This window comes from Musa acuminata, chromosome BXJ1-2, assembly GCF_036884655.1.
Source record: "Musa acuminata AAA Group cultivar baxijiao chromosome BXJ1-2, Cavendish_Baxijiao_AAA, whole genome shotgun sequence".
Classification (NCBI taxonomy): domain Eukaryota; kingdom Viridiplantae; phylum Streptophyta; class Magnoliopsida; order Zingiberales; family Musaceae; genus Musa; species Musa acuminata.
In genome coordinates, this window is record NC_088328.1 from 16,644,008 (window position 1) to 16,748,490 (window position 104,483).

Sequence of the window (104,483 nt, forward strand, 5' to 3'; positions counted from 1 at the left end):
CCGCCTATTAGATTCTATGGCCCTATTTAATTAGGTAAGATATATTATAGATATGATTGGATTTTGATTATGGTTATTGGCCAATAGAAAGGAAGTCCATGTTAAAGTAGGATTCCTTAGGAGATAACCTTGATGGGAGGAACTCTCCTAATAACTTATCCTAAATTGTATCATGATGAGATCACGATAATGAGACCGATTTGTCTTTAAACACATATCCTAAATAATCTTGGTCATAGATTACTCGAGAGGGACATCGAGATACCCATTCATATGATGGATGCAGCTAGTCTCATAGCTACTTGTGTATAGACACTAGAGATATAGTACAGGTGCTCATTGGAGAATGAGTTCACTGATTAATCCACTTACGGAATGCTAGATGATTGATGATGCCTTATTATCATACAATAATTCTTTAGTTCTAGTGGTGTATCTCGTCGTTAGACTTGAGACACTAAGGATGTCCTTTATAAGTACTCCACTCTTTAATACCAGACTTATATGTCTGGAGATTCTAGATCTAGCACAATCGGTCATTGGGAGTGGTAGCCAACCTTACAAGGACTATTGAGTGTCGATAGAGGATCATCCACTCTGGGTGTCATGAGAGGAATATCTCATATGTTCTTACTCAAATAAATCCCCAGCTAGGGTCATTCGAATTGAGAGAGAAAGAGTTCTTCGGAAGAATCCGATTAGAGCAAGACTCGATTTGAAACTGTATGGGTCTAACAGCACCATGCCCGGTATACAGTCTCTGGAATATTAGATAGATGATGAACTATAGATATACAGTAACTGAGGATAGATAGGTCCAATGGATTGAATTTTCTTGTATCGTTTGGGGACTACGGCGTAGTGGCCTAGTACATCCACAATCGATGAGTCGAGTGAATTATTATAGATATAATAATTCACTAAGTCAAAAAGAGTTTTAACAGGTATAACTCACGGCTAGCTCGATATTTGGCCTAGAGGGTCACATACATATGGCAGACTTTGCGATGAGCATAGGTTGATGTGAGATATCCGCTGGAGCCCCTATCTTATTGGATATCCAATAAGCTCCTGAATTATTGGATCTTATGGATGAGATCCAATAAGAGCCATTGAGAGATTATTAGATAGAGATCTACTAATCTAAGAGGCTTGGGTAGTTGAATGAAGATCCAATACCTAATAGGGCTAGATCCATTATGATTAAGTCGATAGAGGACCTCTATAAATAGGAGGGAACTAATGATTCATAGGCTAGAGCCATTTGGTTGCCTCTCCTATTCTCCTCCCTCTCTCCACCTAAAATTGTAGGCCTGGCTATGTGGATCACCATTAGAGAGGAGGACGCTTGACTTCCTTCGCCCTATCCTAGAGATCCGTAGGGATTTAGCGATATACGATCTCCCTAGGTAACACAATCTTTCATAGACGTAGATTTAAGTTTCACGATTTTTGCATACCAATCTTCGCACAATGATAAACACATATTTGGGAATTAGAGATTTTGTTTTTATATTCTTCCGTTGCGTATGTGATGCGCCCCCCCCCCCCCCCCCCCCCCCCCCTCCCAGATTCCCTATAACATAAGTTAGACTCCTTTTGGGTACCATCTCCTATACTCCTCCCTCCCTCTCCTTCTGAGCCAACAACTTTAGTTTGAGGTGTGTGGACAGCAAGAAGGGGCCACCCCTTCTTGATCACGTGGTGCATATGGAGAGGAAGATCATATAGCGATTTGAGGAGCGTCTTCGCCACATCCGCTATATGGATCACCGCTAAAGAGGAGGACATCTGACCTCCTTCATCCTCTCTTACAGATATGCAAGTTTTCGGGGATATATGATCTCCCAAGGTAATACATCTTTTATATACATGTAGTTTTTGGTTTTGCGGGTTATTGCGCACCAATCTTCACATGACGATGAGAACATTTTTCTGTGAGAAATATAGGATTTTTATTTTTTGTTCTTCCACTGCATATATGATGATGTCTCAAGTTTTCCAATAGATTCCAATAATAAAAGAGAAGAAAGAGATAAATAATAGATTCCAATATATGACGATAGCATCTTGCAAACTGCTAAGAGCATTAAGGTGTTGTCCAAAGACAAACTATGCCCTACGTGCTTATTAGTCTCATTACATTCTTTTAATTTCGTTGTTTTAAGTCTTGTAATTGGTACCTTTAACTTTATAAATAATAGAGGTTTTTTTTATTTTATGCTTAGTTGATAGTTTTCTCCTACATCAAAATTTTTATCTGAAAAATAATATATCGTCAAACTTGAAGCCAATACAAGAAATAAAATTAAAAAAGCCATGTAAAGTTGGGTAAATCATAAAAATAAAAAAAGCTACTTCTTACGTACGTTAATGAAGAAAACTAAATTCCTTAAGAAAAGGATCAATTATAAATAAATTTCTTTTGAATTAAACTAAATCTAGGCCCAACATCGTTTATAAATTCTGTCATATAAATCTTGGTAATCTTTTTCTCAATTTCTCAAGATATTATAGAGAAAACACTAAAAACATGCAATATATTTTTTCTCTATATTTCCCTCACCAGATCTCAAAAAAGACAAAATATTTACATAATAAACAAATCTTGGCCCACAAGGATTTTTTTTTTTGAATTCCAAATATTTAAAGTAATGGAATTCTTCATAAATACTTGTCCATCCTAATAATTATTAACATGAGGTATCTAAAATTTGTTTGGAATTGAAGTTAAAAAAGTTGTAAATAAATAAAATAGGATCAATAAAGAGTAATTTATCTAATAGCACCCCCACTATTTATTTTTTTATCGAAAAATGCTCCACTATTCATTTTTACGGGATGGCTCTCTTTTTTAATAATACTAATTTTATCCTTATTTTTTAAAAATTTGAACTAATTTAATTTTATCCTTAATTTAATAATACCAATAAACCAGTTTGAGTCAACCCTCCTCCTACCCTTCCTTCGTCCATCTTCGTCTCCTCCCACGCTATATAATCCTCCTCCTCCCTCATTCTTCTCCCCTCCTTCTCTCACTCCACCTCTTCCTTGTACTGCACCTCCACTATCTCCTCTTCCCACTTTGTCGCCTCCTCCCCCTCCCCACCGGCTTTCTCCTCTTCTCACTCATTTTCCTCGTTCTCCTCTTCTTTTGTCTTCTGCTTTACCACTCATTTTCTCCGCTCTTCCTTCTAGATCTCCTTCTCCTTATAGTTTACCTAGAAAAGTCCTGTTATACTCGAGTTGCACTTATTTACAATACATATTAATATATTAATTTTTATATAAAATTATCTTAAATTTATCATAAAATAAAATAGTATAATTTTTGTTAGAATTATATTGCAATAGAATTCTCAAAAGTTTTTATAATAATTTTCTTAAAATTATCTAAAGACTAAAAAATTTAAATTTTAAAATAGATTATATAATCAAGCTTAACTTAGTTCAATTTCAAGTGCAACTAGGTCAACTTAAGAAATAAGAAACATAACTTGAATTTTATGATGGATTTAGAATACTTTAGAACACTCGAATTTATGATAAATTTTAAGTGCAGTTAGGTAATCAAGTTTATAATGAATTTAGAATACTTTCATATAAAAATTTAAATATTTTTAATATGTTCGAATGAGTATAACTAGAGTGTAACCCAAATATAATTAGAATATTATAATATTTATAGATAATTTTTAAAATAATTTTATATAGAAATTAAATTTTTTAAGGATATTTTTTAGTTTTATGATAATTTTATATAAAAGTAATATATATTTTAATATATTTTAAATCATTATAGCTCTGAGTATAATGACTTTTAAGGTAAAGAAGGAGGCGAAAGAGAAGTGGAGGGAGGATGAGGAGGTAGTTGAGTGAAAAAAAAGAGATGATGGAGGTGGTGGAGAAGAAAAGAAGCATCAGAAGATGAAGGGGAGAGAAAAAAAGGAAGAGAAAGTGAATCAAATCAAATTAAATCGGATTAATGAAAAAAAAAATCAAATCATGCATGGGTCTCAATGTGATTTAATCCAAATACTTTCATCCAAATTAAAAAAAAATGTCTTATGATAAAAATAAATATTGACCGTGCCATCCGATAAAAAATGTGTTAGGACCGAAATCGACACTAAGAGGGGAGGTGAATTAGTGCTTCGATAAAAAACTCAACGATTCCAAAATTTTCGATCAATGAAAAATCATATTGGAAATGTTGAAGGTGTGCTTGACTTAAAATAAGTTCAATAAACAATTAAAGTAATATTAATGATAATGAAAAATAAAACAGAACTGCAAATGGAGTTTTATAATTGTTCGATCGTCTTGACTTACGTCCACTCCCGATTCCTCCTCCATTGAGGTCATCGACATTCACTTTCTTTAATGGGAGAAGACCAACCACCCTCTTACAACTCTTTTCTCCTTTTTACAAGTTTAGTAGATAACATTTATAACTTGCTCGCCATCAACATTTAAAGGAGAGGAATTCTCACAATATTACAATAGCATTTTCCCCAATTTTTGTTCTCAACTTGTGTGTTTACTGAGCAAGGATGAGTGGGATTTTTATAGGCCCCAAATGACTTCAAAAAGTGAAGCCAAAATTCAAATCATCGAGATTTCAAGGTATTGACGGTACCGCTGTTTGTTAGTCTGACATTGGGCAATACCACTGCTCAATCTGATGGTACTACTACCTAATACATTGACACTAGGCGATACCACCGCCTAGTCTGATAGTACCACCATTTGACATAGTTTGGGAGACTATGTCTAGGCGGTACCACCGTCCCGTCTAACGGTACCACTGTTTGACATAATCTTGAAGAGTATGTCTGGCCGGTACCATCGTCTAGTGTGGACGGTACCACCACTAGACCCTGCTAATGAGTCAAATAGTTGGCCCAATTTACCCCTGATTCAGGTCCAATTGGGCACTATTTGAGTTGACATTGTTTCACTCAATACCGACTCAATTAGACTTAAACTAACTCAGACTAAACAAATTATTATAAAGCATTAATCACATATTATCCGACATGTTATTGGTTCATCCAACGCTTAACCTTTGACATATTGCCTAATTGACATGTTATCTTTCCGTAACATTCGATCTTCTTGGTGCAATGTTCGATCTTTTTGGCCCAATGCTCAAACTCATGATATGAAATCGTCTGCCGACATGTCAACCAATCATTCAATTTAACGTCCAATCTTCTGACATATTTTACTTCGGTCCAACATTGATTCTTCCCGCTTTAATCAAATTGTCTTTCCATGATCGAATCTTATGTCACTCAAAACATATATTATTAGATCACAAACTTATCAATTAATTCAATCATCGAAATTTAATATAATAAATAATTAAGGAGCTATTTGGTAAATTGCTCGTTCATAAATCTCATGTTTCTTGCCCATCGTTATTATGATAATACTTTCAATTATGATAAGATATTCAATGTATCAGTTCGGGATTTTCAAACTCTATGGACTTTATGTTACATATAGTGAAATTGGTTCTCAAATTGAATTTTGTAGAACTTAAAACTTTATCATACATCTGTGTTTGATTCATTTTTTTTCTTGAAATTGAGTTATTATAAATCATTTTAATTAAGCATAGATTAGTCATGAAAGACAACTTCATATTATTTGAATAAATTTAATTAGCATTTGCAACAACAACGAGATCGATTAATTTGTTTACTGTCATTAAAATATGTAAAATCTCATATATTTAGTTAATTTTAGAATACTTAAATATTTATTTATAATTTATATTAAAAAAAATTTACATCTTCCTCTATCTCTTCTCGTATTATTAATATTAATTATTTTATCTATTTTAATTACTGTTTTGGTAGGTCTGTACAATTTCTTCATATGATAGTTGTGCATTGTTAGGCAACAAACTCTTTTGATTGAAATAATTAAAATGAATTATAAAATTTGTTGGTTTTTAGTGTAATTTTATTTTTATGAGGTTATCAGATGCATTGCGCTCTCTATATCGGATTGCGGATCTGGATTTAAACCGAACACGAATCCGATCAGATGATGGACCCCACGCCGCTAAAGCTCTATATCGGATTGCGGATCTGCATATAAACCTAGCAGGAATCCGATCGGGTGACGAACCCCACGCTACCTAAACGCTCTTCTTTGCCTAGCCTTGCCTTGCCTAGCCTCTTTCTCCAAGCCCTCCCTTGATTAGGGCAACGCACCCTGCCACTTCCGCGGCTTCTACCCTCCTCTTTCCGTTGCTTCTGCTGCTCCCTCCTCTCCTCTCGCGGGGAAGAATAATAAGATTATAGAAAGGAAAAGGGGAGAGCGAGGAAGGAAGTTGACGGTGGTGGCAAAATCATAATGGCGGGTAGCGCAGCAGGAGCAGGAGGGAGCTCCGTGGGCCGGACGAGCGTGCGGGTGGTGGTAATGGGGGAGACGGGCACGGGCAAGTCCAGCCTCATCGTTGCCGTCGCCACCGAATCCTTCCCGGAGAACGTCCCTCATGTCATACCTCCCACCCGCCTCCCTGCTGACTACTACCCCGATCGCGTCCCCCTCACCATCATCGACACCTCCTCCAGGTACTCGTATTCCTTCTTCTTCTGCTTTGTTGTTGATCCGATCCTTTCTTAGTCTTGCGATCTTGATCTGATTCAGGCCCGAGAATAAGGCGAAGCTGATTGCCGAGTGCAAGTCTGCGGATGCCATTGTCTTGACGTACGCTTGTGACCGCCCCTCCACCCTTGACCGCCTCAGCACCTATTGGCTCCCTGAGCTACGCCGATTGGAGGTTCTCTCATCTTTACCCTCTTTCTATTTTCCGTAGCTCCTAAGCTTAGATTGGTCTTGAGTTGTAGTAGTAACTGGCTTCTGTTTTTCCTTATACTTTGGGATGGGCAGGCGAAGGTGCCGGTCATCGTAGTGGGGTGCAAGCTGGATCTGCGGGATGAGCAGCAGGTGAGCCTGGAGCAGGTGATGTCGCCCATCATGCAGCAGTATCGGGAGATCGAGACTTGCATCGAATGTTCTGCCCTCAGGCAGATTCAGGTGTGATTTCGTCCTAGCCTCTCCACTTATATAATAATACTTCTTTGTGACTTTTGGCTCTTTGTTTGTTTATGAATCAGCTACATTTTGCGAGGTGGGGCCTGATTTAACCATTCTTGGCTTATTGTTTAAATAAAAAACTGTAGGTATTATGTTGCTTGGTTTGTTTCTTAGCTGAATTCAGACAGTGAGAGCACACAATTCACAAGAGAGATAAGGCATGGGAGATGAGAAAAAGTATTTTTTTTTCTAAATCGGGTGTGTGTATCTAGAGGTTCTTCTGTTCCATATGGCACCATGCCTGCCAATTTTTCTTGGATGTCCTTATTGGGTAATCAGCTAGAGAAGTCTTAGGTCAACTGTGTATGTACTGTCTTAATAGCCGATAGCTCGGCTGCTGCCTCATCTGATAAGTTGAGCATCATACATCAGCTTTAAAGAGCTGGAAAGTGGAATGCTGCCCTGCTGTTTTCTCGTTATATTCCAATGTTCTTTAGAGATGATGAAAGGATGAGGGTGCTTACATCATGTAGTGCAGGTGTGCATCTGCATATAGTGGCACATTTGGAGGTTCCTATCAAAACACTTACATACTTTATACTTGAGTAATGAAGATACATGTATTAGTATATATTCAAGTAGTGAATAGGTAAATATATAATATTGCTAAATCAGTGACTGTTGATATATATATATATATATTATATAATCTAGGAAAATTATAAATGGTGATTTATAAGATATGGACAAATGTGTATGTGGTTAAGATTATTTTCTCCGACCATGTTTTGATCTGGAAGTACTAGTAATAAGAAGAAATTATAAAGAAACATGTAATCATGTTTCATGCTTATGTGGTTTGCATAACCTGTAGCATAGGTATGTGCTACAGGGTTGCATGTTCTTTATCTGCAATGGAGACATTTTAAGGTTTCATAGGCCTTCTGTGATGTGATCACATGACTGCATATGCAGTATCAGACTCCAGTTTTGGAACATTGGTATATCCTGAGTCTTTGGCACTCTTTTGATGATCTTTGCTTACTGTTTAATTGAGTTAGTTGGCCTTTGTTATCTTGGGAAATCATACCATAAAGTTCGAAAATGTTGTTTCTTTTCAGGTCCAAGAAGTATTTTATTATGCCCAGAAAGCGGTGCTTCATCCAACAGCCCCACTGTTTGATCAGGAGACACAATCGTTGAAGCCTCATTGTGTAAGGGCTTTGAAAAGGATATTCATCCTGTGCGATCATGATAGAGATGGTGCTCTCAGTGATTCTGAGTTGAATGACTTCCAGGTCCGTCCTTGTTTAGTCCATGATTGCTTGTTTTTAGGACAAATTATGCATCTCAAATACATTAAGAGTAGGCTTTTTTAATTAATTCATCAAGGAGAATTGATATTAATTTAGTGTGAATATCGTCAGGTTAGATGTTTTAATGCTCCTCTCCAGCATACTGAAATTGCGGGTGTCAAGAAGGTTGTTCAAGAAAAGTTGCCTGAAGGTGTTAATGATTTTGGGCTTACATTAACTGGCTTTCTTTTTCTACATGCTCTTTTCATAGAAAAAGGTCGTCTAGAAACGACCTGGACAGTGTTGAGGAAATTTGGTTATGATAATGATATTAAACTCCGAGATGATCTTCTTCCAACAATATTCAAGCGTGCATCAGATCAGGTACTATTGACTTTGGTGGCACTGTCGTTGCTTAATTTGGTCTAAATTTGAACTTGAAACATGCATACCATGTTCACTTTCTAATCCCTGAGGTTGGACTTGAAGTTATTCTGTTGTATGTTTATGCTTTATTTGTATATCAAGTTTGCTAGTATTATCTCAGTGAAAGTTTGGCCAACCTTGAAGTTATTGAAACTGATCTAATAGTGAGCCATCATTGACCTGGACTAACTTCACACTGTTTAAATATTAATCTAGCAAATTCTCTTTGGCATCCATTATGCTTCACTGTTACATGGTCATCTTTTCTGTTGCATTATATGTTCTAGTTCTTGAATTGAATTTTCTTTTTGATGACATTTTACAATATCATGTTACATAAGTGACAACATTGAGCTAGATATTTTTATTTTCTTCTTTATCGGTAGGTTCTGAGGTGGTCAATCTAGTCTTGACTAAGAAGTAGCCCCACCAACAGTACCAAGATGAATGCTCTGTGAATAAAATCAACTCATGAAATACAAATTATTTTCATGAAGAAATGGATGATTTTCCAATACCAAGTTCACACTTCTAGTAGAGTTTGCATGGGCTTCATAACAAATCAATTTATTGTTAGTTAAAACCCTGCCATTTTTTCTGTAGACTGTAGAGCTGACAAATGAAGCTGTGGACTTTTTGAAGGGAGTCTTCCTCACGTTTGACATCGATAGTGTATGAATCATTTACTCTCTCTCTTTGGTATGGTTATATTTTTAATTTAATTTTCACATAGTTCAATACACAATGACAATTCATTATACTTGTATTTATTTGTTCTTGCTTATTGTCATGTAATTACATGGTCCTTAACTGTGAAATTTTTTGCCTTCATAAGTTTTTTTTTTCTATTGGTGGCATTAGTGGCACTCTCGTTGCCCAGTAAAATCTATCATAAATTTTAACGAATTACGCAACAGTAGAAAAATTCCTTCTTATGAGCCTGCTTTAGGCTTGGCTTCGTAGAATGTAGATAAGATAGCTTTAGTTATGTTACACTGTCTGCTTAGTTTACTCTGTTACTTTTTTTCTAAACAATTCTTTTTAATAAGCTTTAACTGCTGGCCCATTAGGGGGGAAAAAGGGAATTTTTGAGCTCTTGGACTACTGTTATTGTCCTTATGCTATTAGGGTCTTATCTAAGAATGTGCCACACTGCCACTATTCTGTGAGCAGCTGGGTCTTTTAGGCCATGAATTTTGTTGATGAAGGATGGGAATATTGGAACACTGGTCTACCTTATGATAATTTATAATAATCTGTAAGGTCCAATTAAATCATCATTAGGCTTATACTAACCAGAATAGGATAAGAGTTTCTAAGGAGGTTATATGAAAAATATGAATTGGTTCGACATTGAAATAATTACTTATCTGAATTTCATTCCTCTTTTGTTTGTTGAAATGTGGACCCAGGGTTACAAATTTAGCTTTTATATCTGAGTTTTTAGCTGCATTTTTGGCAAATTCAACTGGTTGCTACATGTAATACTCTAGATTTTTTTGGGACCTTCTAATAACCAGGTGCCACCTTTTGCTCACCAAATAATCTTGCATATTACAAAGACAGCAATCTATGACCTTTCTATTATTGTTTGGAGTCTTCTGAGGGAGACCATCTACAATCTTGATACTTCCATTAAAATTGAATTATATTATTAATCAATATATTTGAAAAATCTATAGCCAACTCGATGTCACCAATACTGACAGATTTGGAGATAACGAATTTTCAAGTAATCGACTAGGCTGGTCTGCTGAAAAATTCATCCATAATTGACCTTACCTGGGTGCACACCTGTTAATAATTGAAGCCTTTGCATATCTATTAGGTATACCATCTATCAGCATTTGTTGGTTTACATTTCAATATTTACCATGATTATTTGGTGTGATTTGTCAAATTTGTGGAGAAGTTAGGTTTTGATCCTCTTGTTATTAATTTATTTTCTATACGTATAAGAATGAATATTTGACTGAATCACATCATTGTTTTCTCCTGAAATTCTTAGTGGGACATATTGTCCCTTTGTTGGAAATACTTGTATTTTTGTGTCTTGTGATGTGCAATTGGAAAAAAGATCAAGGGCTTCTTTCATTGTAAAAAAATTGGCTCTGTTATTTCATGAATTCAAGTTGGTATACATTAGAGTGGTCAATGAGTTAGATAATAATCAGCCACATCCATTTTTATTCTAGGTAATGCCACAACGGTACAAGTGTTTGTGTGTCATTAATGTGCAGATAGAACATAAGTTGCTAGTAAATTTTATGTCCATAAATATCTAAATACTAGTAAGATGAAGTTAAAAATTTCAAGTATTTTAGATATTAGCCTTTAATTAAATTTCTAAATGAAAATGTTGGGGGTTTGTTCAATAAGCCCTTTTTGACTCCTTGTTTCTTAGTCTTCATTAATGGTTAAATCTGATTAATTCAATTCTAAATTGTTAGGTTTAGTCAACACTGAGATTAGCATGTCGTGGATGGAGTGGGGGGGACAACTTGTGATAGTTGTGATAGTTATGCTTCATTATGGTTGCTTAGTGAAGCCTAACATATTCTTGGTTACCAGGATGGAGCTCTGCGGCCTGCTGAACTGGATGATCTTTTTTCAACTGCTCCAGAAAGGTGATTTTTTTTTTTAAACAAGATAGACAAAACCTGTTACACATTTACTACTTGGGAACCATCCTTTGGGAAGCAATCCATTTTTCATTGCCTCAAGACACTGAAGCAAGGATTGCCATTTATAATGGTTCTTGGGTGACGACTGGCCAGTACAGGCCTGTTGCAGCTTGCAGCCCTTTATAATTTATTTACATTGCCAAGGGTGTGCATGCAGACCCTTGGTATGGTATAACACACTGCAATCTGGTGCAGTATGCTGAGTGTCGGCAATCCATGCATTTAAGTGTTCATTTTGCAAACATGTCTTGATGGATTAAACATCTCTTTTTACTGCACTAAGTTTGCAAATGTGGATCTGAAACACTAATTACAGATTGCTTGTTTTTGTGGTGTATATTTTAAATTTGCTATTTAGTTTATTTTTGGATGAGATTGAAAATCTTGCATCCAATGTTTACATGATCTAGAAATGTTCTTATGTAGAAATTTGATTTATTATTCCTTAGTTACCAACAACAGCTTATAGGTTGGTAGATACCGTAAAAGAAAACAATGAGTGGGAATAAAATAAGAATAAAGAGAAAAAAAGGTTAAATGTTAGCAAATATGATAAACAAAATTGGATTTTTTTTCACTAATTTTTTCTGAAATATTCCCTATGTAATTTGAAATGCTGGATGTGGTTTCTTAAGTAGTAGTTCGGTGTTACATGTTATTTGTCCGTGGGTTTGTAAAGATTGAAGAACACCGCTGGATCCTACAATGAGTGGATCCAGTGATTTCAATAGGCGCTCGCCTCGCTCGAGCGCCTCGCTTCATGTCCAGGCGCCTCGCTTCAAAGAGGCCTGGGCGTTCGCCCAAGCCCAGGTGCCGGGCGCTTTAGGTGAGCGCCTGGGTTAAACCAGGCGACCGAACCAGATTTTTAGGTCTGGTTGGTCTCCGGTGGTTTAGTTGGTTTAATCGAACCAACTAAATCATCGATATCAAGCTCTCTCTCGCGATTTCCCCGACTTCCCCAACCCTAACACTCGCGATTTTGCCGCCGAGATTTTTTCTCCGCTGTCGCTGCTTTTTGCTGCCACTGTCGCTGCTTTTTGCTGCCACTGTCGCTGCTCGCCGCTACTGTCGCTACTCGCCGCTGCCACAATCGCTGCTCGTCGACTGCTCGCCGCTGCCATAATCGCTGCTCGTCGCTGTTGTCGTTGCTCGTCGTTGCTGTCGCCGCTCCCGTTGTCGCTCACCGCTGCCGCTCACAGCTGCCGCTCACAGCTCCCGGTCCCACTCCCGTTGTCCCTCGCTGCTCCCGCCGTCGTCGTCGCCATCGCTCGCCGCTCTCGCCGTTGCCGTCGCTCGTCGCTCCCGCTCCAGCTATGGCTGTTGCTTGCTGCCGCTGCCGTTGCCTCAGCAGCCTCAGTCTTCTCACTATATTGTTAATAGTATATTAACAATATACTGCTAACTGTATACTAATAATAGTATTTTTATTTATTAGATTAATAATATATTATTTTTTTATTTTAATACTATTAATTTTTATTTATTTAATAGTATATTTTTTATTTAAAAAATTAAAAATACTATTACGATTTATTTATTTATTGTGATTTTGTACCTGATTTTTTTTTAATTTAATAGCATATTTTTATTTAAATAATTATATTATATATTTTTATATTTTAGCGTCTCGCTTCGCTCGGGCGAGCGCCTAGGCGAGTGCTTAGCGCCTCGAGCGTTTTTGGACCTTGGCGCCTTTTGGCGCCTAGCGCTTTTTAAATCACTGTGTGGATCCACCTAGCATGTCACTTAGTCCTGTCAAAGCGCTGGCAAAATAATCATTATTACTCTTCAACTAAGTTGATTACTAGCAAGATAGAGTGTTATGACCTTGTGGATCCATGAAGGCATGGAACCAGCATTGTGTAGGTTGTATTGATACCATAGCCTGGTGATGGTTCATGAATGTGCCCAGACATTACTAAATTGGAATGTTTACTGCATCAGCTAGCATGTCTCCTGTGCCCACCTGTGCTGATTCACATGTAGTAAGGAGCATATCATGATGTGAAAAAGCTTTAATAAGATGTTTAAATAGAGTAATTTAATTGTCTTGGTCACTTATCTAATTGGACCCTTAAGGTGTTACTAAGGAATTAAAATTCCATAATATTGACAGGAAAAAATTATTGTTGGAAACTTGTATTGAAATTTAAACTGAATACATATCAAACATTAAGTATTGGTTATCATCTTTGCCATGGAGTCTTGTTTGGCCAAGCATGCTTCCTGGACTAGCAGGTTATTTGTACTTGTTGTAAATTTGACTCTTAGGAAATACATGATGTTAGGACCATCCCAAGACATCAAGTTCGTAATATGGCATTAGGCAGCTTGTAATAACCATCTGTGTTCAAGACCAATTCTAACTGTAATTATGACTTGCAGGTCAAATCTCTAGCTATCTTCAATGTGACAGTTGTTTCTAAAGTTGTTGAAACCAAGGTCGCAATACCGTACCGTACCGTACCGGAGTTTCGATCTGGGCTCGGTACCGGTACGGTACGGTATACCGAGCAGTACACCTGAGTGTACCAAGTACTGTAGCACTATACAGTACCTGCTACAGTACCTCGGACCGGTAACCGTCGGTACGGCAAACCCTGGTTGAAACCTTCCTATCGTTTTCTGTTTTTATGTATAGAATTGCTTGGAGGACACAGCTGCTGATGGCATTAAAAGTTGCCATGTACCTGGAGCAGGCCTCTACAATAAATTAGTTTTTTCTCGCTGCAAATTTTACATTAATATGGAAGTGCGACATTGACTTTTTAGAATAACCAATGCGAAACAGGAGACTTACATTTAATGATTTAGTTTTGCTGTAGATTGATTGTTAACTTGAAACATAAGTTAATACGGTGTCTTGGTGCTTGCGTCACCCTTTAAGAACTCAAGTCCCTGAAAACATTTTTTTAGTGTCAACATCTGTTGACAAAAGATTGTGCTTTGTTCTTTATTGAAGTTAACAGCATAAATATTATGTAGTAGTCATGCTAATCTGTTCCAATTGGCACATATAATTTTGACACTGGAATGTCATAGACTTGCATGCTGTGGCAAGGTCATGTTTAAATACTCTTTTGTTTGACCTGGAACCTAATCGAAGTTCAAGACATTAGCCTCTTTTGGGTAATAATTGACACAAAATGGCACAATCCTAAAGGCAATCACATCTTTTCACTCTCTTATATGTACTCCTTCCATCTGTGAAAGCTTGAAGAGCTGAAGTCAGAGTAGGAAGTTGCACTGCTCAAATCATTGACCAAATGCCATGTTCTACTCATGATTTCCTCAAAGAAACCTTCAACATTTTACCTTGACCAAAGGAAGATCATTCATGGACTCAGTTCCACAGGAAAACTGTTACTACAGTTTTTGTCTCGACCATAGTAAGACATGGACTTGGTTCCTACAGAAAACAATGTTGCATAGTGTTTATAAGCTTTTGACCGAAAACAGCATAAGTGGAAATCGTATTATTACTCTTTATTTTGGTTTGTTGCTAGTTTGGTGTTTACTCTTGCCTAACAAAAATATTTGGTAAATAGAAATAAAAGGCCATGTAACTTGTGCTATTCCTTACATATTTTGAAAACAAACAATGAGATTGATTCGGCTATATATAAATTTCAACTGCTGCAGTAGCTAAGACTTGACAATAAGAAATGAGATGAGGCATTAGAGTTATTCGATAAAAGTATGGTGTTGGCCTACCTAAAACATTTCAGAGTTCTACTATTAGAGGAATCTTGTGTTTGCATGTCCTAAGTTCTTGAATGACTTTAAAGGAGGGGAAGAGGATGGTTTTTACAGCTAGGAATTAACTGAGGACATCTCCATACTAGTAATACCCTGTTGAATGATCTGAAAGGGGGATATCTTTCTCATTCTGTAGGTTTTTATCCTGTAGTTCTTTATTCTGTTGACTATTAACCATTGTAACAGATGTCCAAGCTCGGGACACCACCATGAAAAATTTGAGCCCTCATGCTGCAGATGCTAGAGTGATATAAAAAACAGATGCATTCTAATCAAAGACTTTAAAAAGGTTTAATTTGCAGCGTGAAGGTTGGACTTATGATATAGTAGGAATGGAGTAAGTTAAGTTGTATTAGATATTATCATATCCGATTGTTTTATACCTGGTTTTGACTTGTGTAGAAATATAGTTATAGCCTATAGCCTGTATGACAAAATGTTGCTGATGAGTTTTTTTTGTTTGTAATGATGGTTTGAATTAGCAAATTGTCTTGTTGGATGCTTTGTGGCCTCCTGTTGTTTCTTTCATATTCTCTCTACTTTCTTCCAATTTTCAAAATTTTTTGTTATTCACTAGCACTAGTTTACTGTTGATTTCCACCCTCCTCCAATTTCTAGCTTTTATGTTGTTTATTAGCTTTATTTTAAACTACTGCTTTTCACTTTCAATAATTATGAAGTATTTTTGTCTTTTGATCCTTGGAAAGAGTCAACTTCAATTGTTCCCCTTCAAGAGTTCAAATTTATTGGTTTAGGTATCGACCATCAGCCCAAGTTAAAGAATTAGAAAATTTGCTCATCACACCCTATCACACAGCCTATGTGTATATGAGACTTGCACTTGTGACTTCAATGCGAAAAGTGATAATTAGCATTGAAAAGAATTCCAGCAGATTGAACAGGATTCGGACAAGTGTGAAGGAAGCAAAGAGAGTAAAAAGAAAAGCCAAGGTTGGAAAATAAAGAAATGTTTTGATGGGCCTAAATACAAAGTGAAGTCCAATTTATTGCCTTTTTTTTGGCATAGGGGCATGTATTGACATAATAGTAGCTCTCTTGCTGCTTTGTTGCTTGACGAACTCTACCATGCTGTTCTAATTTAGGTCATGATGAGAAAATTCTATAATGCTACGCTCAACCTACATGTTTGAATTTTCTATTCATTCACCTATGATGCAACTTTTCTTATTTGCCAAACTACCTGTTCATTTATGTTTGATCAAAATGCTTTCTTTCTTCTTTTGTTCCTTCCCCTCAGTTTACTTTATTTTTGACAGCCCTTGGTCTGAAGCTCCTTACAAAGATGCTACAGAGAAGAATGTTTTAGGAGGATTGTCACTTGAAGGATTTCTTTCGGAGGTCTTTTGTCATGTTTTTTTTAATATTCTAAGTATTTTCCCTGAAATTTTATGATATATATGGACTTTGTTTATAGGTTCTGTGTAACTTAGACTTAATTACTTGTCTTTCTTCCCATGTTTCTATCAGGTCAACCGTTGTTTGCCTTTCTATGTTATTTATTTTTGTAAGATAATGATTATTTTGCCAGATGTTAGTTATAACTAGAACAAGAATGTTTAAAGCTCAAATTTATGCTTTCTCCTTCTGCTAGAAGGATGCATCATTATGTAACACACAATTATGCATATTTAGCAGACTTATATTAGTATGCATTTAAATATATTGTAGACTGGAAAGTAATCAAGTAATGGTTTTTATTAATGTTTATCAACTGAATATATGCTTAAGGTTGGGATGCATATGCTTTAGTAAGAAGTATGCATTTATTTATGTTGCAAGTTTGTTTGTATGTCTTTATAGCAAGGTATGCAGTTTTGAATAATACCGCCTGTACTAGGCGGTACGTACCGGTCCGTCAGTTGATCGGTACACGGACCGTCCGTTACCGGACGGTATGTATATATATATGTATGTATGTATATATATATATATATATATATATATATATACTGAGCGATATACCGAATGGTATACCACTCGGTATACTGTATCGTACCGTACCGAGAGAATCTTGAAACGTCGGTACGGTATGATATTTCAAACCTTGGTTTATAGTACAAATTTATATCTTTTTCTACACAGATTCATGTGTACAAATATATACAGCTACATATCTATATTTGTTACTTTGTGAGAAGTAAATTACATTTGTTCTTTATATGTGTTATATATTTGCAAGGGTGATATATTTAATTGTACATCTGCATTTATCAAGGATTGCCAAATTATGGGTATTGCCCTGTCATGGTGATACATATTGGTTTGACCAGATGCAGTCCTGGTCCTGGGTGATATTTTAAGATGTGAATGTGTGGCTTGTTGATCAGTTTTAGTTAAATCTTGATTGGTTTATACTAACTAGTGAAACCAACTATTTTTATAACATGATTAAATTGCAAAGTAAGCCAAAGAAGCCAAAATTTACTTTCATTGATACGCTACATTGAAGGGCACTGCAAGGGGTAGGAAAGTGGTAGTAGAAGAAGAAGCATCAGGCACCTCATGGAATGGAAGAGGAACCTCATCAAGGTGAGGGTCCATCTGGAGATGGAGGAGATTGTTGTGATGAATTTCTTCTGATCTTTGACTTATATTTGGTTATAAGATATTATCTAGGGACTTAAAGTTGCATGTGCTGGTTATCAGATATTATCTAGCAGACCAGCATTTGCCATGTCATCCAAATACAACATTGTACTAGCAGAATATCCAAGTGGGTTAACATAGTTTTATGCTGACTTGCACATATCCTGCCAGCATTATCTGCATAAGTATCATTGGGAAACTGGAAAACTTGTCATGGATGTGACTTTTGATTGCATTATTTTTATTGTGGTTGTGGTTCTTTTAGGAAATTGACCAACAGTGAGCATTTCTTTTTTGAAGCATTAATTTGCAAGAAGATAGTTCTTGTAAAATCTGTAGCATAGAGCCTATTTCATGCATGTTTTGTGCTCAGATATTATCTAATGTGTCGGTATTGAAAAAGTTGAAATGTCTCATGTCTTTTTGCCGTATTTTAAATCTTTCATTTTAAAATCGTATCGTCCTATTCCACCTGCTTCACTTGTGTTTTTGTAACTTATTTGAAAATTGTAGTCCTAAATTTGACTATGGAACGTGTCATCACACCTTTTTATTATGTTTTAAGCAAGGTTCGTCGTACCGTATCATACCGGTGTTTTGACTTGGGCTCGGTATGGTATGGTACCGGTGTACCAAGCGGTACATTCGGGCATACCGAGCGGTACACCCTGGTGTACCGAACAATTATATATTTTTTTCATACTGTTGCAGTGCTACAAATATAATACTGTAATACTGTAGCGGTACCGGGCGGTCCGCGTACCGGTAACCTGTCGGACCGGTACGTACCACTTGTACCGGGCGGTATGCTTCGGTATGGCAGACCTTGGTTCTAAGTCAATTTTAGTAAATATGTTGGCAACTGCTGGAGTTTCTCTCTGTGATCTAAGATGTTCAACACTGCTAAACATAATTTTGCATTTATGCTGACATACTCTACTGTAGATAACTGAATTCTTTTTACATATTATAAGTCTGGCCTTTCCTTTGTTAGCTGATCTTAGTTATATTCAGCTATCGGGTGGCATAGGTTCTATGATGTTTTCCTCCTCTTTTGATTGGCTAAATAAGGTTGTCAAAAAGGAATTCTTCATTCATCAATTTTCTGTTATGCACTATTGATAGGAATAATATTATTCTATTGCAGTGGGCTCTCATGACACTTAAAGATCCAGCAGCTAGTCTGGCTAACCTTATATACATTGGATACACTGGTGATCCTGCTTCAGCATTTCAGATAACAAGAAAAAGGAGGTTAGATCGCAAAAAGCAGCAAACCCAAAGAAATGTTTTTCAGTGTTTTGTCTTTGGTTCTAGAAATGCCGGGAAGACCACATTGTTAAATTCATTTATTGGAAGGTAAGCCATTTGTTGGTTTTTCTTATCTGTCACTTATTTGCATGCTACTATTATTTGGTTCATGATAAGGACCAAGCTTTTACGTGTTAGCTTTTGACCTGACTTGACAGGATTTTGGCTTTTCCTTTATTTTATTTGACCATTTATTGTGCAGAACATTTTCGGAGAAATATAATCCCACAACATCTGATCGGTTTGCTGCAAATGTTGTGGGACTCCATAATGTAAGTGCAACTTAACAATGAATGAATTTTCTGTCTTGGATTGTATAAGCAACAACTCTATTTCTGCTCTTGCAAACTTTGTTAAGTATATATTTGTACTACTACAAGTTTATTTACATATGAACTCTGGATTATCAATTAAAATTTGGAGTTTTTGGGTCTAGTTGATTCCTCTATCCCTTTGCAAGTTTTGATGCATGATACAGGATAATTGCTTTTACTCTTTCCAATATTGCAGGTAACATGTGGTTGGTCTTGGTGTTTAAGATCAGAATCAATCTGGATTAGTTGAATCTGATCATAGAAGCTTTTTATTTTCTTTTTGAAATGATAAAAATCAGCCTGAGGATAGTGGGGTCAACCGAAAATTAGTAATATAAGCAAGATTTTTTTTTATGGTTGGCAGGTGACCAGATCATCAAGATTGGCGAGATCTAGGAGTTCAGCCCAAGATTGATTTATTTTGACTGATCCTTGATCAGTCTCAAATATCATCTGGCTTAATTGGATGGGCTTAAATTCACCAATGCTGATCCAGAGTGGCCCAATTGGATTAGTACATTGGATCTTGCAGTTCATGATTACTGATCTATCCTACATGTTACATCAAACAAATTAACTTCAATATACATCATCATTGATCTTTTTGGTTCCAAAAAAATTATGAAAAGGTAAAAACTGGTTTAGTTTTTACCAGTCCAAGCTAATACGGAAAAGGTATTGAGACCACATCTTGGACATTTTATGAGGGTAATGCAATACTGAATATTCACCTCTGTATCAGTATGTGAAGATTGATGATTCTAACAAATATGACCTTAAGAATTAATCAAGGTCACATGGTGAAATGTTATGCCAGTAACATGTATTCTAACAATGAAAATTCAAAATAGAATAAAGTTAGCAAGAACTCGTATACTTATCAAGTATCGACTATAAAGAATGAACATAGGCTTGGAATGGACACATCAACATGGCAAATCTTCAAAAATAGGACTTTTGTATATACAAGTGGATGTTTTTGGTTACAAGTTTGATTTCAGAGGATGGTCAAGCACCTTTCTAGTCGTTTATCCTTTTCCCATTCAACCTCCCTGTGTGATGATAGAAGAGATAACAGGGGCCCATAAGGTATCGACCAATGTTTCACTTAAGGGTTCATCGAGGCATTAGACCATTTGTTTATCTTGAGTCACAAGTCACCCACTTCACACCTCTCTTCTCTAGCATGAGGTGTTAGTTATTCTTTAAAATCGTTAATATTTTTATAAATTGCAACTATTGCTTTTGTTATTTGTTAGGTTTAGAAAGTTCTAATTTCTGTTTATGAAAAGGTAATTTTGTATGACTAAGATACAAGTTGAGTTCATGCAATTGATCGTCTCAAGAAAACTAAACCATGCATATGCAAGCATTTCATGAGGGTACATTTTTTGTTTGTGGTTGTAACACTTAAAATGCTAATTTATTTTGCTTGATTTTATTTTGATTTGAAAAAATATTGTTAATTTGTTAGCATGTTTAAGGCTTATTATGCAGCTTTTTGCATAGCACAGAGAACTCAAGGTTTTGATCTTGTTCCATGTAGGGATTTATAGATGTACACATGCCAGCAAAGTACCAGCTTACCCAATGGGTATGTGCCCATGTGCCATAACCATGCACGAAGCTGGGAGTGTTACTGCTGCATGTCATAAGTCGTGTCTCTTGCTTACCCAAATCCAGCATGATCTCAATACATGGCACATAAGATTTAATGTAAACTAGTGTTCCCCTGTCACTAGTTTTATGTGCTTCTTTACCCAAAAAATGCATTATTTGGTAGGGTTATAATTATAAGTTTTCAAATATCAGTAGCACATGAGGTTTTCCCATGCTACTGCACCAAATGATAGCACTTTTTGGACCAAGAATTCTTTACTGCCCTGGACCTGCCTGGACCCATATGGTACTGATGGTATTCACCCGGTCCAACTGTCGGTCGAGAATTGGACCAGCCTCTACTGGGTGGTTCAAGCTGGTCTATACTGGGTGATTACCTACCCGGTCTTTTATACTAGACTGATTTTGACTCTATCTTTTGATAGATAGACTATGATGCATCATCTTTTCTAGAATTGCTAGTTCTTATCAAAGGCTTTGTTTTCTTCCCCTTTTTGTGTGTTTGCTTCTCTCTTTATACCCATGTTTTCTTCTGCACTGTTAATTCACAAAATGAGCAATTGATCAATATGGTGCATTATGTGGGCCTTAACTCCTTGCAGATACTTTTTAGAATTGTTTGTATGATCTTTGTGCTTCTCAAATGAGCTTGTGGTTGTTTATATTTCTGGTACAAGCAATTGTGTTCTTTCATGGATTAAGATGTTGGTCAAATGCAATACCAATTCGTGACTGCGCCAGTAAGGTACCAAGTTAGGATAGGTTGGAACTGGCTGGACCAGCAGAGAGAGAGAGAGGCCGTAGTCGATGATAGGAGGAGAGTTGGAGGTGGTGGTACCGTGGTAGAAGAGGAAGAGAAAAGAAGGATGAAAAGGAGCCAGTGGAAGAAGAGAGAGAATAAGAAACAAGATACGACAACTGTCAATGGCTTTTCAAAGCATGAAAAAGGGATCAGTACCAGTACCCGACAGTAGGCTGCTTACCACCTGGGATAGCTTGGTACCTGTCAGCTTATTGCTTGGGAAGCTTGGCATGGTGAGCTCACCGAGCTGTAAGCTTCATTTTAAACAAGAGCAGGAGAAATTGCCTAGCAGCCACGCTGGCCGGTACTGATGTGGACTAGCAGGCTCAAAATTTTAAATTATGGTTTCTTTGTGGCACAGATTCAGTTCTTTTGACTACCTGGTAATTCACTTGTTAGGATACCATAAACTACAAATGCAAATTAAATTGGATCTTCAAATTGTATATTTCACTGTTTGTTTTCTAGAACAAGTTCAGTATTCTTTTTGCCATATCTGATTTTGAATGTGTTGCTTATGAAGGGTGATAAAAAGATACTTGTAATGCGAGAAATAGCAGAAATAAAAGTCAAGAACCTGCTTTCTAGTAAGGAGTCTTTAGCGGCATGCGACATAGCTGTATTTGTTCATGACAGGTATTAAATTGTCAATTATACTGCTCTTAACTAATGTGAACTTTGGCCATATTTTTAATTGTTTATCAGTGTGCATACCAACAAATTTTGAATTATACAGATTGAACCATCTTAAGTACTATAATAACTAAGGCAGATGGTTGTCTAAATTTTTTGTATCCTTGTATTTCTCAGAAATAGTTGACCACTTTGACTTAGATAGTGTCTGTTTGATTGAGGAATTACATAACACGTGATGACTCTCACTCACAGAGGTAGAATGTTTATCGACAGTTTTTGCATCTTCAGTTGTATAATTTAAAGGATGCTAAAACATTACTGTTGCATCTAATTATGTAAACTGCATATGTAACCTACCTTGTTTATTTAATCCTGCCTTTTGTAGGATATCATGCACAGATGCTTGTTATACAGTGTCTTTGCTTTACATTTTATTTCCTATTTTCACGTTACTACCTTATTGGTGAGCAAGCTCTCAGATATATGTATGTGAAGGTTCTGCTCATGAATTATGGTCTGCATTCCATATGTAGCACCTCTACATTCTGCCTCGGGAGTTATGTAGATGGACATATCTATAAATGCATAATTTGCAAGGACAGTCTGATGATAATTCCAATGGTTTCATTTGTAATTCATCATTCTGCTTCATTGGTAGGTTTGGCAAACCTGATCAGCATGCAGCTGCAATCATTTTCATCAGGAGCTAGCATAAAAAACAATTTCGATTAGCATAGACTGGTGTCCATGAGTGGCAGTGATTTCAATAGGTGCTCGGGCGAGGGCAAGGCGAGGCCCGAGCCCCTCGCTTTATTTCCAATTGGCGCGCTTCAAAGATGCGTCGCCTGGGCGCTCGCCCGAGCCCAGGCGTCGGGCGCTTTGGGCGAGCGCCTGGCTTAAACCAAGCGATCAAACCAACGTTTTAGGTCTGGTTCGGTCTCCGGTGCTTTAGTTGGTTCAATCGAACCAACTAAGGCACCGATATCAGCACGACTTCCCCAACCTTAACCTTGCTTGCCGTTCACGCTGTCGCTCCCGTTGTTGCCGCTGCCAGTGTCGCCGCTCTCGTTGCTGCTGCCGCTGCCACTATCGTCGCTCCCACTGCTGCTGTCGTTGCTCGTTGCTACCGTTGTCATTGTCTCCGCTCACCGTTCCCGCTCCCGCTGTTGCCACTACAACTATCGCCGCTCCCGTTGTCGCTGCTGCTGCTCGCTGTTACCGTTGTAGCTGCCACTGTCGCCGCTCCTGCTCCCACTGCTTGCTGCTACCGCTGCCGCTGTCGCTGCCACTGTTGTCGCTCGCCACTGTCGCTGCCACTGTTATCGCTCGCCACTGTCGCTCCCGCTTTTCTCAGTCAGCACCCTCGGTCTTCCCTTACACTCTTCTCTTCTCTTTCGATAGTATACTGTTAATTGTATACTAGTAGCAGTATTTGTATTTATTAGATTAATAATATATTATTTTGATTTTAATACTGTTAATTTTTATTTATTTAAAATTATTATTAGGTTTCAGGATAAATGACAAGTGTACAAAGCAACTCAATAGAGTCTCCAATGACATCAAAAAAAGATTCTGCATGGAAGTATAATTATCTAAAGGATCCGAAAGATCTTAATGCAGTGACTTGCATGTTTTGCGATAAGACTACTAGAGATGATATTTTTCGTGCAAAACAACATATAGTAGGAAATTTCAAGAATGCAGTAGCTTGCAAAAAGTGTCCACCTGAGGTAAAAGAAGAGTAGCTGAGTTATATGAATGAAAAGAATATGCAAAAGAATGAATCTTACGAGAATTTACCAGAAGACAACCTTGAACATCTCAGGGATGAAGAAGAATATTATTCTATGAGTATTAACTCAAGTGGGAAAAAAGTATACGACAAAATAGAAAATGAAGTTATGAGTATTAAGAAGGGTAAAAAAGGATCGATGGATCTATATATGTTTCAAGGATCACAGAAGCAATAAGGGCAAGCAGGAGGCTCAAAATTTAGACAAACAAATATAAGTGATGCTTGTGATAAAGAAATAAGAGAAATAATAATTCAACACATTGTTCGCTTCTTCTATCAGGCTGGTCTTCCCCTTAGTACAACTCGTTTAGACAATTTTAAGGAAATAATTGAAGTTATTGGAAGATATGATGCGGGATTAAAACCTTCAAGTTATTATGAGATGCGAGTTCCATTGTTGCAAAAATAGTTGAATTATACAAATGACTTACTAAAGGGTCATAAAGAATCATAGGCAATATATGATTGCTCTATTATATCAGATGTTTGGACTGACAGGAGGCGCAGGAGTATAATTAATTTTATGGTTAACTGTTCTTTACGGATTATGTTTGTGAAGTCAATAGATGCTTCATCTTTTGTAAAATCTGGAGACAAGATATATGATTTAATTGACAAGTTCGTGAAAGAAATTAGAGAACAAAATGTCGTTCAAATCATAACCGACAATGAAAGCAACTAATTCATCTTTTGAATTTTTAAAATTTTTAATTATTTTATCTTCAATTAAATGTGTTAAATTCTTAAGTCTTATCATTTTTATTATCTTTTATCTCAGGTAAATTGTTTGAAACAAAAAGACTACTTATATTGGACTCCATATGTGGCACATTGTATTGATTTAATGTTGGAGGATATTGGAAAGATCTTAGACATCAAGAAAATCTTAAAAAGAGCAATTTTTGTTGTTGGATTTCTTTATAATCATATTGGAGCTTTGAATATGATGAAAGAATTCACAAGGAACAAAGAATTAGTGAGATATGGTGTCACCCGATTTGCTACTTCGTTCGACATTACATAGCGTGTATCGTCAAAAACATAATCTGAGAAACATGTTTACCTCTGAGAAATGGGTGACAAGCAAATGAGCAAAAGAAGCAAAAGGCAAGAGGGCTACTGATTTCATCTTAATGTCATCCTTTTGGAATCATGTAGTTTATATATTAAAGGTAATGAGCCCTCTTATTCGAGTCCTTAGGTTGGTGGATAATGAAAATAAGTCTGCAATGTGATATATTTATGAGGCTATGGATAGAGCAAAGGAGACGATTAAAAGGTCTTTTAATGAAAATAAAGAAAAATATGAGAAAATTTTTACAATTATTGACAAAAGATGGAATTGCCAACTTCTTCGTCCCTTACATGCAACATGATATTATTTGAACCCTGAATTCTTTTATAAGATTAAATCTGTTGGGTTTGATGCGGAAGTTTTGGATGAGTTATATCAGTGCATTGTAAGATTAGTTCCAAGCCTTGAGGTGCAAGATACGATTATTCGTGAATTATCTTTATATAAAAACGTCGAAGGTCTTTTTGGAATTCCAATGGCCACTCGATCCATGACAATTATGTCTCCAGGTATTAACAATTTGATATAATTAATTTCATCTATAGTATGTTACTATATTATTGCTAATAATAACATAAATTTTGCAGCTGAATGGTGGAGTCTATTTGGAAATTCCACGTCGAACTTATAGCAATTTGCTATCAAAGTACTTAGTTTGATATGTAGTGCTTCGAGTTGTAAGCGAAACTGGAGTGTCTTTGAGCATATAAGGATCACTAAATATTTTTGTTTTAATTAATTAATTAATTTAGATAGATGTATTAATATATTTTTAAATTATATGAAATGATAGATTCACTCAAAGAGAAGAAATCGGTTAGAACATCAACGATTACACGATCTTGTTTACATAAAGTATAATCATGTTTTGAAGGCTCGTCATGATTTGCAAAATAGAATTGATCCAATATCATTGCAAGATATTGATGATTCAAATGAGTGGTTGGTGGGAGAAATGGGTGCCAATTTGTAAAATGCCGAAGACGAGCTTGTATTTGAAGATGATAGATTGACATGGGGAGATGTGGCAAGAGCTTCAGGTGCTGGAGAATTACAAACATATACAAGACAAATGACAAAGAGAAAAATGAGCGCAAAAGCATCAAGCTTGGCTCTTGCTATTGTTGAAGACATAGAGAATGAAACATATTTTGATGAAAGAGGAAGGACAAGAGGAAGATAATGAATTCAATGAAGATGATTTGTGTGAAAATGACGATAATATTGATTATGATGAATGACTTTGATGTAAAATTTTATTATTTTGAATTTTGAGACTTTTTGTTAATGTGACATTGTAATTTGGTACCTTAGATTTTCTTAAATTAATAGCATATTTATATTTAAAATTTTAAATAATTATATTTATTAATTATATTATATATTTTTATATTTTAGCACCTCACTTCGTTCGGGCGAGTGCCTGGGCGAGCGCCTAGTGCCTCAGGCGTTTTTGGACCTTGGCACCTTTTGGTGTCTAGCGCTTTTTAAATCACTGATGAGTGGCACATTAGTCCTAATAATTTCCAAGGTACCTGGCACTTGTCACGAAGAATCTTACTGGTGTTATTGATATGGACATGACACTCAATATTTGATGTGTCTACAATTCGTAGTATGAGTTTATAAGAAAAGGAGATGGTCTAATGCACGAGGTTTCTGTTGTTGCCATGTCTAAGGATGGTCAATACATGTAGCCCTATCCTTGTATGCAAAGAAGCTATTTCTTTTGCTTGAATCCCCAAGGGTCGTCAGTACGAGTACTGTTATCCTTGCAAGCAGAGAAGCTATTTCTATTACTTGAATACAATTCCCTTAGGTCTCTAAGGGGTAATCTAATCATAAAAGCATTAACATCATGTCTGGCCCACAGTTATAAATACACATTTGGAATATAAAAGTAGATTTTTTTTTATCAAACATGCTACTTAATACGTAATCTACTGGGTTGGTGGATTTGAGAGGCAAGATATTAAATGCCTTTATTAATTACTATCAGTTTCACTTCTTTCTTGAGTGTGATCTTACAATAGTGGATGGAACAGGAAAAGTGAAGTAGATTCTTTTTTTTAATTAATCATGCTACTTAATGGATAATCAACTTGGTTCGTTTTGGTGGATTTAAGAAACAATGAAAGAAATACTTATATCTAGTTGCTATTAGTTTCATTTCTTCATGAGCATTCTTATATTAAGAGCGTATCAAAATGGGAAAGCCCATCAAATTTTAATACATTAAGAATGAAAATGTGCCACAAAACCATGATATGATGGTGGTAAATTGACAAGGAAAGATGTACGATAATAGGAACATAGTTTACCATGTCAGTCAATTATCGCACAATATATTTGATTGGCTTCAGCATTGTTAACCCAGTTTTGGTCAGTTTTTGGCCTTATAGTTAGAAATGGGTCGGAATTAGTTTGAATCAAGAAAACTCAGTTAATGTTAGTTAATTTCGGTCAATTGTAACTAATTCAACAATTACAAAGAAGAAAAGAACACCCTGAAAATAGAGAAGGCATTAGGCCTTACTACTATTGCATAGCCATTCCATTTATTTTCTACCACTTGTCGTCATCCATCACGGTGTAAGCCAATGAAGACAGGATATTGGAAGAGGAAAGAGAAGCATAGTGAGAAGCTTTTATAGGAAACTAGGGACAGTATTGTAAAGAATGTCAGAAGATTTAGAATTAATCTCAAATCCTATGCACAGTGAGAAGCCTTACTCGTCGTTTCGCTTTCTAAATGAACAATTTTTTTTGTTAGCCTATGCACTACTCTACACTTTCTCTGCATAATGATAAGAATTGGGCTCATATTGGGACATATTGCTATAAATATAATCTTATGGGGGCCACAGTGGGACATGTTGCTGTAAATTAAGTCTTATGTATTACATATGCAATAGTAATTTATCATAGTAATATTTTTGTATGATATGGTTAAATATTTGTTATTCAATAAATGTTATCATCATTATTTGTAATAAATAAATAATGTTTTGTTGTGATAATTTTTTATCTCATAATTTGTTTTTAATAATATTTTTTATAGAATGTGAAAGTAAAATTTTAAATGAATGTTCAACCTTAGTTATTTCCTAGTTTGTGTTATATGCACACAAACATGAGAATCTGTTACATATCAAGATCCAATTATCCAAGGAGTTAAATTTAGATAGTGGAACAAATAAGGATAACTGAAGAACAATGTGAACTTACATTTAGTGTTGTGAGAATGGGACATAATGGAAAATAAGTTTATAGTATAGCTTAGAAACATCAAATGATCCAAATTTTAAACTGTAGTATGTTTCATACCAGTGATTTAAAAAGCGCTAGGCGCCAAAAGGCGCTAAGGTCCAAAAACGCCCGAGGCGCTAGGCGCTCGCCCGAACGAAGCGAGGCGCTAAAATATAAAAATATATAATATAATTAATAAATATAATTATTTAAAATTTTAAATAAAAATATATTATTAAATTAAGAAAATCTAAGATACAAAATCACAATGTCACATTAACAAAAAGTTTCAAAATTCAAAACAATAAAATTTTACATCAAAGTCATTCATCATAATCAATATTATCGTCATTTTCACACAAATCATCTTCATTGAATTCGTCTTCTTCCTCTTGTCCTTCGATTCCTTCCTCTTCATCAAGATATGTTTCATTCTCTATGTCTTCAACAATAGCAGGAGCCGAGCTTGATGCTTTTGCACTCATTTTTCTCTTTGACATCTGTCTTGTATATGTTTGTAATTCTCCAGCACCTGAAGCTCTTGCCACATCGCCCCATGTCAATCTATCATCTTCAAATACAAGCTCGTCTTCAGCATCTTGCAAGTTAGCACCCATTTCTCCTACTAACCACTCATTTGAATCATCAATATCTTGCAATGAGATTGAATCAAATCTATTTTTAAAATCATGACGAGTCTTCAAAGCTTGATTATACTTTATGTAAACAAGATCGTGCAATCGTTGATGTTCTAACCGATTTCTTCTCTTCGAGTGAATCTGTCATGTCATATAATTTAAAAATATATTAATACATATATCTAAATAAATTAATTAAAATAAAAATATTTAGTAATACTTACATGCTCAAAGACACTCTAGTTTCGCTCACAACCCGAAGCACTACATGTCAAACTAAGTACTTTGATAGCAAATTTCTGTAAGTTCGGGGTGGAATTTTTAAATAGACTCCACCATTTAGCTGCAAAATTTATGTTATTATTAGCAATAACATAGTAACATAATATATATGAAATTAATTATATCAAATTATTAATACCTGGAGAGGTAGTTGTCCTGGATCGAACGACAATTGGAATTCCAAAAAGACCTTCAGCATTTTTATATAAAGATAATTCATGAATAATCTTATTTTGAACCTCAAGGCTGGGAACTAATCTTGCAACGCACTGATATAACCCACCCAAAACTTCTGCATCAAATCCAACAGATTTAATCTTATAAAAGAATTAAGGGTTCAAATAATATCCTGCTGCATGTAAGGGACGATGAAGTTGACAATTCCATCTTTCGTCAATGATTGTAAAAATTTTCTCATATATTTCTTCATTTTCATTAAAAGATCGTTTAATCGTCTCCTTTGCTCTATCCATAGCCTCATAAATATATCCCATTGCAGGCTTATTTTCATTATCCACCAACCGAAGGACTCGAACAAGAGGGCCCATTACCTTTAATATATAAACTACATGATTCCAAAAGGATGGTATTAAGATGATATCAGCAGCCCTCTTGCCTTTTGCTTCTTTTGCCCATTTGCTTGTCACCCATTTCTCAGAGGTAAACATATTTCTCAGAGTATGTTTTTAACGATGCACGCTCTGTAATGTCAAGAATGAAGTAGCAAATCGGGTAACACCATGTCTCACTAATTCTTTATTCCCTTTAAATTCTCTCATCATATTCAAAGCCCCAATGTGATTATAAAGAAATCCAACAACAAAAATTGCCCTTTCTAAGGTTTTCTTGATTTCTAAGATCTTTCCAATATCCTCCAACATTAAATCAATACAATGTGATGCACATGGAGTCCAATACAAGTGTTGTCTTTTTTATTCAAGCAATTTACCTGAGACAAAGGATAACAAAAATGATAAGATTTAAGAGTTTAACACACTTAATTGAAGATAAAATAATTAACAAAATCAAAAGATGAATATTACCAGCTAAAACATAGTTGCTTCCATTGTCGGTTATGATTTGAACGATATTTTGTTCTCAAATTTCTTCCACGAAGTTGTCAAGTAAATCATATATCTTGTCTCCAGATTTTACAAAAGATGAAGCATCTATTGACATCACAAATATAGTCCCTAAAGAACAATTAACCATAAAATTAATTATACTCCTGCGCCTCCTGTCAGTCCAAACATCTGACATAATAGAACAACCATGTGTTGCCCATGATTCTTTATGACCTTTTAGTAAGTCATTTGTATAATTCAACTCTTTTTGCAGCAATGGAACTCGCATCTCATAATAACTTGGAGGTTTTAATCCTGCACCATATCTTCCAATAGCTTCAGTCATATCCTTAAAACTGTCTAAACGAGTTGTACTAAGGGGAAGACCAGCCTGATAGAAGAAGCGAGCAATGTGCTGAATTGTTCTTCCTCTTATTTCTTTATCACAAGCATCACTTATATTTGTTTGTCTAAATTTTGAGCCTCCTGCTTGTCCTTGTTGTTTCTGGGATCCTTGAAGCATATATAGATCCATCGGTCCTTTTTTACCTTTCTTAGTACTCATAACTTTTTTTCCCTTTTTGTCGTATACTCTTTTTTCACTTGGGTTAATACTCATAGAATAATCTTCTTTTTCATCCCTGAGATGTTCAACATTGTCTTCTGGTAAATTCCCGTAAGATTCATTCTTTTGTGTCTTCTTTTCATTCATATAGCTCAACAACTCTTCTTTTACCTCAGGTGGACATTTTTTGCAAGCTGCTGCATTCTTGAAATTTTCTACTAGATGTTGTTTTGCACGAAAAATACCACCTCTGGTAGTCTTATCGCAGAATATGCAAGTCACTGCATTATGATCTTTCGGATCCTTCAAATAATTATACTTCCATGCAGGATCTTTTTTTGATACCATTGGAGACTCTATTGAGTTACTCTCTACACTTGCCATTTATGTTGAAACCTAACAATAATTTCAAATAAATAAAAATTAATAATATTAAAATCAAAATAATATATTATTAATCTATTAATGAAAATTAATCATTTCAAAATTCAAATAAACTTAATATTAAGATTTAAGAGTATACTGAGCAGTCTGAGCTTGACGGAGAAAGGAAGCAGCGTCGGCAGCGGCGAGCGGCGGGGGGAAAGGGAAAGGGAGCGGGAGGCGCGAGCAGCGGGAGGGCTCGCGGGAGTCGCGAGCAGAGGGAGGGCTCGCTGGAGTCGCGAGCAGAGGGAAGGCTCGCGGGAGGCGCGAGCAGCGGGAGGGCTCGCGGCAGCTGGGAGGGCTCGCGGGAGGCGCGAGCAGGGGAGTCGCGAGCAGAGGGAAGGCTCGCGGGAGGCGCGAGCAGCTGGAGGGCTTGCGGGAGGCGTGAGCAGTGGGAGGCGCGAGCAGCGACAGCGACGAGCAGTGGCAGCGGGAGCAGGAGCGACGAGCAGCGAGATCGGGAGCGGCGGCGGGTTAGGGTTGGGTAAGGGTTATATCGGTTTAGTTGGTTCGATTGAACCAACTAATAACCGAACCAGGACCGAACCAGACCTAAAATCTTGGTTCGGTCACTTGGTTTACCCAGGCGCTCGCTCGAAGCGCCCAGCGCCTGGGCTCGGGCGAGCGCCTGTTTGAAGCGCGCCACCTGGGACATTAGCGAGGCGCTCGGGCCTCGCCTCGCCCGAGCGCCTAGGCGAGCGCCCGAGCGCCTCTTTCAATCACTGTTTCATACTAAAATAGTACTATTAAAGAGTTTAATGTGTTTTATTCATAGATGCATAGGTAGGTATTGAGAATTATTGTTGGTGTGGAAGGATAGTTGGTAAACAACCCAGTTTGTGAGACTTAAAACTGTTAGCTCTAATAATTTCAGAAGCGCGTACTTTTGCAAAATCTCTAATGGGGTATTTAAATCTCATATACCATGTGGGATACCAACTTGTATGACCTGGCATTATAGGTAAAAATATATAAATAACAGCCATTATTGATCTATATAGGCCGCAATTAGTCCTTGGTTGAATCAGCACTAGCATAACTTTTTTTCTGATGTTCTCTGAAGAAAATATCATTTGTGGTTCTAGCAGTATAGTATTTCATGGAAACAGTCTTATATCCAATTGACAACTCAACAATAGCAATACAAAAAATGGACTTTCAGATATGTAGATTTGTTAAACATATGTGCTACTATAATAATATTAAAAAAACTAGTTATGTTTATTTGACTTAAGCTCTATTTAATTTTATTTGTGGGAACTGGGAAGAATCTATCTCTGTATCTGCAAAATTAAATGAAGGAATTTAATTAAAACTTTTCAATATATTTTTCTGTTGAATAGAACAATAACTTATATTAATATTGGCAGTGAACTGGGCCAAATCTGTGAAACCAATAACTTATTTTTATGGTTCGCCTCAGGTTTGGAGTTAGCTGTAGTCATCTTATTGAGATCTTATGATCCCGTGTTGGTTTCCCTCCCTTGAACAGGAAACAAGAGAATGGAATCAACTCAGAGATGGTCTGGTGCATGTTGATGCACAACCATGAACCACTAGACATACATGACAGGGATGTGAATGTAGATGCATGAGTTCAAGTAACATTGAGTCATGCATCTTGTTTTCCAGTATGAGAATTTTCACTTGTTCCATTAGTTCCAATTGGTATGAAGCTGACCTTTAGAGGGTGCAGAGGATTTCCACAAGCTGAAACAAATGACATGTGCTACCTCCATACTTAAGGATCAGTTGAGTGAAGCAACACTAGATATTTCCTTCTGGCAAAACGTCCAATTCATCATATTGTGAAAAAAAGGTATATGCCATTTAGGTGTACAAACACCCTTGATTTTTTCCAGGGAACCGATCTCTCACCGATTGGATGTGTGAGATCAATTCATATAGTCCTATATACTCTGGGTTGCCTGATGGAATTTAATTAAAAGGAATTAGATTAGTGGAGTTTACAGCTTTTGTAATGTCATGCTAGTTAGTTCATAGTGTCTATAATCTTTCGGTATTGTCATTCAGATTTCTACTTCTATAGAGTTGTGATTTAATCAGATTGGATGCTGCAGTAATTTGGGTAAAAATGTCAGCATACCATAAAGTTGATATGGCACATGCTGATACCTTTTTGGCAAGGTTACTATTGGTGCACGCTGATAAGTCCGAATTGGCATGACAATGCATGGGCTGGATGAGTTATCTTTTTTTTATTTTATTAACATTCCTTTCAATTTTTTTTGTTTCTTCCTAACTTGACTTACATTTTCAATTGCCTTTTGCTTCATATATTATATTCTGCGATTTCCAAATTGCATCAATTGGTAACTAAGCAAGTGGGGAAATCCTTCGGAAGAAAATATCATCTTCTATCTACTATTTCTACTTTTGGAATCAGATGCAAGTTTTTAACATTTATTTTACCTTCTTGTAACGTTATTCTTTTAATCCTTAGTAATTTCTTACTAGGACCACAAAATTGTTATGAACAGGAAATTAGAATCATGAAAGTGGTCTGCAACAAGTTCAGCATTCCGCATTGTGGGCTCTAGCCATGTTGATGGTTAAGATACAACTTTTTCTTTCATATGTTGATCCATACCATGGAACAATTTAGTCTTTCACACTTGCATTGTAAAAATTTAAGAAGATAATATCCATAAATTACCTCCATTCTTTACATATTTTGTTATTATTTCTTTTCTTTTTCGATTGGATTGGTACATGACTGATTTTTAAAGGGATCGATCGACTGTGGATTTGTTTTATCCTTGAATAATCATCTTGCACCTTACTGTACAAATTCAGTTCCCCCCAAATCCCATTTTTTTTTCCTTTGTATGTTTGGTCCAAACCATAGGAAGAGCACTTAAGTCTTTCACTGAAGTTTATAAGATACTATCCATTAAGTTATCTTGATTCCTTACATATTTTGAAACTTTTGTTGTTTGTTTGATTGACATACTACATGACTGATTTCAAGGGTTTCATTTTGATTATGACTTTATTTCCCTTTTATTAGATTAATCATCATGCACCATACTAAACAATTCAGTTTGTTCTAAAATCTAAATGTATGCTCATTTTACTCCTATTTACTTATATTTTATTTTTTACATAATGTATCAACATTTGTTTTGCTACTGTTTGTTTTCTATTTATCGTGAATATGTTTGTTTTGGTTTTGATAGTTGTAGAAATAAAATGAATAAAAACAAATATATTACTAGTCTTCTTCTAGAATGACCATTTGGATTTTGAATTAGTTCCTGCTCCCTCAGCGAATTTTTTAGCTGTTCATCTTTCAGTGAAGTTGTTAGAATGACTCTTGGTTTCATGTATTTATCCTAAATTCTTCATGTGACTACTGTTTTGGTTTATAATTTGTAGCAGTAGAGGTGAACATCCTTGTCTTTTTTGTAGTTCTGATGAAGAATCATGGAAGAGGACAAAGGAGTTGCTTGTGCAAGTTGCTTCTCATGGGGAAAACACTGGCTTTGAAGTTCCATGCCTTATTATTTCTGCTAAGGATGACCTTGACCCATATCCCTTGGCTGTACAAGATTCAACAAGGGTACTTTCTCGATGTATTTTATCGATTGACACCGCTTTGTATTATTCGATTTAATCTATTAACTAGGATTTAAAGTACTTAATTACAAGGCTATTCTGGTAGTACTGCTTAGCATATTTGAGCCATTATGGAACATTATCATTAGCTAGCATTTCCTGGTTGGAAAGTTATTTCTGAATATTTATACAGGTTTTAAGTTTTATCATTTCGTGATGAATCTATATATATATATATATATATATATATATATATATATATATATATATATATATTATATCTCCGGCTGTTGATGAACATCAGTCAATGTTTTTCATTGATTGTTTCGCTAATCCCATACTGTAATTGGGGTATATATATTTTTTTGTGATATGCTTACTACAACTACTGTCCCTAATTTTCTATTATTGCCCCTTCAGGTAAGCCAGGATATGGGGATTGAGACACCTATACCCATCAGCATGAAGTTAAGAGATCACAATGATGTATTTCGTCGGATAGTCAGTGCTGCACAACAACCCCATCTCAGCATTCCCGAAACAGAAGCTGGCAAAAGCCGCAAGCAATACCAACGTCTTCTTAATCGTTCTCTTACGTTTGTCTCAGGTACTACCTGAAACACTTCAATAACTGTTTTTTCAGGATTTCTTTTCAAGTCCTGTGGTATTAAGCCTCTTCATGCTCTTTTGCATTTTATTTAATTCAAGTAACATATGCCCTGCTAGAACTATTGATTGATGACAGTTCTGGTTCTCCATTTGAAGTAGTTACAAGTTCCTTCTTGTTTTCTAAATAATGATTCCAAACTTTTTCTTGTAATACTCTTGTAAAGTTTAATGTTGGAAAATTTGCTTTTATTGATCTACGCCAAATGAAAATTTCTTCTTCTCTATTGCTATATATATATCTTCTTTGTCGTAGGCACTTCATACCCAAGGAAAAAAAGAGTCAAAGTAGTTGATAATTAGTGTTGAACTTTTTGGATTAGACAAATTTGGATTCTCACCTAGTGTACGTGGGTAGTGTTGAATGACATATTTTTCTCTTGGATGCTTTGTAGAATAAGGGTATGAAGAAACTAATCAAGGTATCTTACAATGCCATAGGGTTAGAATATCTGACTTGAGCATAGGAATATTTCGATAGAGGTATTAGGATTGATGATATTTTGTTTAGAAGGATAGTTCACCTAATCTTGTTTTAGGAAATTAAGTCAGTAATTGAATATCTAGTAAAATTGTGAGAATTATAAGAATTGGTGACAAAAAGCTTTGTTGGAATTTGTGTTAGGAGAAAAGGTGCCACTCAATCTTGGTGCCATGTTGAGGTGGCTTTGTGATGGTTCTCATGACCTGGCATATAAAGGGCTTGAGTAAAAGAATAGTAACCTTTCTGCATGCAAGGATAAGATACATGGATATGAACCTCTCCGGCTCCCTCATTGATAGCTTGATCACTCTAGGGAAGATATTTTTATGTATAGTAAAGCTTATCCAGCTATGTTTGAGTATGACCATTTTAGTGTACCCTAAATATTCAGTATTTGATATTAGAGCTATGCAGAATCCTATTTTTCATTATTTATAGTGCATTTCTTAGCATCACCATCATTGTGTCTTAACTTGTGTCTTAACCAAAACTTGGCATATGCACTTAAATTTTGGCACTTTATTTTGTTAAGCGCTTATCCAAAATTGCAGTGATTTCAATGTGCGCTCGAGCGCCTCGCTTCATTTCCAAGCGACGTGCTTGAAAGAGGCGTTGCCTGGGCGCTCGCCTGAGCCTAGTGTCGAGCGCTTCGGGCGAGCGCCCGGGTTAAACCAGGCGACCGAACCTACGTTTTAGGTCTAGTTCGGTCTTCGGTGTTTTAGTTGGTTCAATCGAACCAACTAAAGCACCAATATCCGTCCTCTCGTGACTTCCCTAACCCTAACCCTGCTCGTCTCTCTCGCTGCCGCTGCCATTGTCGCTGCTTGCCGCTCTCGCTCCTGCTCCCGCTGCCACTATCGTTGCTCGTCGCTCCCGCTGCGGCTGCTCGCTACTGTTGCTGCTGCCGCTACCATTGTCGCCGCTCCCGCTCCCACTGCTCGCTGCCACTGTCGCCGCTCACCGCTCCCGCTCCCGTTGCCACTACCACTATCATCGCTCGCCGCTGCCACTGTCGCCGCTCTTGCTCTCACTACTACCGCTACTGCTGTCGCTTTTCTCAGTCAACAACCTCGGTCTTTCTTTACTCACACTCTTCTCTTTCGATAGTATACTGTTAACAGTATATTAACAATATACTGTTAACTGTATTATTTATTAGATTAATAATATATTATTTTAATTTTAATACTGTTAATTTTTATTTATTTGAAATTATTATTAGGTTTAAGGATAAATGACAAGTATACAAAGCAACTTAATAGATTCTCCAATGGCATCAAAAAAAGATCTTGCATGGAAGAATAATTATCTAAAGCATCTGAAAGATCCTAATGTAGTGACTTGCATGTTCTGCGATAAGACTATTAGAGGTGGTATTTTTCGTGCAAAACATCTAGTAGGAAATTTCAAGAATGCAGTAGCTTGCAAAAAGTGTCCACCTGAGGTAAAAGAAGAGTTGTTGAGTTATATGAATGAAAAGAAGATGCAAAAGAATGAATCTTACGAGAATTTACCAGAAGACAATCTTGAACATCTTAGGGATGAAGAAGAAGATTATTCTATGAGTATTAACCCAAGTGAGAAAAAAATATATAACAAAATAGAAAAAGAAGTTACGAGTACTAAGAAGGATAAAAAAGGACCGATGGATCTATATATGTTTCAAGGATCACAGAAGCAATAAGGGCAAGTAGGAGGCTCAAAATTTAGATAAACAAATATAAGTGATGCTTGTGATAAAGAAATAAGAAGAAAAATAATTCAGCACATTGCTCGCTTCTTCTATCAGGCTGGTCTTCCCCTTAGTACAACACGTTTAGACAGTTTTAAGAAAATGATTGAAGCTATTGGAAGATATGGTGTGGGATTAAAACCTCTAAGTTATTATGAGATGCGAGTTCTATTGTTGCAAAAAGAGTTGAATTATACAAATGACTTATTAAAAGGTCATAAAGAATCATGGGCAATGCATGGTTGCTCTATTATGTCAGATGCTTGGACTGACAGGAGACGTAAGAGTATAATTAATTTTATGGTTAACTGTTCTTTAGGGACTATGTTTGTGAAGTCAATAGATGCTTTATCTTTTGTAAAATCTGGAGACAAGATATATGATTTACTTGACAAGTTTGTGGAAGAAATTGGAGAACAAAATGTCGTTCAAATCATAACCGACAATGGAAGCAACTATGCATTAGCTAGTAATATTCATCTATTGAATTTTTGAATTATTTTATCTTTAATTAAATGTTATCATTTTTGTTAAATCATAAACTCTTAAGTCTTATCATTTTTGTCATCCTTTGTCTCAAGTAAATTGCTTGAAACAAAAAGACAACACTTATATTAAACTCCATGTGCAACACATTGTATTGATTTAATGTTGGAGGATATTTGAAAAATCTCAAACATTAAGAAAACCTTAGAAAGAGAAATTTTTGTTATTTGATTTTTTTATAATCATATTGGGGTTTTGAATATGATGAGAGAATTCACAGGCAACAAAGAATTAGTGAGATATGGTGTCACCCGATTTGCTACTTTATTCTTGACATTGCAGAGCGTGCATTGTCAAAACATAATATGAGAAACATGTTTACCTCTGAGAAATGGGTGACAAACAAACGGGCAAAAGAAGTAAAAGACAAGAGGGCTACTGATATTATCTTAATGTCATCATTTTAAGAATCATGCAGTTTATATATTAAAGGTAATGAGCCCTCTTGTTCGAGTCCTTCGGTTGGTGGATAATGAAATGATATATTTATAAGAATCATTTCCTTTTCTCCCCTTTCTTCGACGATAAGACTTTAGGGTCTTATCAGAACCTTGAATTCTTTTATAAGATTAAACCTATTAGGTTTAATGCAGAAGTTTTGGATGAATTATATTAGTGCGTTGCAAGATTAGTTCCAAGCCTTGAGGTGCAAGATAAGATTATTCGTAAATTATCTTTATATAAAAATGTCAAATGTCTTTTTGGAATTTTCAATGGCAGTTCGATCCAGGACAACTACGTCTCCAGGTATTAATAATTTAATATAATTAATTTTATATATAGTATGTTACTATGTTATTGCTAATAATAACATAAATTTTGCAACTGAATTGTGGAGTTTATCTGGAAATTCCACCACCCTGAACTTGTAGCAATTTACTATCAAAGTACTTAGTTTGACTTGTAGTGCTTTGGATTGTGAGCGAAACTGGAGTATCTTTGAGAATGTAAAGATCACTAAATATTTTTGTTTCTACTAATTTATTTATTTAGATATATGTATTAATATATTTTTAAATTATAAGACATGACATTCACTCAAAGAGAAGAAATCGGTTGGAACATCAACGATTACATGATCTTGTTTACATAAAGTATAATAAAGCTTTGAAGGCTCATCGTGATTTACAAAATAGAAGTGATCCAATCTCATTACAAGATATTGATGATTCAAATAAGTGGTTGGTGGGAGAAATGAGTGTCAACTTGCAAGATACCGAAGACGAGCTTGTATTTCAAGATGATAAATTGACATGGGGAGATGTGGCAAGAGCTTCAGGTGCTGAAAAATTACAAACATATACAAGACATGACAGAGAAAAATGAGTGCAAAAGCATCAAGCTCGGCTCCTGCTATTGTTGAAGACAGAGAATGTAACATATTTTGATGAAGAGGAAGGACAAGTGGAAGAGGACGAATTCAATGAAGATGGTTTGTGTGAAAATGACGATAATATTGATTATGATGAATGACTTTAATGTAAAATTTTATTGTTTTGAATTTTGAGACTTTTTGTTAATGTGACATTGTGACGCTTATAGCATATTTTTATTTAATTAATTATATTTATTAATTATATTATATATTTTTATATTTTAGCACCTTGCTTCGCTAGGGCGAGCGCTTGGGCGAGCTGTCACGAATGGTCGTCGCGCACCCACAACAACTTCGTTCAACAAACCGTTCGTCGCTTTTGCATGCTTGTACAGAGACATGACAGCCTGTTTTGCCTTGTTTTTATGTGTTTTTGCTTGTAAAAATGCATATTCGAACAGGTTGCAACGCTATAGTGCGATTGCTCGTCGCGCCAGGTCGAATTGCCCCAAAATGGTTTCGTTTTCACGTGCCACGGCTTGTTTTCTACAAGCCACAACTGCACGCAAAACGCCAACCATCTCAGCACCAGTGATTTAAAATGGTGCTCGCTTAGGCGCTCGAGCGAGGCGATGCGAGGCGAGGCCCGAGCGCCTCACTTCACTTCCAAGCGGCGCGCTTCAAAGAGGCGTCGCCTGGGCGCTTGCCCGAGCCCAGGTGCTGGGTGCTTCGGGCGAGCGCCTGGGTTAAACCAGGCGACGGAACCAGGATTTTAGGTCTGGTTCGGTCGTCGGTGTTTTAGTTGGTTCAATCGAACCAACTAAAACCGATATCAGCTATCACTACCCAACCCTAACCCTGCTTGTTGCCGCGGCCGCTCCCGTTGCTCGCCGCTGTCGCTGTCACCGCTTGTCGCTGCTCGCCGCTCCTGCTCCCGATGTCGCCACTCCCGCTCCCGCTACCGTTGCCTCCTTACACTCCCGTTGCCGCTTCCTCTTTTCTCGATCAGCACCCCTTACACTTCTCTTCCTTCTTCTCCTTCTGTATACTGTTATGTTAGGACTCTAGCTAGGAGAGTCCTAATTGAGAGGGACATTCTGTTAGGACTCTAGCTTGGAGAGTCTTAATTGAGAGGGACATTCATATAGGAAGTTTTTTTTTAAAGAATTAGGAGTTGTAAGGGAATAGGAGTCTTGAGTAGGAGTCCTATTAGGAGTTGGTTAGAAGTAAGAGTCTTAAGTAGGAGTCCTATTAGGAGTTAGGGTTTAGAAGCCCTATAAATAGCCATGTATTCCTTCTCTTTTCATAAGCAATAGATGAATCTTTTCTGCAGCCTTTGAGCAGCAACTTGGAGGGAGGAACCCCTATAGAGTTCCAAGGAGGCCGATCCCCTAAAGAGATCAACCCGAAGTTTAGAATTCTGCAAGGGTTCTATCACCTGGTATCAGAGTAGCGTTCTTGGCATCTCGCTGCTCTTCCACTGCCATCCATCAACCCTCCACAACTGTCCAAAGCAATTCCCACAATTGCTTAAAAGATCGTCGCCAAATTCCGCCATTATCTCCACCACCGTGGATCATCCCGTGAATTGCAACAGGTTCTGGTTTCCTACCTTGCTGCTGCTGCAATTTAGTTATCCCTATCCGAAAATCCAAAAAAAAAAAAAAATTATTCCTATATTGCTGCATAAATTTTTCATCACAAAGTTTTCATCTCTACAACGAAAGATACATTGCAGAATTTCAGCCGCATAGCACTGTTTGTTTGATCTTGATACTATAGTTTCTCTGTCATATAAACAAAGATATTACTGTCAATTCCCTCCTCAAAGCTCTCAAATTTTTGGTGGAGATTTCGTCGAGAAACCGTAGTTTCTTCGACGATAATTCTGCTCTTACAAGACAACACAATTCTGCAGCAAACTTTCACTGATTTCTATCAAACCTATATATGCCTTTAACCCGTCAACAAAAGAGAGATCTTAACATCACAGATTTGGAGTCATATACTATGGCCTCTGAGGAGGCAATCAATGCTAAATTTGAAGCCTTTGAGGCACGAATGGAGGATAAGATTCAGACTCTCCTTACCGAATTCAGTTTGGGCCGACCACCAAGTCCGAAGAAATCACATCAAGGAGAGAGCTCTAACCAATCACATCATGCCCAAAGAGATGACTTCCAAGAGAGGGGAGGCTCTATGACCGACCCCAACTATTCGCGCATGAGAGTGGACTTCCCTAGATGGGAAGAAGGAGACCCAATTGGTTGGATCTCGTGCGCAGAGCGATATTTTCGGTACCATAAAACTACGGATGCATCCATGGTGGAAATTGCAGCTATACATCTTGAAGGGGATGCCATACAATGGTTTGACTGGTTTGAACACACTTATGGAGTCCTTTCATGGCGACAATTCAAAGAAGGACTACTGATCCGCTTCGGACCAACTTATTACGAGAACATTGACGGACAACTAGCAAAGATCCGACAAACCTCCACCATTCAGGAGTACCAAACCAGGTTTGAAAGGTTATCTAATCAAACTCGTGATTGGTCTGAAAAACAGTTATTGGGGACCTTTATTGAGGGCTTAAAGCCGGAGATCCAAGAAGAAGTTAAGGCGCGGCAACCATACACGCTTATGGCAGCCATCTCTTTCGCACGACTTCAAGAGGAGCGATTGAACCATGAAGCCCGGAGGACTAGGATCACTCCACGACCTACAATACTAAAGCCCTCAGCCCCCCCTACTATCAACCGAGTCCCTGCACCGAAAACGTTAACAAGAGAACTTCGGGAGCGATCTGCGAAGGGGTTATGTTGGCATTGCGACGAGCCGTGGAGCCGCGAGCATCGCTGTAAAAAAGGTAGACTTCTTATTATTGAACTAGTAGAAGAAGAGGTTATTGAACATCTAGAAGAGAGCCTTGAACATGAAGAAGAAGATATGGAAGAAGAGCCACAGCCGACCGACATTACGGTATACGCACTAGCCGGCTACTCAAACCCGCAAACGATGAAAGTTGGAGGCCTTCTCAAACAACAGCCGATCACTGTTCTCATCGACACGGGTAGCACTAATAACTTCCTGAATAGTAAGGTTGCTGCTCGGATGGCACCGTATATTGAAGGTTGCAGCAAGTTCGATGTAAAGGTTGCCGACGACAAAATCCTAAAGTGCGACGAAAGATGCCCGCAGGTGAAACTATTACTGCAAGACCAAGAAATTATCACCGATTTCTTCCTCCTACCAATCGATGACTATGAGGCAGTGCTTGGTATAGAATGGCTGACTACACTAGGTGATGTCTCTTGGAACTTTTCTAAATTAATTATGAAATTCTACTGTAAGGGCAAACAGATCATCCTACGCGGGAAGCGCGGAAGCAACATTACCACTGTTTCGACTCAACGAATGGAGAAAGTTTTGCACAAGGTAAATGGTGGCTTTTTGATGCATCTCCAGCCACAACCAGAAGAGAAGAAAATAGAAATTGAAGATCAAAATCTTGCCCAATTGCTTACTAAATTTGTCGACATATTTGCTGAACCGCGCGGTCTTCCTCCTTCTCGGCAACATGACCATCGAATTCCAGTCCTTCCGGGCAAGCCACCAGCGAACACTCGACCGTACCGATATCCTCACCTCCAGAAAGATGAAATTGAAAAGATCGTAAAGGAGATGCTTGAAACAGGGGTGATTCGGCCAAGTTGCAGCCCCTATTCCTCACCGGTGCTACTTGTACGCAAGAAGGACGGAACTTGGCGGATGTGCATCGACTACCGAGCTTTAAATGGCATCACCGTCAAGGACAAGTACCCAATACCAGTGGTGGATGAACTTCTTGATGAATTGAAAGGAGCTCGAGTCTTCACGAAGTTGGACCTCCGATCCGGTTACCACCAAATTCGGGTATGTGACGATGACATTCCAAAAACTGCATTTCGCATACATGATGGCCATTATGAATTCTTGGTAATGCCTTTTGGACTCACTAATGCTCCTTCAACCTTTCAAAGTCTCATGAACGATATTTTTCGGAGCTTTCTTCGTAAATTTGTGCTGGTATTTTTCGATGATATTCTCGTTTACAGCCCTTCTCTTGAGACTCACTTTCAGCATTTACGGATTGTTTTGATGATCCTTCGGGAGAATACACTTTTTGTTAAGCAACCAAAGTGCAGCTTTCTCTAGCAAAAAGTAGAGTACCTTGGGCATATAATATCAGAAGAAGGAGTGGCGGTAGACCCAACAAAAATTGAGGCAATGCAAGGCTGGCCGAAACCTACAAACGTGAAATTACTACGGGGGTTCCTTGGACTAACGGGCTACTATCGAAAATTTGTTAAGGACTATGGGAAGATCAGTGCACCACTCACTTCTTTACTGAAAAAGATGTTTTCCAATGGTCGGACAAAGCCTCTGTTGCCTTCGACAAACTTAAAGCAGCCATGACAACGACGTCGGTGCTTGCGCTACCAGATTTCAATAGACCCTTCATCATTGAGGTCGACGCATCTGGAGTCGGAATTGGAGCCGTTCTCATGCAAAATGGTCGACCACTCGCATACACTAGCAAGGCATTATCTCCCTCCCATCAAAACATGTCAGTATATTATAAGGAGATGCTTGCCATTGTACACGCAGTAACGAGGTGGAGACCCTACCTGATCGGCCGGCGATTTCAAATTAAAACTGACCATAAAAGCCTCAAGTACTTTTTGAAGCAAAAGATATTATCCCCTGAGCAGCAAAAATGGGTAACCAAACTTCTTGGATTTGATTATGAAATTATTTACAAAAAAGGGAAAGAAAACGTTGTTGCAAATGCACTCTCACGGCTACTTGAACAAGCTAAGGTTTTAGCCATCTCCCTTCCTACCATCGGTCTCCTCGAGGACATTAGGGAAGAATGGAAGAAGGATCCAGAGATCAGCAACATCATAAAAAAATTGGAGGATCCAAGTGCAATAATAGCCCACTACACCTGAGATTCGAGGGATCTACGCTACAAAGGTCGCATTGTGCTTATACCTGACTCCCCTTGCATCGCAATCATCTTGCATGAAATGCACTCCATACCTTCAGCAGGGCACTCTGAATTCCTAAGAACCTACAAAAGAGTGAAGCAAAATTTTTATTGGAGAGGGATGAAAAAAATTATTGTTGAATATGTGGCACAATGTGATGTATGTCAACAGCACAAGGGTGAAATTATGGCAAATCCAGGGAAGCTACAACCACTACCCATACCAGACTCAGTGTGGACTGACATCTCCATGGACTTCATTGAAGGGCTGCCATCTTCCAAAGGGAAAAGCACGATTCTCGTGGTGGTTGATCGACTTACGAAATATGCTCATTTTTGTGCTGTGAGAAATCCTTACACTGCTACTAGTATTGCCCAGATTTTCATAGAAAATATTGTTAAACTGCGTGGGATGCCAAGGTCCATCGTAAGTGATCGTGACAGGATCTTCACTAGTAAATTTTGGACCGAGTTATTTCAGTTACAAGGCACCAAACTCAAGATGAGCACAACGTATCATCCACAAACTGACAGCCAAACAGAGGTGGTAAATAGGTGCTTAGAGACGTACCTCCGGTGTTTCGCTAGCGATCGACCAAAAGAGTGGGCGAAATGGCTTCCCTGGGCCGAATGATGGTATAATACTACATATCATTCATCTACAAAATGTGCCCCTTATAAAGCATTGTATGGTCGATCAGCCCCTTTGATTCCAAAGTATGTAATTGGCTCGGCCAAGGTAGATCAGGTTGACCAAGAATTGATTGATAGGGACAAACTCTTACAACTGTTAAAAGATAATCTCTCTACCGCTCAAGCCAGAATGAAGCAGCAAGCCGACACACGACGAAGTGAAAGAGAATTTTCAGTGGGAGATTTGGTTTATCTTCGCCTACAACCATACAAGCAACTCTCTATCAACACTCGAGCCTCCATGAAGCTATCCCCACGTTTTTATGGGCCCTATCAGATCACAGAGCGTATTGGAGCCGTGGCGTACAGACTTAAATTACCTAAGGATGCCAAAATTCACCATGTCTTCCACGTATCATGCCTAAAGCCCAAGTTGGGAGAACACGAGTCACCCCAGATCCAACTGCAACACAATTGAGGATAGAGTTATTTAAGCCCAACCACAAGCCATCCTCGATCGCAGGATCGTGATGCGTCGTCGACATCCCTCTACTAAAGTACTAGTGCATTGGAATAATCTCCCACTTGAAGACGTCACATGGGAACCATATGAGGAGCTGAAGACCCGGTTCCCTGAGTTCATGGAATCTCAGCCTTGAGGACAAGGTTGATTTGAAGAGGGCGGGTCTATTAGGACTCTAGCTAGGAGAGCCCTAGTTGAGAGGGACATTCTGTTAGGACTCTGTTAGGACTCTAGCTAGGAGAGTCCTAATTGAGAGGGACATACATGTAGGAGGTTTTTTCTTAAAAGAATTAGGAGTTGTAAGGGAATAGGAGTCTTGAGTAGGAGTCCTATTAGGAATTGGTTAGAAGTAAGAGTCTTAAGTAGGAGTCCTATTAGGAGTTAGGGTTTAGAAGCCCTATAAATAGTCATGTATTCTTTCTCTTTTCATAAGCAATAGATGAATCTTTTCTGCAGCCTTTGAGCAGCAACTTGGATGGAGGAACCCCTATAGAGTTCCAAGGAGGTCGATCCCCTAAAGAGATCAACCCCAAGTTTAGAATTCTGCAAGGGTTCTATCATATTAACAGTATACTAATAATAGAATTTGAATTTTGAAACTTTTTGTTAATGTGACATTATGATTTTCTTAATTTAATGACATATTTTTATTTAAAATTTTAAATAATTATATTTATTAATTATATTATATATTTTTATATTTTAGCGCCTCGCTTCGCTCGGGCGAGCGCCTAGCGCCTCGGGCGTTTTTGGACTTTAACGCATTTTGGCGCCTAGCGCTTTTTAAATTACTGCTCAGCACCCTGGAACCCCCTGAGTGGCACAGGTTTGGATGGGGCTTCGGTATATTGTTGGGCGTTGTAAAATCTTCACAAGTTCGTACGTTAACTTAATTGGAACTTGCCTTCGCGCTCGGCACCCGATGAGCAGTTGTTTGTGGACTTGCAACTGTTCGTTCTACCTTCTAAAGTCCTTGTTTTCCTCATCATCTTTTCTCTTATGCATGCAAGGTGCTTGCTGAATTGCTTGTATAGCTTCCCTTTCCGCGAGACGTCGGGACTTGTTCGTCACTCGTTTTTCGAACTAATCAACTCTCTTTTACAGGTCCTTCCGGACCTGAGTGAGGTTGCAAATTGGCTTATCCTTTGCGAACGTATATCGCAAGGGCGCGTCACGACTTAGGCAATCCTTGCTAAGTCCGAGAAGTTAGCGTAAGGGTGCTTTGCGACTTAGGCAACTCAAGCTAAGTTCGCGTCTTTGCTGCAATGGTGCCTCATGACTTAGGCAATTCTAGTTAAGTTTATGACATTGTGGTATCAGAACGAGCAAGCAATTCGAGCAAGCAGTGTAGGAACTTCACAATCTCGCTATGGCAAAGCATCGTGGCGAATCAAGCAAGACGGGGTAAGTCGGACCCTTGCCCCAAGCAATTGCAGGTGGGCTGCAAGTGCATACTCGCTCTCATGCTATTGGAGCCGCTCAGGAGGAGCGCGACAGCGAACATGATAAGCGAGAAGTTGGCTACTCTCCACGAGCGGAGGAGGCGCAATCTGGAGCGTTAACCAGGAAAAAGAGCCATAAGGAGACTCATAGTGATGGAAACCCACTTGGATGTTCTTGAAGCGAGCTTGGAGGAACTCTACCAAGGACAACGAAGGCTTCTTCGGGTAGAGAGCTCGCAAGAAGCTGAATCTCGGATCGACAAGGTTGAGGCCCTAGTCGATTGATTGTCAGACGACACCAAAGACTCCGTGCAACATCTGCACGAAGTCGTGGCGGAACTCACTTCCAGGGTGACCATGCTCACAAGGGCATTGAATGCGGGAGAAAGCAACACCCGTGTTACGCCGCCACAAAACTTGAGAGCACCCGAGCCGCATTGTTATGGAAGTGCTAGAGATGTTAAAGGGCTCGAGAATTTCCTTTTCGACATGAAACAATATTTTCGAGTTACGAGGCTTGATTCTGAAGAAACCAAAGTTTCGATAGCAACTATGTATTTGAATAGGGATGCAAAACCTTGGTGGTGAACCCGTTAGGAGGAGATTTAACAATGTCGATGTCGGGTAGACACATGGGAGGACTTGAAGTGGGAGTTGAGAACTCAGTTACTACCCGAGAACACAGAGTTCGTCGCAAGGAGGAAACTGTGACAACTCCGCCAAAGCACTTACATTCGAGACTACGTGAAGTAATTTTCTGCACTAATGTTGGACATACAGGACATGTCCGAGAAGGATAAACTGTTCAGCTTCCTTGATGGTTTGAAGCCATGGGCTTAACAATAATTGCATTGAATGAATGTCACCGATGTGATCGGAGCAATTGCGGTCGCAGAAAGGCTCACCGACTTTGTTTCCTCTGAAGACTCAGGAAAAAGGAAACAATCTTCAGGAAATCGCCCTCCAAAATATTCTCGAGGGAAGGAGCCCGGGGGCGAGCAAAGGAATAAAAGCTTCCACAAAGAGCCAAGCTTAAAAGGCAAGGCCCCAAAACCTGGCGGATGCTTCTTGTGCGGAGGGTCGCACATGGTGAGAGAGTGCCCACATAAACAAGCACTCAATGCCTTGACAGCTTCAATCCACCCCCTAAATCGGACAAAGGCAAGGCCATTGCCCTTAGTTCCAGTAGCTCAGAATCCAACAGCGACGATGAGGAGTCGCAAGGACCTCAAATGGGAGCAATGGGTTTGTTAAACGCTATGCGGGGTCAAGTGGGGGAGAACATGAAGGCAAAGCCATAGAAAGCGGGGAGTAGTGAGCTGATGTACATGGATATTAAGCTCAATGGTCAAACAACCTGTGCAATGGTGGACACGGGCATTACCCACAACTTTATTGCCGATTGAGAAGCAAAGCGACTTGGGCTGATCTTGGAGAAGAACCCAAGTCGAATGAAGGCGGGGAACTCGGAGGCCAAGCGGATTTCCGGGTTGGCAAAGGGAGTTCTCATCAAGATCGGAACATAGAGTGGGAGCACCAACATGATGGCGGTGCCACTGGACGACTTCCAAGTGATTCTCGGAATAGAGTTTATGCATGCGGCGAAGTTGGTGCTAATGTCGTTCCTAAACTCCCTATGTATGATGGGAGGTGACGACCCCTGTGTGGTTCCCGTCTCTCAAAGAGGAACCAGAGAACCCCAACAGATATCGGCATTGCAACTGAAGAAAGGGGTACAAAAATGCGAATTGACATTCGTGGCTGCTGTGAAGCTAGAGCCACTTGACGAGAAGGCAATTTAGGAACCTGCTATGGTGGCTAACGTCCTAAAGGAGTTCACATATTGAGTTAAAGCCAGGACTGAAGCCTCAAACGAAACCACCATACCGCATGCCCCCTCTTGAGTTGGCAGAGCTCAGAAAGTAGTTACATGAACTGCTAAGCGGTGGTCTCATCCGTAGTTCCAAAGCACCATTCGGAGCTCCGGTTCTCTTCCAAAAGAAACAAGATGGGAGCCTTTGACTATACGTCGACTATCGAGACCTCAACAAAGTGACGGTGAAGAACAAGTATCCCATCCCGCTTATTGCGAACTTGTTCAACCAATTGGGCAAAGCAAAGTACTTCTCTAAACTCGACCTTCGGTCGGGGTACTGGCAGGTGCGCATTGCTGAAGGCGACGAAGCGAAGACTACTTGCGTGACCAGGTACGGAGCGTTCGAGTTCTTGGTGATGCCTTTCGGTCACATTCTGCACTCTTATGAACCAACTATTCAAGGAGTACTTGAATAAGTTTGTGGTCGTCTACTTGGACGATATCGTCGTCTACAGCCAAACGCTCGAGGAGCATGTCGAACACCTCCAGACAATTTTCAAGGTTCTTAGGGAGAACACTTTATTCGTGGAAAGGGATAAGTGTTTGCTCAAACGGAGATCTTATTCTTGAGGATCGAATCAGTGATGTCTCCATTCAGATGGACAAATCAAAGGTGCAAGCTATCGCGGAATGGCGAACTCCAAAGAAGGTGCCGAAGCTGAGATCCTTGGTTTTGTCAACTAGTGTCGACGCTTCATAGCGGGGTATTCGAAGCGTGCAACTCCACTGACGGAGTTGCTGAAGGAGCAGCCTTGGAGGTGGTCTAACAAATGTGAAGCTACATTCTAAGATCTAAAGGCTGCTATGTTGGAAGAATCGTTGCTCAAATTGCCAAACTATGGGGAGCCATTCGAAGTCCGTACAGATGCTTCAGACTTCACTATTGGAGTTCTCATGCAGGAGGGTCACCTGGTGACCTACGAGAGTCGCAAGCCCAACGAGACCAAGTGGCGGTATCCAGTGCACGAGAAGGAGATGACAGTGGTGGTCCACTGTCTACGAGTTTGGCGGCACTACCTTCTCGGATCGTGATATGTGCTAAGTACAGACAACATCGCTTTGAGCTATTTCCAAACTCAAAAGAAATTCTCCCCAAAGCAAGCACGATGACAGGACTTCCTGGCTGAGTTTGATATGACAATGGAGTACAAGATCGGAAAAGCAAATGTTGTGGCCGATGCATTGAGCCGGAAAGTGGAGCGAGTGAATGTCATACAATTGGAGGGCAGAGACCAAGCAAGTCAGTTACACTCCAAATTCCTTTCTAGGATCAGGGATGGACTGTACAGTGATCCCCAAGCAGTAACCCTGATGCAGCTCATCAAAGAAGGCAAGGCACGACGATTTTGGGTCTAGGAGGGACTCGTTTACACAAAAGGGAATAGGGTTTATGTTCCTCGAGTGGACAATTTGAGGCGTGAACTCTTAAGAGAGTGTTACGATTCCCTTTGGGCTGGACATCTGGGTATTCACAAAACCTTGGCTCTTGTGGAGAGGGCCTTCTACTGGCTGAAGATGGGGACTGACGTGGAGGAATATGTTTGAACGTACCTCACTTGCCAACAAGACAAGGTGGAGCAGCGAAAGCCGGTGGGTGGAGCCATTGCTAGTACTAGAAAGATCGTGAGAGAGCATTTCCTTGGACTTCATATCAAGCTTGTCGGCAGTAGGGGGACTCGGATCGATACACGTGGTGGTCGTTTAATTTAAGTCTGCAACTTTCATTGCTGCACCCCTACACTGTTCAGCAGAGGAGGCGACTAAGCTGAACGTACCTCACTTGCCAGCAAGACAAGGTGGAGCAGCGAAAGCCGGTGGGTGGAGCCATTGCCAGTACTAGAAAGGTCGTGAGAGAGCATTTCCTTGGACTTCATATCAAGCTTGTCGGCAATAGGGGGACTCGTATCGATACACGTGGTGGTCGTTTAATTTAAGTCTGCAACTTTCATTGCTGCACCCCTACACTGTTCAGCAGAGGAGGCGACTAAGCTAATGATGAAGAATGTGGTAAAGTATTGGGGAGTCCCGCGCAATATCATCAGTGATCGAGACGCTCGGTTCCTGGGATGATTCTGGACCGAGCTATTCAAATTGTTGGGGTCTAAAGTTATACTTCTCCAAAGTCTCCATCCCCAGACGGATGGCCAAATTGAAAGAATAGACTCGCTCCTTGAGCAATATATTCGGCATTACGTGAGTGCCAACTAACGAGATTGGGTGAAGCTATTGGATATAGCCCAATTCTCCTACAACTTGCAGCGGAGCTCTGCGTCCAACAAGAGCCCCTTGGAGATCATTACAGAACAACAATCGTCAACTCCTCACACCTTGGCTATTGGGTATACTAGGAGTAGTCCGTCAGCATATCATTTTGCAAAAGAATGACACCGAAATGCAGATATTGCGCGGGCTTACTTGGAGAAGGCGACCAAAAAGATAAAGAAGTGGGCAGACTTGGGAAGGCGACCGCATGAGTTCAAAGTCGGCGATTTGGTGTTGGTAAAGCTCGAACCAGCATCACTCTAATTCTTTAGGAACAAAGTACACAAAGGATTGGTGCGCAAGTATGAAGGGCCCTTCCCAATTATCAATAGGGTGGGTAACGTCTCTTACAAGTTGCAGCTGCCGACGTGACTCAATTCACAATGTTTTCCATGCCAGCAACTTGAAAGCTTGCCACTCAGATCCGCAAGATGCTTCTCGAAGTATACCAACTCGGCTACCCGCCACCAGAGCTTCCTACGAAAAGTGAGTTGAAACCATTTTAGCATATCGTAAGATAAAGCTACCCAATGGAACTGAGCAGACCGAGTACTTGGTGAAGTGGCGAAAGCTTTCCCAAACCGAAGCCAGTTGGGAGCCTGAAGACGCCCTACGACATGAAGTAGTCATCAACAACTACCAACAAGCGTTGACAAAGGCGTCGACAATTTAAGTGGGGGAGAATGTCACGAACGGTCGTCGCGCACCCGCAACAACTTCGTTCAACGAACCGTTCGTCACTTTTGCATGCTTGTACAAAGACATGGTAGCTTGTTTTGCCTTGGTTTTGTGTGTTTTTGCTTGTAAAAATGCATGTTCGAATAGGTTACAGCGCTGCTGTGCGATCGCTCGCCGCGTCAGGCCGAACTGCCCCAAAATGGCTCCGTTTTCGCATGCCACGGCTTGTTTTCTGCAAGCCACAGCTGCACCCAAAACGTCAACCATCTCAACACCTTGGAACCCCCCGGGTGGCACAGGACTGGATGGGGCTTCGGTATATTGTCGGGCGTTGGAAAATCTTCACAAGTTCGTACGTTAACTTGACAAGAACTTGCCTTCGCGCCTAGCACCCGGTGAGCAGTTGTTTGTAGACTTACAATTGTTCGTTATACCTTCTAAAATCCTTGTTTTCCTCCTCTTCTCTTATGCACGCAAGGTGCTCGCTGAATTGCTTGTAAAGCTTCCCTTTCCGCGAGACGTCGGGACTTGTTCGTCGTTCGTTTTTCGAACTAATCAACTTTCTCTTTTATAGGTCCTTCGGGACCTGAGTGAGGTTGCAAATTGGCTGACCCTTTGCGGACGCATATCGCAAGGGCGCGTCATGACTTAGGCAATCCTAGCTAAGTCCGAGAAGTTGGCGCAAGTGTGCTTCGCAACTTAGGCAACTCAAGGTAAGTTCGCGTCTTTGCCGCAAGGGTGCCTCACGGCTTAGGCAATTCCAGCTAAATCCGTGACAGAGCGCCTAGCGCCTCGGGCGTTTTGGGACCTTGGCGCCTAACGCTTTTTAAATCACTGCAAAATTGTTAATGAACTTTAGTCTTGCTCAAACACATGATATTCACATGTTTTTCTGTTTACCTTCTAAGTTAATTCTCTGTTTGTTCCTAAGAGTTTCAATTTTTTCATCTCTGAATATTGATTATCCTCTCATTTTATCTATAAATTGTGCCTTCTTATAATTTTACGTTGGAAAGTTGCCACGGTTTCTTTTAAAGGATATTGGTTTCCAGGCAAAGTGCATTCAGAAAGATGATGCTTACATATTCTGCAGTGAAATTGGAACTGTTCTGGATACGAGGACATATGTAATGAATTAGTAGTAGACAATGAAATTGGTTAAACACTAGCAGCAGTTTCTACGTCAGATTACTTTGTTAGATTACTTTGTTCTCAATAAGAACCAAACTGATGTTAGTACTAGGACACAAGTTTCTTATTCTCCAATGTAACTCTCGAACTCCTTTTCCTATTAAGACTGTTAACATAATCTATTATGCTCCCTTCTCATTTGTCCATCCATCTTTATGTTAAAGAGGATTTACTTAATGTTTTATGCATGCATATATATGTGCCTGCGGTTCCAGGGATTATGAATGATGACTGTATCTTCTAAAGCCTCAAAACTGTATGCTGTTCTTTATATTGCTGTTGACTCTTATCTTTTGTGTCTTAATTGTTTGTTTGCCTTGCCATACAGTTGGAGCTGCTGTAGCAGTTGTAGGATTGGGTGCTTACCGAATTTATGCAGCGAGAAAAAACTCACCGGGGTGAGGTTGTCTGTTATTGTTTCAATAAACCTGGAAATAAGGCTATCTTCTGGAGCTTTTATCGTCATCCTTTCGGTCCAGTTGTACAGATACATTGCTAGTAATGGTGACCTTGGCAAAAAGTAGTGATTATGATGCTGCTGATAGTTTTCTGAGTTTTGTGCCTTCGGGTTTTTTCTTTGTTCTGCTTGACATAATCACCTGGAGGAGTAATCATCCTTCCTCAATTTGAGGAATTCGTGTTACCCAAACCCCACCCAAGGGTTCATCCCTTTATTATTACTCTCATTATCATGTATTTGTCAGCTGTGATGAAAGCCGACATAAAAAATTTGAGATGTTTATGAGGAGAGGGTTCTTCCCTTTATATGTTACTTTCTAAATAGTGTAATCCTCCCAGGTACTGAATTATCTTCTTTTATTTAGTTGAATGGTATCATGAATTGGAAAGAAGGAATGGGATTTTAAAGATTTCTACTTTCTTGGTTCAATATCTGTTCGACTATTAAGCTGTGCTTTCAAAGCAAAGCAATGCTCTCAACCCTCTTTCAGAAGCAGTTGTAGAAGAGCTAAAGGGGTCTCTATAAATTATGCATTGAGAACTGATGAATTATTCTCACCTTTATCTTTTTCTAGAGTAATGTTATATGTGAGTTAAGCTTCCATGTACGGTGAAGCATGTAGTAGTATTGTTAGGGTTAACTCGCTTACATCTCTGCAAAGACTATTAACTATGCCCTATCGAACCGCCCATATCAATTGTGGAGTCATTCAACAACAAATCAGATATATAAGGTGACCGAGGTGTAACGCAATTTATGACTTGCAAATTATGTATTCAACCAATTACATCTCCGGTGTGCTTTTACTTCATATGATTACCTACGAATAATGGTTATGTTTTCAGCTAAAAGATGGCAATTATTTTTGGTGCATTAATTTGAATATGGTTATTATAATAATTTCTGCAGTCTAAGAAAGAAACTCTTCATGTTTGTGAGATTTTTAATGCTCAAGTTGTCTCTTTTTTTTACTCTTTTCTTCTCTCTTCTCATCCGCTGAAGCGAGAGAGAGAGAGAGCAATGGAAATATTGGCAAATTGTGAGGTTATTATCTATGTTTATGATGTTTGTACCACTTAAAATCCCTCAAATGTAATTCAAGTAAATTTACAAAATTTGCTTACTGCTTTTAAGAAAAATTCAATCGAACAATGCAGTACAATCTTGTTGGTAAATAATGATGGATCAATTGACTGGAGACGTTTTTGGATGGTTCGCATGATTTCCATTTTAGGTTTTCTTATAAGTTATTGTTGAAGATATTTATATTAAATTAATAATACAGACGAAAAAAGTATTGCTCCCTTGGCTTTATCATTTTCCGTCCGTCTCTTTATCTTCCTATTTTGTTCCCTCGGACGCGTATTGCCTCTCATCATATCCTTTCTCCTCCAACCAAAATCTTTATTTACTAGTCTTTCTTTCTTCGGCCGTCTATTATGTCTCGTCATTCGATCCTTTCTCCTCCAACAAAACTTTTTTTTACTAGTCTTTCTTTCTTCGCCCATCTATTATGTCTCGTCATTCGTTCCTTCCTCCTACAACAAAATCTTTATTTACTAGTCTTTCTTTCTTCGCCCATTGCTTAACCTCCTCGATCATTCCTCTCCTCACCTTTTTGGTATCTCGTATGTCATTTATTCAATATAACTCTGATATAAGGTTGTCTTGGATTCTCTTTGAACTTATTTTATCTATTCAATGAAAACGAATAATGTTTTACAATTTTATAAAAGTAAAAAATTACTACCGACTCCTCGGTTGTGTGTCTTTAATCTTCTCATCCGAGTAGAATACAATTTAAGAGACAAGGAATTAACCGATCCAAAATATATATATATATGTAATCGAAATAAAACAAGAGATTAGACATTGGAAGCATGTGCTGGAAAAGAAGTGAAAAGCTCACGATGACAACATAATCTTTATGTTGGAATAAATACTCAATTTTTTTTTTAATTGGTTGATATTATTCCATTTGGCTTATTTTGCATGATAATGTGCTTTCTTCATGTTTTATAAATCAAAATGAACCATCGTGAAAGGGACATTTTTATAAAAATATCTTCTAATGCTACATATAAACTTTCTTAAAATTATTTTTATATTAAAATATATCTAATTAAATACGTGTCTGATCAATTGATTCATCGGTGTGATTAGTCATCCTGTGATCCGAAGCTCGTTGGCTGGTTCGATTCAAATAAAAATGGTTGACCCAATTCTTGGCGATCATTGTTTTAGTTGACTATGAGCGTATGGGCCTCAAGTCCAAATAATAACGCGAGCGTCTCATCCATTTTTATTTTGGGTCAAAGGGAACTTCCTGCTCTGACTCTCGACGGCAAATCCACGTACGAATCAACTCGGTCAACGGGCCTCCGCTACCTCCGTTGACCTTTTCTTCAACCCTCCTCCCGTCCCTGAGACCTACCTACATCACGTTGTCACTTGCATCCGCCACGTGTCAAGAACTCACTCTCTCTCCCCATGCCTATATCAACCCTCGCTAAGAGACAGACTCTCGTCGGCGAGCTCAACTTTGTTTGACGCATCTTCTCATCGATCATGGCAGCGGTAGGTTCTTCACCACCAACAAATCCACATATCTCTCTCTCTCTCTCTGCTTTACTAATGGCGTGTCCTTCCTCCGTAATCCCCTACAGGGACACTGGAGATCGGTAGCGCGCCGCGTGGGGTCGACACGACGCCTCTCAACCTCGACCACACCCAAGATGAAGCCCATGTCATCGGTAGGCGCTGGATTTATCAATCATGACCATGGCAGCAAGCTGAGGTCCGACTTCGTCACATACATACCTTCATCAATCCTTCGTATATCTAGTCCGTTAATGCTGACGAGCTCAATAAGTTATTTATACGTGAACGCATGCATGCATGAATACACGTATATGAATGTACATAGAAGTTGTGAAACGTTTGGTGCCATCAGGGAATCGAAGGCGGAGTTCACACCGATCGGCGTGATGTTGGGGCTGGTGCTGATGGCGTTGACCATCGGCGCGCACGCGGCGAACCAGCAGTTGGCGCACTCGCCCGGCGCTCGCGTGAGCAAGAAGAAGAGGGAGATGATGGCCGAGGTGGAGGAGCCGGAGCACGTGGCCGGCGAGGCGGACCGCTTTGTCACCAAGTCCTTCTCGAGGAAGGTGGCTCACCTGCAGGACTTGGACGCCGTCAGATCCGACCCGAGTCCCCCATCCATTCCATCAGTATATACTCTCCTTTTTATTATTATTGTTATTATTATTATTATTATTATTATTATTATTATTATTATTATTACTATTAATCTAATTTACTGGCTTAAGCTTTTGTATGAAAAAATTGATACTGACTGATAATGTAAAAAAGAATAAAGCTACTTAAAGTGTTTAAAAATAAAAACTCGGAAGTTCCTATATTCAATCCTTTTCTACTTTTCTTTTTTTATTGTTGTTGTTGGATATGTCGTTCCTACACATCTTTCATTTATTTTTTGAACCACTAGTGAGTTAGAGATACAATTAGATATTCTAATAGCATCATTCATTTGTATAATCATAGCCTGGCTTAAGCTTTTAGATGAAAAAATTGATACTGATAGTGTAAAAAAGATTAAAACTACTTAAAAGTGAATAAAAAAAATACTCCGAAGATTCATCTATTCAATCATTTTCTTTCTTGTTGTTTAGATGTCCGTTCCTACACATCTATCTATCTGTTCATTATTTTTCTCGCGCCTCCAGTGAGTCATAGGTATAGCTTAAAAGAAAAGAAAAAAAAAAAGATCAAATCATATTCCAATATCTTCATTCATGGCATGTAATCATACCTCGTGCTTTTTGGTGCAGTCCACGAGCCACGGAGACGTCGAAGACTGATGGAGTGAATCCACCAAGGGGCCATCAAAGATCATACGGGATTGGCTTTGATATCCTTCTCTTTTGCTTTCCCTTTAGATATCAGCCCACCAACTATCTGTCTGTCTGAGACCGATAGAGGGTGTTCGTTCTTGCTGTTGCAAAACAAATGGAATGGGAGTTTTGTGTACCGGAAGCGATTTGTGCACTCCGGAAGTGATCGTCTCTTTTATGTTAATGTTCTCCTTCTGTTGCGATAGAAAATTTTGAAGGATGAGATTTGTGTTGTTGTCACCATATCCTCCGTTGTACATCTGTGGAAGAATGATGCAGAAACAAAAAGTAAACAAACCATTTCTGGTGGAAATAACACCCGACGACAGTTGCATCATCTCTTCAATGTGATGATTCCAGCAGAAGGAGTCGAAGGACTTTTTCTCAGATCTGTCATTCATAATTCTGCATAATTTACCCAAGTAGTTGATGTTGAAGCTTCTCTTGAAGTAGAGAGATGTTTTTACCCAGAAAAATGCTTTACTCCACTCTTTACTAGCAAACTCGAAGTCAGAATTCTTGTATCTGTATTGGACACATCATATACATTTTATGCTGAGATCTTTTAGACTTGTCCTCGGTGTTAAGAAGCTCAGCATTAAGCCTGAATACATATCCTCCTCGGCTGTTTAAAAGTGATTTAGGGTTCACAGGGCACTCTTTCTACCATCTGCTGTAGATATTCATGTAAAGAAGTACCCTTTGACAAGATTAAAGTACTGTGGAAATTTTGGACAAGAAAGCATTACACCATAACACTATAGATTCTCTGCTTTTTGCAACTAAATAAGCGTTCATGGTGTTTAAAAGAGAGAGAATACTGGTAAACAGTAAATCAAAGAGAAGAAAAATGTCAATTGTAACTGAGAACACATCATTACAATCCACAAATAGAAGAAGTTGGATATATTATTCCATCAAAAATCTAAATACTGAACAATGAGAGCAAAAGATGTCGACTTATCTACCAAGCCTACTCATACTGAGATAAATAAGAGAAAAAGAAGTACCATCGACGGCAATGAGGACTGAGGCCACCACCTCGGGAAGCCAACTGAACCAGACACACCTTGGGCTGAACCTGGAAGTCGAGGGAGGAGGCCAACGCCAAGCTAAGCATGGGAGGGAGCAGAGATTAATGGACACACTTGAAAGAGATAGGGAGAATGAAGAAGATAGATGACAAAGGAGAGAATGAAAACCTTCGAGGGCAGGAATGAGAGGAATGGGATGGCATAAAGGATATGGACACTAACAACAACAACAACAAAATCAAATATGTAAAAAGTCAAATCAAATAAATAATTCATTCCATAGTAAAGCCACAATTCTAGTTATAAGTCAAATCAATATGAAGAATGCTGATTAAATACCTTGGAAACTTTTTGCATTCCCAAAAATTCTAGATTTCATACCAGTACACTGTCACACACATTGTATACGCTACGATCGGAAACAAACTACAACACTTATCCAGTCACTCGAGTTAGTCCAAGATTCAAGTTAGATGTATCAATACACCTGTTATACAACCTGAGATTTAGATCCGAAGCTTCTTTCCAGGTTGCGGATCATCATTGTACTCCCCACCGTCATCATTGCCCTCTCTCTCTGCCTTTTTCCTTGCGAGGATTTTATTGATCTTGTGAAGCTCGTTAGTAAGCTTCTGGTCCTTGTTTTGCTTCCTCGTCTTCCGTCCATCCTGCATCTTGACTCCAAATTGGAAAGCAGCCTTTGGCATCGCCTCCTTTTGTTCATTGTACTTAGCCCACTCCTCTTCTGTCTCAAAATCCCACCTGTGAAGACGACCTTTTGCCTGTTCCAGAATCATGTATTAGCAAAATAAAGCTCAATAACATAAAGATGAATGCAACTGTAGGATGAAGAGTATGCCACCATGCAGGTGTATTAAAAGCAGAAGACACCACATGAAACATTAGAATATCTTTTCAGAAAAGGAGCAATTTCTCTTGGGTTCTATATGCACCAGCAAGTGCAAAGCATGGCATGATCGAGCACATTACATGTTCAATCTGTGATTGGCATGGCAATGGAATGCAATCCCAAACACCATGATTATACTGCAAACAAGGTTTCTTCAATTATGCACAAACTCACTACTACTTGCTGTATCTCAGAAAGATATCATAGATTGTTTCGAGAATCTTCATGCATGGTACACAACCAAACTCAGCTTCAGATTCAGCTATGTGATTTAGCATCATCATTGGTGCCAACAGACTTTATGGATCATTAGTGATCAGAATCAGTATGTCCTTCCGATAACTAGCATGACTAGAAAGTTCAAATTAGACCCCGATTGTCTGGAAGCAGCTAATTGAATCGACTGGGATCAATTAGACTGATCGTTCCATCATGGCCAAACTGGGTGGACAAATGTCCCATGAGGGCTTTTGGATTGGACCAGACCAATCATGTATACTATGTCCATCCCAGCCAAATGCCAAAAAAATAAAACCAACTCTGCATACCAACTATTGGATCACCTACTTCCTGAATATGGAGATGGATAAGACCTGGTAATCCAATGAACTATGCTTTATCTCTACACTAATATCAAATAAAATAATCCAGTACAACATCAATTGTTTAGCATAGAATCAAACTGTTCGTTAAAAATCAGAAAAGAAAAGCAAGTACCAATATTGCTTGTTTGAGTAAACAAACGATGCTGATACAAGGGCATGCATTTTAAAATATGTGCCTGTTGTACTTATTTGTAAAACTTAAAACATTAGCAGCAGCAGGATAATTAACCACAATTCAACCATGACAGACAGATATGAGTGACTTGATATTGCACATGAAAATAGAAAAATAACAGCAAAACATGTTTGACTGCAAGTAAACAAGTGAAAGAGCTTAGCAACTAGCTTAGGTAAAACAAGGGATTCAAAAAACAGTTGTATCAGTTAGCAGGACAAATATTTACTGTTCTTCCTCCAAAAAATTGCATCAAAATCTAATGCCATAAAACTGCTAGGAACATTGTGCAGCACTATTTTATATTCAAATACTTCCTCCCCAGACCCCGTATTGGCAGAAGCCTTCCTTGTACATTGGGTTTGCCCTTTATACTTCAGACCTTTAAATTTATTTTAGGGTTTTTAGTCACGAAAGCAACTTCTTTCCTTGGTTCTTGCTTACATTGACAAACCCCAAATTAATGGGAGCCTCATGCACTAGGCCGCTCCTTTTTTCAGAAATATTCACAATGCATGTCATATAAGATAATCTTAGCAGATTGATGAATTAAAAGAAGTGAAAAGGTAACAGAAAATTAGATCTACTCTACAGGATGTTTATGTACCAGAAAACATTTTCTAAAACAAAGGATTACTTACACGGCCGCCCATGTCCATTTTTGACAAGTCATCTTCATCATCACTGTCTATCACCTCATGATTGTACTCCTGATAACCAGGATAACATTCGGAGTAACTTTCAGATATAAAATTTGGATCCTTCTCACGAGAATCCTTTTCCCTTAGTTTTTGAAGCCTTTGGTCATCACGCTTAAAAACAGACCCTAAACCACGGTCCTTGTCTTCTTGAGTCATAAAACGTGGATCTTGGGATACATTTGCTCCTGCCAATGCATCATAGCCCTGCATATTTTGTTGCAGATACTGTTCAGGATAGGCCAATTGTTCAGTGTACTGATACTCTGACCACTCTCCTTGGTATCCAGCGGCCACCATTTGAGCTTGAATGGCATCATACCCGTTCTGCAAGATAGAGGTAAGAAGAGTGAACATTCATATTAAGATGAAAAAATATGAAGTTGGCTGAATTCTTTGACCAGCTCAGGCTAAGCAAAGCATGAACAAGAGGAAGATCAAGAATCATGAAGAATCTTCTAAACCTAATCATACCAAGTTCCCATGACAAATAATCCTATGAAATTTTATCTATCTTTTACCAGAAATAAAGTATCACTACAATCATTTCTCATATAAGCAGTGACCACTTTTTCACTAGAAAGAAAATCAAATTAGAATGAACTCACTGTTTGCTGCCATGCTTGAGCGGTTTCAGGAGGTGGGATGGGACCATAAACAGGTTCACTGAAATAAGACTGCTTCTCTCGGATACGTGGAGACTCTTCCATGTCCTCTGAAACTGGGCTTTGACTCATGTCCTTACTAGGAACAACGTAATCAACTCCATCGCCTAGAAATATGTCATCCACTTCAATTCTAGCAATAGGAAGAGATTTCTTCTCCTTTGCATCAACATTACTCTTGCGATGAGCAGGTGCCATTTCTCGTTGTGGATGGGGCTTCCTGATGTCACTAGAGTGTTGTCCAGGCTTCTCTTCATCATGACCATTAGCAATTCCAGAAATCTTCCCTGCCAGTGAAAACAATTAACTATGGTTTAGCTCAGCAAGCTAATTTCTTTAGTTTCTGGATCATCTTCGAATAAGAGTTTTAGTTAATATTGTCAGTATAATTGGTCTCCAGATCCAAATGGTTTAAATCAATTTAAAAGTGAAAGTCAACAGCTATTTAAAAAGTTACAAATATACATGAAGAATGTTGCAAAATAGTTCAGTTGTTCATAGAATAGGTCTATTAATTCTTTATAGAAAAGAGATGCCAAAAGTTCCCTTTCAATACATGTGAATGCTTTTTTATTGAAAGAAGTGTACTGACCAGTGGACTTCCTCTCTCAATAAACTCATCACTTTCTCTACTTCTTCTGTCAATCTAGGGACTTCCTCGGTTATCTGTAACAGGTACTATTCATTATAAAGGTGATCCATGTTACCTTCACTTATGGTATCTACCAACAGAGCATTGTTTGGACTATCTATTACTTTGTTGTGAAAATTCTATAAGAAAACCAAGATTGTAGGCCCTTTGCTGTTGCTTGTCTTCTGGCAGAATATCCCCAAGCAATTACTTTGCAATAGTCCTTAAACCTATCATTGTGACCAACCAGCACCATTATCCCATTTGTTTGCTGCTTTTGGGTTGGCCAGTTCTCCAAATCAGAAAAGTCAAACAAGCCACATCGCCGTCAATTAATCTCAACAGAAAGGTACTGAGAGGTTGCTAAACAGCCAATTTCAAACATTAAACAAGTCTCTTACTCATCCAGTTTATATTCCAGGGAGCTCTTTTTCTTCTCTCTGATCTTTTTTAAAAGTCTTACAAGGTCTAGAAGTCCCTATTCAAAAGCAGCAAGACTGTCCCAGATAGAACATATGAAAGGCCTCTTTCTGGGTGGCAGTATATCTCTAACCTAGTCTTTTTTCTTCTTCCACTTTCTCCTTTCTTACTATGCTTCTTTTGCCTCCTAATTATCTCCAAATTGTTTGGTATCTATTTGAACTTCTCTCTTCTGATAGCTGCGACTTTGCTGCCAACCTCTTAGTTTTAGTTAGATTAGACCAAATGAATTAGGTCACAATTGCTGCCATGATTGATACCAAGGTTTTCAATCTTGACATCCCTACCCATACCAGTTCCATGTCAAATTGGTGTGGGTCCCAGTACCCACCAATAAAGATAAAAAAAGGAAAAGTACACAAGTAAAAAATCTATACTAACTTCCTACTTCATTTCACTTTTCCATCTCGTTCATCCCCAGTGTCAAGCCAGTGAAGAAATTTTATAATTAAACCGATCTACCATTTGTTTTAGCATTTATATCAAGATAAACTCAAACCAACTAGTTCAGTCCTGAAAATAACCGCTATAGCCTGCCTCTTAGCTTCTGTTAGAATGGTTGATTCACAAAGTGGTCCAGCATTGAAGCAGTATCTACAACCTGTATCAGTCAGCAAGCTACAGTGTTTAAAACCTTGGTCGATATTAACAAGTGCAACTTCCAGTACTGTGATCATATTATTCTTGCATAATAAATATAATTTCTCCTGACAATTAAGTCATATCAAGTCAAAGGTCCAAAAAAAAAAGTTGAATCTAATTAGTTCTCATGTGGGTTACTTTTCCAAATTGTACGTGATACCTTTAATTTCTTTCTCCTTTTTCTTTTTCTTAAGAACCTTCCCTGATGATCCAAGACGAAGATATGTCATTATTTTAGCAATCCGCTCAAGGACAGAACCATCCACGCTGACAGTAACCATTTCCTGCAGGATCAATGGGGTAAGGGTGACATTAACTAATTAATTAAATAATAATAATCATGTCAGAGTGGAAGACTAAGTACTTCTGGGACCGGGCAGTCAGCTTTGCTCCTATGAAGAGTAGTAGGGATATCATGTGATAAGCCATCCTCCTAGTAAAGAGCACAAGTAATAATTGTATGTGAGACGATAAAATTCTTTACAGACCAAAATAAATCAAATATAGATACAAAAGATCAATAATATCAGAACTGAGTGAAAAAGAAAATAAATTCCTTAAAGTAAATCCAGGTCTCGAATCTGTAATGATGACAATATCATATATACTTAAATTGCTTAAGTAAAAAATGGCATATCATAGTTACCAAAGAAAAACAAAGTCAGTGTCTGACAATGGCAGATTGGTTGGTATAAGAACAAAAAAGAAACTTTAAGAAATTGAAATGCATCTACAGACAACACACATGTCCAAGGCCAATTAACAAAGCTTTAGTTCGTAGGTAACTTTAAGGCTTTATCTCAAGTAACAAATGTGCTCAGGAGCAACATTTCAACTGAATACTTGCCACTTCAAATATTTGGGATGTCACAAGCAAGCAAATTAAACCATAACCTTAAAGAGTAAGAGAAACAAACTTCTCCAAGGAACATGTTGTATGTCCGATCATTTACGAGTAAAAACTTTTAATAACAATAATGCAAGATATATATCATGGTTCGTCTTATCGGTCCATACCGTTATACCGACCAACGATCGGTATGATATGTACCAATCTGTACCAACATACTGACACATGGTACGATGGGACATACCGACAGACCGATATGTACTACTCATACTGGTCTCCTATCGGACCATTACATACCACCTGTACCAGGCAATATGCCACGGCACAACAAACCCTGATATATACTATGTTCTAGTCCCTTTATGGAAGTATACTATAATTCTAACAAAAAACTAACAGCACACATGCTAATATGATGAAGAATGAAGAATCACGGAGTTTATGCAAGGACAACAATGTTGTATACTTGTATCCTACAATGGTAAAAGATAGAATACAAAAGAAAATTTTACCATGTTAAAAATGAATGCCATCCGTCCAGGAAGAAACATTTCATTTGCCTTTATATTGCTTTGTGGTTTGACAATCCACTGATACACTGACTGCAATAATGGAAAAAAACATTAGCAATATGAAACTCAAGAAAATTTTTCCGCTAGGGTATCCCAACATATAGGCAATATAGACAAAAGAAACTCCCAATAAGATAGTCATTGGATGAGCTCATGAACCTTGGCAGTTGCAGTACGAAATGTAAGCGGCTGGTCTTCCTTGGAAGTTCTGTAAGGAACAGGAATTAATTGGTGTCAGTAGTGTTAATGAAGATATGGAAACGTTATGGAAGTCCAAACTATGGAAAATATAGTATCGACTTCGAAAAATAGCCATATTCCGTGCAATGTCAGTACATTTCCTTGTCAGTACAATGCTATATTTAATACCATGACAACACAATGTCATTGTCAATACCATGCCAACACAGGTGGCACATCAGCATGCTCATTCCTCGGTAAAAAGATGATTACATATTTAGAAAATGAGACAGTTAAGAACCGGCTTCAGGTCCTCTTCTTCTCATTTTGCTAATGGTTGAGTTTACTAGCCATATTCCAGTGATTTAAAAAATGCTAGGCGCCAAAAGGCGCCAAGGTCCAAAAACGCCCAAGGCGCTAGGCGCTCGCCCGAGCAAAACGAGGCGCTAAAATATAAAAATATATAATATAATTAATAAATATAATTATTTAAAATTTTAAATTAAAATATGCTATTAAATTAAGAAAATCTATTAGCAGTATTAAAAATTAATAATTTCAAATAAACCTAACAATATTAACAGTATACAGTATACTGTTAACAGAAGGAGAAGAAGGAAGTGTAAGGGGGTGGTGAGCTTGCTGACTGAGAAAAGAGGAAGCGACAGCGGCAACGAAGTGTAAGGAAGCAGCGACAGCGGCAAGCGGCGACAGCGGCAAGTGACGGGAGTGGGAGCGGGAGCAGGAGCGACGAGCAGCAAGAGTTGCGAGCAGCGACAGCGTTTGCGAGCAGCGACAACGACAGCAGGAGCGGGAGCGGGAGCGGGAGCGGGAGCGGCGAGCAGCGGGAGGCGCGAGCGACGACAACGGCAACGTTTGCGAGCAGCGACAGCAGCAGCATTTGCGAGCAGCGACAGTGGCGAGCAGCGGGATCGGGATCGGGAGTGGCAGCGGCGAGGGTTAGGGTTCGGTTGTCACTTATAGCAGTTTTAGTTGGTTCGATTGAACCAACTAACCATCGGAGACCGAACCAGGACTGAACCAGACCTAAAATCCTAGTTCGGTCGCCTTAGTTAACCCAGGCGCTCACCCGAAGCGCCCAGCGCCTGGGCTCGAGCGAGCGCCCAGGCGGCGCCTGTTTGAAGCGCGCCGCCTGGGAGATTAGCGAGGCGCTCGGGCCTCGCCTCGCCCGAGCGCCTAGGCGAGCGCCCGAGCGCCTTTTTAAATCGTTGTCATATTCAATATAAACTCTCATCATAATTTAGCTTCCTAAATAATATTGTTTGCATTAATGAAAATCGGATTAATTTAAAAAAAATTATATGGAGTCAAATTCAAGAAAATAAGGGTCTTAAACCAAGTAGAACTAAAACTGAATTTATGAATTGTAACTCTAGAAATTGTAAAAAAAAAAAATTGAGAGTATAGTTAAATACTTAAATAGATGCATAAGATCCTACAAGTATTTTAGGCATCTAGGATTACCAGTCTCTGAGGAGACACCCTGGTGATCCAAGTGCTCTTTGCAAAATCAAATGGTCAAGACTTTGAGTCCCATTGTCAATGTGTAGTGTGCATGATATTAATGTAAAACACATATACAGAGAGGATTTTTGTTTTAAATTGGATATATTATTTCTGCAAGATAATGATGAATGGAAGATAGCAGAAGAGGGCCATTAGAAGTTTTAATGAACCCTATGTGCCCCTTAAATTGGAAGAGAAGCTTTATATGACAGTTGTCAGATCATCGACGCTCGAGGATCAAAATGTTATAACTAGAAAGGAGTATATACATCAAGGCAGTAATTACTGCCAAAATAGATCTTAAACTTTTTAAGATGATAGGAAGATGCCCAAATGGGGCCTTTAGATGTTCTAGTTGGACAAGGTGACTAAATTAGTACAAGTGCTGTAAGATGTAAACATATCAAAACTTTATTTACAATAATAAAAAATTAATAGTTCTTATTCAACCACTGATATTGTCTTAACTGTAGCTCTATACCAAGAAAAGTCCACACAGTCAATCCTAAATAGTTGGAACACTATAACGTGTAGTTTTTTTCTTCTAGCTATTCAAGTAATTTGCATACAATCCCACTATTATTTTATGAGCAACGGGAGTGTCCTGGGTGACAATTTTGACTTAAAAGTTAATGTTGACACTCTTTACATCTACTTTCATAACAATGACTGATAATTTATCGCATTTCATAAGTTATTTATCACTAATAAAGTTAGATTGTATGCATAATTCAGAAGAGCAGGAATTCACAACAAAAAACAATAAAATCAACTAATCAATTCTACAATTCTTCATAGACACCTAGCATTTTATCCTCCTTGATTTCACCTTTAGCCAAAACAAATTATCGTCTAATGTCTTTCTAATCCAATGTAAACTCGGGGTTCGTTACCTTCATCCAGGGTGCCCTAAGCATGTCCAGTCCGGGACCAAGGCTAGTTGAGAGTAACAGCCACTATATCTCTGATAAAAATTCACTTTATCAACCCTCAAACCCTATTCTTTATATCGAAGGCAAATTTAAAGATTTTTAAAGCTTTTCTCAGACCTTGAAAACTACTTAAGCTTACTTAGGAGTTTACTTCTTTCAAGATTATTCAAGGAAAATTCATGCACATAAGCTGCATTACCTCAAATCTCTGTTCCACATTCAATCTGAATTGTCTACAATATCTTAATCTTCATTCATGAATAATCACTTCTTACTAGTTGCCACGATGCTTTTTGCTGACAGTGAACAATTCATTTTAAGCATAATTACAAATTGTGAGCTTCCACGACCCACAATCCACCAAAACCCACTCCACTGTAGCATCCAGCCCTAAATAATATCATGAAAACTCATTTGGATATGGCAAAACAGTTGCATATTGATATCCTGTTGAACCATGTAAATGGAGTTTCTAAATTTTGACCACATTTTAAGGATGGAATTCCCTTAATTATCAAAAGAACCTGACTTTTAGTCATATTCAGAAGTGACGAATCGACTGAACCATATAAAATTGCATAAACATTATGCAACAGCTGTATAAATAACTAAATAAGAATATATATTATTGCAAAACAAAGATTTGGGCTAGTTGCAACTTTGAAAGACCTGAATCTGATCCTACAGTAACTACTATTTGTTCAATATTCACCATATAACATACCGAGACTGTTCATCCTTCCCATCTTCACCATCTGTTTTCTTGTCAATTTCACTCCTTACCTTGTGAAGCAAAGCATAATCTAACCCTTTGACCAAGTGTGTATGTTCCAGATCCCCTAATGAAAATTTTGAAATGAAAAGGTAAGTGCAAATTAAATAAATATGATAAAAACATAAACAAAGAGGGTTTTGTAGTCAAACAAGCTTTAAAGCTCGGTACAACATGATCCTTATATAGCATATGGCAAGTTTTGCATCAAAATGAATGAAGAGATATGCATAATGGATAATGGAATTCATGTAAAGGATTACTAAAAACATAGAATAAAAATTATCAGCATTAGTGAACAGTCACAAATAGTACCAATCAAGTATGAAACAAAAGAATATTGACAAAAGTGGTACGAATACGTCCAATGGAAAACTACAAATGCACCAACTTACTAGGTGTGCCAATTGAATCAGCGCAATAGAAGACAAAAAAATGGCAAATCCATCCAACTTTGATAGGATGATTTGTAATTGTATACAACCTAAAAAAGAAATTTTCTGGACATAACTAAAGAGTGCTCACATATTAAAGTTAAAAAATAAAGAGACGGGCATATATATATATACTAAAACATGTAACTCTCTCAAAATAGAGTCAAATATGTCATTTTGTCTTCGTACCAAGAACTAGTCCAAGGTCCACATCTTTACACAGCAAAAAATGACTGAAGAAATGCACCTACACATATATAGACAAAAAGATTCTTGCAGAAAAATATCAAATTTTGAGCAGATGAGAGCGAAATTTTAAATGGTCTCCCACACGTGTCCATGCAACAGATTGTTTAGTGTTTCTTTAAAACTAGCATTTTACTTGTAACTTCCTAATAAGAACAGCCCATATTATCAATGCTTCTATAAATTAGACTTTTTATTCTTCATTTGAAAACCTTATTCTACCTCAGGCCTGGCTATTTCTAAGCTCATTTGAATGGTTTTTACCCCAAAGCAAACTGACAACATAACAACCAGAGTTAATGAGGTGCCAGTAACAATATATTATAGCTTACACTAGCTATAAGAATGAGAGCATGAAAAATGATACATCTAAATAACATAATTCTTTCAGAAGTTTAGCCCTACATATAAAAATAACTTTTTTATCTTCAACTAAGTGTTTGAACCTAGTAAGTTAACCAATGTACTATCAGAAACAGAGATTCTTAGGGTTACATTATCACACATCACATTCAATTACAGCATCTGAATAGTAACAAATGTCACCATAATCACTTGCACTCATCATTTTGTATGGATATCCAATAGGTACAGTTCAAAGAAATGAAACTATAATTTATTTATAGGAAACACAACTCAATCCTCTGAAAATATAGATAAAACTTGTTCAGTAAACAAACCTCCAAGATACTTGCTGTTCTCAATAGATATCTTATGTGCATCAGTTAACCTGTAAAATCAATAAAGTAAGAGTTCAATTTTTCTCAGTAAGTACAGTATCATAGATAAGATATCCTAGATGTCATACCTCAGATCAACTGTTCCAGGAGGAGCTACAGCATGAAATGAACCAAGCTCAGTTGGCTCATAATCAGGGTTTTGATCTTCTCTCCGCTCTTTAGCACGATCCCTGTACCTGGGAGTTTCTGGTTCCTCACGCTTCTCTTCTCTGCTTACAGATACTTATTTTAGCATTCATGATAAGATATTGTCCATTATTAATATTCTGTGTTAACATCTTTAGCTACAATCTACAGTCCTATTAAAAAGAAATGCTGGGATATTACACAACGAAATAATGTCTAAAGCAAGAAGAAACTCCTTGAACACAAAAGTTAGACAAAAACCATATGCAGTTGAGTTTTTTTTAAGTCAATAAAATAACAATTGATAAATCATGAACGTATCAAACATCAGATAACAATATAAGTCAACAAGAAGTGAGAAAAGGTGTTGATATGACTATCTGTCAGCTTTTTATTTCCCCAATTTTTCCTCATTCAGCACCTTGAAATAGTCTTTACAGCACTAATTGCAAGCTAGCAATGGCATTCGACTAAAGCCACTTTGCTCATTCACAACTCAGCATAACCAAGAATAGCTTTCGACTACTAGCTGGGCTCCAGATTCAATTTTAAGCAACTATTTGATGAAATTATTGTCAACTAAGCTTAGCTAATAAATTCGTAATTGGAGATATGCCCATAAGTGCTTGATGTTAAGTCAGGAAACAACACCTAGAGTCATCCTTGCTGTAAGACAATGGAATATGGATATCAAAGTAATACTTCTGGACTTTACAACTATTTCACTAAAAGAATTTCCTGATGGCCGAAAAACATATATCAACTTGCATATGCCAATCTTGTGACATCCCAAATACCTCTTTTCTTGATTTTCTACATTCTTAGCAAAAGCATAGAAAAATTAAGATCTATTTTATTTTATTTTCTTGTAAAAAAGCAAACTAAGCACTAGGTTTTAATTATGCTAACTGAAAAGAATTTCTTCTCCAGAAGGACTACATTTCAGTGTGAACTGACTGCTCAATTATTGTGATGCTTTGCCACCAAACAGCATGTTACTACTCCCTCTTTACATATTGTGTTCCGAAGTGTAAAATAAAAGAGAGTGGTCATTTTCTCGTCTGATAGAATACTCACAACTTACACATAAAAAGTATCACAAAAAGATGCGAGAACAAGATACTCTTCATTAGTAATCTCGGATACATATAAGCTATAGTAATTACTGTAACAAATGGGGATTATAAAGGGGTAGGCTTTTGGAATTTGGTAAGCATTAGGAACTGAAAAAAGAATATGGAAAAGAACTTTCTCAACCCAACACCAGTCAGGTGACCCTAACATACATCTCCCAGAGCAAGCAGATGTTTCGAATGTGATAACACCAGAAAATGTTGCTTTTTTAGCACAAATACATCGAAGCTTTGCATTAATTTTACAAATCACTAGAAAACCCAAACAAACCAATCGAAATTCCTGAATTTGCTTCGTAATATCATCAAATACGAAGCAAAAGAAGGTCAATCCAACAGAATATCATACTATATAAACGGAGAAATAAATAACAACAATTAGAAGAACAAATAAGAGAGAAGTGACTAAATTTTCATAAATCAAACAAACACAAGAATCACTTACTTGCGCCGCATCATCTTCTCCTTGTAGTTCTTTTTCCCCGACGACATGGCTACGAACTTGCAATACGCACCCTACTAAACCCACTTGATCCTGATCTTCTTCAGATCGTGAGCACACGGATGCAACACTAATTCCACCACAAGAAGGAGAAAGAAATAAACCAAATGTTTATTTGACCTTGCAGTAGATGGCGAGATGGAATGGGTGCAAGAGGATACTTGGGAGGCCTCATTACCTCGTAGCTAGGGTTGATTTCGATGTTGGAGCCCAATTCGTCGTTTCCGTATCTCTGAATCTAATGGGTTTCTCTGTTCCTCTTTGGATTAGGTTTTGAGGAAGAGAAGGCGTCGAACGGTGACAGACACCGCACGCGCCACGTGCTCTATATATATATATATATATATATATATATATATATATATGACTTACTTGAAGCTAATAATAATTTATAATTAATTTAAATACAAGCATAAATAAAATAAAGTTTGCATGTAGTTGGTTAATCTTAGTCAATTGATTTCCAATTGATTATTATGATAAAAATGTTGAAGCTTCAATTAACATAGATAGGCATGTCTGTAGTTACTTTTTTTTTTTTTGGTTTAATTTTATTCATAGGAAGATGTAGAAAGATAAATTAAATTTTAGATAATGTGTGGAATTTGGGATTGCTTGATCTTGAGTTTATCTATTGGGGATTGTGTTCCGAATCAAAAGATCTATCTAATACGACTAGGTTGATGTATTATTATATTACATGGCTTAATGAAAGAGTGCAATGGTGATGTGTAAAAACTTTAATTTTTAGTATGAGTTTAGTTTAAGATTTAAAGTTAGTTTATAAGGATTTAATTGATTGATAGATTATCCTTAATTTGGGATTAAGAATTATAGACAAATACTTCAACCTCACCTCAACAAGTCGATAAATCAATTGTTATTATTTTTTGGATTGGATCGACACAAACAGTATGTATCAGAGTCAACCCAATATTGTATTGTAAATTGTAAGGATTCGTGTAGGAAAGAAATATAAGTATTTTGAACAGATAATTTAAGCTCAAGAAATTAGAGTCAGGATCATATCTTTCTTTTCTCGATTAATTGTCGTGACGGTTAGCATGTTTACAGTATCCACCGCCGATCCATATCTTTCATCCGCAAACATGTCTGAAGAATGTAGAGGGATCCGTAGAACAACAGAAGTGAATTCTCATAATTGATGGAGCAAAACACTCTGTGATGATCCAACAACACATTTCTGTAAGATGTGTAATCGAGAACCATGATTCCCGACAAGAAAGAAGGAGTCGGCATGATAATATTTGTTTGTGAATTGCCCAAATACCTTGCAGAACTGCAACAAGTATTGGCAGCAGAAGACTTCAGATTCAGTAATCCGCATTCGTTTCGTCTCCACAAAATATTACAGCTTTGTACCTTGCTTGTTTCTTTAAGCCAAGCTTACCTGAGTGAAAGCACCGCAACTTCTTGGTTCAGGTCGAAGTCTTTCCATGGTAGCTGGAGAGACGAAGCATCCGAGGAGCTTCTGCAGCTGCCAATACAATACATGCGATCAGTCTCCACAAAATGACATTTATATGCGATTAGCCACGCCTACCTGAATCATCATGTTTCATTGAAGATTTTGGAGTGAAAGCACTGTTGCAACTTCTTACTTCAGGTTGAAGTCCTTTCCATGGCGGCTGAGATTTGAAGCATCCAAAGAGCTTCTGCAGCTGCTAATATGCATCTTTTTGCCTCTGTTTATTAGCCAAGTCTTCCTGTGGAGTGAAAGCAGTGTAACTTTCTAGTTCAGGTTGAAATCCCTCGCATGGTAGTGTAACAATCCATATGTTCAGTCTTTACAACATGGCATTTATATCCATGTCTTATTAGCCAAGCCTACCTGAGTCATGATGCTTGCTTCGTTCGAGATTGTGGAGAGAAAGCACTGCAACTCGTGAGTTCATGTTGACGTCCTTTCCATGGCAGCTGGGACTCGAAGCATCCACGGAGCCTCTGCAGCTGTCGATACAATACATGTGTTCAGTCTTCACAAAATCACACTTGGTGCCTGTCATGATGCTTCTTCATTCGAGATCGTGGAATGAAAGCTCTGCAACTTGTTCATTCAAGACACAAGAGATTTGATCGATACCGTCAGAGGATTTGAAGGAACAGAGACACAAACAAGAAGACTTTGGGCCGGCCAAAGTGCAGCTGAAGAAAGAGGCCACAACAACAAGAACATGGAAACTCACTGTGGCTTTTTCACAAGCACCTGTCACCTCAAAAGACTTCACAAGTTCATGTGCTGCCTTCCTGCCTGCCTCCACATGGTTTTGGAAATGGGATTTGTAGTAAGACTTTGGGATGTCTGGCAATGGTAGCTCTACCGACAACAGTGTGAGCTCTAAATAGATTTTGGTCAAAGTAATTTTAGGGCTTTGTTGGTCAACGAGAAAGTAGTTGTGGGACATCAACAGAAAAGAACACTGTGGCATGTATTCAATTCATTCAACTCAACTTAAAACAAAATAAAATTAATACAAAAAAGAAAATTACAGGTGTCAATGGGTCAAAGGTGTGTTACTTGGAAAACAAATACTATTAAAATATATATTTTATGTTGGGTGAAAAATTAAGATATTCAATATTCAATTTAAAAATTAATAAAATAAATAAATATAAAATTTAATATATTAAAATCTATAAAGGGATATTTGTCCAAGAGACATGTCTTTTCATATACAAGTATTAACAAAATATTCTTAAATAATTTTAAAAATAAATCCAATATTTTTGTTCTCTTCGATAAATCGAAACATAACATGTTTATCATTTATTTATTGATTCTACTAAACACTTTTTTCTTGAATGTAATGTGGTCTTGTTCATGCTTCATGTAGTGCATATAATATTAGCACCTAAAGTATTATGCTAATGCTCGATAAAATATACAAAAATCACATCATGTAATGGCATATCATATATTATGACAAAAAAAAATACAATGTGATGTATTAGTAATATCATTTTTATGTAATTGACACCTAAACAAAAAATTAAAATGCGAAAAATAAATATAGCTTAGGAGTGTCATATAATATACAAATCTTTTTTATTGTAGAACAATAATGATCTGGACCAGTCGCCTTAATATGTTAGATAAAAGATTGGAGAAATTTCTGGATATCTGTGTTTTATATTTATTTCTCAAAATTTTGATTTAATGTATATTCCATATACATATATTTAAATATATATTTTAAAAAAATAATATATATATATATATATATTTATTTTTGTAAAGATTAAGTGACAAAAATGATATTCGAGCTCAAAACCTTACGATACATTATTAAAATTCTTACTATCTAAATTAGCTGACACATTAGATCAAATTTATATTACTGATAATAAGAGTAAGAATATATCAACCGGACAATTGAAGTGTTTCCTGCCACTACTTGGTGGAACATCTGATGAAGCACTTGCAAATTGAACAAAAAGGTCAATAGCAATATTAATTGATTCTTATCACGATATTAAATGGTGGGATAATGTTCTCAACACAATCTAATCTTATCATATATGTCAAAGAACATTACCTTTGGCACAAGTTGGATCTCCGAGCACTCATTTGCTATTTCTACTCTCTCTCTTTCTTATCTCTTCCTTTTACGTTTGGTCATATGTTTAATTAATTGTGTGTGTGTGTGTGTTGTGTTTCTTTCTTTTGGACATTTCCTTAATCTTTCATCTGATATATGTTGTAGAAAGTGCTCCTGAATTAAAATCTGATGGATCAGCTAAACTACAAGAAGAGGTGAAGGAAATATTACTTATATATATATATATATATATATATATATATATATATATATATATATATATATATATATATATATATATAAAAGAGCAATAATGGAAAGTGCTCGTAGTTCCTATTAGTCTACATAAAAGACAATTAGCAGCATCTTTGAGGGGATAAGATTTATTATAAATGCAAAAGCACATAATTTAGTTAATGATTGTGTGATTAAATTAGGCATAAAATAGTAGGACATTCAAGACATCAAGGTATTTAGATTCTTACATGCTAAATTATTCTTAAATATGCACAATAATTATCTTTTATTATATTTTTTTATTTGAAAATTTTGATGTTTAATTTCTTTTACGACGATGTAAAATCTCGATTTAACATGATTCGATTGACTCAAAAGGATTTGATGATTATATTATAATTAATTTTAGATCAGGGTTCAGTCTAATTTATTTATTGATCTTAAGATTTCTAACTTCTATCCTATCTTTTCTTATAGATAGGTAATACTTGGGTGTGGTTGATGCATGAATAGATTGATATCTGATTTGAATGGACTTTGTCATAAGTATATTGTTTATCTAACCAACATGACTTTTATTGGCTTATAGTCAAAGCATTTGATAATATAAATCTTCTTCTTCTTCCACAGGTCTATTTTCTATCACCATCACATTGGATGCAATGTACGCATTGTACCCAATTTGTCCTTTTACCTCTCCTTCTGTCCTCCCTTTAGCTCATTCATCTTTCCATATTTAATTACTATAATCATTTAGTAATAAAATCAAACATAAGAATCTATAAGATTTCACTTGATAAATGAAAATTGGGTTAAACTGTCAATCTCATTAATAGCTAAAAAGATCTCACTTGAGAGAATTGAGCATTAACAGTGGTCATAAGATATCACAAATCTATAAGAGAATTCATGAGTCTTGGAAAATTCAAATAAATCTCAATATTGGTAAGATTTATTCTCACAAATCTCATTAAAAATATTTCTTACATGTAAATCAGAATAATTCAGAATTAATCATTTTGCTATTTGTGACTCTGAAGGACTGATGATGTCAGAAAAAGAGGAAAAAAGAGCACATAATTTTCCATACATTATAAATCATTCAAATTATTAACTAAAGAAAATAGAAGTATATATATATATATATATATATATATATATCCCTTTAAATATTAAGATCTTTCACAATTAACCATGACCTAGTTATAAGTAATATTAACTAATTTTAATTAAAAATAACTTAAATATATAGAATACTATTAATATATTCTAACTATAGTTGGGTGTCATAAGTTTTTATTTTAATACAAAGGGTATGTGATAAACCCTTATACAAAGACTTTTAACAACTAAGTTAATTAACAACTTCAAGGAATTTATGGAATCAAGTTTGAAAAATTAGTAGAGGTAAGTAGGTCTAATATATCATCACAAACTAACATGTTAGGTATAAAAATTAAATAAAATAAGATTTTGAAATCTCATAATTTAATAAGTCACATTGATACATCATCATCAATTCAATATTTTAGGTGTCATATTATAATTAGATCAATGTTTTAAGGGGTATTATATATATATATATATATATATATGTATATAACTTAAATATAGAGGGAGGATAAGTGTAATTTTGCCAAAAATAAAGGTTCACAAATTGGATGGTTGGGCCACATGAGGCCCAATAAAAACTGGGATTAAGCTGGACAACACCAGCTGTAGTGCACTGTAATTGATGATGTGATCCCATAAAAGAAAAAGGGTGAAGAAAACAAAAGCAAGAACAAGAATCCAAGCTGACCAACCCAACCCCCCCACTGCTCCCTTTTAGTCCCAAAAGAAGCAATTGCCAACCTAGTAATGGAGCCCAAGCCAAGATCAAACAGCATGTTTGGAGTTAGTTGGCGAAGGTGTTTGTTCCTCATCAATGAAACAGAGCTGTTACTTTCTTCCTCCTTTACTCCCCCCCTTCCTTGTTTTGCCAGCAGAACAACCCACAGCTCTTCACACACACACGCACCCCACATTCTTCTCCTCCTCCTCTTCTTACTGTTGCGGTTGAAGAGATGGAGCCGGAAATCTTCATCTGCTTCTTCTTCTTCTTCTTCTTCTTCTTCTTCTTCTTCATTGCTGCTTTTTACTGCTGCCATTGTATGATTAATATGGCAAAGGATAAAAATGAAAAGAAATGTGTGCACAGAAGAACCCTCCAACTTGCAGTACCTGACAACCCCCTCTCATTGCTTTACAGCCCATAAAACAGACATCCTTTTCTCTCCTCCTCCCTCTCTCTCTCTCTCTCTCTCTGCCCCTCTGCGGAACCATTCTGTTCTCTCTCATCTGTTAATGATCATCGCTTCCTTGGAGTTCGTCCCTGACATCGATCTTTTTGGGCATTTCCTCTGAAAAGTTGCTGCCTTTTTGCCTTTCGAGCAGGAAATTTGTTTGCTTGATCTGAATTTGGCTGGGCTTGTTGAGGAAGGAAAGAAAGGGTGGTGAGGAGGAGGAAGAACAAAAGTAGCATTCACCTGTTAATGTCGATCAGCGTATTCGAGTTCGTCCCTTTCATTGGCCGATTCGGGCATTTCCTTTGAAAAGCTGCTGTCTTTAAGCCTTCGGAGGAAGAAAGGAGCCTCCTTTCCCTTTTTTTTTTTCAATTTGAATCTGGTTGCACTCGTTGGAGAAGGAAAGAAGACAAGTTGAAGAGGTGGAGGAAGAAGAAGAACAAGCAAACAGTAAGAAACAGAGACTTACATCCAGTTGGTGATGGAGGTTGGTGCTGCATCGCTGTCTGCCGGCTATATTACTATTGGTTCGATGATTGCGAGCAGAAGTTTAAATTAAATTATTGGGGGAGATTCAAGTACGGTGGGGATGCGTTATCAGAGGTAAGGATTGGGTGGTGACAGCTTTTGGAGTTGAGCCTCGTTGAAGCTTCCTAAATTTGACCAATTGAGTGTGCATGTGGTGGGGTTTTGTTCGACGTACTTATTGAGGAGATTCGTCGGCGCCCGGTTTGGTTCTGCCGCCAATGCTGATGAAGGCCTTTTGCTGCGGTGTACGCGGAGGATACCATTTGATCGCAATGGTTTGCAAATGAGGCAACATTATTGCAAGCTGCAGCCATCATTTTTGAAAGGATTTCAGGTATAAACTCGCAACTCCAGTGGCTTGCGAGTCCAATCTTGAGTTTCATGTTGATTCTGCTCTGATTTCAGTTTTGGATCTTGGGTTATCAATTTGGAGAATCAGATCTTTCTTGATTCTCTACTCTTTCTACCAAGAATGCTTCTACTGAATCTGAACATGTATATTCACCAATCTCGATGTAGTCAGAAAGTCCCGACGATTATTTGCTTCGGTTAAATGCTTGCATTTATAAGAGTGTCTACCATGGAATCTTCAGGTGCTTTCAAACTGTATTGATTCCATCTGGTTGGTGGTTGCATGTCTACTCCTAGTTCTTGTGTACTTGAGATTCTATCATATCATCATCCTTTGGTGATTTGGTCTTGAATAATTTCAGTGTCGATCATCTGATGATGGTGGTGGTATATTCTTCCATATATGATTCTGAGATGTTGACAATAGAACAAATTTTGCTTATAGTGGTACTGCTGGAATAATTTTATTCTGTATTTGCATGCCATTAGTTGGGTAACAGCACTGTGTACTACAAAATTGAAATGATAACCTGTCTTATGCTAAAATGATTAACCATATTTTCTTTTAAGAAACTACCCAAGTTCATAGCCGAAGCAACCATGAAGCAATTTGCAACATGAGGATTCGTAAAAACAATTATATGCTAATTTAAGTTTTCTTGCGTTACTAACAATTATTTACTACATAAATACATATCAATTGTTTTCCTTTAGATTATCAAAAATATGATGAGTGTCACTGGTAGCTAATTTCCATGTATTATAAGGGATTCCTGTTTTGTCATTTAATTTAATCAAGTAAAACTCTGGTTCTTATTCTTCGCTCTTTTCGGTGCCAATTTTAACGTAGAATAATGTGTCACATTATAGGTTAAATGCCAAGAGAGGTTGATTCTGAGAGCTTTTTTCCTCTGCCTTGAAGTATATTCCCATACCAGATGTCAGGGACTCTTGCAGCAGCTCTAGGAGGTGCTGCAGGAGCCGTGGCATTGGTAGGGACAACAATTATCATCATCCGTTATTGCCTCTTTCGCAATAGGAGCATCTCAAGATCAGAGACAAATTCATCTGACCCATCTCTACAAGGTGACCGCCGTTTTTCTTCAATTCTATCCATTTTGACAACCATGCTCTACAAAATGTCACTGGTCTCACATATCACCTTCTTGAACTTTTCAGTGGGACAGACTGTTGAGCCGTCCTTGGGTGGAGGTGTCTCATATGCACCAGAATTTCAAGGAGCACGATGCTTTACACTCGAGGAGTTGAATGTAGCAACAAAGAATTTCAGCAATATCAATCTGATTGGGTACGGAACGTTTGGAGAAGTGAGCAAGGGTTTGCTTCATGATGGTATGGTTGTGGCTATTAAAAGAAGGTCATGTCCTCGAAGTCAAGAATTTATTGAAGAGGTAGATATTTGCCATAATGAACAGACTTATAGATGCTTGCATGAAACTATGTTGCACTATAGCATGATATTGGAGTAGTGTAACCCACTACGACTTGGCTAAACATGATTTAAATGTAGCATAAGCCACTTGGACTTGGCTGAAAGTGATTTAACTTGGTCCTTCACATTTCTAATAACTCTGTTATCTCCATACATTCATGTTGTCGGCTATGCTTATAAACAGTCATTATTAGCATATATGATTAACATTATTAAATATCTGAGAAGGTGCTGCATGAGCTGTCTGCATTTCACGAGCATGGAAAAAGTAACATAAACAACATTCCTTACGGCATTCGCTTCTGTAAATAAAGTTCTAGGCACAGCATCGCTGATGTGTCATTTGACAATGCTGTGTAGGTTCGCTATGTATCTTCAATTCGCCACCGGAACCTTGTAAGCCTTTTGGGTTACTGCCAGGAGGATCACATACAGATGCTTATCTATGAGTATATACCAAATGGCAGTGTTTCAACTCACTTATATGGTAATTTTTTGTTGTTGTATGGCTACATTTGTGGGTTCAACATAAGAGTTGTAATTTTTAGTTTTCTTATGCAGGTGCAATTCAAGCATCAAGTGTGAAGTTAGAATTCAAGCATAGACTTTCCATAGCCCATGGGGCAGCAAAAGGTGATCATTTTGCAAAATCAATTAAGACTAGTGTTTGTCCTCATCATGTTAATTCCTAATGAGAGATCCACTTTATTTACTTGAGAATTTCTTTTTGTGTTTTCTTATGGTTGTCTTGTAGAAACATAACTTGGTCCGGTTTATCTTATTTCAAATAATTCTTCTGTTATTTTCTCTGTCTGGTTCTCTACATTAACAACATCAATCTTGAATGTTTATCTTGATTAGGTATGGTTCATCTGCATTCCCTGAATCCTCCTCTGGTGCACATGAACTTCAAGACAAGAAATGTTCTTGTAGATGGAGACTTGACACCCAAAGTTGGAGATGCTGGTATCCACAGCTTACTTGATCGAATTGATGGTGCTGCTTCCTCTTCGAGAATCACTGAAGATGATCCCTTCCTTGATCCTGAGTATTCTTCAAACTTCAGGATTTCTTTAGAAACGATCTTTATGGCACAGATAGAAAACATTCAAGTTTCAAATATATCCAATGATGTTTTCTTTTTTAGTTAAAAATTGTCTGTACATAAGGTTTCACTGTTGAACAGGCCTAAAAATTTGCATCATTTAGTTGTTGTTTTAATTCCTTATCCTTGCTACTTGCACAGTGTCAAGGAGTCTGGAACATTATCTATAAAGAGCGATGTATATAGTTTTGGGGTGTTTCTTCTGGAGTTAGTGACCGGAAGGGAAGCAAGATCTGATAGAAGCATTATCCAGCAGGTATGTAGCAATTACTTGTAATTTCTTGTAGGAGATAGTTATCTCAGTGGTGAATGGCCATACTTGTGTTATTAAGCCTAAACCTGTAAAATATTGAAATGCTATTTCTTTCTGTTTGCAAATCCATTGCTTTTCTTGGATTGATGCTTGGTCATGTACTCAAAGTTGGTTTAATGAGTTTCTATATTTGGACAACCTAGTAACTATTGGAGTAGTTCATGTAATCATATAATTCCCTTGTAAATATTTCATGATTTTCCATTACCTAGGGAGCCATTGCATGTTTTTATATCATCTTTTAACCACAACAAATTTTGATTTTGCTATTTTTATTTGCTAAGTACTTAATAATCAGAAACCATCAAAGATTGTTCTTTTCTTTTCATGTAATATAAATATCTTTAACTATATGTAGAATATTGGTCTATCATGTTGCATGATCAGCGCAAACTAAAGGGAGAACTGAAAAAACAGGAGTTCAATACTTATATCGAGAAAAAGCACAAATGTTTAGTTAATGTATACTCTAAATAAAGAAAAAACCAAATGTTTTTCTTTTGGAATTTAACAAAACTGTAACTTATCTGGAAAATTAAATCTCTCTTTGCAAGCTAAAATATTCACCTTTATGAGAAAGGTAACTGAAGAATATAATGAGCTTGGACAACACAAGCCCCAGGCTCAAGAGTCATGTAAAGAATTAAGAAAAATCACACACTGGGTTGTGCATTTGATGCTTTTTTTTCTAAGAACAGGATGAGCAATATTTCTTCAATTTTACAATTTACATGTTCTCCAATGTGGGTTGTTCTTCTATGTGGTAAGAAGATCTAGGCAACTTTAGAGAGGGCCGAATAAGGTTATTCGATAGAAAAGTGCAAACTGAAAATGTTTATCAATAACCTCTCTCTGTTTGATGATAACAAGTAGTTGATGATGTGAAAAATGAGAAAAAGGAAAAGGACACGGTTCCCCCTACAGAAAGATATTATGGCTTAAGACCCCTTTTCTGGTGGTACCAATGTGGACCATTGTTGCCATTACCAGGTACCAATTATATAACTGTGATGTTTTTAAACATTCAAGTCATAATTAACCAATCCCAAGCCCTAAAAAAAAATTAAATATCTGATCTTGAAACACTTTTTAAGTAAAATTTGACATACTCAATTATTCATTCATCTATTTTTTTATTTTAATGTGTCATGTCATTTAAATCAGTAGTAGCAACACAGTGTTTTATCAATAAGCAGGATATAGACAGTCTATTATAAGGTAGACTCATGGATGTAAATACAATAAATTCAAATTGAGTCCACTTGCCCTAAATTCATGCTATAATGTTACGCTTTACATTACAAGGTATACAGAGAGAGTCTGTCGGGCAGTAATGTTCAAATACATCACTCATACTTTAACTAATTTGCATGTTCTTCATTGGAAGAGATTCGAGATTAAGTTAAGGTACTCAGGAAATAGAGATGCAAATTGTCAAATGTGCAGCAAAACTCTCGCGTTGTTTTTCTGGGTCTGCTCGAGGCACGGTTGGTTTTCTTTGTGCCTTCATATTTCAGGATTCACTTTTATGAGCAAAAGAATCCTTATAAATAGTCATAATCTTGTTTAGCAAGTCAAAATGACCCAGAAACCCAATAATGTATCTTGTAATTGCATTGCACCCGTGTTGGATTATCGCTTTTTCACATAGGTACCATCAGCTTGAGATATAATATCTGAAAACTATAGCCGTCAATTGAATTCGCATATCCATTTTAAACATCTATATTCTTGTATATTTGAACCATCCTTTGGGCTTTGGTAATGTTTGTTAATTGTTGAGGTTTTTCTATTGATCTAACAATGTTTTTGGGCTGCTCATCCTAAGGCACAGAACTATCATGAGGCAGTGGATCTTTCAACCCTTGTTGATAACAGGATGGGTAGCAGTTTCACCTCGGAAGGAATTTGGGATCTGTTGCAGCTAATTTCGTGGTGTCTGAACTCATCAAGCGAGGAGCGCCCACCCATGAAGTTCGTAGAGTTGGAGCTGCACCGGATACATGAGAGAGAAATGAGCTTGACTACCATCATGGGTGAAGGAACAACTACTGTCACCCTCGGAAGTCAGTTATTCACTACTTCGTAACCGAAGCAACCCGTATCGCATCAACTGTACATCAGCTCATTTAGCATGCTTTTAAAACCATCATTTGCAAGTTGTGTATAACCGTAGAACTGTGTATTCTTTCAAACAAAATTTTCTTCACGATAAATATTTGTACAAAAAGATGTTATGCTGATGTGTTATATTATCAATCCGATTGAGCTTGGAGTAATTAAGAAATAATATGCAGATGTGTTTTGGAGTTCCTGCTGTAGTAATGCTTGGTGTGGCATATAACCTACTCGTGCTTTTTTCCTTGCAGTGCAGGAAAGCCTTTGCACCCAAACAGGTGCAGATTGTTTGTGAGTAAAAAGGTGACCGATGAATGTATGATCTGTTCATGGATTTTTGTAGTACTCGTTTTTGTTCACAGTAATAGTTTTCATCATCTCTTACATACTTGGAATGGATCTCAAATTTGCTCATTTCAATCATGGCATATGGATGTTGGGAGGTAAACAATGGGTAAATATATAATTTATGTAGTTCATCGTATTCAATAAATCTTCTATGATATTTCTAGTTCCAAAGTGTGATACAAAAATGCTCAAGTCTCAACCATAACAGTGATGTACATCTCTGGCCTTTCAACAGATGATTAATTAACTTAATGACACCTCTTTTTCTTACAGAAAATTAGGGTGTATAATTGCATATTACTAATACTGATCATTACTTCCCAAGTTCAAAGTGATATACAATTAAGTCACTAATAAGGTAACACAATAAGAATATTCTACGAAAAAATTTCAAAATAACAAGTACAGCTTCAACAAATCAGATAAGTAGCTCTGAAATTTGTATGGAGATCAAAATGACATTAAAATACCGTTCATCGACAACACACTGTCCCAACTTTGTAGACCAGTATTTTGTTATAACTTATTAAAGCTTCAAAGGAATCGAACCCTCCATCACAAAATGGAACTATGCATAACCAACACCATAAAAACTGGTAGGCAGAAGATTCATGTCATAGAACATTAATACAAGTGTGCATAGATAAGAACAATGACTCAGCCAATGAGCAGCTTGTTTTCGTCCAAGAAGCTATACTGCGGCACCTCCAGGTTAAATGGAGCAGGGCCCTTGCGGATCCTACCAGAAATATCATAGTGCGAACCATGGCAAGGGCAGAACCAGCCACCAAAATCTCCGGCATTGGGTAAAGGGATGCAGCCCAGATGAGTACACACACCAACCACAACAAGCCACTCGGGGTTCTTCACCCTATCTGAATCTGCCTGGGGATCTCGAAGAGATAAAACATTGACACTGTTTGCCAGATTGATATCATCCTCTGTTCGTCGTCTTATGAAAACTGGCTTCCCACGCCACTTTACAGTTACTGTGGACCCTGGCTCTATGCTGGAGAGATCAACTTCCAAAGAAGCCAGAGCAAGGACATCTTTGCTAGCAGACATGCTCAACACGAACTTAAGAATCAGGAGACGAAGCAAAGAGGCATAAACAAATCTTCCACCGGTCAAGACAAAGTATGCAAACGCTCGCTTGCTTGGGTCACCTGGGGGGTGACGCTCATGGTTGTGTTCATCATAGACAATCTTTGAGGTCGGATTCTTAATGGCAGCCACTGTTGCAGGCAGATCAGCTAAACCCAAGTCCGCATATCCAGGGACAAGCTTTTCAGATGCATATCCTTCACATGTTTTACAATAGCAAATCAATTGAGCATAAGGAAATTCAGCTAATAAAGCGCATAACTTATGGATCAAAAGCGATCATATTAAAAGATTTCAGATGTCAATGATATATCACTAAACCAGAAAAATCAATAATAATAACCAATTCCATTTACAATGGGAAAAACATGAAGCAATATTCTTCAAGATATGATGAAAATAAATATAATCAGTAACCTAATATTCTTGTCAAAGTAGCACTAGAAACCACCCACAGCGAAACATTTCTAAATTCAAATTTAAATAAAAAATTGTCACATTCAATTAATACAAACAACTTAGTCACCAAAATTAAAAATAAAAACGGGGTATCATCTCTAACCAAGACTTTTGTCTTAATCTACATCAACAAACAGAAAAAGTTTGCATATTCCATCTAAGACCAAAAACAATCAACTTATAAGTAAAAATATATAGACATCAAACAGCCATAAAAACAAACCCATGCATATTGCATACTACTAATTATTAAGGGCCTAAAATGTAGAACATCACTGTGTCAATATTTTTTTTGTTAAAGGTTAGTTCCATTAGTCCCATAATTGCTTTTCAACAACAACCATACTCTCATCAACAGCACTTAATACTGGTAATTTCCTCAATCTTATAAAAGAGCTGCTTTATATCCTGAGCTTTATCAATAAAATCTTGTTATTCCTTTCTAACCAGATGAAAGAAACTGTAGCAGCAAATGCAACTCTTCTAATATCCATTATAAAGTATTCCTCAAAGCAATAATCTGCAAACCACTGAAGCTCCTGGTTAAAATACATAAAAGTTCTTTCAATTATATGTTCCAACATTATCTCCCATGACTGCTAATTAATTTGCATTTTAAAAAAAATGAGATGCATTCTGAGGATCTTCATGACAGAAAGCACGTTGTGAACGATGTAGAACTCCCATTTTAACTAATCTATCTTGACACAGCAATCTTTGTCCCACAACAAACTAAATAAAAAAAAGCATCTTTTACAGACCAAAGAACTTTGCTCCATCTAACCTTCCATTCTTTTTCTCTAAAGCATCCAAGCACTGTTAATACTGAAACCTATTTGTTTGCTGGGTAACCAGATAGGCACATCAACTTCACTAGTCATATACTGTGTAGTCTAATCTCATTCCACACCTTTTCCACTTCAGCATAATTTCAGATGCTAAGATCTATCTTTCACTGACTGAAACAAAACTGTAGCTTAGGCATCCACATCAGCTTCCATTATAATTTGTTCGGTGAATCTTAAAACAATTGAGCCTTTCTTTAGCCAATCATAATACCAGAACATAGTCTTTTTGTAATTTCCAACTTCCATTCCAGATCATGTCCAAGCATCAGCTCTTAGCTTAAGCTTTTCTTGCCAGGTCTCAGGCTCCATATGCTTGTATCTATATTTTGATTTAATAGATCCATTTGATCCATAACGAATCCACTCTACAAAACAGCAGCCATAAATGTTTCATCATGGCATCTTTATTTCACTCAAACATGTCCTTCAGGCCTAAACCTCCACAAATTGCATTTCACTTCACCAGCCCTTTCTTTTTTTGTTGATTCACCTCCACACTATAAGAACTGTTGACATTTCTTTTACACTTCTTTTATTATGGCTTTATGTAATATAAAATTTTGAGTTTTAATTGCACACTGAAAATAAAAAAACTGGTTTTGCCTGGCCTATAAGAACCGGCTGATATTTACCTCAAACCAAGTCCTTCAATTGGTGGATATGTTTCATCAAAGGTTAAGAGTTTTCTCCATTTAGTTTCTGCTTGGTTGCTTCTTGATTAGGATATGGAGGTATACAACACAAGAATACAAACCTATTTCATACACACGAATTACAGACAAGATATTGAAGCAATGTCTTAAAGAAAAAACAAATCTAAAATTCAGCCTCTGAGGAGTTAATGAATAATAGTTCCATTGGTCGTAAATCTAGTAGTACATGAAGCATATCATTCAGTATCAAAAATCACATTACATGATATAAAGTAATAAGTCAGGATGGCTGAGTTGTCAAAGGCATCAGATTCAACCTCTTGTCCTCGTGAGTGGATGTGGGTTCAAATCTTATTTCTGAAAATAAAATATGTATACCTTTAAAGAGAGAACCTTGGTGCCACAATGCAAATGACCAAGATTCAGAGTCATGAAAATAATCTCACTATTTGCAGGGATCAACCCATGTAAATTAACTTTGCCTAATCCACTATGGTACAGAATCTGAGCATCTATGCCCTTCCCAGAATCCCAGTCATCATTTACGACTATAAACCTTTATCATATATGCCTCTTCTAGTATTTAAAGCTTTTCCAAGATTGGCTAAGGGAACTAATAATACAAAACAAAGAATTTTAGGTATTAAAATCTAAATCCACTTGCAAACCAACGAGAAAAAAAAAAAATGGATCTAAGCAATTAGAAAAAACAAAGCTATCCAATATCCGCTCAGGGAATATAAACTACAAAACGCGAAATTTTAGACATTCCAATCTGGATCGGTTTGCATGCCACAACCCCAACGATAAATTACTAATCTCAAACATTTATAAAAATCTATGGGACGCAGCAGGAATTAATTTAATACGGCCGAACTTTAAAAGGGAGGAATAAGGATAAAATAACGAAAAGAACGACCCTTCTCCATTCCGGATCAGTAACTAGTAACCATGATATAACCCCCCAACGAATAGATTGAGGAAAGAAAAGGACAAAGCGCCAACCTCTGACGGCGGCAAGGAGAGGCGACTGAAAGGCGAATCGGGCGCGTGGAGAAGAGATCTGCCAGGAGTCGTCAGCGGATGAGTCCCCAAAGCCATGGACGGGATTCCGCGAGGATACGACCGAGGCGGTTGGAGTCTGCCACCGTGACAGCGCACCGATCCTTCTTCCCGCGACCCTCAGCATGGCTTCCTCCAACGGCGATTTCTAGGGTTTCGGTCGCCTCTCAGAAAGGGCTCGGAAGAAAAAGACACGGACGCAAAGAGGAGTGCAAAACGGTGCGTGGGTAGAGCAACTTTATATATATATATATATATATATATATATATATATATATATATATATATATATATATATATATATATATACGCCGGTGCTTTGTGGAGCGTTACACTCTTGCAGAACGAACCGATATAATATAATGAAACCCGAACCGGTATATACGTTATATAGCGGTCTTCCAACCTAATAAATATACCATATTTTTATAGAACTCATATTTAAAGCCCCTATAATTTTTTTTCTTGGAAATTAAAAAACTAAAGTGAATAAAAAGGAAAATTTACATGAGAAAAAAAAGATAAAAGTGGGGGCTTCAATTTCTTTTATTGGGATATAAACATTTGAATACTTGAAAAATGAGTTATCATAGTTTTTTAATTTACTCCTTGCATTCAAATATTATATTATAATATAGGAAGATTAGATCCTTACAGTAGAGATGTGTATTGTGCTCTAACCATTCTGATGTGATCACAGAGAGGAGTTGCCACCCACATATAATTTAGCAATATTGTTTTGTTATGACTAAACTCTAATGAACCCTTGACAAGCATTGGAAACTAGAGAAAGAGCTATGGATATGAACAAATAATATAGTGTGGCTAAATCATCATATTTACTTGTTTTCAGTAAATACATAATCAAATAGAATTATAGGCATAATTAATCAATTCTGGATATAAATCTAGCAGAGTTCACAACATCAGTTTCAATGGAAGAAACAGCCAATAGTTTTCATCCTTACACATGAAAACTGGAAATTTTCCATATATAAATATTTACAACTAGGATTTGTATCAAACAATATGAAAACCAGGGTTTTCTTTTGGAATATATTTGATTTAATTCAAGTAAACATTAGGAGTTAAGTAAGCGAATAATCTATTGGATGCAATAAGTGACTACATGCCTTTTCACAATTCATCAGAGTCAACAACTCCCTCATTTTGGACTGCAATTAGTTGGAGAGTTGGGTCTTCACACCCAGAGAATGATTCAAGCATGCTTTCTACCCATATAATCCGAATAGGAACAAAGAGCTCTACTGATCTCATTGGTTGCACCTAATTCTTTTGTCCAATGTTTGAAGAATCCAAACTTATTAGATAACATTGTTTTGAAACCTTTAAATAAGATGTGTTCAAATATTTAATGACATCAAATTTTGAAGTGAAATGAAGCCAGCAAATAGAAAGTAGAGTAGCTTTGAACAGTCTAACCAAATATCTCACTCGAAAATCCAATTAGTTCGCCAAGAAATTTGTGTAAAAGTGTGGACTTTTTTGTTTTTTTGTTGCTTATACTTTGGTCACAACCATGAAACATTGAACTATAATTTTTTAAATCACAATCCATTTAGATTATGTTGTTACGATCTCTTCCACGTGTCATCGTATTTAACTAAAACATATTTCAAGTAATGAATCATGAAAATAATGTATTGCACATGAATTTAAATAGAAAAATATCAATTAGTTTAACTAAAATAGACATTGACAATTTATCATAAGTGCTGCGCTCGAATTCCATCTTTAATACTTACAAAACAAAAACCTAAAGCAACACTGTTTAATTCATTTAGGAGTAGTATAATTCTTACTCTTACTGTTTTTTTCTTTAAATATGTTTTTTTTCTTTTCTTGTTTCATTAAAATAGCTAGTCATATCATTCGTATGAGTATGATATTTTTTTATCATGCTCATATGAGAGATATTATTGGTTGAATATTATGATAAAAATCTTAGATGTGATTTGTAGAATGTACTTATTGTTTGATCGAAGCAACACCGATCTATAAAAATAACTAGGCTCACATTTTCTTTTCTTCCTATCATTTATAGGATTAGTATGAGTGATGAAATAGAAACTAAAAGGATACAAGAATATATTAGTATTCTCATCTCATATTGTATTGTATTTTATCATATTAAGTTTCTAGGAGGTGTTGTCTATTTATAGACAAGTATAAAGAGTCTAGAATAAATAATTAGAAGAGTGTCTTTGATCAAGGTCATATTTTAAAGAATCTTATCATAAATGAACTAAAATATATCTTATCTAATTAAATAAGGTCACATAATTACCACTTGATCCATTAATTAATAAAATATAAAATTTAAAATATATAATAAAGAAAATAAAAAATTATTTAAAAATAATTTTACCTAAATAGATTCTAAAACTTTTAAAAAGTATTTTATACATGATCATAAATTTTAAAACAAGTTAATAAGTCCAATAAGTACAATAATATTTTATTAAATTTGACTTTCAATGCAAATCATAATAATTATATGTTATCAATGTCATACTCTCTTCTATATATCATGACACTATTAATCTTTTATCAACAATGACCTTTGTAATTATTTTAAATATGATAACATATATATATATATATATATATATATATATATATATATATATATATATATATATATAAACATATATTAACATATCTTTTATTAATTGCTCAGAAACCTTATTTTAAAAATATATTTTTTTAACACTTTAAGTTGTATAGCTTTAATATATTGATCATCAATTATTAAAGTGGTGCTTAGATTATCAATTGGCTTTTATTATTTTTGGACTCTTTATTTAACCACTAATTACTTTGTCTCAATATGTTGGAACCAATAACGAACTTATCTTTCTTAGAGAATAAAACTATCATAGTATTATCATACAATTGAGTTGATTATACCAAGTCGTGAGATAAAATTTCACAACTATAAAACTTGATATTTTGATCTCAAAGTATGCCATAAATTTAGTTTTAATTATTAATGATACAAAAAATGATTACTTTGTACTTCTTCAAGAAATTATCGCTTCAGCTAATATGAATATGAATCATGAAGGAGACTTTATACTGTTAAGACAATCTAAAAATCAGCATTTGAATATCACATCACTTCTGATCTAATCTCTTATATATGGGCATGTAGTTTTTCATCCCCTATTGATATCTCATCACTTTTTTTATAGTTTTCTAATGTTTCATTTTTGGGTTGATTCGATATATATCTAATATTCTAATTATAAAACTAATATATGATATCATATATATTTGAGTATATAATAGATTTTCAACATATAAGTATAAGGAATATCATTCATTTGATTATTTTCTAAGTCATTCCTAGGGCATCAACTTCGATTGAAAATTTTACCTCTGATAATAGGTGTCTTATAAGTTGAACAAAATTGATCTTTAAGACTTTATCATATACCCTTTCTAAGATAGTCCTAGCATTCCTTAAGATCTATCCCTGAATATCTCAATAGTAATAACATAAGCTACCTTATTTATATCAACCACTTTAAAATTTTTTGATGAAAAATATCTTGATTTTATGTAATAAATAAAGATTATCATTGGTAATCAAAATATCATTCATATATAAAACCAATATAATATAATTACTCCCACTAACATTTAGATATATACACTGATTGATAAAATTTTTCTTAAATATAGAAAAGTAATGATGTCATGAAGTTTCATGTATTGAAACTTGCTTAAGATTATAAATGAATTTCTTAAGTTTACAAACCCAACTTTTCTTTTCATTATCTATGAATCATTTAGGTTATTCCATGTATATTTTCTCATCTAGATCCCTTTTAAAAAATATTATTTTTATATCTATTTAATATAACTTAAGTTCATAACTAGCTTCTAATACTATGATGATCCTCAATGTATCCTTTTTTAAAATTTTTAAAAATATTTCAATATAGTGGATGCTTTTTTTAAAGAAAAAAATTTAGTAAAAAAGTCTGATTTTATATTATTAGATATTATCTTTTGAGTCACATTGTGTCTTAAAGACTCATTTGCAATCAACAAAAAAGGTTAGGATTCTGACATGACTTATTATATCTACCATAAAATTTATCACTCTTATTAGTTCTGACAATCTTAATTTTTTTCATCTAATTATCTCTTAATTTTATTTATGTATTCCTCTAGAGTGCCAACAATTTGAAACTTTTTATATATTATAAATAAATAAATAAATAAATAAATAAATATTCATATCTTAATAGGTCATCTATAAATGTAATGAAATATCTTTCTCTATTGAAATAACAAATATAAAGTAGTACGTAGATATCAGTATAAATAATCTCAAAGAGTTCTTTATTTTTTGTAATATTTTTCTTTATATGGTTAGTTTATTTTCCATTAATGCAATACATATAGAGGTTAAAATTAGTAAAATCTAAATCTTCTAAAATATTATTATTTCTTAATTTTATAATTCTTTCCTTAGAGATATGTTAGGAAACCTAGATAGAGCATCACATATATAGCGGAAGAACAAAAAAAAATAAAATCCTAGATTTTAAAAAAAAAAGAAAGTTCTCGTCATCGTGCAAATATTAGTGCATAAAACAAAACGTAAAACCGAAACTATGCGTATCAAGTGAGATTTGTTACCTAGAGAGATCGTATATTCTTGAAAATTCTCAGATCTATAAGAGTAGATGAATGAGGTCAACTGTCATCCTCTCTAGTGATGATCCACACAGTAGATGCAATAAAGATGCTTCTTAAATCACTATACGATCTTCCTCTTCACACGCACCACATGATCAAGATGGGGCCGATCCTTCTTACTGTCCACACGCCCCAAACTAGGGTTGTCAGTTAAAAAGGAGAGGGAGGGAGAAGAATAGAAGGTAGCGGCTAACAAGGGTTTAGCATATGCCTCTTTGGTTCCCTCTTATTTATAGAGGTCCCTAGCAACTTTAGCCTCATCGATCCTGCTTCATTAGGTACTGAATCTCCATCCAACTACCTAAGTATATTGGATTACTAGATCTTTACCCAATAACCTCTAATTGACTCTTATTGGATCTTATCCATAAGATCTAATAGTTTATGAGCTTAGTAGATATCTAATAAGATAGGGGCTCCAACGAATATCTCATTTTTGAACCTCTACTCATCACAACACCTATCACATGTGCGTAATCCTCTAGGCCCAATATCGAGTTGGTCATAAGTCATACCTATCAGAACTTAGTAAATTATTATCTCCATAATAATTCACTCGATTAATTGATTACGAACGTATTGGCCACTATGCTATAGTCCTTAGATGACACAGGGAGATTAAATCTATTGGACTTGTTTGTCCTTAGTTAACATATATCTATAGTCTCTCATTTGTCTAATATCATATAGACCGTATATCGAATATTATGCTATCATAACCATATAGAATTTACTCGAATCTTGCTCTAATCAAATTCTCCTAGAGAACTCTTTCTCTCTTAATCCGAATGACCATGACTAGAGATTTGCTTGAGTAAAAACACATGATATTCCTCTCATGACACCGAGAGCGGATGATCTTCTATTGACACTCAATTGCTCTCATAAGGTTGGCTGTCACTCTTTTTGACCAGCTATGCTAGATTTGAAATTTTCAAACCTATAAGTCTGGTATCAAAGAGTAGAGTACTCATACATAATATTATTAGTGTCTCAAGTCTAAGGACTAGATATATAATTGGGATCACATAATAATAAGGTATCATCAACCATCTAGCATTCCATGAGTGAATCAATCAATGAACTCATTCTCCAATGAGCACCCGTACTATATACATAGTGTCCTTACACGAGCAACTATGAGACCAACCGCCTTCATTATATAGATGGGTATATAATATACTAGTTTGTTTGATTATCTTGATGTCCCTCTCGAGTAACCTATGATTGAGATTATTTAGGGTCTGTGTTTAAAGATAAATCGACCTCATTATCATGATCTTATCATGATCCGATTCCCATTGCATAGATCTATGGACATTACAATATATGCAATATATAACGTAAAGTGAAAAAAATATCAATAATAATAAACAAAAAAGATAACGTAGCGTATCACACGTGCCATCACTCACGTGTTTAACTTGTAAGGCACATATGACTAACAAAATTTCTCTTAAACATCAGTGTCATAAAATAAAATATTTCTCATTATTAAAGCTATATTTTCAATTCAACATTTTATTATAAGATTATCAAATAATTTTTTAAACTAAAGATTTAAATTAACTTTGTATAAGTTATCACATAAAATTTTAGAATTAACTTTTAATTAGTCATAAAATATACTAAATTTAACATCACCAAAATATAGAAATTAAATTTTTAGTTATAGTAGAAATATAGCATGTATCTATAAGATATATCAAATGACCCATCTTTAAATGCAGATAATAAGTTTCCACTGATATCACTTTTGCTTTGAGACGATTCTCTATGCAGGGAAATATGGAGGCGACATCACATGCACAGTGGAAGAACAGAACACAAAAACCTCAAATTTTTCAAAAAAGTGTTCATTATCATACGAAGATTAATGCACAAAAATCCGTGAAATTTAAAACTACGTGTGAGATTGTTGTGTTACATAGGGAGATCGTATATCCCTAAATCCCTATAGATATGTAGGACATGATGAAGGAGGTCAAGCATTCTCCTCTCTAGCGGTGATCCATATAATAGGGTTGCGATGACACTTCTCGAATCACTACTCAAATCTTCACGCCTACTATCTGAGAAAGAGAAAGGGAGAGGGGAATAGGAGGTGGCAACTAAGAAACCTTTAGCCTACGAGCCTTTGGTTCCCTTCTATTTATAGAGGTCTATTGTCAACTTAACCATAATGGATTCTGTCCTATTAAGTACTAAATCTCCATATAATTACCTATGTCATTTAAATTAATGGATTTCTATCCAATAATCTCTCATTAGCTCTTATTAGATCTCATACATATGATCTAATAATTCAGGGGCTTATTAGATATCCAATAAGATAGAGGCTCCGACGGATATCTCGTATCTGAACCTCTACTCTCTCAATGTCTACCATATGTGTGTGACCCTCTATGCCCAATATCAAGCTGGCTGTGAGTCATACCTGTCAGAACTCCTTTTGGCTTAGTGAATTATTATCTTCATAATAATTCACTTGACTCATCGACTACAAACGTACTAGGCTACTATACTACAATCTCAGACGATATACGAAAATCTAATATTTTGGACATATCTATCCATAGTTACCATTTATCTATAGTTTTTCATTCATCTGATATCCTAGAGATCATATACCGGGCATGATGCTGTCAGATCCATATGGTTTTTACTCGAGTCTCGCTCTAATCGGATTCTCCCGGAGAACTTTTTCTCTTTCAATCCGAATGACCGTGACCAAGGATTTATTTGAGCAAGAACACATAGGATATTCATCTCATAATATCGAGAGCGGATGATCCTTTATCGACACTCAATAGCCCTCGTAAGGTTGACTATCACTCCCAATAACCGATTGTATTAGATTTAGAACTTCCAAACCTATAAGTCTGATATCAAAGAGTGGAGTACTCATACAGGACATCCTTGGTATTTAAAATCTAAGAACTAGGTACACAACTGAGACAATAGAATCGTAATTTGATAATGGGATATCGGGATATCATTAACCATCAAGCATTTTGTAAGCAGATTAATCAGTGAACTCATTTTCCAATGAGCACCTACACTTTATCCCTAGAGTCCCCACACGAGCAGTTATGAGACTAATTACCTCTATCATATGGATGGGTATATAGTACATAAGTTTGTCCGGTTATTTTGATATCACTCTCGCGTAACATATGACAAGGATTATTTAGGGTCTATATTTAAAGACGAATCGGTCTCATTTTCGTAATCTCATCACGACCCGATTCCTATTGTATAGATCTATAGACATCACAATATATATATGTGTATATATACAACAAGCAATATAAAGTAGTAGAATACCAAAATATAATAAGAAAAAAGAATGCATATCATGTCACACGTGTCATTACTCAAGTAATTGGCAGCACCTATGACTAGCACTTTATAACGATGAATATTTTATATTTTTTGAGTTAAAATAAATTTATGTATATTAGTGATAACATAAGTTGAAGCACTAAAATCAATCCACCAATAATTAAAAGGAACCACTATAATATTTGATTCGAAATATACAAATGTTAAGTTTATATATTTCTTTTCGAACTAAGCCTTACATTTAACATTGCCCTTCTTTGAATATCTTTTATTATCACAAGAGAAGTACTTACTGTGAATGTTTTTTTAAATAGTCTATTTAACATTTCTAAACCTGATAAATTTATTTGGTGGATGATACTTCAATCTTTTTTTTTTTTTGTTATCAGCTCCTTAGATAGTAGTCAAAATATTATGAGAATTAAGGAAGAACTCATTCACATTTATGCATAATGCTTTAAGTTTTATAGCATCATCACTCATATTATGGATATGTTGGTCAATGACTTATAAACAAATTTAAATATATCTTCAATATCTCTCAAATATTCATGTGCACTAATTATAAATGGTAATAAAGTTTTAATTTTATTTGTAATTATCATTTTTATAAGTGTTGAATCTCGTATTTTGATGATGAAACCACTTGATATATGTTTATGATTTAATCTGCGTTTTGAGTGACGCAGGATGCCTCGATCAGGATGAGACAATTAAAGCAGGAAAATCATGTTGTGCCGGAGGAACATGTCAGAAGATTGGATGTCGGGCCGGTGGATCGGTCGACATATCGACAGAAGGCTTCGGGCCGTGGACTCGGGCATCGGGCCAAGAAGAGCGGGTATTGTGCCAAGGATATCGGAGTTGCGGAGTCAACTAGCCGATTGGGCAATAGGCTACAGGAAAGGACGATGCACCGAAGAATCAGACGAAGCGTTGAGGGACCAATGACATGTCGGACAACTTGGTTAATTGCTTAGGATTAATTGTCTCGATCGAAGTTTTTGTTTTGAGTGTGCATGATTAACTACGATGGAAGAAAGACATGCAGCAGGAGTTACGTCGGAGTCAAGACAATGATCACGTTGGGAGTTCGAGAGTTCTACGAAAGTTCGGACGGTCGTCGGAGGTTCTGCGGGAACAAATCCGAGAAGTCCAGGAGCTTGCCAAAGAAGCTCGTCAGAACTTGCCAAGTGGATCGTCGCAAGTCCAGGAGTTTGCCGGAAGTCCGCAGGAGAATCACCGAGGGTTCATCGGATGATCGACGGAAGTTCGCCGGAAACTCGCCGGAAGAAGCGATTGACGCACCGGAGCAAGCTGCAGAAATTGTCTTAGGATTTATCGTAGTTAGCACAATGATTAAGTTAGAAATGGGAGGTGATCCCATTAACTTAATCTTGGGGCAATCGGGCTCCTGAAAGACCCAAATTGGGCCGAATGAATCAGCCAATTCGGACCTGAAATAGTGCTAGGAGGTAGCACCGCCCAGGAGGCAGTCTCCGAGCGAGACTAGGCGGTGCAACCGCCCCAGCCAGGAGGTAGCATCGCCTGGGCTCAGTCTCCGAGCGAGACTGGGCGGTGCAACCGCCCCTGACAAGAGGTGGCACCGCCTGAGCTCAGTCTTCAAGCTCTGGCAGGCGGTGCAACCGCCTCAGTCAGGAGGTGCAACCGTCTGAGCTCAGTCTTCGAGCTCTGGCAGGAGGTGCAATCGCCCCTAACAGGAGGTGGCACCGCCCAGAGGCTCAGTCTTCGAGCTCTACCAAGCGGTGCAACAGCTCCAGTCAGGAGGTGCAACCGCCTGATCCCGGAATTCCGGGAATTAACAGTTTTGAGCTCCAAATTTGAACTGGGTTGGGGCCTATAAATACCCCACCCATTCAGCACTGAAAGAACGCAGACACACACCGAAATCTTGATCTTTTTCTGTGATTCTTAGAGCTCAAAATTGTTGTAAAGGCCAAAAGTTCTTCTCCCTCTTTTCTTCCAAGTTCTGAGTTGTAAAGAGATGAGAGAAATTTATGTAAGGGTTGTCTCCTAAGCCCGTCAAAAGGAGTGAAACTGTAAAAGGGTGGTTGGCCTTCGCCTATTGAAGGAAGGCCTCTAGTTGACGTCGGTGACCTCGTCGGTGGAGGAAGCCAAAAGTGGAGTAGGTCAAGATTGACCGAACCACTCTAAATCTCGGTTTGCATTTACTTTGAGCATTTTATCTTTACTGCAAACCTCCTTAATAGCTTACTGCCCTCTGCGCTCTTAACGAACGAGTTTCTAAGTTCAGAGCTTTCCGAATCTGCGTTTAGACGTAAATCGGCTTTTTCGTACGAGCATCATATTTCAGTTTACGTTTACGTTTAGACTTCAATCATAACTGCAAATTGCCTTCTGCGTATTTATAAAACATATCTCAAAGTTCAGTATCTTTAGAATCGGCATTTAGACGTAAACTGGTTTTATCGTACGAACATCGCATTTCAGTTTGCGCTTGCATTCAGATTTCCATCATAAACTGCAAACTGCCTTCATAGATCTACTTTAATGTCATCTCGCTTAATCTTAAGTTAAAGTAATCTTAGAATCGGCTTTTACATCGAAATCATTTTTATCGAACGAACGCAGCTTTTGAAGTTTTAATCATCGAAAGATTTCCGCTGCACTAATTCACCCCCCCCCCCCTCTTAGTGCTCTTGATCCTAACAATTGGTATCAGAGCCCGGTATTTCTCATTTCGGACTTACACCCGAGAGAAATGGCTCTTCATGGCTTTCAAGAGGGCTTTTCAGTTTTCTGTCCACCGTTGTTTAACGGATTGGACTACACCTATTGGAAGACCCGAATGAGGATCTTTCTTATTTCTATGGATGTTGAACTTTGGAATCTTGTCGAAAACGGTTTTTCGAAGTCTTCTCTTCCAATGATCGAATGGTCGGATTTAGAGAAGAAGCATTTTTCTTTAAATGCAAAGGCTATGAATGCCTTATTTTGCGCTTTGGACAAAAATGAGTTCAATCGGGTTTCTTTGTGCGAAACGGCTTTCGATATTTGGCGCACTCTTGAAATCACGCACGAGGGAACTAGTAGAGTCAAAGACTCGAAAGTTAATATTTTATTGCATGATTTTGAGCTTTTTCGAATGCAACCAAGCGAGACTATACGCGACATGTACACCCGTTTCACGGATGTCGCCAATAGTTTAAGAGCTCTTGGCAAATGTTTTTTGAATTCTAAACTTGTGAACAAGATTTTACGTTCTCTTTCTAAGAAGTGGGATTCAAAAGTAACAGCATTACAAGAAACAAAAGATTTAAATATTTTTCCACTTGAAGAACTAATTGGTTCATTGATCACATATGAAATGATGTGCAATGCACGTGAAGAACTTGAGAACCACCTTCTAAAGAACAGGAAGGATTTGGGACATAGAACATTTGAAGACCACTCGAGCATAAGCTCAAGTGATGGTGAACTTAAACTACAAATGAAACAAAAATTAAAAAGTAAAAAGAACGGAACTACTTGCTTTGAACGCAAGAAGAAGAACAAAAATTGGGATAAATCGAGTTCCTCCGAAGACGAGGAGAAAATCAACAAAGGCGAGGTGGCAAACTACGCCTTTACGCCTTTCGACGCTGAGGTAATCAAAATGCCTTTAATTTACTTTGAAGTTACATGATGCTTTTCATAAAGTATTTTTTTTTATTTAATTTTCTTGAAAATTACATGTTTAATAATTTTATAATGAAAATACAAACAATTAGGAATCATGCTTATCATTCTAGTAATTTTGAAAATAATTATGAAAATTACATGTTTATGATAAACAAAATGATTTTGATTAAAAATACCTTATGAAATCATGCTATATGTGGTTGAGAAGTAATAATGTGTATCATGTTGATTTCCATTGTTATTTCTCGATTTTGAGTATATGAAATCATGTTTAATTTGAAGTTATGATTAATGAGTATATATTTTTAAAATTATGTATGATGATTCTTGATATTTATGGATTATCGATTTTCATGATAATAACAATGGCTTAAAAAAAAAAAAATTGATGCATGTTTTCATAAATGAAAAGGCATGCTAACATGAAATCGACCACTTAAAATGAAACACTTAAAAAAGGGGGAAATATATTATCAATGAAATCATGAATCTATTTATGTTATAAATTTTGTGAGCCATAAAAATGATTTTGATGATTTAAATTTGAAATGAGTTTTATCAAAATCATGATCTTGATTTATCAAATTGAATGAATTGAAAATGAATGATGATTTTGGTCTTGAATGATTGTGACTTGTATTCCTTGTATTCATGATATGATTTTTATGCAATTCTTTATATTCATGAAATATTTATCTCATCAACCAATTATTTCTTTTCAATATTCCTCAAGTGATGATATGAATGCATGAGATATTCATTAATTTATTTTGATGTATGCAAATGAGAAGTTTCGATCATGCATGGTAGGATGCAATGTGACAAATTAATACCATGATGATTTGAAATATTTATGATTTGGAATGATGCATATGCTTTTTATTATGATAATGTATGATGTGTATCATGAATGCTTAAAAAAATTAAATAAATAAATATTTATATCATGTTAGATGGTTTTACATATTATGCATGATAAGCTATACTGATGAGTGAAACAATGATTGAAATAATATGAATGATGATTTGGAATCATGCATATAATAATGAGTTTATATGTTTTGAAAATGTGCATGTTTTAATTTGAAAATATAATGATGTACAAATGAGATTGATACTAACCTTTGTCATGATTTAAAAATTAATGTAAAGGGTTTTTCCCTTCTTTTTGACAATGACAAAAGGGGAGATAGCTAGCTTGCACAATTCAAGAAGAAAGCAAAAATTACACTTCTCAAAAGAAAAGAAATTGCTATCTTGAACATCACCAAGAAGTGCTATCTTGCAAATCTCAAGACACACAAATGCAATCATGCAAAATTTGTAATTTTGCACATCATTAAATTTATGATGCTTTGGTGATTATGCATATTCTAAAATGTTATAAAATTCACTAGCTTGCATGATGTAGAACTTAGTTATATTGAACATCACCAAGGAATGCTATCTTGCCTATCTCAAGAAGCAAAAAGTTAACTTGCACATCTAGCAAAACTTATATTTCAAGAAGCAAGAGTTGCTTTCTTGAACATCTCAAAATTGCTAGCTTGCGGGTCTTAAAATGTAGAAATTTTTTGCTAGCTTGTATATGGTAAACTTGCTATCATACTACCATGATGATGAGCATACCTTATCTTCATGATTATATTTGAAAAACTATGGCAAAAATATGTCCGAATGATTAAACGTGTTAAAATTATTTTTCGGACTTTTTTGATTGAATGATCAAATCACTTGATTGCCATAATGATTTTACACAATTACTTGCCATGATTACATGTTGGAAATTATGTGCTTGAATACAAAAATTTTCATGATAATAAGCATGTTTTACCTTCAAGATTGTAATTGAATATCTCTAGTAAAATCCTGTCCGAATGTATGAAAGTGTCAAATTTCATTTTCGGATTTTCTTGATCCTAACAATTGGATTTTCTTGATACATTATCCTCTTCTGAACTTAACAAGCATATGTCATATCAAGTTTAATTCACATCATTGATTTTTGACATATGGAATCATCTAGCAAATGCACTTATCATGTGAAAAATATTTTTCGAGAAACATATTTGATGATTCCCTCTTATAAAAGGAAGATATTTTTACATACAAGGATTTGACTCACTTACATATCTTAATCCTTGCAAAAATGAAGTGTGCTTTAATATCTTATCGATTTGAACTTCACATATGGCTTTCCTCCTTCATGTAAAAAGATAACAAATAAAAAGGAAGAAGCAATAAAAGCTATCTCCATGTCATGTTTTCCTCTAGATGTTTGCATAATTGGTATCCTATCACTCACTGTTGGAAAATGACATGAACCAACTTATGGTATCGCACTTATATTTAAAATTTGCTTATATCGTTCTCCTTGTTGTTGATGACAAAGGGGGAGAAATATATAAATTAATACTATGAGTGCCATATTTGAAGAATATGAATAGATGTTATGAATGCCATATTATGATGAGATATCAAAAGCAGCATTCATATGAATAGGTGCTATGAATGTCATATCATGTTAAGATATCAAGAACTTGAATCGTAATTTTACATGTTGATATCTTACCATTTGATGATAGCAAACTTGCATAATGATAACAATAGATATTATGTTTTTCATGCAATGAGGTAAACTTATATCACAAACACTTGATTGTGGTACTTCTCCTTTTTGTTGATGACAAAGGGGGAGAAGTATGTTGATGACATGACATGTTATGCATAAGTTTATGATGACATGTTGCTTGGATTTTTGAATCCAAGAGTTTCTATCAATATAGCATATTGATAGGGGGAGTTTGTTTAAACTCTGGGAGTTAAGGTTAACTCCGATTATGATGACATGTTGCTTAGATTTTTGAATCTAAGAGTTTCTATCAATATGGCATATTGATAGGGGGAGTTTGTTTAAACTTCGGGAGTTAAGGTTAACTCCGTCATCAGGTGGTTGTCATCATCAAAAAGGGGGAGATTGTTGAATCTCGTATTTTGATGATGAAACCACTTAATATATGTTTATGATTTAATCTGCGTTTTGAGTGACGCAGGATGCCTCGATCAGGATGAGACAATTAAAGCAGGAAAATCATGTTGTGCCGGAGGAACATGTCAGAAGATTGGACGTCGGGCCGGTGGATCGGTCGACGTATCGACAAAAGGCTTCGGGCCGTAGACTCGGGCATCGGGCCAAGAAGAGTGGGTATTGTGCCAAGGATATCGGAGTTGCGGAGTCAACTGGCCGATTGGGCAATAGGCTGCAGGAAAGGACGATGCGCCGAAGAATCGGACGAAGCGTCGAGGGACCAATGACATGCCGGACAACTTGGTTAATTGCTTAGGATTAATTGTCTCGATCGAAGTTTTTGTTTTGAGTGTGCAGGATTAACTACGATGGAAGAAAGACATGCAGCTGGAGTTGCGCCGAAGTCAAGACAATGATCACGTTGGGAGTTCGAGAGTTCTACGAAAGTTCGGACGATCGTCGGAGGTTCTGCGGGAACAAATCCGAGAAGTCCAGGAGCTTGCCAAAGAAGCTCGTCGGAACTCGCCAAGTGGATCGTCGCAAGTCCAGAAGTTTGCCGGAAGTCCGCAGGAGAATCACTGAGGGTTCATCGGATAATCGACGGAAGTTCGCCGGAAACTCGCCGGAAGAAGCGATTGACGCACCGGAGCAAGTTGCAGAAATTGTCTTAGGATTTATTGTAGTTAGCACAATGATTAACTTAGAAATGGGAGGTGATCCCATTAACTTAATCTTGGGGCAATCGGGCCCCTGAAAGACCCAAATTGGGCCGAATGAATCAACCCATTCGGACCTGAAATAGTGCTAGGAGGTAGCACCGCCCAGGAGGCAGTCTCCGAGCGAGACTGGGCGGTGCAACCGCCCCTGACAAGAGGTGGCACCGCTTGAGCTCAGTCTTCGAGCTCTGGTAGGCGGTGCAACCGCCTCAGTCAGGAGGTGCAACCGCCTGAGCTCAGTCTTCGAGCTCTGGCAGGAGGTGTAACCGCCCTTGACAGGAGGTGGCACCGCCCAGAGGCTCAGTCTTCGAGCTCTGCCAGGCGGTGCAACCGCTCCAGTCAGGAGGTGCAACCGCCTGATCCCGGAATTCCGGGAATTGACAGTTTTGATCTCCAAATTTGAACTGGGTTGGGGCCTATAAATACCCCACCCATTCAGCACTGAAAGAGCACAGACACACACCGAAATCTTGATCTTTTTCTGTGATTCTTAGAGCTCAAAATTGTTGTAAAGGCTAAAAGTTCTTCTCCCTCTTTTCTTCCAAGTTCTGAGTTGTAAAGAGAGGAGAGAAATTTATGTAAGGGTTGTCTCCTAAGCCCGTCAAAAGGAGTGAAACTGTACAAGGGTGGTTGGCCTTCGCCTATTGAAGGAAGGCCTCTAGTTGACGTCGGTGACCTCGTCGGTGGAGGAAGCCAAAAGTGGAGTAGGTCAAGATTGACCGAACCACTCTAAATCTCGGTTTGCATTTACTTTGAGCATTTTATCTTTACTGCAAACCTCC

At 37.0% G+C, this 104,483-nt stretch overlaps 5 protein-coding genes across 9 annotated transcripts; 3 read left to right on the forward strand and 2 right to left on the reverse strand.

The window, feature by feature from the left end:
* Positions 1 to 6,141: 6,141 nt before the first annotated feature.
* On the forward strand, positions 6,142 to 54,452 carry LOC103972852 (mitochondrial Rho GTPase 1). 2 transcript variants are annotated; one of them, XM_009387230.3, is made up of 14 exons: positions 6,143 to 6,590; positions 6,667 to 6,799; positions 6,910 to 7,056; positions 8,178 to 8,354; positions 8,484 to 8,735; positions 9,381 to 9,449; positions 11,349 to 11,404; positions 16,498 to 16,579; positions 18,975 to 19,186; positions 19,341 to 19,410; positions 22,398 to 22,510; positions 35,037 to 35,187; positions 35,604 to 35,790; positions 53,892 to 54,452. In XM_009387230.3, exons 1-14 carry the CDS (start codon positions 6,370 to 6,372, stop codon positions 53,963 to 53,965), a joined length of 1,944 nt encoding a protein of 647 aa, XP_009385505.1. In that variant the 5' UTR covers positions 6,143 to 6,369; the 3' UTR covers positions 53,966 to 54,452. The 2 variants fall into 2 exon arrangements, with proteins under 2 accessions (XP_064943579.1, XP_009385505.1); XM_065087507.1 differs by lacking the exons at positions 19,341 to 19,410; positions 22,398 to 22,510 and having other exon boundaries at positions 6,142 to 6,590.
* A 2,250-nt stretch (positions 54,453 to 56,702) lies between these two features.
* Positions 56,703 to 58,350, forward strand: LOC108951859 (uncharacterized). Its single transcript, XM_065085344.1, has 3 exons — positions 56,703 to 56,820; positions 56,977 to 57,253; positions 58,144 to 58,350. The coding sequence occupies exons 1-3, from the start codon at positions 56,759 to 56,761 to the stop codon at positions 58,348 to 58,350; spliced, it is 546 nt and encodes a 181-aa protein (XP_064941416.1). The 5' UTR covers positions 56,703 to 56,758.
* Positions 58,351 to 59,289: 939 nt separating this feature from the next.
* LOC135595953 (suppressor of mec-8 and unc-52 protein homolog 2-like) lies at positions 59,290 to 72,109 on the reverse strand. 2 transcript variants are annotated; one of them, XM_065087516.1, is made up of 12 exons: positions 71,970 to 72,109; positions 71,735 to 71,861; positions 70,099 to 70,239; positions 69,971 to 70,020; positions 68,563 to 68,677; positions 65,359 to 65,407; positions 65,140 to 65,229; positions 64,142 to 64,210; positions 63,938 to 64,061; positions 61,968 to 62,311; positions 61,303 to 61,686; positions 59,290 to 59,753 (listed from the first exon to the last, which is right to left on the reverse strand). In XM_065087516.1, exons 2-12 carry the CDS (start codon positions 71,779 to 71,781, stop codon positions 59,478 to 59,480), a joined length of 1,689 nt encoding a protein of 562 aa, XP_064943588.1. In that variant the 5' UTR covers positions 71,782 to 71,861; positions 71,970 to 72,109; the 3' UTR covers positions 59,290 to 59,477. The 2 variants fall into 2 exon arrangements, with proteins under 2 accessions (XP_064943588.1, XP_064943595.1); XM_065087523.1 differs by lacking the exon at positions 64,142 to 64,210.
* A 5,929-nt stretch (positions 72,110 to 78,038) lies between these two features.
* Positions 78,039 to 83,923, forward strand: LOC135595957 (probable serine/threonine-protein kinase PBL21). 3 transcript variants are annotated; one of them, XM_065087541.1, is made up of 8 exons: positions 78,039 to 78,735; positions 79,623 to 79,838; positions 79,932 to 80,164; positions 80,566 to 80,692; positions 80,767 to 80,838; positions 81,067 to 81,253; positions 81,452 to 81,566; positions 83,458 to 83,923. In XM_065087541.1, the coding sequence occupies exons 2-8, from the start codon at positions 79,691 to 79,693 to the stop codon at positions 83,710 to 83,712; spliced, it is 1,137 nt and encodes a 378-aa protein (XP_064943613.1). In that variant the 5' UTR covers positions 78,039 to 78,735; positions 79,623 to 79,690; the 3' UTR covers positions 83,713 to 83,923. The 3 variants fall into 3 exon arrangements, with proteins under 3 accessions (XP_064943613.1, XP_064943608.1, XP_064943603.1); XM_065087536.1 differs by having other exon boundaries at positions 79,675 to 79,838; positions 83,452 to 83,923; XM_065087531.1 differs by having other exon boundaries at positions 83,452 to 83,922.
* Positions 83,924 to 84,498: 575 nt separating this feature from the next.
* LOC135595964 (cytochrome b-c1 complex subunit Rieske-4, mitochondrial-like) lies at positions 84,499 to 88,446 on the reverse strand. Its single transcript, XM_065087552.1, has 2 exons — positions 88,159 to 88,446; positions 84,499 to 85,390 (listed from the first exon to the last, which is right to left on the reverse strand). The coding sequence occupies exons 1-2, from the start codon at positions 88,340 to 88,342 to the stop codon at positions 84,747 to 84,749; spliced, it is 828 nt and encodes a 275-aa protein (XP_064943624.1). The 5' UTR covers positions 88,343 to 88,446; the 3' UTR covers positions 84,499 to 84,746.
* Positions 88,447 to 104,483: the final 16,037 nt, after the last annotated feature.

Excerpts from the sequence above, each read along its gene's own strand:
- LOC103972852 (XM_009387230.3), top strand. The coding sequence starts at position 6,370 with ATGGCGGGTAGCGCAGCAGGAGCAGGAGGGAGCTCCGTGGGCCGGACG. Across the intron at positions 19,187-19,340 it reads TTAAATTCATTTATTGGAAG|AACATTTTCGGAGAAATATA; the intron begins GTAAGCCATTTG and ends TTTATTGTGCAG. Across the intron at positions 35,188-35,603 it reads CTGTACAAGATTCAACAAGG|GTAAGCCAGGATATGGGGAT; the intron begins GTACTTTCTCGA and ends TTGCCCCTTCAG.
- LOC108951859 (XM_065085344.1), top strand. The coding sequence starts at position 56,759 with ATGAAGCCCATGTCATCGGTAGGCGCTGGATTTATCAATCATGACCAT. Across the intron at positions 56,821-56,976 it reads GACCATGGCAGCAAGCTGAG|GGAATCGAAGGCGGAGTTCA; the intron begins GTCCGACTTCGT and ends TGGTGCCATCAG. Across the intron at positions 57,254-58,143 it reads GTCCCCCATCCATTCCATCA|AAAATTTTGAAGGATGAGAT; the intron begins GTATATACTCTC and ends CTGTTGCGATAG.
- LOC135595953 (XM_065087516.1), bottom strand. The coding sequence starts at position 71,781 with ATGTCGTCGGGGAAAAAGAACTACAAGGAGAAGATGATGCGGCGCAA. Across the intron at positions 68,678-69,970 it reads GAACAGCAAGTATCTTGGAG|GGGATCTGGAACATACACAC; the intron begins GTTTGTTTACTG and ends AATTTTCATTAG. Across the intron at positions 61,687-61,967 it reads CTCAAGCATGGCAGCAAACA|AACGGGTATGATGCCATTCA; the intron begins GTGAGTTCATTC and ends TCTATCTTGCAG.
- LOC135595957 (XM_065087536.1), top strand. The coding sequence starts at position 79,691 with ATGTCAGGGACTCTTGCAGCAGCTCTAGGAGGTGCTGCAGGAGCCGTG. Across the intron at positions 79,839-79,931 it reads ATCTGACCCATCTCTACAAG|TGGGACAGACTGTTGAGCCG; the intron begins GTGACCGCCGTT and ends TGAACTTTTCAG. Across the intron at positions 80,693-80,766 it reads TGTTTCAACTCACTTATATG|GTGCAATTCAAGCATCAAGT; the intron begins GTAATTTTTTGT and ends TTTCTTATGCAG.
- LOC135595964 (XM_065087552.1), bottom strand. The coding sequence starts at position 88,342 with ATGCTGAGGGTCGCGGGAAGAAGGATCGGTGCGCTGTCACGGTGGCAG. Across the intron at positions 85,391-88,158 it reads TCTCCTTGCCGCCGTCAGAG|GATATGCATCTGAAAAGCTT; the intron begins GTTGGCGCTTTG and ends AAACATGTGAAG.